The 144,179-nt window shown below is 36.8% G+C and overlaps 1 protein-coding gene across 3 annotated transcripts; it reads right to left on the reverse strand.

Annotated features, from left to right (window-relative positions):
- Positions 1-38,466: 38,466 nt before the first annotated feature.
- On the reverse strand, positions 38,467-114,913 carry BARD1 (BRCA1 associated RING domain 1). 3 transcript variants are annotated; one of them, XM_063106031.1, is made up of 12 exons: positions 114,750-114,913; positions 104,916-104,972; positions 100,251-100,399; positions 88,546-88,881; positions 87,926-88,143; positions 81,295-81,375; positions 79,174-79,346; positions 65,005-65,113; positions 58,980-59,112; positions 58,337-58,429; positions 39,968-40,065; positions 38,467-38,896 (listed from the first exon to the last, which is right to left on the reverse strand). In XM_063106031.1, the coding sequence occupies exons 1-12, from the start codon at positions 114,890-114,892 to the stop codon at positions 38,564-38,566; spliced, it is 1,923 nt and encodes a 640-aa protein (XP_062962101.1). In that variant the 5' UTR covers positions 114,893-114,913; the 3' UTR covers positions 38,467-38,563. The 3 variants fall into 3 exon arrangements, 2 of the variants coding, with proteins under 2 accessions (XP_062962101.1, XP_062962089.1); XM_063106019.1 differs by having other exon boundaries at positions 87,926-88,881; XR_010024240.1 differs by having other exon boundaries at positions 38,838-38,896; positions 39,876-40,065; positions 87,926-88,881.
- Between the last annotated feature and the right edge of the window lie 29,266 nt (positions 114,914-144,179).

Below are 144,179 nucleotides of genomic sequence, written 5' to 3' on the forward strand. Positions count from 1 at the left end.
AGCGATCTGGTACCCTGATAAGGAGCAGTGCACTTCCCAATCGTTTAACTTCCAGGTGGCTTTTAGATAAGAAACTGGTCAGTCAGTTTCTGGAACCGGGTGGTGTTTTACTCCCTTCCTGGAATTTAATGTGTCTGGGCCTGCCTTACTTAAAATGACATTAGTTATGTTTTCTCGTTTTTAGCAAGCATTAAATGCAGAAGCCAATTAAGCATGTTAAAGTTATATTTTTTTCTACTTTTTTCCCCCTTTTTCTTGTGCGTATTTCAATCATGAAATACTCCTCTCTTGTTGATTTAATTCCTGATATTGTTGTCTTAACATCATAATCTGAACAGTGCTAACACATTCTCTAACAAAAGCTACTAAGCTATTTAAAATGCAGGGACCGAAGGTCAGAAGTAACACTAAAATAACTAGTGGTCCTAGCAGGGTAGACACGAGGGTCGTGAGCCATGGGGAGGAGTTGAACCATGGAATCAAACCATCCCTGATTTTGCTCTTTTTCTTTTTTTTCTTTTAGCTAGGCCTTTTCTAATTTTGGCCATGGAGTCTTTAATTACTCCTGAGTGATCAATGTAAAAACAACATTCTTCTTTTAGTACAGCACAGAGTCCCCCCTGCTGAAGGAACAAGAGGTCTAATCCTCTTTTATTTTGCAGGACCACCTCAGAAAGAGAGGTGAGGGACTCTTGTAATTTAGTAATTGAATTTTCTATTTCTTTAATATCAGCATCTATGGCTGCCTGTAAACTTTGGTAATTCTGATGTTGAATAGCCAGAGCTGAAGCTCCTGTAGCTGCCCCAGCTGCTCCCAATCCTAAGCCCAAGAGAACAGAGAGTGTGATACTTAGGGGCTCCCTTTTGGTTTGGTAGTTCCCGTTATCTTTATCCCAATATGATAATAGTTCTTCATAGGGATGGTAAACAAGCCGAGGCAGCAACTGAACCAGAACACAAAAATCCTGGGTTTCTATCAGGACCTTTACAAGGTGTAACCCCAGTAGCACAAGCCCACCATCCCCCTGGAGGGGGCAACAGATACATGTCACCAGACCACTTAGTCAAGTTGAGTGTCTGGTTGCACAGCTGGCTGTGTGAGGAAGGTATTTTTCCTATGCAGGTCCCTTGTCCTGCAACAGCCAACAGAGGAGTTTGACTTGTCATTGCTGCCAGCGACAGTCTGAGATATCAGTTGTAGTATTAATTTTATTTCTGAAGGCTATTCCTTCATAATATGGGGGAGCAACATTATAGCAAAGCCAGCAGGAACAGGTAGCATTGGGGTTTGTACTATTTAAGACCTTGAAGGCCTCAGAGATTAAGCGGAATAACCCAGGTTGTTCTTGAGGCCTGGGTTCAGGGAGCTGAGACATTCCCTTTGATGCCCTAGTTTTGGACCCCCTAGTGGGAGCTGAGGACTCTGGTTGGGTACTCAGGAGTGCTGGGGTAGTCTTTGATTTGACCCCTGGCACTAGTTATTTATTCGGGCCTATGGCAGTGTACTGGGTTTCTATTTTGAGCTTGATGGTAAACAACAGCCCATCATTATATTCTTCTTTATAAAACCTTAGTCCCCATGTAAATCCCTTTTCCCATCTGATGGCTATCAAAGTATTCTTCTAAATCCCGGTTGCCTGGGGCTCCTAAAGCTAGTTTACACATATCTGGAAATAAGTCAGGCCACCACCCTCCTGTAATCACCTTGGATTGACCCAGATTGTATCTTCCACCCCATTTACAACATACCAAGTGAAATTTCTGGGGATATGTGGGCTGCTAGCTCTTGGGCCCTGGAAGAGAATTGCTAGGCATAAGAGGAGCAAGAGAATTTTCATCTTACAACATTTAGGGTGTCTGAACAATTTTCAGTCTTAAGGGGTGTTCCTTGGAACTCTGGACTCTCCAGGCGGCGTCTCCCGGTCCTTGGTCCTCTGGCGGTGCAGGTTTTATGTGCGAGGCATGGATCCAAGCGGAGATCCCATATAGACTGTTTCCCCAACCTGGAACTGGTGAGAAATTTCAGGGGTCCCAGGCTTATAGGCGGCTGCCAGCTGCGTCCAGACTTCCTTCTGCACTGCTTGCAGTCCTTTTAACCTGGCAGTAAATCACTGTTACTGTGGCAAACGGGTTTAAAGGCATCCCCCAGTAAAGTCAAGCGGGCAGGGGCACCATAGAGAATTTCAAAGGGAGTCAGGTTGAACTGGGAGGGGGTGTTCCTAGCTCTAAACAGGGCCGAGGGAAGGAGCACCACCCAGTCTACACCAGTCTCCATGGTTAATTTAGTCAGGGTCTCTTTTAGAGTCCTGTTCATCCTTTCTACCTGTCCTGAACTCTGGGGTCTATAGACACAATGTAATTTCCAATCGACCCCTAGATGTCTGGCCACTCCCTGACTTACCTTGGCCACGAAAGCGGGTCCATTGTCGGACCCGATTACCTTGGGCACCCCGAAGCATGGGAAGATTTCTTCCAGGATTTTCTTGACCATGACTGTGGCTGTTTCTTGTTTCGTTGGAAATGCTTTTACCCATCTGGAGAAGGTGTCTATAAAAACTAGGAAATACTTGTAACCATATCTGCCTGGCTTGATTTCTGTAAAGTCTACTTCCCAATATACTCCTGGTCTGTCTCCCCTAAGTCTCTTGCCAGGTCCCACTGTATTTTTGCAGACATTTACTTTTTGACAAGGTACACAGCTTTTAACTATCTGCTCTACTAATTGTTTTAGCTCTATGATATGATATTTTGTTCTTAGGGCAGTTTGGGCCAATTTGTTTACTCCCAGATGAGTCCATTGGTGCATTTGTTTGATCATGGCGCATGCTTGTTCTTGTGGCAAGATAGGCTTGCCTGACGCTGCATGCCAGCGCCCTTTTTCCTGATTATAATAGTTATTAGAGTCCCTTGAGATCACTGCTACATCCTCAGCAGAGTATTTAAACTTGGGCTTTTCCAGCTCAGGGACGTTAACTAATAGAATAGACATGGACCTGTGTGCTGCCGCCCTTGCCTCAGAATTGGCCAAGTTGTTTCCCCTGGCGATGGGGGAATCCCCTTTCTGGTGGCCCGGGCAGTGTATAATACTCACTTTTACCGGTCGGTGAAGGGCCTCTAGCAGGGCTACGATCTCTGCCTTGTTTTTGATTTCTTTTTCTCCAGGGGTTAGCAGGCCCTGCTGTTGATAGATGGCACCATGCACATGGGCAGTGGCAAAGGCATACCTGCTGTCCATATAGATGTTGATTCTTTTGCCCTCTCCTAGTTCAAGGCCTTTTGTGAAGGCAATGAGTTCTGCCTTCTGAGCGGACGTTCCTGCAGGTAAGGTCTGTGCCCATATCAGGTTCTGGCCATCTACTATAGCGGCTCCCTTTCATACTCCTTCCTCCAGGAAACTGCTGCCGCCAGTAAACCAGGTGGCTTCGGTGCCTGTCAGAGGCTGGTCTGACAACTCTTTCCGCCATCCATGTACCTCAGCAAGCACTTGTTGGCAGTCATGGATAGGAGGGTCAAGGTCAGGGTCTGGGAGCAGCGTGGCTGGATTTAAGCTCGCCGGGGGAGCGAAGGTAACCCGGTCTGAATTCAGTAACAGAGTCTGATAGTGAGTCATGCAAGCATTTGTGAGCCAGCGGTCGGGGGGCTGGCATACAATACTCTCTGAGGCATGAGGTGCCAAAATTACCAAACTCTCTCCCATAGTCAACTTGTCAGCATCTTTTACCAGAACTGCGACTGCTGCTATGATTCTTAGACAAGCTGGCCACCCCGAGGCTACTGGGTCTAGTTTTTTTGAGAGATATGCTACAGGACTTTTCCAGGGCCCCAGTTTTTGAGTTAGGACCCCCTTTGCAACCCCCTTATTTTCTGCCACATACAGGTGGAAGGGCTTGGTTACGTCGGGGAGCCCCAGAGCCAGTGCAGACATTAAGGCCATCTTGATGTTGTAAAAAGCCTGTTGTTCTTCCTTTCCCCACTTGAAGGGCTGACTGTTCTTAGTGAGGGGATATAACGGGGCTGCCATATCAGCTAAACCAGGTATCCATAGGCGGCAGAACCCAGCAGAACCTAAAAATTCCCTGACTTGTGTTGGGTTAGTGAAACACTGTCTCTTTTCTGGCCTCAGACAACCACCTCTTCCCATCTTTAAGAAGGTACCCCAGGTAACTGACCTGTCGCTTGCAGATCTGAGCCTTTTTGGCGGAGGCTTGATAGCCCAGTTCTCCCAGCTCTGTGAGGAGACGCTTTGTTCCTTCCAGACATAGTTCCTCATCGGCTGCTGCCAGGAGGAGGTCATCTACATACTGCAACAGAGTTACCTGGGGGTTAGAGGCCCGGAACATAGCCAAGTCTTGGTGGAGGGCCTCATCAAAGATGGTGGACGAGTTTTTGAACCCTTGAGGCAGGCGGGTCCATGTGAGTTGTCCTGCTAGGCCAGTCTCTGGGTCTTTCCACTCGAAGGCAAAGTAATCTTGACTTTTTACAGCCAACGGTAAGCAGAAGAATGCATCTTTGAGGTCCAGTACTGAGTACCAGGTCCTGTCTGGAAGTAAAGAACTTAAAAGATTATAGGGATTAGGGACGGTGGCATGGAGGTCGGCCACACGTTTGTTTACCTCTCGGAGATCTTGGACCCGTCGGTAGTTGTTAGTCCCGGGTTTTCGGACGGGCAGCAAGGGTGTGTTCCAGGCTGATTGGCACTTCCATAGGATCCCCAGCTGGAGCAAATGGGCAATGTGGGGTCAGATGCCTTCGTGTGCCTCTCGGGACATTGGGTATTGTCGGAGAGCTATAGGACTTGCCTGAGCCTTCAGGTCTACGTGGACGGGGGGCCGGTTTTTAGCCTTCCCTATCCCTGCAGTTTCTGCCCATGCCTGGGGTTAGTTTTCTAACCACCAGTCCATCTGCTTGGTCTCCCGCCCTTGTTTTTCAAACAACTGGTATTCATCTTCCAACCTGAGAGTTAGTACCTGGAGAGGCTTTCCTTGTCGATCTAACACCCGAGGTCCCTCGGGGTCAAAATGAATTTGAGCACCCATTTTGGTGAGGAGGTCTCTTCCCAGTAGTGGGTCAGGGCACTCAGTAATGACAATGAACAAATGGGATACCCGGCCCACGCCTAGGTCCACCGTTCTTCAGGTAGTCCATGAGTACTGCCTGTACCCTGTAGCCCCTTGTACCCATGACTTCTTTTTGAGAAGGAGTCCATTTGCTTGTTGTAATACTGAATTCTTGGCTCCAGTATCTACTACGAACTGAGTAGGCTTCCCCTCCACTGTTAGAGTTACCCTGGGTTTGGGGAGGGGGTCCGAACCCCATCACCTCTAATCACTGTCCTCCTGCAGGGCCAAGACTTTGGGGGCCTGAGGCTTTTTCTTTTTCTTGGAGCATTCTCGAGCCCAATGTCCTTTTTCCTTGCAGTACGCACATTGATCCTTTGCTAGGGGTCCCCTTCCTGTTGCCCAGTACTGTCTTATTAGTTTCCCTGACTACAGTGGCCAGAATTTTGTGAAAATTTCTTTCTTGGCGCTTTTCTCTCTTTATTTTTTTAGCTTCCTGCTCTTTCTGCTTTTTTTCTTCTTTTTCTTCCTCTGACTCTCTATTATGATAAACCTTTTCAGCCACCTGCACTAATTCCCTCAACGACTTATCTTGTAACCCTTCAAGCTTCTGCAGTTTCTTCCTGATGTCTCTACTAGACTGGTCAATAAAAGCAACTGTCACTGTAGCCTTGTGCTCCTCACTACTAGGATCATACAGGGTAAACTGATGGAACGCCCCCATGAGTCTCTCCAAAAATGCTGATGGAGACTCATTGGGCCCCTGGATCACCTCTCTTACCTTAGTCAAATTGGTGGGGCGTTTTACTGCCCCTTGGAGACCTGCCATTAGAGCCTGGCGATAGACCTTCAGGTGCTCCCTACCTTCTGCCGAGTTAAAATCCCAGTTAGGTCTGGTCAATGGGAACCCTGCATCTATGACATCAGGGAGGAGGGTAGGTCGCCCATCGGCTCCTGGAACGTTCTTTCAAGCCTCCAGGAGTATCCGTTGTTTCTCCTCAGTGGTGAACAGGACTTGGAGGAGCTGCTGGCAGTCATCCCAGGTGGGCTGATGAGTAAAGAGAAGGGATTCTACAACGATAGTGAGACTCTGGGGGTTTATCAGAGAAAGGGGGATTTTGAGATTTCCAGTTGTAAAGATTGGAAGAGGAGAAAGGCCAGTACTGTAAGGGCTGATTGCCCTCTTCATCAGGAGGGCCATAAGCCCGCAGGGGAAAGATAGGTATCGCCTCCGGAGAAGCTGCCCACCTACTGCGCGTCCCCTGCGCAGGACCTTCTTGTGCTCTCTGTGGATCCTCTGGTGGGGCCGAAGGCTCTGGCGGGGCCAAAGGACAGGCTGCCTGTGGGTGAAGGGAAGGGGGATAGGGAGGAGGAGGAGGATCAGAAAGACGCTAGTCCGGGTCAGTGGACGGCAGGACCTCCGGTTTCTTTTCCATTTCTCAGAGGGCAAATACAGCCGATGGACCTGTTAGGGGAACAAAGGGACGGACCCATGGAGGAGGATCCGTGACTAGATCTTCCCAGACTATGATATAAGGTATCTGGTCTGGGTGACTTTTAGAACTAAAAATCTTTCTTTTTACTGCCATGATCAGCGGCGGAGAGAAGGAACCTTCAGCGGGCCACCCGAGTTGGAAAGCCGGCCACTCCGAGAAACAAAGTGCCGCCCACTTATTCCTTCTGACCTGCACAGACAAATTATTAGCTCGGTCCTTTATGTCAGTCCAGTATTTCAGAGTCAGACTTAAAGGTGTTGAGACAGTCTGCCCCATGTCGCCCCAGAAAATCGTCAGTCCCCACACACACGCAACCAAACAAAAACCAGAACACTGATGCGCCCCTGCCAAGGGCGCCACAACCAGATTATCAGAGAACTCGGGAGGGGTCTCCTTCCTAGAGATCTCCCATGGAGCCGAACTTGCTTGTCTCCCACAGAGGAATCTGGAGCGTCCTCCAGGATTCCTGTGGCCACGACATGCCGTCTACCCGCCGCTATGACCACTACAGACTGATGGCTCCATCCCAGAGCCACCGAAAAGCCAAAACCAGACCAATGACTCCCTCCTGGAGCCACCAAAAAGCTAAAACCAGACCAGTGACTCCCTCCCGGAGCCACCAAAAAGCTAAAACCAGACTACAGCAGACAACAGAGACACAAAGACAGACACAGCAGACAGACAGACAACCACGGTACCTGCTTGAGCGATCCTCCATTCTCTAGTCTCTCGTCCCAGAGAGAGCTGCTTCCTGGCCAATGCACCAAAAATGTAAGATCTGTGCACCGTGCACAAACCCCACACGTCGGGATGGCTCACCTCAAAAAGACCATGAGACAGAGACCAATGCAATCAAGCAAGAGGAGTTTATTTCCAGCATGCTGGGGTCACTCAGCATTCAAGACAAAAGCGACCCCAAGCCTTTAACACAAGAGCTTTTTATACAGTTTTTTAGACAGACTTTCACAATAGGATGAGTTGTTTACTGTTTACAGGTTATCAGAGGTGACCTTTGGATTTATTGGTGGGCTTTAGCGATCTGGTACCCTGATAAGGAACAGTGCACTTCCCAATCGTTTAACTTCCAGGTGGCTTTTAGATAAGAAACTGGTCAGTCAGTTCCTGGAACCGGGTGGTGTTTTACTCCCTTCCTGGAATTTAATGTGTCTGGGCCTGCCTTACTTAAAATGACATTAGTTATGTTTTCTCGTTTTTAGCAAGCATTAAATACAGAAGCAAATTAAGCATGTTAAAGTTATATTTTTTTCTACATCGCAACTACTTAACCAAAATGCTATCCTAGCAGGGGCCAGTCAATTACATTCTTAAGGAATTTGACTAGCACAAGGTAGTCACTTGCCTAAATACCAATGCTTCAGGTGTCTCATAAAATACACTTACATATGTATATGTTTTTTTAATAATGCAAAAAATTATATTATATTATATTTGTATTCCCAGATATGTATCATCCTAATTGCCTGCATTTTAACCTGTGAAATGGACAGACTATCTAGAATTAAGTTTATCTTCAAAGTTGGAAAACTATTTGGAGTGTCATAGTTTGCTAATAGTTTCTCCCCTAAATACATTAGTAGTTCTCAATATATACATATTTTTTAGTTTTAATATATGGGACGGATGATGTTCACATGTTTACGTTCCCATGGTAACACAAATTTTGCTAAAACAAAGAAATTTGGGCCCAAAGCATTTTTAAATAGTCCCATGTATATAATGTAAAAGTAAGATTCAAATTCCTATTCACACTTTCTGTATGCTTACTTTCTTCCAAAATTATGCTATCTACCCTAAGTGAATCATGGTACAATATATACATGTATTGAAACAATACACTGTACCCCACAAATATGTACAAGTAAATGTTAAAATACTTTGAATAGAAAGAGAAAATGCCAAAGAAAAAAGTTATTAAAATTACAATTTACAAGAATTTAAATGATTCATAATCCCTCAAGTATTATCAGTACATTAGTAACAGTGGCACTCAAAGGAGAAAGCTGTAAATTATATACAATTTCCACCTTGCTAACTAATTACAACTCAAGAACCTTTTTCTCCCACACCAGAAAACAAATGAGAGAGGGATCCTTTGGTCCACCTTAACAAAATGTAACTCATTTACAAAACTTTGAAACTCTTGTTTGTAACAAATGACCTGTACCTGGGCTTACAACCTATTTTATTAAACATACGTAAGTGTTGCTTGAAATCATTTTTGAGGACTGCTAGCCTATTAAGTGCAAACTAGTATGTGTTTGCAAAAGAAAAAAAAATTCAATTTCTTAAGTTTGTGTCCTCAGTGGGGGAAAAAGAAGTGCTCAGCATAGCAATTCTGTGTCAATATAGAACATGCATTTGGAGGGCAGGGTCAGTGTATAATAATTTGTTATTTTCTATCTCCCAAAGTTACTGTATTGATTCTACCTATGCACCAGAGTTTAATGGAAATATGAAATGTTATTATAGAAGAAACTGCATAAGAAAATTCATTTTTCATGCAAATTCTACACAGATTTTTCCAAACGCATTATGACCCTAATATATAATTTCTAATGTGCCTGGTGATACACAGGGGGTGGGGGTGGGATGGGGGATGACCGGGACAATAGGATAGAGAAAAAGTGCCCTAAGGGACTCAGGAGTTTGAGCTGATAGTAAAGCCCAATATGAGTCAACAATGTCAGGAGGTGATTGAAAAAATCCCACACATTCTTCATTAGAAATGGAATACCCAGCATGAATTCTCTCTACCTCTTGCTTGGATTAATATGTGCTGTTCTGGACCTGATAGAGTTTGGACGTGTTGTCCCCCCAACAACTCATATGGAAATCTGATCCCCAATGTGGCAGTGTTGGGAGCTGTTTGAGTCATGGGGGTGGATCCCTCATGAATGGATTCATGCTCTCGCTGGGGGTGGGGGTAGTGAGTGAGTTATCGCTCTATTATTTCCCGCCAGCCAGAGCTGGTCGTTTATATGACCCTGGTCTCTCTCTCTCTCTCTCTTTTTCTCTCTCTCTCTGCCACCTTCCACCATGAATACAAGCTGCCTGAGGCCCATGCTAGATGCAACTGTCCCAGAATCATGAGCCAAATAAACCTATTTTCTTTATAAATTACCCAATTTCAGGTGTTCTGTTATAGCAACACAAAAACAGACTAATACAGGACCCCACCTCCTTGAGTGGGATATGAACAAACAGGATTCAGACAGGAATAACTGGGATGGGGAGGGAGCTGGAAATCCTGTTTAAAGGAAACTGCTTGAGGACAATATGCTAAGTGAAATAAGCCAGTCACAAAAAGACAAAGTCTGCATGATACCATTTACGTGATGTACTCACAGAAGTCAAAATAATACAGATGGAAAGTAGAACGGTGGTTGCCAGGAGCTCGGGGGAAGGGAGAAGTTGCTGTGTAATGGGGTATAGAATTTCAGTTCTGCAAAATGAAAAGAGTTCTGGAGATTAGCTGCACAACAACGTGAATGTACTTAATATGACTGAACTGTACACTTGAAAATGGTTAAGATGGCAATTTTTATGTAATATGTATTTTACCACATTTTTTAAAATTTTAAAAAGAAGCTGCTGAAGGAACCAAGAGTGTTTAACCAGGAAAAGAGAAAGAATGTTGGCACAGAAGATAGAAGAGAGGGGACAAATATCTTAACGATGGTTCTCTACATGGAAAATAGATATATCTTTATTCTTGTGACTTTAAGGAAAAGCCAGCACCAATCAGTGGTAGCTACTGGGCTATAAATTTCAGATCAACATATATAAGAACAATTCAACAGTCAGAATGTAAGACAGAAAGATATATGGAATAAACAATGAATACCCATGGTCTGTGGTATTGTTGACCCTGGAAGAATGAATGCTCCAGGAAACAGTGAGTAACAAGACAGTGATAGTTTCATATGAAAAAGCACTGGGTGGGAGTCAGAAGTTCTAAGCATGAGTCTACCTTCCCCACTTATTAGCTATCCCATTAGCTGTACCTTAATGTCCTTATCTGTAAATTAAGAGCTTGTGTTAGTTTGCCAGGACTCCCACAACAAAGTACTGCAGACTGGGTGGCTTAAGCAACAGAAACTTATTTCTTCATAGTTTTGGAGGCTGGAAGTCCAAGATCAAGGTGTCAACAGGGTTGGTTTCTTTTGAGGCCTCTCTCCTTGGCTTGCAGATGGCTGCCTTTTATGTCTTTACATGGTCTTTTGTTTGTGTGCTTTTTTGTGTCCTAATCTCCTTTTTTGTATGGACATTGGTCACAATGGTTTAAGGCCCACCCTAATGACCTCATTTAACTTAATTACCTCTTTAAAACCCTCTCTCTAAATAAAGTCACATTCTGGATTAGGATTTCAATGTGCAAATTGGGAGTGGGACGAAGACAAATTTAGCCCATAATAGCTTGGCAAGTATTTCCAGGCTAAATGGAAACTGAGACGGGCATTTAACTCCACTCCACACAGAGTCCTACTCAAATGATCTAAAGGGGAAAAAAATATGTAGCTATGTCAGAAATTAGGAAATTTTGGGCAGATACAGTACATATGGGTCGGAGCAAAGGGAGGCACCAAGATGATTTCTGGAAAGAAGATGCTTAAGAGTGAGAGAGCATCTCAACAAGTAGAAAAGACCATGGAGAATCACATTATCAAGCTAACTTAGAGAAGTCAGAGCTGAATTCTAGGTTGAATCTTGGGAGAGGTAGAAAACATCCACTTGGAATAACTTCCATTGCAGAGCAACCACAGATCAGCCATACAAGACAGTGGTTCAGTTGTGCAAATGTTTTGTGCCCCCTCTCTATTGACCCCCATTCAATTGATAGCAAAGGCTGAAAGGCTTATAATGTAGATGGAGGCTTCAGCAAATGAGTTACTTCAACATATTTCTAGAAGAGAAAAAGCAGATGAAATAGTCTTGACAAATGAGACAAAATTGAGAGAGCTTTAGGCTAGAGTTTAAATAAAGTGGAATTCAGTGCAGAAGAAAATCAGTCAAGGCTCCAGACCTAAGACAAGGAACAGGTAAGACAAAGGATAGGAGTGAGAAGAGAGGCTGAAAATGGAGTAATTGATTAGAGGTTTGTGTACCGTACAGGAAATGTGATTCCCATTTTATCCCACCCCATTTCCCCACACTTGCATACAGAATATAGATAGCTGGTATTTCTCTCCAAGGAGTTGGGAGGGGGAGTGGGAGGGGAACAGGAGGAGCAAAGATATCATTGCTAGACAATTTTTAAAATCTGAGTATAACTATAACTTGGATAGCTAATGAGTGCATTATTGCCCTTGAGTACAGTCAGTCATGCACCACAAAACAACGTTTTAGTCAACGACGGATTGCATATATGACGGTGGTCCCATAAGATTATATTACCGTATTTTCACTGTACCTTTTCTATGTTTAAATATGTTTAGATACACAAATACTTATCATTGTGCTGTAATTGCCTACAGTATTCAGTACAGTGACATGCTATACAGGTTTGTAGCCAAGGAGCAATAGGTTTTACTAAATAGCCAAGGGGTGTAGTACGCTATACCTAGGTTTGTGTAAGTACACTCTATGGTGTTCACACAATGATGAAATCAACTAACAATGCATATCTCAGAACATACACCCATCATTAAGGGATGCATGACTATATAGCCCTCCTGTTTCTGACACTTGGCCGTAATAGACAGCTCCCTCAACATTCACTCTGAAAAAAACCTGCGGTTACTAATATAGAATTCCTACCCATTAGTCCCTCTTTCTAGAATTTGACTCAGTATCCAATGTCACCACAAGCTGAGAAAAATATATAACATTAAAGATAAAAACCATTTTTGGTTTCAAGATGGCGGCGGCTGCGGCGGCTGCGGCGGCTGGCGCGGAGTAGCTGAGGTGGAAAAGGTGGCCACTGGGCCTCAGGCAGCCGGGAAACTTGTGGACCTTCCTCTGGCCATCTCTTAAGGGAGGACTGCTGCTGCTGGCCGGTCGTGGGGGCTCAACGCCACTTTGCCCCCGGCAGGAGAGGCTGCCTCATTTACAGGCAACAGCTTTGAAGTGTGGAGCAGGAAAAGAACTGATTCTTAGCTGCAAAAGTGAGTCTTGAAACAGGGAACACGGCGCCAGGGCTGCTGTGGATGCAGCCAGGATCCCGGAGGCCGGGGCCGCGCTGAAGGCGGCCAGCTGCCCTATCCAGGATTCGAGGTTTCAGGCCGGCATTAAAGAAGACTCCTGGGAGCGCCCGAGCGGCGCCGCGACTGAACAGCCCGAGGCGGCAGCGCCGAGAACACGGAAGGCAACAAACCAGAGACAGAACGAGCGCCCGACCTGGCACAGCACTGTGAGTGATCCCTGGCACAGCTCTGTTCGGGGGGTGGATGCCCACGAGGCTCCCCGCCTGCACCACCAGGCCACTCACTGCCCCGGTGCTGCCTCCATTTTCCCAGGTGCGGGCAGCTCCGCCCTGCTCGGCCATCACTGAGCCCATTTGCTTGGCCTGGCGCGGGGCTTTCCGGACCCTGCGGGCAGACCTCCTCTCCCACTCCCTCCACGGTTCTCTGGCAGGGCTGGGGGTGTGGGGCGTCCCGACCAGTTTTGGGAGGGCTAGGAAGTACGGGCGGGCCGACTGTCACTCCACCACACCCTGGACTCCGGCCCCGGTAAACTTCCTGTTACTGGGAGGCAGATACCATCTCTGCGACCACCAGTTTGGAAAAAAGCCTAACGAATTTCTGGTTGGGAATAGTGTGGTAGGAGAGTTCCCAGGTCCGCTTGAACCTGCCGGAGAGCAGGCTGCAGGCGGGCACTAGACTCGGTTTATACCGGGGGGATACAAAGGTGAACAAGACCCGAGAAAGATCTACACAGTGCTACAAAGGCACCCAGAGAGACCGGTCGTCTGTGCCTAGCAGAAACCTGGTAGACTTCCTGGGCGAGGCGGTGCTGAGCAGGGTCTTGAAGGCCCAGCTGATAGACGAGGGGTGCAGAAGACACGCCCCAACCCAGCACAGTGTGCACAGAGGGGGGAGACGTGCGGCCAGGGAGGCGGAGACTCGACAGAAACCACACACCCGGTGGGGTCGCCACTGCACGATCTAACAGCCTGGGCCAGAGCACACGGAACGGGGAGAAGTCCTGTACAGAAAGTGAAAGCTCAACAGAGATCACACACCCTGTGGTACGTGATCCACCAGCCCAGCAGAGTACAAGCTGACCAGAAACGTGGATCCCCGGAGAAGCCCAAGACCCGAGGCAACCACACACACAAGACACTAGAGGCCAACTGAGCAGTCACGGCGGGAGCCATACCAAATTGGCAACCACAGCAACATCCTAGTTAGTCATTAGTCTTAAACCGGTGGACTGTGAAACCCCCTGCCACAATGAATAAACACCAAAAAAAAGACACCAGAAATACAAAAAATCAAGAAAGTACACCACCAAAAGTTAATAAATCTCATACTCTAGATCCTATAGAACAAGAAGCCCTTGAAATAACTGACAAGGAATTTCGAGTGATAATTCTAAGGAAACTGAATGAGATACAAGAAAACTCAGCTAGACATCATGATGAAATGAGGAAAAGTATACAGGATCTGAAAGAGGAAATATACAAGGAAATCAATGTCCTGAAAAAAAATGTAGCAGAACTTGCTGAACTGAAGAAGTTATTCAGCGAAATAAAAAACACAACGGAGAGTTTAACCAACAGGCTTGTCGAAGTTGAAGAGAGAACCTCTGAACTTGAAGATGGGCTGTTTGAAATAACACAAGCAGACAAAAAGAAAGAAAAAAGAATCAAGGACATGGAAGAAAATCTGAGAGAGATATCAGACAACCTCAAGCGCTCAAATATCCGAGTCATGGGTATTCCAGAAGGGGAGGAAAATGGAGATTCCATTGAAAACATATTCAACAAAATAGTGGCAGAAAACTTCCCAGGTATAGGAAAAATCACAGATCTTCAGATCCAGGAAGCTCAACGATCTCCAAACGTATTCAACCCAAAAAGGCCTTCTCCAAGACATGTCATAGTCAAATTGGCAAAACTCAGAGACAAAGAGAGAATCTTAAAAGCTGCAAGAGAGAAGCGTCAAATCACCTATAAGGGAGCCCCAATCAGGTTAACATCAGACTTTTCATCACAAACCCTAAAAGCTAGAAAGGAATGGGATGATATTTTCAAAATACTAAAAGACAAAGATTGCCAGCCAAGAATACTCTACCCTGCAAGGCTATCCTTCCGAAATGAGGGGCAAATAGTATATTTCTCAGACAAACAAAAACTGCGGGAGTTCACTACCACAAGACCACCCTTACAAGAAATCCTCAAGGGAGTACTGGGTTTGGTTCCTGAAAAATAACTACCACTGCCATAAAAACCTAAGAAAAATCTAAACCCGCTAGTACAATAAAAATGGCATTCATGAAGAGAAAACAAGCTAACAAAAACACTATCTACAACCTAAGGAACCAACAAACAAAGAAACCAAACAGTAAATCAGAAAGCAAGGAACAAAAGACACCTAAGACAACCAAACAACCAATAAAATGCTAGGAATAAATCAACACCTTTCAATAACAACTCTTAATGTTAAAGGCTTAAATTCCCCAATTAAAAGACACAGACTGGCTGACTGGATCAAAAAGCAGGACCCAACTATATGCTGCCTACAAGAGACCCACCTCACCCATAAAGATTCACACAGACTAAGAGTGAAAGGATGGAAAAAGATTTACCATGCAAACAGAAAAGAAAAACGAACTGGAGTGGCTATTCTTATATCTGACAAAATAGACTTTAAACTAAAAACCATAAAAAGAGACAATGAGGGACACTACTTAATGATAAAAGGACTGATCCATCAAGAAGACATAACAATCATAAATATGTACGCACCCAATGTTGGAGCAGCCAGATTTATAAAACAAACTCTATTAGACCTAAAGAAGGAAATAGACACTAATACCATAATAGCAGGGGACCTGAACACTCCACTGTCAATATTAGACAGATCATCTAGGCAAAGAATCAGTAGAGAAACACAAGATCTAAACAAGACTCTAGACCAATTGGAATTGGCAGATATCTACAGAACATTCCACCCAACAACCTCAGAATATTCATTCTTCTCATCAGCACATGGATCATTCTCCAAGATAGATCACATATTAGGTCACAAATCAAGTCTCAATAAATTCAAAAAAATTGGAATTATCCCATGTATCTTCTCAGACCACAATGGATTAAAACTAGAAATTAATAACAAACAAAACTCTGGAAACTATACAAACACATGGAAATTAAACAGCATTCTACTTAATGACATATGGGTCCAAGAAGAAATCAAGCAGGAAATCAAAAAATTTATTGAAACTAATGAAAACAATGATACATCATACCAAAACCTGTGGGATACTGCAAAAGCAGTATTGAGGGGAAAATTTATTGCATTAAACGCTCACTTCAGAAGAATGGAAAGATGGCAAGTGAACAACCTAACACTTCACCTTAAAGAACTAGAAAAACAAGAACAATCCAATCCTAAAGTTAGCAGACGGAAAGAAATCATTAAGATCAGAGCAGAACTGAATGAAATTGAAAACCAAAAAACAATTCAAAAGATCAACGAATCAAAAAGTTGGTTTTTTGAAAAGATAAATAAAATTGACAAACCATTAGCATGGCTAACAAAAAAAAGAAGAGAGAAGACTCAAATAACAAAAATTAGAAATGAAAAAGGCGATATTACAACTGATTCATCTGAAATACAAGGAATCATTCGAGACTACTATAAACAACTATACGCCAACAAATTTGAAAATCTGGAGGAAATGGATAAATTTCTGGACACACACAAGCTCCCAAAACTGAACCGTGAAGACGTAGAAAATTTGAACAGACCAATAACAATAAAGGAGATTGAAGCTGTTATCAGAAGGCTCCCAACAAAGAAAAGCCCAGGACCAGATGGATTCACAGCAGAATTTTACCAAACATTCAAAGAGGAATTGACACCGATTCTTTACAAACTATTCCAAAAGATTGAAACGGACGCAAATCTCCCAAACTCATTCTATGAAGCAAACATCATCCTGATACCAAAACCAGGTAAAGATATAACCAAAAAAGAAAACTACAGGCCGATATCCTTGATGAATATAGATGCAAAAATCCTCACTAAAATACTAGCAAACAGAATACAGCAACACATACGAAAAATTATTCATCACGATCAAGTGGGATTCATCCCAGGGATGCAAGGTTGGTTCAACATACGCAAATCAATAAATGTGATACACCATATTAATAAACTCAAACACAAGGACCATATGATCATCTCTATAGATGCTGAAAAAGCATTTGATAAAGTTCAGCACTCATTCATGACAAAGACCCTCTATAAGTTAGGTATAGAGGGAAAGTATCTCAACATAATTAAAGCCATATATGACAAACCCACTGCCAATATCATCCTGAATGGGGAAAAGCTGAAAGCTTTTCCTTTAAGAACAGGCACTAGACAAGGATGCCCACTCTCACCACTCCTATTCAACATAGTGTTGGAAGTACTAGCCAGAGCAATCAGAGAAGAGAAGGAAATAAAGGGCATCCAGATTGGAAAAGATGAAGTCAAACTGTCCCTGTTTGCAGATGACATGATCCTATACATCGAACAGCCTAAAACCTCTACAAAAAAACTGTTGGAATTGATAAATGATTTCAGCACAGTAGCAGGATACAAAATCAACACACAAAAATCAGTAGCATTTCTTTTCTCCAATAGTGAACATGCAGAAGGAGAAATCAAGAAAGCCTGCCCATTTACAATAGCCACCAAAAAAATAAAATACTTAGGAATTGAGTTAACCAAGGAGGTGAAAAATCTCTATAATGAGAACTACAAACCACTGCTGAGAGAAATTAGAGAGGATACAAGAAGATGGAAAGATATTCCATGCTCTTGGATTGGAAGAATCAACATAGTGAAAATGTCCATACTACCCAAAGTGATATACAAATTCAATGCAATCCCCATCAAAATTCCAAAGACATTTTTCTCAGAAATGGAAAAAACTATTCAGACATTTATATGGAACAATAAAAGACCACGAATAGCCAAAGCAATGCTCAGCAAAAAAAATAAAGCTGGAGGCATAACACTACCTGACTTTAAGCTATACTACAAAGCTATAATAACCAAAACAGTATGGTACTGGCATAAAAACAGACACACTGACCAATGGAATAGAATAGAGAATCCAGAAATCAACCCTCACACTTACTGCCATCTGATCTTTGACAAAGGCACCAAGCCTATTCACTGGGGAAGGGACTGCCTCTTCAGCAAGTGGTGCTGGGATAACTGGATATCGATATGCAGGAGAATGAAACTAGATCCATACCTCTCACCGTATACTAAAATCAACTCAAAATGGATTAAGGATTTAAATATACATCCTGAGACAATAAAACTTCTTAAAGAAAATATAGGGGAAACACTTCAGGAAATAGGACTGGGCACAGACTTCATGAATACGACCCCAAAAGCACGGGCAACCAAAGGAAAAATAAACAAATGGGATTATATCAAACTAAAAAGCTTCTGCACAGCAAAAGAAACAATTAAAAGAGTTAAAAGACAACCAACAGAGTGGGAGAAAATATTTGCAAAATATACATCTGACAAAGGATTAATATCCAGAATATATAAGGAACTCAAACAACTTTACAAGAAGAAAACAAGCAACCCAATTAAAAAATGGGCAAAAGAGCTAAGTAGGCATTTCTCTAAGGAAGATATCCAAATGGCCAACAGACATATGAAAAAATGCTCAACATCACTCAGCATCCGGGAAATGCAAATCAAAACCACATTGAGATACCATCTAACCCCAGTTAGGATGGCTAAAATCCAAAAGACTATGAACGATAAATGCTGGCGAGGCTGCGGAGAAAAAGGAACTCTCATACATTGTTGGTGGGACTGCAAAATGGTGCAGCCTCTATGGAAAATGGTATGGAGGTTCCTTAAACAATTGCAAATAGATCTACCATACGACCCAGCCATCCCACTGTTGGGAATATACCCAGAGGAATGGAAATCATCAAGTCGAAGGTATACCTGTTCCCCAATGTTCATCGCAGCACTCTTTACAATAGCCAAGAGTTGGAACCAGCCCAAATGCCCATCATCAGATGAGTGGATACGGAAAATGTGGTACATCTACACAATGGAATACTACTCAGCTATAAAAACGAATGAAATACTGCCATTTGCAACAACATGGATGGACCTCGAGAGAATTATATTAAGTGAAACAAGTCAGGCACAGAAAGAGAAATACCACATGTTCTCACTTATTGGTGGGAGCTAAAAATTAATATATAAATTCACACACACACATACACACATACACACACAAACCGGGGGGGGGGGGAAGAAGATATAACAACCACAATTATTTGAAGTTGATACAAGAAACAAACAGAAAGGACATGGTTCGGGGGGAGGGGGGGAGGGAGAAGGGAGGGAGGTTTTGGTGATGGGGAGCATTAATCAGCTACAATGTATATCGACAAAATAAAATTTAAAAAAAAAAAAAAAAAAAAAAAAAGATAAAAACCAAAATAAATAAACAGGAAAACTGACCCCAGATGAAACTGAAGCTATTTTGTATCTTCGAAGATATTAAAAAGGCTATTGCATGCATAAAAAAAGAATAGAAATTTATAATTCAGAAAAAAAGAATTTTCCAATTTCGTTCTGTTTTCATGATTGTTTTAGCTATTCTATGTCTTTTGAATTTCCATATAAATTTTAGGATTAGTTTGTCTATTTCCGCCAAAAAAAAAAAAAAAAAAAAAGGTAGCTGGAATTTTGATAGGGATTGTGTTAAATCAGTACATCAATTTGGGGAATACTGCCATCTTAACAATATTAAGTCTTCCAATTCATGAGAATGGATGTGATTTTCATTTATTTAGTTTTTTTAAAACTGGTTTCAATGATGTTTTGTAGTTTTTTCAGTGTATAAGACTTACACATCTTTTATCAAATTGATCCCTAAACATTTTGTTCTTTTTGATGCCACTGTCAATGAAATTGTTTATTATCCTTGTTTTGTGATTTATTGTTAGTGTATAGAAATACAGTTGACTTCTGTATATTGATCTTGTATCCTGCAATCTTGCTGAATTCAGTTATTCATTCTAATAGTTCTGTGGATTCCGTATGATTTTCTATATACAAGATAATGTCATGTGTGAATAAGGATAATTTGTTTATTCCTTTCCATCTGATGCCTTTTGTTTATTTTTCTTGCATAATTGCCCTGGCTAGAACCTCTAGTACAATATTTAATTGAAGTGGTAAGAGTAGACATTCTGTCTTGTTTCTGGTTTTAGCTAGGGTGAAAACATTCAGTCTTTCACCATTAAGTACGATGTTAGCTGTGGGTACTTTTAAAATAGATGCTTTTTATCAAGTTGAAGAAATTCCCATCTATTCCTACTTTGCTGAGTATCTTTATAATAAAAGGGTTTTGAATTTTTTCAAATGCTTTTCTCCATCTATTGAGGTGATTATGTGGCTTTTGTTCTTTATCCTATGAATATAGTGTATTCCACTGATAGATTTAAATATGTTGCAACAACCTTTCATTCCTGGGATGAATCTCATTTAGTCATGGTGTATGATCTTTTTTATATTTTGCTAGATTCAGTTTGCTAGTATTGTGTTGTTGATTTTTGTGACTATATTCATCGGGGATATTGGTCTGTAGTTTTCTTGTGATGCCTTTGTTTAGTTTTCAAATCAGAGTAATTCTGGCCTCACAAGATGAGTTGGAAGTTTTCCCTCCTATTTTTTTGGAAGGGTTGGTGAAAGATTGGTGTTAATCCTTTAAAAGTTTAGCAGAATTCACCAGTGAAGACATCTGGGCCTGAGTTTTTTCTCTCTGGAAAGTTTTTCAATTACTTGTTTAAAATCTCTTTTCTCATTAAAAGTCTATTAAGATTTTTAAATTTCTTCTTGAATTACTTTTAGTAGTTTGTGTTTTTCTAGGAATTTATGCACTTTATTTAGGTTATCTTTTTATTTTTTATTTATTTATTTTTTTGCATACAACTGTTTCTGGTCTTTCCTTATAATCCTTTTTATTTTTGTAAACTCAGCAGTAATGTCTCCTCTTTCATTCCTGATTTTTAATATTATTGTATTTCTTTTTTTTTTTTTTTTTGTTCAGTCTAAGCAGAAGGTTTGCTAATTTTGTTGATCCTTTGGAAGAACCAGCTTTTAGTTTTATTGATCCTCTCTCTCATTTTTCTATTCTCTCCTCTTACATCCACTCTTGTCTTTATTATTTTATTCCTCCTTCTTGCTTTTGGTTTAGTTTGCTCTTCTTTTTCTAGTTTCTTAAGATGTAAGGTTATTGATTTGAGATTTTTTTTTAACTTAGAAATTTGTAGCTATAAATTTTCTTCTAAGATTTAGTTGCATCCTATAGTTTTGGTACATTGTTTTCATTTTCATGAACATCAAATTATTTTCTAATTTCCCATGTGATTTCTTCTTTGAGCCATTGCTTATTTAGGAGTATGCCTATTGTTGATGTCAAATTATAGTATATAGGTGAAAAAAGAAATACCAAAAGAAAATTTTAATGATTTATAGTATAAAGTAGATCCTACTCTAAAAACATGTTACTTATATTTAATAGAACATTTGCTCATTTTCATGTTATACTTGTGTTCCTTTATTATTTCATGTTCCAAGATGGTACAGATAGATCTTCCCAAGTTTTTCATCATATTTTCGCCACCTACAATATTCTGTATTTTTTTCTGATTTGATTCCATTTTCCCTGATTGTTCAGCAGTCAGTGCAATGTAGTGGTTTTTCCCCTTCCCCATCTTGAGGGGCACTATGGTCAGCAAAGAAAGTCAAACATTTATTACATATTCTACTTTCAGCATAGCAAGAGTTCCAGTAGGAAAGAACTGACATTTAGTGGACCTGTTATATTTTATGTGTTATTTAAAATGATTATTTCAATGCCATGTGTTGGGGAAAAGTGTTCCCATTTTTTAATGTGAGACTCAGGAAAATAAAGTTATTTTGCATAAAGTCACAGTGATAACTGACATACCTGGGATTTAAACCCAGTTCAGAGCCCATGCTCTTTCCACTGTGTCTTTTTTCTGAAAGGCAAAGAAAGTGGCCCATCATGACTAGATTTTGTGGGAGTTTTATAATAAGCATTAGGGATATACCAGCCATGCCAGGCTGTATGATCTTTCTTTACTTTCTCAAAGCTTTCTCTTTTTAATTTTTCTGTTAATTCCCAACTTAATGTTCTCCATCAGATGATCTACTTTCAAACGGGATAATCTTCAAAGTGCTTGATACCTTCTTTATACATAGTTCTTTTTGCTTTCTATTAGATCTGTTTGTTTCATTATCCACATTCTAGCTGTGATTTTCATGCCATCAAATATTGTAGGTACCCTAATTAAGAATAGCATCCTTGATTTTGCTGTAAGATTCTATGCTCATTCTTTTTCATACCGTATCCAAGTACATTTGAAGTTAAGAGATTATTCTTACCATCTTGCTCTGTTATTTTTATATTCTTATTCTTTCTGTCACGGTCGTTGGCCTCCCCACCATTTCATTGTCATATTGTTATGGTATTTTCTCCATTTCCATTGTCAGCTTAAAGCTTCTATGTTTAATGGTCAAGAGAATAGATTCTGAAGCCAGATGTTGCAAAAGAAAAAAACAGAATATCTACCAAAAAGTTCAGTAATAAGTGTTGTCAGGGATGTAGAGAAATCAGAACTCTCATGAACTGCTGTTGGTAACATAAACTGGTGTAACTACTCTGGGAAACAGGCAGTTTCTAAAATGATTAAACATAGTTATCATATGACCCAGCAATTCCACTGCTAGGTTTATGCTTAAGAGAAATGAAAACACATGTCCACACAAAAACTTGTATGCAAATTTTTATAGCAGCATTATTCACAATAGCCAAAAGGTGGAAACAATTCAAATATCCATCTACTGATGAATGGAGAAAAATGTGGTATATCCATACACTTGAAATTACTCAGCAATAAATAGGAATAAATACTGTTAAATGCTGTAGTATAGATAAATCTTGAAGGCATTATGCTAAGTGAAAGCAACAAGTTACAAAAGGACGCATATTGTATGACTTTATTAATATGAAATGATCACAATAGGCGAATCCATAGAAACGGAAAGTATATTAGTGTTGGCAGGGGAAGGGGTAGGATTAAATGGGGAATGGCTGCTGATGGGTTCAAAGAATTCTTTCTAGGGTAATAAAAACGTTTTAAAATAAGATGGTGGTGATGGTTGCATAGCTGTGTGGCTATATTAAAACTCAGTGGCTTGTACACTTTATACGCCTGAATTTTATGGTATATGAATCATATCTCCATAAATCTGTTATTTAAAAAAATAGTGGGCACTATGAGCATAAGGACAGAATTCAAAGAACATAAATTTTCAGAGCCATTTAAAAATATTTTTATTACATAAAATGTATAATTTTCTTTGTATCAACTACTGATTATACATTAGTTATATTGATGCTAAAATATTTAACTTTCTACTTGATTTTAATTAGACTTACTCATTTCCTGCTTGGGACCCTCAGTAGTGCTTTGAAAATCAAGACAATAAAGATAAAAGAGTCCACTGTTTTTGGTGTAGTCTTGGCCAATTCCAACTTGGCAAACAACCACCAGAATATTATCTGAGGCCAGCTTTAAAGATTCCTTGATTTTCCTTGCATGTAAATGAGCACATGTGCACACATACAATGTTTCTTTCATTGAAGTTGCCAAATAAGTGCCAAGTCAAAACTAAAAGAAAAAGAGCAAGAATCACATTTAACACATCACCCATAGAGACAACTATCAACACTGACTATATTTTCATGAAGTTTAAGTCTAGGATGGAGGACTTGCTTAGCAGGTGGATCAATTTGGATTAGGCTTGGCTCCTTATAACAACAACAATGAAAATCCAAAATGAAAGTAGCTTTTACAAGACAGAAGTTTATTTCTCTCCTGTAAAAGAAATCCCAATGTTGCAGTCAAGGCGGGTATAAGGTCTCCCCAACGTCATCAGAGAACCAGACTCTCTTCAGTTTCCCACTCCATGGGCTGGATATGACCCTTATCTAGCAATTTTATCCACTTTGAATGGTAAAATGAAAGATAACAAGAAGGGCTCACCCAACACTTCTCATGACTCATCATTGCACTCAATCACACAACTGCAATGGACACTTAGAAATGTAACGTAATCTTTGTGTTAGGCTACAAATTTATAAATCTATACTAAGGAATGAGGATGTCTTAAGTCCATTTTTTTTTTTTTTTTTTTTTTGGCTTATAACAGAATACCCCAAACTGGGTAATTTATAAAGAAACAAAATTTATTTCTTAGTTCTGAAGACTGGGAAGTTCAAGGTTGAGGGATCACCTCTGGTGAGGACATTTTTCCTCGTGGGCACTCTCTGCAGTCCTGAGGCCGTGCAGTGCTTTACACAGTGAGGGGCCTGAGGATGATAGCTCAGGTCTCTCTTCCTCTTCTTATAAAGCCACTCCCATAATAACACATTAATTCATTAATTTATTAACTCATGAATCCATAAATGGATTAATCCACTCATAAGGGCTCTGCCAACTACCTCTTAAAGTCTCCACCTCTCAATACTGTCACATTGGGGATAATTTTCAACATGAGTTTGAAAATTAGGAGGCAAACATTTGAACCATCGCAGTGAGGGAAATGAGTAATAGGAATTTCTAGTAACATCTAGAAATCTCAGCTATCAAGAGCAAGCGTAACAGCCATCAAAATTTCTAACAAACAATGAGCATAAACAATGTATATGTATAAACCACACTCAGAAATTTGTGATGACCTCTCATAAATTAAAAGTAAATTTCTAAGTTTTTTCTACCTTCATGTGCTGATGGTAATTATTCTGCAGTCATCTTACTTACATATATTTTTTCCAAATCTGTGTGCCAGATCAAAAAGTCCTAATGTTCTTTGTATACAATGAATTCTGTGTTGAATCATTATGCAATAAAGAGTGATGTTTAGAAAAAGCAAGAAATCATTTAAGTAATGACAGAGTCTGAAACAATTTATAGGATGCCATGTTAATTTTTCACCAGACATGGGGATTTTCCCTCTGTAGTTGGTTGACGATGGCTGTAAATTCTTTGAACCTTCCTTCCGTTGAGACTGGACTCTTATTTTTCCTCCCAGGAGCCTGGCTGGCACCATGATGTTTCAATCAATATAATGCAGCACAAGCAATGCCATGTAACTTCTGAGGTTAGGCCTCAAGAGATTTGCAGTTTCTTCCTCCACTCCTTGAAATATTCCCTTCTAGAACACAGTTGCCATACCCTTAGAAGTCTAAGTCAAGTTAAGAGGCCAGCCATGTGGAGAAGAATCAATATACAAGAGAGTTGTGCAGCCAATACCAACTGCTAGGCATGGCATGAGCTATATTGGATGACCCAGGCCCATGAAATCTACAGATGTCTGCAGCCCCAGCTGATGATATACAGAGGAGAACCATCCAGCTGAGCCCATCAAGCCACAGATTCCTAAAGCATGGTATATTTTAAGCCACCAAATTTTGTTACACAATAATACATTAACTGACATGCACACAACTGACACACACCCCCTTCCATGTTAGATTTGTGATAAAATACAATTTGTTTTCATCTAACTTAAAGTATTTGTCACTTTTAAGGTAATGATTCTTAAACTTGTTAAGTCATCAGGAAAGGCAGTTTCTCCTCATTAACCAAGACCATGTCTTCTCATCTTTAAATCCATAATGGCTTGACTAGTAGTAGACCTAGTCATCATGTAAATTTTGACTTAAGAAATGACTCTTTCCAAGAGATATACATTTATAATGTCAAAAGTAAGTGAGGTATAAAGAATGAAAACCTTTTGATAAGCAATGTAAAAATCTCAATAAGAGACTTATTCTCTTCGAAATTATTTTGAGCATTTTAAGAAAAATGACATTTACAGACAGAACCCTTTCCTTCAATAAAAAATAACCCCCTGTTTAAAAAAAAAGGAAAAAAAAAAAAGAAAACCACTTTCGGTACTCTCTCATTTTGTTAGTCATATTGAATTGACCTTTGATTTCTTACTGCTTTTCAAAACTTATTTCCTGTACTGTTTGTAGAATTTTGCAAGTTTAAAGTTTAGAACCAACTTCATATATTTTCACTACATTGTAAAGAACAAGACTTTATAGATACTTTTTAGCTTCCTCTTGCGATTACTTTGTGAATTTAATAATCTATGCCATTTAAAGTCCCCCTTTCTAATGCTAAAAGGTGATACAAAAATCTATGCATGACTAAGAATCCAATGGAAAGATTAATTTTGATTACAATTTATGATTTTTCTATACCACTGAGAGTATGTAATTATGAAGAAAAGCTCAAGAAAATATTCTTTATATTCTGTGAGGTTAAAAAAATTATAAGTCTTAGGAATAAAAAGACTTTTCATCTAAGAATAGCTCCTTATTTAAGAATGTAAATAACCTCTCTCAAGAAATTACTCACTACCTTGGAATCATATGAAGGAAGGATAATAAGCAATCTGAACTATTATTTGAACTATTAATAGTTGTATCTTGTGTACAATAAAAGTATTCCGTGATTTTAAGTATTTAAAACATTAAAGATATAATTGATTTTATTTACCTTTGATTACATGACATCTATAAAACATTTCAAATTTAAATAGGTTGTAAATATTTTGATAATAATGTTACAATTATTGCAAATCTGTATCATGGAGCTAGGGAGCATCTGAAGATGTTACCCATCTCCAAATATCAGACCTATTTGATGTCAAACAATCTTCCTGTTTCTCATGACAGCTAAAAACTTTGTCTGCCTTGATTAAGTACATCTGTAAGCTATTTTTTCCCCTATAGGTAGAATAAGCTCTGAATTTACAATGAATAGTGTGATGTCAAAAACTTCCTAAATAATAATTCTGTATATCTATGGAGGACCTAACAATTTATACATGCATTATCTTACTTGATGTTCAAAGTAACCCAATGGGATGGTTAAAGGTTATTCTTTTTATAGTATAAGTCAAGAAAATAAGACTCTGAAAGGCCTTGTCCAAGTCAACAGTTAGTAAATGGCCCAGTGGAGACTCAATCTAGAATTTCCCACACCTAGTCTGATGCATTTGCTGCTATATCATGCTGCTTCAGACCACACAATGTACTTTAACTTGAGGGATTGATAGCAGAATCTACAACTTCTGTCTTTAAAAGAAAAGTGTAAATTTATTTTATGTTGTATTAGAAATTACAGAACATTGTAAAGGACAGGGATATAAAGTGTAGTTATTGTTAAAAAGAGCCTTTGCAGAAACAGCATCTCAGAAAAACATATATTTCCTTCCCATGTGTCTTCTGATTCACGTCTGCTTAGTTTACTCAGAAAAATAAATATTTTATTACCATCTCCCCTGCAGAGCCAATATTGCTACAGAAGAGCAAAATGCATGCTATTCTGCCTCATGAATCAAAAATATTGCTGACTAAATTCTGATTTCAGAGTCACTATTGTTGGCAATGATATACAAGGCAAAAGGAACCCTTCTCTGTTAAAAAGTATTAATGTTTTCAATGCTATGTTTTCAATATATAGAATCAATATAAATATTTGCCAAAATGTAATATTTTAACTTTGTTTCAGACATACTTGAATTTATTCTGATAGAGACAGAAATGCTTGACATCTAAAGTCATGGATGTGGGAGTGTGCTCTGATATAAGTCACATATCTCATTATCAGCAGACAGATTTAATTTAATAAATCCTTGACTTTTATGTGGCAGAAATATATAGCAAAGCTCCAAGAAATTGAGAAACATTGTACTGGCTCAATCATGCTGAGCAGTGATTTGAAATTAGGTAAAGCAGAATTCTTCAAGTCATAGAGAGTACATCTACATAAATATCAGGAGTCTCTGTAGGGTTGCATCAGCTCTTATCTTTATAATGGCAAAAACCCAGCAGCTGAAGCCAGAAAACTCAATCAATGCCACAGTGAAACGGGTTCAACACTTAACTGCAGGATGCTAATATGCCTATCCAAGGGCAATGACAACACTTAAACCTGAGATATTAAAGGCTCAGTTCTGGATTTTTGGTAAAATCCAAAGGCAGCCTGGCATTTAAATATTTCTCCAAATTTTTTAATGTTTCTTTTTCACCCGATGGAACAAATTTTTGCCTCTTTTCTGCATTCTTTTGTTACTAGTACATTTAACTTAATAAGCAAGAGTCTTTTCTGAAACAGTCTACCTTGTGAAATGATAAAAATGAATTTTAGCAGACCAGAGGCAAAGATAACTGTATACAGGCCACTGTTCTCTCTAAAACACAGGCATATTAAAATCACATTATCTTCACATTTTAAAGCAGATAGAAGAATTATAGTTTTCTTTTTCATCCAGTTCACTTCCCAGCATTATAAAATATTTACTCTTAGTAGTGAAACTGGACACTATCCTTCATGGGTTATATTTTCTATCTGTTTCATCCATCTTCCATCAGAATTATTGAAGTTTCTTATTAATCTATTAACGTATGATTTTTAAAAGCCTCATGTACTTGTTGTTTACATCTTAAGCTTTTAAATATTGCCAATTGGATTTTTTGAGTAAAACTCAGTATCGTTAAAATTACTTGGTCTGCAGAGTTGCCATTCTCGTTTTATCTCAGCCTTTAAATCATTCACAGGGCAAATGACAAGTAATTTACTGGATCATCTTAGGGTTAAGGAGACCTCAGAAGGGAAAGGGTCATTCCGGAAAAGGATCCAACGTGCAGCGGGCTGATGACAAATGGGACCCTTACGGTGGCTCCCACACCCCACGCCAAGTCCATCATCTTAGACTAGCTCTAGTCTTGTAGAGCAAAGATGATGCCATCAGTTATTTTCTATTAAGTGAGTGCTCTGTAGTTTGAGATATCTTTTCCTTTGGGAGTGAAAATAGGTTGGAAAAAAAAAATCCACATTACTGTCTGGACTATACTCATTGATGAGAATGTTGGCCAAGGACAAAGGATAAGGGGGCAGGTTATTATGGAGTCCAAACCCAATACAGAGGCGTTATCACTCTAACCAATAAAGGTAACTTTTTAAGACCTGAATGTGACCTTTTTTATATATCTGCATGCCTTTCTTTTGGCAGGGCCAAACTCACTTTTTTCTGTTTTAATCATATTTTAATGTATGTAGTAGAACATCTCATTCTCTCTCCAACTTATTCCCTTCTATTAGTTGTTTCTGCTTAGGTTTGCTACTAGCAGTAGGCCCTTCTTTTTCCCCAGTTTTGTGTTTGTGCTTTCTGGAGTTTCTTGTGGTATATGTGCATATGATCACCATGTAAACACACACACGAACACACGTTAGCCCCTTCTTCCTTGCTTACAGGACCATTTTTCGTTGTTGCTGTTAGAGTCAACAACTGCAGATAGCATGACCACGTGACTTTCTGGCCAGTAAGACACAGGAAAGTTTCTGAGTGTGGCTAACAGAGCTGGTGGCCCTTTTGCCCCCTCCTTTCAGTCTTAAATGCAGATGCGACAATTTAATAACAGTGAAGGAGAATGGGTATTACTGTACCAGCCTTGAACCACTTGCCTTCAGACTTCATGTTACATAAGAGGAAAATCATTCTCTACGTGGCTGAGGCTGCTGTCTTGCAGATCCATGTGACTGATCCAAGACAGATCATGTATTTATTGCCCTCTTTATGTCAAGCACTTTATAGGTTCCCATTTAATCTTCGTGGCCCTTCAAGGTATCATTTTCCCCATTTTACAGACGAGGAAGGAAACAACGTCAGACATGAAGTTACTTGCCACAATCAAGTTAATTTTTCTAACTTAAAGTTAGCTTGTTATTAAATACTATGATACGCTGCCTCTTTTACACTACCTTTTGGAGAAAGTTCATTCTCTTTAGATGTAGTTTTAGTGAGTTCTGGGGCTGATTCTCTATGTCAGACTCCTCATGGCCACATCTAGGCTCAGAAATGTTGTGGAATGCAAAGATAGTAGTTTGGGCTCTTGAGTCAGAGAATCTTGGCTCAACTCTCATCAAGACTAAGACTACCTGCATGGCCGTGGTCAAGTTATTTAAACACTCAGAGCCTGTTTTTTCATTTGAGGGGGGGGAGCAAAAATAGTACTGAGGAAATGAAGGCTGTTTTAAGAATTATTTTATATAAAATAATGAAAACAGTGTCTAATCATGGTAGACATGCAACAAGAAAGCATTCACTGCTATGATCACTACACAGTCCTAGCTTTAAGGGGTTTATACAATTTAGGTCACAGTTGTTTTACTAATAAGAGCTAAAGGGCCATTGACTCTCACCAGTAACTGGAAATAAAAATTTTGGCTGCACTGAGTGAATGCTGAAGTAAAAAACAAATTCTTGCAGGTGGCAGGGGGAGAGTGGGGGAAGAAGAGAGAAAAAGAGAAAATAATTTATAGGGCAAGATATAAAAAAGTAGTATTCCATTCATTGAAGGGGGTGAACTTCTGATGGCTTTATTAAAATAGGCACTTCCAAGAATCCTATGGAACATTTTTTTTCCCCCTCTGGGATGACAAAGCTAGAAAATAACTGGAGAGCATCTGAGCTCAGAGTTTTTGAGACTGAATGCCACTGAACAATCAACAAAGGGTAAAAACACAGAACAATCCTGGAGAATGCTGGTATCAGAGTGAATGGATGTTTAGCAAAGCAAAAATGATGATAATAATGGTAAGCCTAAAACAATGCAATCAGTCCTCTGTTCAAGGTATAAGACAGAGATGAGAGGCAGACAACTTCCATAAAGACTCTATTAAAAACATCTAGTGACAGAACTGGCAAGAAGAAAACACCCAAGTATAAGATGGAGGAAAAAGGAAAATCAAATAATCAAGGGAGAAAAAACCTTTGAGATCCAATTCCGTAGCTTTTAGCTTCCATGTGATATCATATTTTAAATAAGATGAAGCAGTGTACTATTTTTAGCGATCCTAACAATCAACTACAAATGTAAATGATTTATAAAGGAACAAAATTTTGGAAAATTTTCAAAATGGAGAGTAGGAAATGGCTCAGGATCAAGATTTCAATTCACTATATATCCTTTCACTAAGCACACACTGACAATTTTAGTAGGAATGATCCCATCAAGGACATGTTCAATTCTTAAATTCATCTTTTTTGTTGTATGGATTCCTTTTCTTCAAAAATTATTGTATAATATTTAAGATATCCCCCACAGGTAACCACCTGCATACGGTATTTCTATTATTTTCTACCCAAGGCAAGCTAAGTGGTTTATTGATTCTACTTGCCACAATGTACTGATATAATGAAAATTGAAGGACTTTATTTTCCTACATGAAAAACCACAAAACCACAAGCCTATCTTTCAGTGAAGAGGAATAGCTTACCTGTCAATTCTTACAAAATTATAGAGTAACATAAAAAATAAATAAAACAAGTATTATATATGCTTTGTTCTTTCTTCCTCTTTCCTCAACCAGTGTTACAGGAGATTGGTTGGCCTTCTACTTGATGTATACATCCCTAGAAATGTCCAGTTGGTCATCAACAGATAGCCTTATCTACTTGAGTCATAATTAACTGATAGCTTTTTATGCCTTTTAAAAATCCCCATCACGTTCATCCCCTACACCTAGATGGCTTACATTTGCATGTTAGCAGATATCCTGTGAATATTGCCTTTACTTTGGAGTTATAAGATTTTATAAATCTCCCTAATATTCCTAAAGGAAAGTGTCTGGCCAGGAAATATGAGATAAGAAGTCTTGCTGCTAAAAAGAGTAACTATGAATGTACTGATATTTTGTATATAGAATATTAGATAGAATCAGTGGCCTTTTTCTGGGCAGGGGATGATTCTGTCATTTACAATCATCATTCACGAGCCCAAATCTCATTTGGGTGGGAAAAAAAAAAAAAATGCTTACTAAGTTTTGTTAGCAAGTTGTCCCAAGCCATTGTTTTGGGTTTAACTTGCCTTAATTTGTCAAATATTAACTAAATATTTTTTGATTTCCCTTGAGTGATATTTCTAGTCTTTTACAGAAAAGAATAACATTTTGTGTTTCATTGTTATTAATAAAATATTAATAACAATATTTTTTAGAGGTTTTTTTTTTTTTTCCTTTTACTAGGAATTCAAGTCAGAAATAGGAAATGCAGCTTACAGAAACCACGAATGGGAAATGAGGGCCAGGTTATACAATTTTAAACAAGACTATGCCAGTTATTTACAAATAGCAGAAGTAATCCAAAGCACCATTTTATTAAGTATATATAAAATATAAGAATTTCTGGTTTTTAGAAGAATGAGTACGGATGCTAAAGACATTACTCCACTGACTGCCCCTTCCTCTGCCTGAAATAACATTAAAATAACATGATGAACCCAGGTGCACGCAGAGGATGTACAGACAAGAAGCTGATTCACCTCTCAAAACCCCACTCTAAGGAAAAACAATTGCCACCTTAGAATTCTTTGCCAAGCCAGTCAGGTGTGATGGCAGAATGAAAACCATTTTCAGACAAAATACTTACTGATTGCATTCTTTTTCATAAAGCTACGGGAGGATATACGCCATCAAAACATAGATTGTAAGCAAAAAACAAGGAATCCAATAAAGAAGAGAGGTGATGGGGCTCCCAGGATCTGGGAAAGAAGGGAGTCCCAGGATGAAAGTGAGGCAGCGGACCTCACGGAGGGGAAGGGCAGAGGGCATCAGGAGGGATGTTTCCAGGAAAAACTGAAACTAGATTATTACCTGTATAGGTTTGCCTTGGAGAAAAGAATTATATTGTGAGACATTTTACAGAGACGTCAGAAAGTAATGGAAGATTTATCATAGTTTTAAAAATCTATGTCTAAATTTTTAAATCTAACAAAATTTCAAGAAAAACAAAAAGGTTTACCAAAACAAAAAAAAAAAGAAAGAAAAAGAAAAAACAGGAGGGATAATGCAGTCATTGCAAACAATCTGGAAGAGCAATGAATATTTCCAGCCACCATGGAAAAATCACCAGAAAGAGATTTAAATTACCAACTGGGAGGCTGGGGAGGAGAGAAAAAATAAAAAACCTCATCATTTACCACAATAGGAAATCAATAGATGTCTAAAATGGATGAATTAAGACAATGCAGTACAGACATAGTATGTAGAAGGTAAATACCAAAATAAACTACAAAAAGAGTACAAAGTGGTTGTTTCTGGGCAGAGGTTAAGGAAGGTACAGAAGACATGCTTTTTCTTTTTTTTTTTTAAGCACTATTTGACTTTTTAAGCCATGTACACAAATTACTTTGCTACAAAATGAAAATTTTTAAATGCCAACATTCCATTTTAAAAACCTTTCTAACATTAAAAAAAGACAACCCTCCCTTCCAATGACTACATCTGAATTCACAGAAAACCATCATGCATTTTAAAAAATGCATTTATAAAAAGTAGACGAAATAAATCTGGACAGATTTAACTACTGATTAAATTATCTTCAGATTAAATTTGCTAACTTAGCAAATTAAACATGCATAACAAAAAACTCATTTCCCATTCATGGTTTCAGCAAGCTGCATTTCCTATTTCTGACTTGAAATTCTAATTAAAGAAAAAAAAACCCTCTAATAAAATATTGATAAAGTGTCATTCTCTTCTGCAAAAGACTAGAAGTATCACTCAAAGGGAATCAAAAAATGTTTAGTACATATTATGATGAATATTAATTCATCTGGGAAAGTCCTAGATTCCTTTCCAAAAAATACCTGATTATGTCCAGAGCAGACACTAGTTGGTTCTGCTACCAGGTGAGTCACGTGTAGCAATGTAGACTTCTTTGAAGCAGGTCCCGAAATAGCAATGCCCACTAGTGTGCAGGTCTCCAACAAGGTGTTCCTCCTGGACATGATAACTGGCCCTGCCTTGCCAAAAACAATACCTGTGTAATCATCTGTTTATCCATTTGACTCTCCTATTAGAGTGTGGTAAGCCTACTGAGGGCTGTGGCCATGTCTATTCACCATGGTTGCTCCAAGTAAGCAACAAAGCCTGATAGGCAGTTTGTAACAGATATTCAATGAATCAGTGTACAAATTATTGAGTAAATCAGTACCAGACTCTTGTTCAATCTCCTTTTAAAATGTAAAACCAGAACTGTATTCTTAAAAAGGAAAAGGATAAAATGCATATGTATAACTGCAAATCAATCTTTGCCTAGCACTTTAAATAAGAGGATACTTACTGAAAAAGTCAACTGCCTACTCTGCTTTCTATCACATGCCTGCCAAAGAAAGGTCAACAGAAACGAAACCTTGACTTCTTTTACATTTCAGAATGTATTACTTCTCTTTTAATATAAATTAAACGTCATACATGTTAATCATCACTTCCACAGCCCAGAAAAATAATCTGAATTTAACACCGGGTGTCAGAACTTTGCACTCAGAGAGGAAATGATTATTACAATGAAAATGGTGATGACTTAAAGGCACATCATATTCAATAGCAAACTTCACATCCCTTAGCTTTAGAAATGTGTGTCTTGGGGAATTGGACACATGACATACATGACATATTATCATCACATTTAGTCACACACACACACACACACACATTTTGCATTGCAATAGGTACTTGAATCAGAAATACAATTTCTAAATGGTGTGGCCGTGTCACAGGGAAATTCCAACAATAAATGGTGCTAAATCAGTGACTTGCAACTGTGGGAAGTACAGGCCCAAGTATCACCTAGAGAGCTAATCCAAATCATATTCCTCCTTGCCACTCTCTCAACCTTTGAGCGTTTTTTTGTGTATATGTGTGTTTGTTTCCCTTCTACCCCCAACTAGAAGCACATTGTCTCCCAGTTGAGAATCACTTCTGTGTGGGACCATAATTATTGACTGGAGAATGTCCCGTACTTCTGGTGTGCAGCACAGGAAAGTAACAGACACACAAAAATGACTTGAGTTTCTTAGTGTGGCTAAGTTTAGTGATGGTAAAATATATTCCAGCTGATAAACCAACTTGACCAATTAGTTGTGGCTGCCTGAAACAAGAGTCTAGAAGGATTTCAAGATTCTTTCTGGTCTCAAAACCAAAGTACAGCAATTATTAATGCCTGCTGAGGTAAAAGGTAGGGTTACAGAAAAAGTGGGATAGGTACCATCTCCCCTTCTTTCATCCTAGACCAGTCCAGTAAGTCCATTCAAGGAAACATCAGATCAAAGGTGGCTGCCAATAGCAAACACTTTTGCAGACTTAAAGACACAGCGTGCCTTGGGAAGTGGTGTAGCATAAGGACAAGAACGCGTGCAGCATAATCTCGGGCAAATCACATGAGAGCTCCTCACAAGCTAGATTATCTCTAACATCTCTACCAAAAGGCCTGGTCTTTTTTTTTTTTTTTTTGGTTAGTTTCTAACCTGTAAAAGCTGGAGTGTTTTGAACCTTCCAGCTAACGTCTCATCAACTCATGAAAATCAGAGCAATCAATTAAGGCTCATTTTCTAATTTTTATATTTTAAGCATAACTTACAGGTCTTAATTTAAATGTGCAGGGTGTGCACTGCATCCTGTAGAGATGGTAATGACAGATGGTGCGTTAGCTTGACATTTTAAAGAAACTCTGTCCCTCCCCACCAAAATTTATTATAAAGATGTTTTTACAGATTTAGCTATAATGGAAACAATCCAGATATTCAATAGCAGGGATTTGGCTAAATAAGTTATATCTTGTTGACAAGATACAACAATTTGCAATTGTGTGTAAGAATAAATACATGTGAAAATATGGGAAGTATATAGTATTTAATATCCCTTAGTTATAGGAGCTACATATGTGTGTGCTTAAATATGAAAAAAAAAAAGACAAGAATGTTAATAGTTGTCTTTTCTGAGTTGTGGATTAATCAATGTTTCTAAGGCCCAATTGAAAGAATAAATGGAAGGGAGTGAGAGTAAGGAACTGCAGGGTCAGTGGCGAACGGAAGCACGCCTGCCCCTTCAACAGAGTTCAATGTACTTTTTAACATTACGAAGTCCACACAAAACAATTTGTCAGTTTATGGTCCCTGGATTTTGTGACTATTTTCTTCATGGCGGTTTTTTGTACTCTGCAAAGCTTCTGTAGTAACTATGTAATACTTTCATAAGCAGAGTTGTTAAAAAACTCAAAGGTAGCCACATCAGTAAAACTCTGAAAATGTCCTTGATATTTCATTCATGGCAGAATATTGAGGTAATATTTTAGCCATCAGACAAATGGTGAGTGGTTTTTGACAAACATGTAGTATTAATAATGAAAGTATAAGTCTCACAAATTATGAAATAAAGGTAGAAAAGATCAACCTCCTTTTTCTGTTATTAGAGATGTGTGAAGTGAAGTTACCCAAAGGCATCCTCAGTAGGGTACAAGCTGAGGTGGCAGGAAGGGGTTGTGACATAATGCAGACAGGAAAAAGGTGCTTTCAAAGGTGCATAACTTAAGTAGGGAGGCCTAAACAGTCTTGATATCCACAGTAAATACATTCAGGGGATGAAAGATAGACAAAATTTTTAGGATGGGAGAGGCTACCTAAGTAAAAGTATCGTACTTTACTTAATAAAGTAAACATTTCTATTCAAAATTAAGTAAAAAGTGTTAATGTTCAAAAAGATAAGCTTTTGTTAGCTGAAACATATCCTTATAAGTCACGTTGAGTCTTATTCTTCAATAGTGCAGAATAAGCCCTTTTATATAAGAGATTTGTATGGAAACACAAATAACTTTAATGATTTAAGGTAAATAAAAAGAAAGCATGAATCTATGATTGAAAAAACAACTACAAGTATATCTACACAGAAAGTACAATTACAAGTTTCAAGAGCTTTAACATAAACCAACTGCTGTCAAAATAAATATTTAAAGAAACCAAAAATAAAACTGCTTAATAGTGGAGGGAAAATCCACAAAGAGAAAAAGGACAAACCAAGAAAACGAATGAAGAAAAATGAGCAAGAAACCCCAAAAGTGTTTTTACAAACAGGAATTCAGATACAAGGAACAGACACAAACCCTCTTGCTAGGAATATGACCTATGTGGAAATAGAAAGTAACTTAAAGTCAGTTATAAATCAAAAATGACAACCAAAATCTCAGAGAGTCTTAAATTATTTAATCCAGATATTATCTAACCCCACAGATGCTTTGGTGCTATGATGTTCAACATTCTCCATCAAAATGAAATGTGGGACAAACACATTCCTGGTTGTAGAGTGTTTCAGAGAGAATTAACCCTGGAAGATCAGGGTAAGAAGTATTTTTATTTTGTTCACATAATACATTTCTTGATATGGAAAAGTAACATCATAGAAGGAATTAAAGTAAAATGTATTTTCAAATGATAAGCAGAATCTCAAATTTTCAAATAAGTGGATCTTAAAGTGTAGATTAACTTCATGGACTCTCCATATTTTAAAATTAGGGATACTCTATCCTAATGGTTACCAAACTGTCCTCTTTGGCTCATGAACAATTGGTCTTACAGTTTCTCCTTCTACAAGCCGCTAATATTATAAGTACGTTCAATTTCTAGGAAGTTATTAAAGAATTTTGCTTCTTAAAAAGTGTTTTAGAATTATTTAATCTATCCTTGTCAATTCACAAGTGAGAACACTCAGACCAAAGTAACCTCCTCACGTCTGGCCATTCTCAGGTGGTGTCCTATCCACTACTCATGACTTTGACTATTTTGGCATTAGGAGTCAACCTTCCCACTCCTACCTCTGCACTTACTGTTATGGCCTTTTGTTATAATCTGGAAAAAATCTGTTCTAAATCAAATGATCTCCAATTTCTGCCTCCACGCCAATCTAAAATCTTAAACTTTACAAAGCAAGAAATTACGACCTCAAAAGTTATTTTGGCAATACCTACCAAGGTCAATTTTAAAAAGACTGCTTCTTAATCTCATATTAACATCTGATTGGCATTTGCTAGACTAGTGAGACCTTCTAAGAAATATTAATACTAAAATATGTTAGAGAAAATGATCTACGTATATATGTACATATGTCGTAAACAGTTAAAAATTGATAATTAACAATAAGCAAATGCATACAATAAAAATATGTAGCAAGAACCCAATGTTGATGTTTTTTACCACCCAAAACAATAGTGCTAAGGTTCAAATCATGATTTTCTGATGAATACACAAGATTTTTTTAAAAGAATGAAAATGTAGGAACCCATGTAAATTAAAGAAACTAAAAAATCACAAAGTAAGATAAAGATAGTGGCAGATAAGAGAAGAATTTAACACCTATGGTAGCACATTTAGACCAGGTACTCTCTTTTTATTACAATAAAGCCAGAATAGATTTTCTGACAATATTCTGTTTACTAAAGGATGGCAAGTATTTTTGTTGGTGGCAGGTGTGGATTTTTTCCATCAAAGAACATTACAACGCTGAACCAGTAATAATACCACTTGTATATTTAACTAACAGTTTTGATACTCTCTCATTAATCTTTGATAGCTGATAATTTGAATAGAAAAACATGATGAATCAAAAAACATATGCTGCCAGTTTTAAAAAGAAAAACCCTTAAAAGCAATTCTAGCATCTAAACGGTGAATAAAGAGTGAATTCCTAATCTGGCAGAAGATTTTTTTTTTTTTTTTAATTCAAAGAAAAAAAATATGAATAACTCTACCTATTTTTAAAAGTGTGAATATTGAAAACAGCACGATGGCTGGCTTCTCACAAACCATGCAAGTTCAATTTGAAGTGTTCTCCTGGTACGATATTCAGTTGGTGAGAGGCAGCAACTCAAAGGACATCACACAGTCTATAATCCAGCTTGAAGGAGCCATCCAGACTTTGCCCTGCCGAATCCTCTCTGGGCGATAATTAGATAAATCCTCATAGATGATATACTGTGTGCAGAAGCGCTGATCAGAGTCAGGTTTGGCATGATACGCAACTGTATTGATGGTCTGAGTTACATCACTGTCTGGCTTGGGTTTTCTACTGAGCACCTGACCCCCAGCTGTAGTGACGAGCTTAATAAGATTGTCTTTTGGATGGTGCTTGAAGGTTCCCCCGAAATAGAAGTAGCATCCATCAAACAGCTTTGGCAACTGAAAGAACAACAACAACAAAAAAACTTGTTAAAAGCAGATAAAAATATTTAAAAACATTGCATATAAATAAGAGAAATAAAAATAACAGGACAGCTAAGAAGGCTACTTAATGAGGTATTGGGAGAAGTTGTATTTCAAGTGAACTAATTAGATAAAGAAAAATACTTATGCAAATAAGAATTTCTTTCCTATTTGCATTTTTTTCCCTAAGATTCAGAAACCATCTTGGTTCCTTTTCACTCTTCTAAGATTTTAGGTGTGCTTTGTGTTAAAAATCAAAACAAACAAACAAAAAAACAAATGAAAAAAACTGTTCATCAAACTTCTTTTATCAGGATGTTTATGCATGTTTGGTGGGACTTAAAGCCCTAAGAAGTCTCAAGGTATATGAAACATGCTTCAGGGACAACAAGCTAAACTTAACTAAATTACAAGAGTGACATCATTTCTACGGACCTTAATCCAATTCTGTCTATGCATATTCAGGACCCTATATATTACCAACCTAAGGTCTCCAGGCCAGCCACAGTGAGAGTGTGGCCTCCAGGATTCAGAGATGTACTCAATGGGGTCACAACAGACTATGAAGCCATGGCTAGGGATCCAATTAGCTATGACACACACTTCTGGGTGCTTTATGGAAAAAAAGTTCCACAATTCCTTTCTATGAAGATTTTTCTTTGTCACTTCTAATATATATCTCAACAGAATAATGGAATATTATCCATTAAAACTGCAATATGTGGCAATAAAGGCATATGGTAACTAAATCCGAGCAGCAGCTGTAAGTCTTCTTTCAAGTTACTTCCTGTATCTGAGATTTACCTCAGACACTGAGAGGTTTATGGGAATGTTCAAGATGCCAAAAATCCATTAACAGTATGAAATTATTACCTTCTTGATTTTACTGCTCATCATGATCATCTTTCAGAATCAAGTACTTGAAATAAGCACAATTAAAATTTTAATCAGTCACCTGTACTTGTTGAAAGGGCAGAATTTTTTCCTGATGGTGATGATAATATTGAGTCATAGGAGAACAATGAAAGTAGTACAAAAGAAAAATACCAGCTGTTCTCTGTTAAGCCTGCTTCTCTGTGGACCTTCAGGAATTTCATATTTTTCTTCCTGTTCACACACTTTTCTCTGTAGACATACTTTCACCCCTGACAGAAAACAAGGATAAAAGTAAAATATCAAGTAAGCATTATTTCGCTAGTGGTTTTTTTCTCTTCATGGCTGTTCTCAGTATCGTTCTGAAATAGAAATAGAAACCTTACTTATGCCAAAATAAAATATAATAAAACTTGCTTCCATATAAACAAAATATAAGAAATCCTCCCTACAGAGGATTAAACAATGAGAGTACTGAACACTGTAATTATAATTTTTTGAAAAACCTAAACCAATACACTATTTCAAACACAAGAAAAAAAAAAATCTACATTTTTACTTACAGCAATTACCAAAATTAAAGTAAACGAAAAGTTCATCATTTAGGCCAGCCCATAATCATCTGAACTGAGCAGTTATCAACTGCACTGCTCATTTTGGCAGTCACATGTCTAATCTCCTGTTGGACTATAAATGATCTGACATTAAGGACAGTGTTTCGGTTCCGCAGCACTTTGCTGCGCTGGCTATACAACACTGGCTCAACAGTACTTGTTACAGTAAACAACAACCAGAGCCTGGGACACGTTTGCGATTTGACAGGTACACACTGAAGTCACTAAGCCTAGAGATGACTTGGTTGGGCTTTGCAGGAAAAGGAACCTTCTTCTGATGGCTTGAATGTGTTTCACAGCCTCAGGTTAAAAAGCAAGAGCAATAGGGAGCCCAGCTTGGCACTGGTTAGAATCATTCCACTAACTGGCTCCTGGGTGCAGAAGCCCTCAGCAGGACCACAAGCTGGCAGCCAGCACTAACTGTCCCTCAGGAATTCCCAGGATCAATCCCACATGGGAAGACACAGTCAGCTTAATCTAGAGGCCACATCTTGGGATATTGCCTGTCACCATCAAGTGAGGGAATTGATGGTATGTGTATATATTTATCATGCTCCAGTTTTGATGGCATATATCTAAACTAAATTTGAGATTAGGAGTCAAATGACTTAGCTATCCCAAGTATTTGCCTTGGGATAATAATTTAAATTCTTTGAGCCACAGCTTCCTTGCCTATGGAAAGAAAAAAGGAAAATAATACCACCACCTATTTCATAGGGCTACTGTGGATAAAATACAAAAAGTATTATAGAAACTGGACACCGGGTGGGAGGGGTCAAGATGGTGGAGTAGTTGGTTCCTGGTGTCGCTCTCTCCCACAGAGTGACCAATTTGTAGCTTTTGAGAAGCAGCAACAGAGGACCGGAAATCTGTGCTGGAACGGACAGGAGCCGCTTGCCGCAGGACCCCAGTTCAGGTTGCTCCCCATTTAGTAGAGAGACTTTAAAGCTTTTGTGCCCACACGCCCCGAGCCTGCCGGACAGAGAAGGCAAGCAAGGCCAGGCGGGACTTCCGGAGCAGGCCGTCCCATCTCCGTGAGCGACCTGAGAAGCTCTGGGCTCCCAAGCCCTGAGCCAGGTGAGCGGTGAGGAAGAGGCGGCGGGACCTTCGGCCCAGGCTCTCCTGTCTCTGTGAACACCTGAGAAGCTCCAGGATCCCAAGCCCCGAGTCAGACGAGCTGGTGAATGCAGGCCGCATGGGACTGTGGCCCAGGCTGTCCATCTCTGTGAGAGACCTGAGAGGCACAGGCTCCCAAGCCCCGATCCTGACAAGCTGTTGAAGGCAGGTGGGGCAGGACTTCCAGTCCAAGCTAGTATCTGCTGTCCAGAAGCAAAAGACCCTTCAGGATCCAAGCCAGACATCAGGGTGAAACGAGTGAACCACGATACCCCTGGCCACAATGGCAAAACAACAAAGGAAAGAAACCAGAAATATGAAAAGCCAAGAAAGTACATGGCCACCAAAGAAAATTAATAACATACAAGTGCTAGATCCTACAGAACAGGAAGTCTTTGAAATGACAGACAAGGAATATAGAGTAACTATTCTAAGGAAACTAAATGAGATACAAGAAAACTCAGTGAAATAACACAATGAAATGAGAAAAAATATACAGGATCTGAAAGAAGAAATGTACAAAGAAATCAATACCTTGAAAAAGAATGTAGCTGAGCTTGTGAAGGATTCATTCAACGAAATAAAAAATACAACAGAGAGTTTAACCAGCAGACTTGAACAAGAAGAAGAGACAATTTCTGACCTTGAAGACAGGCTGTTTGAATTATCACAGGCAGACCAGAAAAAAGAATTTAAAAAATTGAAGAAAATTTGAGAGAGATAACTGACAACCTTAAGTGCTCAAATATCCAAATCATGAATATTCCAGAAGGGGAGGAAAAAGGAAATGGCATTGAAAACATACTCAATGAGATACTCACAGAAATCTTCCCAGGTATAGGGAAAGTCACAGATCCCCAGATTCGGGAAGCCCAAAGATCCCCAAACACATTCAACCCAAAAAGGTCCTCTCCAAGACACGTGATAATCAAACTGACAAAAATCAAAGACAAAGAGAGAATCTTAAAAGCTGCAAGAGAGAAGTGGCAGGTCACTTATAAGGGAGCCCCAATCAGAATAACATCAGACTTTTCATTGGAAACTCTAAAAGCCAGAAAAGAATGGGATGATATATTCAAAACACTAAAGGACAAAAAGTGCCAGCCAAGAATACTTTACCCTGCAAGGCTATCCTTCCCAAATGAAGGACAAATAGTATATTTCTCAGACAAAACAAAAAACTGCGGGAGTTCACTACCACACGACCAGCCCTACAAGAAATTCTCAAGGAAGGACTGGGGTTGATACCACAAAAACAACCATCACTCCCATGAATCAACAAAAAAGAACAATACCTACAAGCAAAACACTAATGCTAACAAAAGAGAGAAAAAATACTTTATCTATCACCCCAAGAAAATAACAAATACAGAAGACAAACAGAAAATTAGAAAGAAAGGAACGAAAGATACTTAAGACATCTAAACAAATATCAGTATAATGCTAGGGGTAAATCAACACCTTTCAATAATAACTCTGAATACAAAGGGACTAAATTCCCCATTCAAAAGACACAGACTGACTGACTGGATTAAAATGATGGACCCAACAATATGCTGTCTTCAAGAGACTCACTTGACCTGTAAAGACCCACATAGACTGAGTGAAAGGATGGAAAAAGATATATCATGCAAGTAGAAATAAAAAAAGAGCTGAAGTAGCTATTCTTATATCAGATAAAATAGACTTTAAAGCAAAAACCATTAAAAGAGATAAAGATGGCCAATATATCATGATAAAAGGATCTATCCATCAAGAAGACATAACAATCATAAATATATACACACCTAATGTCAGAGCAGCCAGATTTACAAAGCAAACACTAATTAGATCTAAAGAAACAAATAGACACTAACACCATAATTGTGGGGGACCTGAACACCCCATTCTCATTATTGGACAGATCATCTAGGCAAAAAATCAACAGAGAAACACAAGATATAAACAATACTTTAGACCAATTGGACATGGCAGATATCTACAGAACATTCCATCCAACAACCTCAGAATATTCATTCTTCTCAACAGCACATGGAACATTCTCCAGAATAGACCACATGTTAGGTCGCAAAGCGAGTCTTAACAAATTCAAAAAAATTGGAATTATTCCATGTATTTTTTCTGATCACAATGGATTAAAATTAGAAATCAATAATAAACAAAACTCTGAAAACTATACAAACTCATGGAAATTAAACAAATTCTACTTAATGACATGTGGGTCCAAGAAGAAATTAAACAGGAAATCAAAAAATATCTTGAAAATAATGACACATCCTACCAAAACCTGTGGGATACTGCAAAAGAGTTTTAAGGGGGAAATTTACTGCATTAAATGCTTGCTTACTTCAGAAGAATGGAAAAATGACAAATAAATAACCTAGCACTTCACCTTAAAGATGTAGAAAAACAAGAAAAATCTAAACCTATAGTAGATGGAAAGAAATAATTAAGATCAGAGCAGAACTAAATGGAATAGAAACACGAAAAACAATACAAAAGATCAATGAAACAAAAAGCTGGTTCTTTGAAAAGATTAATAAAATCGACAAACCTTTAACAAGACTAAGAAGAGAGAAGACCCAAATAACAAAAATTAGAATTAAAAAAGGTGATATTACAACTGACACCTCAGAAATACAAGAAATCATTAGACTACTATAAACATCTATATGCCAACAAATTTGAAAATCTGGAGGAAATGTATAAATTTCTGGATTGCATACAAGCTACCAAAACTGAGGCAAAAAGATACAGAAAATCTGAACAGACAATAACAATAAAAGAGTTTGAAGCTGTTATCAGAAGGCTCCCAACAAAGAAAAGCCCAGGACTGATGGGTTCACTGCAGAGTTCTACCAAATCTTCAAAGAGGAACTGATACCAATTCTTTATAAACTGTTCCAAAAGACTGAAACAGAGGCCATTATCCCAAACTCATTCTAAGAGGCAAATATCATCCTGATTCCAAAATCAGACAAAGATGCATCACAAATAGAAAACTACAGGCCAATATCCTTGATGCATATAGATGCAAAAATCCCCAATAAAATACTAGCTAACAGAATACAGCAACACATACAGAAAATTATACACCATGTCAAGTGGGATTCATTCCAGGGATGCAAGGTTGGTTCAACATACGCAAATCAATAAAAGTGATACACCATGTTAATAAAAACAAGCAAAGACAAAAACCACATGATCATCTCTATTGATGCTGAAAAAGCATTTGACAAAATTCAACATCTGTTCATGATAAAGACTCTCTACAAGTTAGGCACAGAAGGAAAGTATCTCAACATAATTAAAGCCATATACGATAAGCCCACTGCCAATATCATCCTGAATGGATGATAAAAACAGAAACTAGACAAGGATGTCCACTCTCACCACTCCTATTCAACATAGTGTTGGAAGTACTAGCCAGAGCAATCAGAGAAGAAAAGGAAATAAAGTGCATCCAGATTGGAAAGGAAGAAGTCAAGCTGTCCCTTTTTGCAGATGATATGATCCTATATATTAAACAGACTAAAGCTTCTATTAAAAAAACTCCTAGACTTGATAAACAATTTCAGCAAACTTGCAAGGTACAAAATCAACACACAGAAATCAGTAGCATTTTTATACTCCACAAGTAAACATGCAGAAAAAGATATCAAGAAAGCTAGCTTATTTACAGTAGCCACCAAAAAAATAAAATATTTAGGAATAAAGCTGACCAAGAAAGTGAAAAATCTCTACGAAGAGAACTACAAACCACTGTTGAGAGAAATTAAAGGAGGACACAAGAAGATGGAAAGATATCTCATGCTCTTGGATTGGAGGAATTAACATTGTGCAAATGTCCATATTACCCGAAGTGATCTACAAATTCAATGCAATCACCATCAAAATTCCAATAACATTTTTCTCTGAGATGGAAAAAGCTATCCAGACATTTCTACAGAACAACAAAAGACCAAGCACAGCCAAAGCAATCCGGAGCAAAAAAAATAAAGCTGGTGGCATAACACTACCTGACTTTAAACTATATTACGAAGCTACAATACCCACAAACAGCATGGCACTGGCATAAAAACAGACACACGGATCAATGGAACAGCTTAGAGAACCCAGAAATTAACCCATATGCCTACAGCCATCTGATCTTTGACAAAGGCAGCATGTCTACAGACTGGGGAAGATACTGCCTTTTCAACAAATGGTGCTGGGAAAACTGGATAATCATATGTAGGAGAATGAAGCTAGACCTGTACCTTTCACCATATATCAAAATGGACTAAAGAATTAAATGTACACCCTGAAACAATAAAACTCCTTAAAGAAAACATAGGGAAAATACTTCAGGAAATAGGAGTGGGTACAGAATTCATGAATAGGTCCCAAAAAGCACAGGCAACCAAAAGTAAAATAAACAAATGGATTATATTAAACTAAAAAGCTTCTGCACAGCAAAAGAAACAATCAACAGAGTAAAAAAACAACCGAGTGGGAGAAAATATTTGCTAAATATACATCTGAAAAAGGATTAATATCCAGAATATACAAGGAATTCAAACAACTTTACAAGAAAAAAACAAATAACCCAATTAAAAAATGGGCAAAGGAGCTGAACAGACATTTCTGAAAGGAAGATATACGAATGGTCAACAGACACAAGAAAAAGTGCTCAATATCACTCAGCATCCCGGAAATGCAAATCAAACCCACACTGAGATACCATCTCACTCCAGTTAGGATAGCTAACATCCAAAGACTGAGAACGATAAGTGTTGGAGAGGTTACAGAGAAAAAGGAACTCGCATCCACTGTTAGTGGGGCTGCAAAATGGTGCAGCCTTTATGGAAAATGATATGGAGGTTCCTCAGACAATTACAGATAGATCTACCATATGACCCAGTGACTCCACTGCTGGGAATATACCCAGAGGAATGGAAATCATCATGCCGAAGGAATACCTGTACTCCAGTGTTTATTGTAGCTCTATATACAATAGCCAAGAGCTGGAACCAGCCCAGATGTCCATCATCTGATGAGTGGATAAGGAAGCTGTGGTACATCTACACAATGGAATACTACTCTCCTATAAAAAAGAACGAAATACTACCATTCGCAACAACATGAATGGACTTAGAGAAAATTATATTAAGTGAAACAAGTCAGGCACAGAAAGAGAAATACCACATGTTCTCACCTGTTTGTGGGGGCTAAAAATAAACAAACAAACAAATAAAGGGTGGGGGGAAGAATAACCACAAAAATTCCTTTAACTATTCAAGCCAAGTGCACAGATACGATGAGGGTGGGGTGGGGGGGTGGACAGGAATGGGTAAAGGGGCATGAAAATCAAGTACAATGTATTTTGAGAAGTAAAATAAAATTAAATTTAAAAAGAAAAAAAAAAACTTGACACCATAATAAATTATCTTCCTTATAAAAACAAACCCCTCATACAATTTATTCTTTACCTTTGAGACAGACTTATCACTGAGGAAACTTCCTGAGGGTAGGAACCACACATTACTCACTCATGCATTCTTCAGCACTTAATACACTCTCCCATGGAACGAGAGCTTAATAGCAGAGGTTACTGGCAAAACTGGAGTAACTGAGGTCTCCTCCTTCACAGTCTAGTGTTGTTAATACAAAGGAAAAAAGTGTTGATAAAATTCACTAAAGTTATGTGATGAAGACTTCTATCCATACAAATAAAAAAATAATTACATAGCACCTGTAAGAGGTGAGAGCTACAGTCTAAATTATTAACTATTTTAAAATAACATTTATATAACTTGATATCTAATGACTTGAAACTTAACCAGAAAGAATTTATGGATGCATAAACATATCCTTTCAGTGGAGAATTAGACATGTATGCTGGAAACACAATGACTTAACAGTATTTTGGAAAACTCTTGAAAAATGCCAGTGATAAAATTCTGTCTAGTTGATCTCCACTTAAATCAACAGAATGACTCCTGGAGAAGAGCCACTACATGGCCTTTAAGTGCATATGCCTGTCAAAGGGCTCCTTTCTAAACTGAAGAGTCGCCCAGAATCAACAGTGCATCTGCTACAAGTACCAGAACTGTCCCAGAATGGTATTTAGCATAAATTTAGATTCATTTGTGTATGACTAAGAAAGATCTCTTGACCTATAATAATTATCTGGAGAGCAAAAACTGACAATAGATAAGACAAAGAAACTCAATACAGTACTTTCCAGGAGTTAGTAACAATTCACTTTAGAATGACCCAGACTTTATTAAATTACTATTTTTAAACTTTCTTTTCTGTTCCTCCAAACTGACATAATAGTAAAACTTCACCTCCATCTACAACAGTCAATCTGCAGAACTTGGAGTAAGGAAGAGAACTGAAAAAACTGGTACCTTTTCAGGAAAAAAAAAAAAGTAATCCCTACTTATTAGGTATATTTTACTTATTCTAACGTAATCCTATAACACTTATATTTTGAAAATATTTAGAATCACAGAATTTAAGAGGTAGAAAAGACCCTGAAGAGCTAGTCCAACTTTCCTTTTCTATAGATTTGAAGAGTCAAGTACAGAAACACAATGATATGACAGCAAAGTTAAAGCTAACGGCTACTTAACACAACAGCCATCCACTTCAGCATTCTTCCTGAGTCACATTTATTAATCACCTATTATGTACAAAAGGAGCTTTTTGACCCTCATAAAAAAAGCTTTATGCATTTTTGTTTTCCTGCTATGTTCTGCTACTCTTTAATGATCTAATCCTGAACTGTCATTAACAGTAGAAGGCTTTACTTTACCTTTGAGTGTTTAATTTTAAATGAAATTTTATTGCTTTATTTTTCTCTATCAATAAATAATCCATTATCAAACTTAATTTTTCAAGCACATTTGCAATTACACACATGATTTAAAGATATTAAGAATATCACTGAGACAATCTCAAGTCATGATATATGAGGATACATCAGAAAGTTCGTGGAAAAATAGAATTAAAAGATAATATGAATCTTTCAATGAACCTTTTGAAGAACCCTTGTATATGATGGATGGCAAAGGAAGTTTCCTACCCTGTGAAGAAATTTAAAGAACTTGACATGACTTGAATTTCCGTTACAAAGTCAGTTAAAAAACAAAGGTCAAGAGCTACAGATTAACATGAGAAGATTCATATTTTCAAATTCAGTTTTGCCCTCTCTTCCAATTTAAAATGACTAACCTTTTGAAGAATAACGAATGTGGAAGCAGATTTGAGTTTCATAAAGGTAATAAACTATTCTTTTACACTTCACATTTCAAATATATTAAAAGCAAAAATAATTGGCTTTTTGAGTAAAATGTCTGAATGCAAAGTTGTTTCTAAAAACAATGTAAGACAAATATTATCTTAAATATAAAAAACTGGCAATCAAATATTCTGTAAGTATTAGTGATTTAGGTAACTTAGTGAAATAGTATTCAAAAATACTAGTAAAGCAGAAAATAGTACACAACCAGAGTATCAGTTCTTCATATTTCTGGTATTGAAAAAATATAAAATGGAATTATTAAATATTAAAAAAAAGAGAATATCATTAAGAAAATATGGAACAGCAAGATTTTTTTCTTTAATTGTTACTTCTCTGGGCACAAATGAGTAGAATGTGAGCAGAATTTATTTGGTTCTAAGTTTATTCTTTCTATACCTGTAAATCCTCCAAGACAAAACTCCTTTCTCATAAATGTTTATTAGTGGAGAATAACCATAACATCACTTTATCAAAACTATGAATGCCATGTTACCTAATATTTATCCTATGAGTCAATACTCGTTATTTGCAGTGGCTATTGTAATTAGTGAATACCGCACCATTTCTTAAGAGCAGTGCTTAAGAGAGGAAATACAGCATTAGGTTCCTGGGAGCCTCTGGTGCCAACATTTTCATCAACTGATCAGTACTTATTCTGGTTTTACGGGTGTTTCTGTTGAAGACACCTTATTTATTATATATTGTTGATTCATTAACATTAAACTCAGGGCCAACAGCACTGTAAGCCTTAACAAAAACTTATCTAACACAAACTTGCTTAAAGCCATTTAGCTATTCCATGGCAGAATGGGAATTTGAACTCAAATCTGCTTGGTTTTCTAAAGCCTGTGCATCTTACACTAAAATATAACTTTCTGGTACACAAGATAAACCTTGGGCTCTAAAAGGCATGATATGAATATATCAAATGCTTTAAACCTGCTTTAAGTGAGTGTTCCAAGATGTTGCTTAATATGTAAAAGTCAGAAAATGTTAACAACACCCCCCCCCCCCCCCAAAAGCAGAGCTTTGTCAAAAGACTCTTTCCTGAACATGAGACTGTTAATGCGTATTTACTCAACACTTGAGCTTGGGAGAGCCACAATTCCCTGTCACGTGACTCTTGATTTGTTAGTTTCGTCTGTGCTTTGGTGTTCATATTTCTTTCCCCTATTGTTTTTAATACAAGAATCACATTCGCCCCAAAGCTGAATTTCCGAATCCTATTATTCTCACTAACTTATGTTCTATAAAAAGTGTTGTTTTTTGCATGTAATAGAAATCACACCTGTTTTTTTTTTATTGTGACACAGTCAACTGTACATATCTGTGGGGCAGAAATTATATTTTAAAAGTAGTATAATTTTAAACAATCACTCAGAGTAAAAACTATCAAATAAAGCTAACATTAAAATATTAACTTTACTATATATTGAAAATTAGACTCAAAATAAAATTTTTGACTTGGCCAAAATACTAGAAACACTGCCAGTATGCTGTTTTCATACTAAACACCATCCCCAAAAAACACTAGCAAAATCGAGCAAAATCGTTGACTTAACTGAAACTCATTATCTTACCATGTAAGTTATTTTTACTTTTTCCATAACTAAAGCATGTAGTCCCCTTCTTAAATCTCCTTCCTAATTGTATCTGTAGAGCACTCGTAATAGTTTCTTTAGACGAATGAACATGCCAGTATATAAAGCCAAGGACTGAACACTGAACACACCTATGGCGGCTACTGTCAAAGTACAGAAATAAGTAATGGGCTGTGCCTAACTATGCTCGCTGCTTATCCATTTTATGGGTTTATTTGGCTGGCTATTTAAATTCTTAGAAGAAACACATTAAAATAGGATCTACTGATATCAACAGAATTTCTTCTTAACAGACACTAGAGTTTGACAAGTATGGCATCATGAGAAATAAGACGGCAAGGAGCTGGTGCTTTTATAGCATCAGTATGCCTCAATTTATAAAATTCTCAGCTCTACAGCAGTTGTTCAATAAATTTCTATAAAGTAAGGCAGAAAAATCCAATGCTCTAATTACAACTACTGAACTGAACAAATACTTCCACTGATACTCTCTTATTGCAAGCAACAGTTTGTCAACTCCCTATCCTAATATCAACTAAGAATGAAAAAACATAGCTCCTTTATTTTTCCTGAAAACTGAAGAACAGTTTCCAGGTCTATTACATGATGCTTTGTCTAATAAACCTCTTCATTTTATGGATGAGAAACTGTAAGTCCTAAGAGATGTAAGCAGCTTTCCCACACAAATGAGATGAGAACTCAGTTGCTCTCCAACTTCAAAATCAGTTTTTGGGTTTTTTTTTTTAAATCTTTATCCTCAGTGATAAAAAACAAAGCATCTAAGGAAACACCAGCCATTCTCTATTCAGATTTAATACACTGCGCTTCTGTTACAATAAATTACATAATCACTTAATAGACAATTAAATAGGAGGATAGTTATTTTTAAGAGATAAGCCGAAAAGTGTAACAATTGGCAAAAACTGCTGACTGCCTTGGAAGGGGGAGCAGTTACGGGGGGGGGGGGGGGGGGGACAATGCATTTGGCTTTGTCTTCAGTGATCAATGAGTTTATTTAATCTGACTGATACCAAAATTACCACTCTATAACTTGTATCCTATGAGCTTCAGAAAGAAGACATACTTTGCAGTAGACATTTGCCATAATTACAAATTCTGATCAACTTCCCAGTAGAACTCTTTTGAGATAAACCTACTGATTCGATTTACCAAACAAGTAAAACAACAAGAATGAAATAATTTAAAACATATTTTCAACAATTTAAATGGTGATACATTAAAACCATCAGTGAAAAGAAAGAATCTACCAACCGGCCAAGCACTGCCTAATTAATAAAACCTTAAATATCCATTCATTAGGCTTATTTATTCAATAAAAATTAAGCAAACTGCAGCAAGATTTCTACCTTTTTTCCCATTCAAAACAAAATATGAGCATCTTCACAACATTCCTAGTCATGAACTCATCTAAAGTGTAAGACACACGTGTAATCCTTAATCTCAACACATAAATCATGATTTTAAAACAGGCCATTTTTCACAAATTTAAAGATATTTCTTAAAATTTAACAAAACTATTTTATATATTTGTAACAAATGCTTAGTAAAGTCCATAATTATGCCAACACTTGTCACTAAGAGTTCAGCAGAAAAATGGACTCTTATTCTCCCTCAAATACAAAGCCACCTTTTTGTTAGCTTTCTCAGCTAATAATTTCCAAATTGAAATTAGTTTATATGAACGAGTTGTTATTCATGTAAACAGATTTCTATATATGCCAGAATGACTCTTACTTTTAAATGTATTGAGTCACTATCCTTGTAAAACTTTTGTATGCCTTATTTCATCTTTCTCACTTTTCACATGCTCTATTAAAGATTAACCGGAGCTATCACTTTACAAAAATAAAGGGATAAACTACCTATCTATAAAAACTGAAAGATTCCTTTAGCCCAGATATATTCCTGATCATGTCTACCATTTCATGTAAGCTTTCCTTTTGCCCTGAGATCTTACAACTTTTTGTATATAGGTAAGCAGCCCAATTCCCAAAGTACTACTTATCTCAAAGTCATTAACTCAAAGTCATTAAGGTAGCTCTGGCTACCTTAGCAAAGCCCGAAATCTTTGCATACTAATGCAGCTTATGAATTCTGAGGCTACGATTTTTTTTTTTTAAAAAGACAGTTGTATTATACAGAAAGGCATTCCTTTATTCTAAATTGCTAGTAACCACTCTTGCCTCCTACTTAATAAAAGCATACTCATCAATGGATGTATATTTTCATTTTAACTGGATGAACCACTGATGATGTTCATGGATTTTATATTAAGCATAGTCACTTTTCCTAGTTTTAGAAGGTAATGAAAGGATAATACAAATGAGAAGCAGTAGAAAAAAAGGAATTCCTGAATCCACAACTCCACACAAGTGATTAAAGAATACAATGAAGAAATAAAGCTTCAAAACAGAGATCTGTTAAATATCCAAAAGTAACACTGCATGGAAAGCCACAGAATTTCTTCACCCTCTTCAAAAGCTGCCGGAAGTAAATAAAGTCTGTCCTCCATATCTGTATGTTCCACATCCCTGAATTCAACAACAGCAGATAAAAAATATTTTAAAAAACCCTGCATCTGAACATGTACAGACTTTTTTCCTTGTCATTATTTCCTAAACAATACAGTACATCAACTATTTACACCACATTTACATTCTATTAGGTATTATAAGTAATCTAGACATAATTTTAAAGTATCTGGGAGGATGTGCATAGGTTCTATTCAAATAATAATGTCATTTTGTAACAAAGAATTGAGCATCCATGGATTTTGGTCACTGCAGGAGGTCCTGGAACCAATGCCCATGAATAGTGTAAATCCATATTTTAAAGAATTGTTATTCTTCTAGAGCTACTATTTGTGACTAAAATAGCACTGAAAAGCATTAAATATCACAGTCAACACCAAATGTCCAAAAAAAGAAAAAAATTAAAACACAGAATCAAACACCACTCCATGTTAAAACGAAAAGACCTAATAAATATGTCATTAAATCTAAAGTAGGAATTTGTCATTCAAAATAACAGTATGTAAGTAAAACAAACACTGAGGAATTTCTCTTCTAATTCTATTAAAAATCAACACCCAAGTGGTAAAAGCAAAAAAACCTTTTTTTGCAAATGCTTTTATATTAAGCTTTTGAGTCAAGCAGACTATGACAGCACTGAACTTTAGAAAAAAGGGAAATCACAAGAGGAAATCTACAACAATGACAAAAATAGAAAAACAACTTATACCATCACCGTAATTTTTTAAAAATTGGCTGATAAGTAATAGAGAAAGAAGCTCAGTATATGAAATTCCATGGCACAGAGTGAAAGGACAATGAAATGAAGGCTGAAAATTTAAGCATAATTACATATAAAAACATTTTCTCATATAATAATATCTAAATTTACTTATTTTACTTAATGCATATGGAGACACAACGTTAAATTCTACCACAAAAATATATTACTGTATCATAAAATTTTCTTAGGCAAAACTTGGGTATCAATTCTAACACACTGTATTATGAATAATTATATCAAAATAGTCCATCTCTTTACATATGTGGTTAAAGACCAAACTCAGTCTAATATCCAAAAATTCTCATAATAAATTAATTAGAAAACTCAGGCTCAGTGTTCTTTTTTAGTCATGTGTTAAAAATTCAAATATTTACATAAGTATTTCTGTTCTGATTAGGACAATCATTATATTAAAATGTATTTGCTAGGTCTGCATAATAAGTATAAAAGTTTTGTTATACATATATAAACATGCAAGTTTTAATTTCCCTGATTAAGATCGAAGTCCTGACCTATCCAATTAATCTTTGGAGAAGACTAAAAATAAAATATATTTTCTAACTGTTATTAGAACTTGAAAATTTGAATTTATTCCTAGAGAAATTAAATTTGATCTAACAGACACACATTGTTTTTTTATAACTGTTACAAACAGACCTCTTCAGTAATTTACCAATCCACCAGTCTTCTTTTGCATTTTTGCCCATATGCATTCACACATTTATATATTACTGAAAGTAACGATATAAAATTGTTTTATGTTTTTAAAAATTTCAACAATCCTGTTTTTCATATCACTTTACTTTTAATATTTATCATATAAAAATATAAATTTGGGGGAAGAATATCTTTAAGCATTCCAAAAATTTCTTAATTATCTCACATACAGGTTATTCTCCCTACTTCTTGCTATTAGAAATAACTACACTTTTTTCTTTCACCTATATTACTTGCTTAGGGTAAATTTTCAAGAAGCGGGACTATCATATCAAAGGATTTTTTTTTTTATTAGTAGAGAATTTTTGGTGGAGGCCTTCTGTATGCATAAAGTTGCCTAATCAATCTTACAGAAATGCTTGATACATTTATTCACTTTTTTGATAATTAGCAAAGTTTGAATAGAATAAAAATTACATTTATTTTCAAATTCCACAGTACTCTCAAAATTCATTTAAAGAAACAAATTTTAATAGAAAAGGATAAAAATCTGTTAGCCTGACTGAGGTTATTTATAAACTGATAAAGTAATGACTGTCTTCTAGGGTCCATCTCTCCTCAACTAAAACAAAACCAACAAAAACAGACCCTTTTGGCTCTTCCTCACTTCACAGAAACAGTCCAATATAAAATGTCTGGTACATTCCCCCAGCAGTTCCCTTAGGTACCCAGACTTTTAAAACTTCTATAGCTGCAATTTTTATTTAAAATTAGATGAGAGTGGAGAAGAGGGAGAGATTGTTAAAGAAAAGATGACAGCCATTTGCTCTCCCCTTCACAGTGAGGTGAAAAATGAGGATGCAGAATTGCATTTTTTAAAAAAGAGGTTACACTGGAGGAAATTTTGAAAGCAGAGTACTAAAAGAACAGGTCAGTAAAAAATGTTTTATCTTATTAAAGGCTAGCTTGCATCTTTAGGATGCAGTTTCATCTTATACATACTCTGAGAGACTAATAAAATGACCTATATACTTCCACTCTTTCATTCACCTCTTCAATTTACCATAATTCACCCTTGTACAAAGGTAGTTATTAGTTGTCTGTGAGGAATTAGTACCAAAACTAAGAATAAAGCAGAATATCAGCCATAAACTTGATTCTGAAGAGGCAACTTTTCCAATTTACAGCTCCTATTTCTATAAAATATAAAATAAATACCATTCTGTAAAATATTTGTAAAATCAATACAATGAGACGAAAGGGCTGGTCCAATAGTATAAGTAGGGCCTATTCTCAGAATCTTCACGCTGTGCCCCTTAATTGTGGTATTGTAAGATATTCTACATACATAATGAAGAAAAATAAGAGATATTAACCAATTAAGACAAAACACTTTGAAACAGAAAACTTCAAATAGTTAAATCTGAATCCAATGGATCCAAATTCTTTTGAATAATTCTTTTTGTTAATTTGGTTAACTTGTAAATGAATCAATTATCTACAGAGAAAATTTAGTCTAAAATTCCTCTTGAATCTATTTTGTTTACAGAAAAATCTCATAAAAACTTAAAGTTTCTTAATAGTTAATCCAGTAAAGGGTTTATCTACCAGCAAGCTAATGGATAGACTCAAACACAAGACCTACTTTTAATACCTCATAAACCTTTACAATTAATTTTGAAAGCTATTGTTTACCTTATCTTTCTTTAATAAGTGATTTTCAGATAGTTTTGAATAGCTCTAAAATACATTTTTAAATCAAAATAAGATGCTTCACACTGAGATGCTTGAAGCTAGAAACTATGAAGAAAATATAGGAAGGAAGGTATTTGAGGGTTCTTGACTTCTTTTTATAATATTTATTTAATTATTTAAAGTAATTGTCTCAAACCTTGAATCTATTTCTCTTTGGTCTCAATACTTGTATTAGAAAATATAAGGATATGAACTTCAATAAGATATTCTATCTATCCTCTATTCTAAAAGAACCATTGATATTAGAGGATGTTATTCTCTACTGAGAGAATCACCAAATGGCACAGTATTAAGTCAGCTTGAGTCCATCAGTGTTTCTATAAAAATGACATGGCCAAGCCATTAAAGTGACAAAACTTACATTCCTTAAAGAAGGCAGATTTTTATGGAAATGAATCATGTAGCCTGTATATGCAACCAAATGCCAGTTCAGCAAATTCAGAAGAACTAGACTCAAAGTTAAGTGGTAAATGTCTTAACATCCAAAATTTCACAGGGCTGCTTTATTACTGAGACATTATTATGAAAATCTATTTCTTTCTATAACTACTGACAAGGTTTCTGGCATAGATTCAGTACAAAAGCATCCATAATCATGGAACCATTTAAAAGTAGTCTTTTAAACATTGAAGCCCAATAAGATTTACCATTAAAAGGAAAAAGCAAGTTCAAAAATAAATGAGACATAAAGAGAAACTTTTTTTTTTTCCTATGTAAATAGTCAATCGGTCCAATTACTTATCATACTTCTCGAACTGCCATGACTAGAAGGGACTAATAACAGATGGATGAGAAATGATATAGTGGCACTGCCACTTGGCTGATCTGACTGTATCAGTGGAGACCAGCACCACAGGAAGTAGTAGCTGTATTTAGAAGGGACATGAATACCAATTACTGAAAGGAAACTGTTTTATAAACCAAACCAACCTTAAACTACAGATGAAATTAATAATACAATTAAAATCTTGATAAATCAAGCATTCTACCATAAAACCTTCAAAGCACAAAGCCATAAATCTTAGTTTTTAAAAACTAATTTTAATCCATCATTTGCTTCTTAAAAAAGAAAAGTTTCATTAAATACACCCAGTATTCTTTTTTAACTTTTTATTTTGAAATAATTATAGGAGGTTGCAAAGAAATGTACAGAGAAATCTAATGTACCCTTTCTCCAGTGTCCAATGTTAACATCTTACATAACTATAGCACAATACCAACAAACTGACTGCTACAATCCAGAGCTAATTCAGATTTCACCAATTATAAACACGCTCATTTCTGTGTGTGTGTGTGTGTGTGTGTGTGTGTGTGTGTGTGCTGAGCTATGTAATTTTATCACATGTAGCCTTGTGTAAGGTAACCACCACTATGATCAAGAAACTCAACTGTATCATCATAAGACTCCCTGTGTTACTCCTTTGTAGCCACTAATCTTTTCTCAAAAATTAGATTTAAAAAACTGTCCTATTTTAGCCATCATATCAAAAGTTGAGGAGCAGAAAGTAACTGTGTATGGGCTTTCTTTTTATTTAAAGTCCTAAATGAATCCAAGGTTAAGAAAAACAAACAAGTGACAGCAGGGAAGGAGAAAGGCAGCTCTGAAGGTGGTGGCATGTGATCACCAAAGAGAAGTGGGGAATAAGGACACATTTCCAGTGGAGGCTGAGAGAATAATGGGTGGGGGTGGTCCCCAAATCAGGTAGTACAAGACAGTCTAAATATCCCAACAGCTGCCTAAAAATACTGGATTAGCTAAGAGAGCAAAAGGGTGTTAACGCAAGTAATATTTTGCAAATCGTTTTGGGAAAGCAATAAACTACTTTCATTTCATAGACCTGTCATGCAGTATATTTAAAACTTGTTTATTAAGGTAAACATATCATTAACAGTAATAGAGATTGCTTAGGATTGAAAATCTATTACGTATTCCATTTGGTCTTTATTAAAATTGTTGGCATTATTAAAAAAAAAGAAAGAAAAATAAACCACTTTAAAACTAGAACATATTTGCAGACATTTACTAAACATCAAAATGATACCATTTAACAAGACAAGATTTTTTGAAATGTAGTGACTAATGAGAGGCAAGAAAATTAGCACAAGTTCCTTAAATAATTATGGGCAGTAATGCACAAAAGAAAAATTAAACTAGTTTAATTCATTATGTAATTCTCCCAAATCCATTACTTACATTCAAATTTTAGTATCCAGCAGCCATTCAGAATCCCAAGCATACACTTCAGGGTACTTTGAACTGTGTCACCAGGAACAATGACATGAGTTACTAGAATACAAAAATGCAGAAAGAGAAATTGAGAAATAAACCAAAATAATTCTTTAACCAGCCAGTTAGTTTATGTTTTACAAATTTATATCTGAATTTTTTTACCAAAGGCAGCAATTTTTACACTTAAGTATATGACCTGTTTTATTTATTATCATTCTCTAACCTACCATCAACATGAAAAATCAGATCATAAGCCATATATCTTAAAGTCACATTAGGAAACACAAATTTGTCTTTTATTTTCAAATTATAACTAAGGAATTATGGCATTACATTGTAATACAATTTATTTGTCACTAAAAATTCATAAATCTGCTCTTCTGACAATTCTGTCCTAAAATATGTGCAAAGCTTTAAACTTTGTATTTCCTAACTACATTAAGCCTATAAGTAATTTATTACTGTAAAAATATTTTAGATTTATTACAAGATGCAAAGAATATAGCCATATTCTAATGGTTACAACATATAAATTATTAAAGGGAGTTCTCCAAAGGGATAACCTATTTAAAAAATTTCGACCCCACCCGCCCCCCAAAATCCTCACCTGTACTGTCAAACTCAGCACATTTTTTAGCCTTAAGAATTGCTGCAAGCTCACTGAGCATTTTCTGTTGTTCTGAAGAAAGCCCACTGCCTATAAGTACAAGAGGTCCATCCCTACGCTGCCCGGTGTTCATCTGTTAATGAAAAAGGAGATGCCACAGCATTATAAACATTTAAGGACTACAGAAAGTCATTAAACAGACCTTCACATGATTCAAGCTTGAATTTCATTACTTTGCTTACTCTGATAATTCTCAATAATTTGTATCAAATCTGCACTCAGAGCTTTGATGCTCAATGTATTTGAATAATTATTTTTCTATTTCTTTATTTTCCCCCAAGAAAACATTAGTTGGAATAGAACTCCATACCCACAGCATCTTGTTCCCTTGATTCTAAATTGGGTCTCTCCAGGATTTTACAACTTAATTCTGTCACCAATAAGCCTCACCCCCACCAAAGTAACCCAAAACATCCACTTAAAATGACCAATTCTCTATCCTCCTCCACTAACTTATTTAGTTTAGCTCCTCTAAGTTTAACCAAACCCAATAGAGTTAAACTCAAACTTGGTCTGTTTAGTTTAAACTGACATTATCTGAAAAATCAAAGAACTCTAAAATTTCTAGAACAGCCCTGACCCCAAAGGTAGAAAACAAACTTCTATCATCAAAGAAGTTAATCTCTCAAAAACCAAGAAAAAATGAAAACAGACAAGAGAATTCAAAAGTTAGAAGATCAGATCTACAAACAGAAATCCATACAGCTCACAAAAAGGAAAGAAGTACTCTAAGATTAATTTTTTATCTCAATATCTACATTTAGAAGACAAAAAAGACAAAATAAAGAGAAGGCACCAGTAGACAGAAGTAAAGATTAGAGATGAAAGACTCAAAGAACCAATGGGACAGTATCTAAATAGCAGCCAACAGAAATGTAACAAATGGAATTCGAATGAGTTAGCCAAAAGCTATCTGATAAAAGAGAAGCAATGATCCAGCAAAGAAAAAATCAATCAGCACTACTGTATTAAAGGATAAAAAGCCACACATAATACTGTCATTTTCAAGCACAGACAGAGGCAAGCACAGACAGAGGCCTGCATATGAATATGAGTACATATATATACAGAATAGCTAGGCTTTAAAAGCTCCAACGAACACAAGGGAAACACTGAAGGAATGACCACCAGTATAGTTCAGCAAATAGACGGGAGAGAGTTGATATTTAAATATCCACTTCACATATCAGAGTGGTGTTAATTCATTCAGTCCGAGGTCCTACATATATTACTTGTAAATCATTGACTACACCTATAAACAGATTGATCTCAATATACATTAAATATACTAAATAAGAGTCCACTATAAAGTATATAAAACTTTTTTTTTTTTTAAAGATTTCCATAAGTGTTTTTAAATGATAGGATTCAGCACCTAAAAATTCAACTACCGGAATTACTTATTCTTCTAGGAATCGGGTAGCAAAGGTTTTACTGGACGTGCTACATATGCCCATACACATATTTACAGTCACATTTCTGTGTATGTATCTTTCCTAGACACTAAATTATAAGATGATGTAACCATGTCTAACCTAAATGCCGTAAACACGCCATAACATGAAAATAATTTAGCATGTTTTAGGAATTATTCAATTACTATATGATGATATTAAAAAACAGTATTTCCAAAAGTCTTGCCAGTTATACAAATAAGTGCCATAAAAAATAGCTCTAAATAGAAAACATTACTTCTCAATTTATATAACTACACTTCAGCTAAATTAGTTCTCCGCACAAATACAAGAGTGAAAGATATCATTTCTAAATATTGTATATGATACTATTTCCACCAACCCAAGGAAAGCAAACTGGGTCAAGCATTTTCCTATCATAGTTTTTTAATTTGCATAAAAAATAGAAACTAGCACTAATTTCTCACAGTTAAGAAATGCTATAATAAAACATAAAGCAAACAGCTGCCAAAACCACATGTGTGATTTGGGATGGGGGGGGGGCTAGGGATGTGATTTGAATAAGCAGAGGTGTCAGAACCGTGAGGCTAAAAAAAGGTTCAAAAAACCAAGAGTTCCATACTCTGACTTTATAGATAAGATATTATGTTCATTGGCATTAAGTAAACTCTTAAAGAATAATTAAATATGGTACTTTATTATTCTTAATAAGTAACAAACATGAGGTTAAAAATTCTGGAAAAAATAAAAAGAATAAACATGGTGCTCAAAAGGGATTAACGGCAGAAAAAATCCCAAAATGAACACAGTAAGCAGCTTTCTAAGAATTTAAGATTACAGGTTGCTTCTCAAATTTAAAGCAGTGCTTTCCAATAGCCATTAATCTTTACTTAAACAAAAGTTCTAAATGGGATGTAGAACCCCACCTAATTATCACCCCTTCCCTTTTGCATGATATTCCCTGAAGCAGCTCCTCAGAATTGGAAATCACAGACTTAAAGGATTCCAGACTCAGGTGCCAAGCACCTGTGCTTGTTTCAGGGACACGCATAGATCAGACAGGACACTCCAGTGCTCATTCACGCAGTCAACATGCACTTGCTGAGCACTCAGCTATTTGTCAGACACCATTCTTGACGCCAGGGCTATTATAGTAAACAAAGAGTTGGTTCCTGCCCTCAAGGAGTTTATTCTCCAGTTGAGAGGGAAATAAAAAAAAATATATATATATATGACATCAGATGACAAGTGGTGTGGTAAAACAAAGCAAGGAAGATGGCTAAGCAGCACTGGGAGGTTGCTACTGAATAGACACTGGCACAAGAGGCCTCTCTGTTAAGACTGCACTGGAGGTGAGTCTGAATGGCGTAAGAAAGCAGACCCTGGGGAACATCTGGCTCCCCACATTTGTTCCTAGTAGAGCAAAGAGCTAGTGCTGAGGACCTGAAAGGGGAGCATGTCTGGTGGACTCAAGACACAGCAAGATGGACCATGTGGCTGAAAAAGAGTGAGTGGAGTTTGGTAGTGATGGGGGAAGGTAGGTCCCAGAGTGTACACCTCAAGGATTGCACTGAAAGCAGCTCCCCTTTCAACTTACAAGGTCTTGATGTCATTCATTATCTTTTCCTTAACCAAATATCAACCATTATGACAGTGAATAATGATACTCATAAGCCATGTCCATATGACATGCAGAACGTATAGTTTTCTTACATTTAATAAAAATTCTTCTCTTCTCAAGAGCATTATCATCCTCAGACTCAAAGAATACCATAAAGATATCTTTATTTCTGACATGTTTAAAATAATCTTTATCCAACTTTTACAGAAAAGGAACACTGGCAAATGACAACTTGGTTATGCTATGTTCTGCAAGGAGAATTCAAGTACAAATGAATAAAATACATATCAATTTATAGTTGCTAAGTATGGTGGGACTGAATGAGTTACTAACCTAAGATTTAAGAAAGTTCTAAGTAGTCCATTAAAAAAAAATTGTTATGGCTGGTTAATAATCCTGGGCAATTCACAACCTCTCTAGGTCTCAGTTTTCTCATTTGTAAAATGAGAAAATTAAACTGCTGACCTCCAGGTTCTCTTCCAGTTCATTACCAAAACTATAGTTTGGAGCACACTTATGAAGCTGAAGTCTAAAGCAGGAGATAAAGGGTTTCCAAGGTATAAAAGTAACTACAGCCCATAATAGCACCCATGACCGCATCAAATTGTTAACTACCTTAGGCTACCCTCCTTATCTTAAATGACACCAATCCCTACTCCACTGCCTACTAGACAAGAAGTCTCCTGTGAAGAGCCCTTGACCTCAGCTCATCCCTTTCTCTTATTTTCCCCCATCTGAGCAGTCACTAAAATGCAGTGAGCCTACAACTCTCCATCTAAAATAAAACCCCTCTTTTCTCCATCCTCACATCATTGCCACCACCTGAAATTCCAGTCTTGACCATTTCACACCTGGACTCTACTACAGCAGCCTCCCAATCAGCCTTCAGTCTCTTCTCACTTCCAACTATCCTCCAGACAGTCCCATTTCAGCTAAAAACTCACTGAAGGTGCCCCATTAAGTCTAAACTCCTTATCAGGGAATTCAAGACCTTTCACAATCTGATCCCAACCTAGCTCTTTACCCTGAATTCTCTTACACACCTCATACTCCTCTCACACTGAAGTCTACAGTTTCTCAAATTTCTAAGGTCCTTTATGCCTCCTTGTCTCTCTCTGAGCAGGTGCTCCTTAGATTTGGACGGACATCCCTACTTTGTATACCTGATTTCAGTAGGCAATGTTTACTATCCACTCAAAATCCATTCCTCACTTCCTCCACACTAACAGAAGCCCAATTTTGCTCAGGTACCCACCCTTTAAAGACTAACACTATCTCTAGAACCAGCATATGTCAAAGCCAATCTGTGAGCAGTTCTGACCAATAAGACATAGAGGAATGCCATGGCAAGAGTTCTGGGAGAGGCTTCAGTGCCTCTTTTTGAGCTAGCCACTACCACATCTGAAAAGGCGGCAATTATCTCATAACCACTAAAGGGGGATTAGTGGGAACAGAGTCAGCAAACTGAGGATGGCAAAGTAAAAAAAACAGAAAGCATTTGGGTCCTTGGTGCAGCCACTAATAGCTGAATTAACCAAATGCAGAGATAGTCCACATTCGGATTATCTTTATATAAGATAATCGATTGTCTTTAAGCATTTGAGAGAAGGTTTTCTGTTATTTGCAGCCAACAGCATTCTACTAAATATCTCGCTAAAATTTTTACCCTTAAAGACTCAGACCCTTTCTCTGTCAGCTTCTCTGTGAAGTTCTCCCCAGTACCTCCTGATGTTAGCTTTGTCCTTCTCTATAATTCTATTGTACATTTTCATGGCATCTGTTATAAATTTATTATAATGTGTAGTATAACTTTTTACATCTGTATTCCCCACTAAGCTATGGGTTCCTAAGGAGTAGACATTCTTTCTACTTTATCTCTAGCTTATACCTCTCTGCTAAGCTCCAGACTCACATATCCAAATACCTACTCAACATGTCCTCGATGTCTTATAGACATAAAACTGGCATACAAAACTACTGATTTCCTTCCCCAGGGCAGCAAATGGCACCACCATCTACTCCATTGCTATGGTCATACTAATTCCACTCTTTCCCACATCTCATATATAACCCACCGGAAAGTCCTGTTGATATTAACTCAAAAATATATACTAAACCTCATTACTTCTCACGATCTCCACTGCTACTACCTTAATCCAGGTCATGATGGCATCCCTCTTCTGTCACAATGACACAGTCATAAGTGATCTCTCTGCTTCCACTCTTGCCCCCACCCCCCCCCAGTCCCTTTTTCACAAAGCAGCCAGAGTGAGCTCTCTACAGCAAAAATCAAATCATGTACTTCCCTTGCTTTATGTCCTTTCAATGGTTTCCCATTACTCTTATATACTCTCTGGTCTCCAGCAATAATGAACTTCTTTCCAACATTCAAACATGCCAAACTCATCCACTGAAGAACCTATGTACTTGTGTCTTCCAGATGGTCACCTGGATGCCTCTTCCCTGAATTCAGGTTTTAAGTCAACTCCAAAATTTAAAGGCCCTCAATGACCCTAGCTAAAGCAGTTCCCTTTCAGGAGCCCACCGCCCTCACCCAATTACACTCTACAAAATCTTCAAAGAGCTCATTTGTAAATTCCTGACATTATTTCATTTATATTAGTTTACATATTTATAGTCTGTCTCTTTCCTATCTCTCAGTGGAAGGTAAGATCCTTGAGAATAAGAGTTCTATCAGTCACATTCATTGTGTGAATGCTGCCTAAAGTATGAGGGGGCTCAATAAGTATTTTTTGATAGTCTTATTCTGATTATGTCTTTGAATCCACAGCAGCTCATACTCAGGAAGTGCTCAATAATTGTTTGGTGAATGAAAGCAATTTGCTAACTGGAAATTTTTCCATAATGTTCCTTTCATAACCAATTTCAATAAAAGATATAAATGTCCCAAAGCTAAACCCATACTTACAACCAAGCAATGGCTAGTTGAGGATGATTCATTCTTCTCTGGGAGCAGCAATAGTGATTTCATATTTTCATTGTCTGTATAATCCACAGGCCGCAGACCAAATATGTTACTGGTAAAACAAGTGCAGATGGGTTTAAGTAAATAAAATGTGTGACTTGATTCTTAACTAAATGGATGCACTGGTGGAATAATTTTTTCAATGTCCCTACTAATACACAATTTGAACTAAAATAAATGACTCAAAACTCACATTAGGCATAAAGACCTAGTATCAAAGGCTGCTGAATTCAATGGAGAAAAGATATAAAACTTCAATTTGCTAGCACATCATTATAGGGAGTATTTTTAATTGAATATACCATTACTTATATATGAATTTTCTCACAACTCTGTACTCTTCTGTATTCATATTCATATTTTAAAATATGGCTTCACAATCATTAATCACTATGGAAGAGATGCTTTCAAATGCAAATAAAAATCATTTACTACAGCTATTATAGGCTCTATAATCTATATAAACAAATACAAAATTAGATAAATTCACAAGACAGGCATTTAGATACACTAGAAGGAAAACTATGCCACATCATAAACAATTTAATAAGCAGTCAACAGGGCACTTTAAAAATTAATATTAATATATATATATACTATAATCTATAATAATCTCAGCCGCTGCTGAACAAACTAGTATTGTTCAGAGAACAATCCGATGCAGACTTTTCAGCATATACTAATTCATGTCACAGAATGTTACACTGGAAGAGATCACAATGTGACCCTGTTACTTTATAGACAAAAAAAAAATAAAAGAGAGAGAGAAACAGGTTCCAATGACTTGACTAAGGTCATATTCTCCTAGTTCATTCCAATAATATTAAATATTTCCCATCTGTAGTCTTTAGATTACAACTAATCTGTTAAAACTATAGGGCTTTTTTCTACTGTTCCCTTTCTTTACAAAGATTCCAAAACATGATTTTAACATGTTATACTATGGCAGTAAGTTCTCAAAATGAGCATTTTTTTGATAATCTTTTATAGTTTAAGATTATATACATATAATGGGCATTAAAGTTCATGTGAAAATACAATGTGTCAAACAGGATATAAAATCATAAACATGGTACAATACCAATTTTGTAAATTGTACTGAATATATAGAAAAAGATCCAGAAGGAAACAAAGAGAAACATTAGGGGAAAAGGAAGGAGGAAAATGTCAACTTTGATGTTGCACTGAGGTCACGTGGATGAGGAACACATTCGTCTACTGCGTTTAGAGACCTTGATGAAAGTTGTTTTGATAGCATAGTGGGAAAAGAAAGCTAGTGGATTAAGATAAAAAATGAACCACATCAAATGTTTCTCTAATGATTGCTAGTCACAAATATCAGGTTCAGTCCCTCTTTCTTCTTTGGACGGTGCTGGATAAACACTGACAAGTTTGTATTCTCAGATTCCCCTTTATACCCAGGTCCCATATCATGTAACCTTCCCCTGACAATAGTCTTTCTCCAGCCACTGTATAATGCAATCAATTGTATTTCAGCTTTCTGATTTACAACAAAATGACACAAGTCCCTGTTTACATTTAGTGCAGACAATCTGTATGGCACAAGAATCTCATCCACTAGACTTGATACTTCCCAATTTCATTCTCTAAATTATTATGCTCACGTACCAAGTACACACTCTTCTCACACACATGCACTATGATAATCAAAAAATTGAAATCTGAGTTCAAGAATCAATATTCTAAGTCTTAAACCACCAAGTGCAAAAATGAATAAATAGCAACAAAAAAAGTCACACTATATGCCATCCAAAAATCACTACACACATAAGGGCTTTATAACAAAGACAAACACAGACTTCACAACTCAAAGAAATAAAATGTAAGAGCCCAATCAAGCGCACATTAATGCATTACAACTGGATGACAACAGCATAGTTATTTTACACAAATATGAACAGAAGTCCACTATAACAACATGAAAAAATGTTAAGTGATAGTACTTCTCAAAGTACGTATCACCATCAGCTATTGAGGACTTTAAACCAAAAAATAACCAATAAAACAATGGTCTGAAGCAGTAAGAAGCTTTTGCATTCCAAAGTGCTACATAAAATGACAAGCAGGAACCTAATTTACATTTAGGGTGCTTGCTACATAAAGCTTACAATCTCATATGGTCTTAAAAACATGTGGTTTCTCCATTTGGGTTATGGATGGCTTCTGCTTATAAACAATTCACTAAACTCTTAGCCCTCCTGTATGGCTAATGAACTGGAGAATGGCACATCATGAATGCTGCAGATGGAAAGATAATCAGTTATACCCATCCTGCCTCATGGGACATGGAGCCTACTTAATCCTATCATAGTGTTTCTACTTTGTTATCAATAACCAAAATTGGGAGTTAGACACAAGTTTAAATGTGGCACCTTCAAAACACCAAAGCAAGAGAAGATGGGGCATTTGTAAGATTTCTTCTGTATTATTTGGGCACAAAAAAGTGTGCTTTCTTCCATTAATGGAAAAAATTTGAACTACAATTTGAAATACATTTGAAAGGACTAATACTTTTCTTACAGTGTGAAAAATCAATTTTAAACGCACATAATTAGATTCTCTTTGTAAAAAATAGGTACCACATGGATGAAAACTCACATGCTGTCACATACATCAGGGACAATCAATGTGACTAATTACTAATTGAAGACAGTAATAAATCAGTTATTCTCCATCACTACATAGAAAAGTTTTTTTTTAGATTTACTGCTATATCATGAACTCAAGATAGACATCAATAATTTAATTTGCTATTTTATTAAAATACGTCACCAAGAAAGCTTATAGAATGATTTTTTCTAAATACAAATGTTCCACAACTAACGATATGGTTACGTCCCAATAAAACCATCACAAGTTCAAAGTACTGTGAAGCAACTTAAAATATTTTCAACTTACAACCCCATCACAAGCTAAGGAGCTATTGCTTTTGAACCATTGTTAAGTCGGGCACCATCTGTATACTTATATATAGTATGTTCTCTATTTTCTATAATAATTTAATCTAAAGCCTTAACACTCAAACTAGGTATTTCGAAGGGAAATAAAAGACATGGAAAACACTGTCCTTGCCTATATTCCTACTGAGGACAAACGCTCACTCGACAAATAAGTATCAAACTGATGAAGTATAAACCAAAGCATAGTAATGAGGTAAACTGTGAGACGGTTTCAAAGGACACAAAACATGCACACTGGCAAAGAGAAGGGCCCTGAGCTTAGGGCTACAGCCTAGAATATGGTGGATGAATGCGAAGGGCCTGTGCAGGGATTAGAAGCGACATAACTGCTGAACTGTGCAAAACTAATAGAAGAAAGTCTTCCATCAAGCTAAACAATCTAAGCACTGTGTGCTCTTGTGTTGGAGCCAAATACAACACGAAAAACTGATGAAATAATCAGGCATAAAGAAATGAACATTAGGGACAAAGATAGTATGTAGCTGTGAAAATGGAAAGGCACACATGACTACTAGTTAAATTATATGGGTCAATGCAACACCAATATAATTAAAGCTGTTTTCAAAATATAGGAAACATCAACATGGTAACTTCTGAGTTTACATGTAGAAAATAACAGTATATTAATACCCTTCATATGCACCACTTTTGACAGTTCAGTTCTTTTAATGCCCTATCAAAGAAAGTCTCTTACAATTCAATGAATTCCAAATGATTATACACAGGTAATATATTTTATCCATACTGAATCCTAAAAAATGTATTTTTTTCTGGTTGAAAAATTTTACATGATTTTTGACCAAGAGGATATATCTTTTTGATTCTAATTTTTTTTCTGTTCCTTCGCAACACAATACTTTGGCAGATATTACCATTTTTTCCCCTCTAATGAATTCCTGCCCTATTCCTTTATCTGTGATTTAAAAGTCATAATTTGGAAAATATATTTCATATGAAACCTGTGAAGATATGACTGAAGATTTTAAATTTTAAAACCTTGACAGAAGATCTAAGTGTTCATAATTCATTGCTTCCTGCTATCTAAAAGCTAGTAAGAAATAGGGGATGATCACTGCTACTGATATAAAGGCACACCTCGTTTTACTGTGCTTCGCTTTATTGCACTTGGCGAATATTGCATTTTTTACAAATTGAAGGTTTGTGGCAACCCTGCATTGTACAAGTCTATTAGGGCCATTTTTCCCAAGATCATGTGCTCACTCGTGTCTCTGTCACATTTTGATAATCGTCTCAACATTGAAACTTTTTCATTATTATTGTATCTGTTATAGTGATCTGTGATCAGTAATCTTTGATGTTATTTACTATTTTGGGGTAACATGAATCACATCCATATAAAATGGCAAACTTAATCGATAACTGTTGTATGTGTTCTGACTGCTCTGCTGACCAACCATTCTGTCTCTGTCTCTCTCCCTCTCCTCGGGGCTCTGTATTCCCTGAGACACAATATTGAAATCAAGCCAATTAATAACCCTACAAAGGCTTCTAAGTGTTCAACTGAAGGGAAGAGCTTCATGTCTTTCACTTTACATCAAGGCTAGAAATGATTAAGCTTAGTGAGGAAGGCATGTCGAAAGCCAAGACAGGCCAAAAGCTAGGCTTCTTGTACCAAAGTTAGCCACACTATGAATGCACAGGAAGAGTCCTCAAAGGAAATCAAAAGTTCTACTTTAGTGAATACATGAATGATAAGAAAGAAAAACATCCTTATTGCTGATATGGAAAAAGTTTTAGTGGTCTAGATAGAAGGTCAAACCAGCCACAACATTCCTTTAAGCCAAAGCCTAATCCAGAGCGAGGTCCTTCAATTCTATGAAGAGAGGTGAGGACATCGCAAAAGAAAAGTATGAAGCTAGCAGAGGTTGGTTCATGAAGTTTAAGAAGCTGCTTCCATAACATAAAAGTGCAAGATGAAGCAGCACGTGCTGATGTAGAAGCTGAAGCAATTATCCAGAAGTTCTTGCTAAGCTAATTGAGGAAGGTAGCTACACTAAACAACATATTTTCAATGCAGACAAAACAGCCTTGAACTGGAAGAAAGTATCATCTAGGACTTTCATAGCTAGAGAAAAGAGGCCAATGCCTGGCTTCAAAGCTTCAAAGGACAGGCTGATTCTCTTGGCAGGGGCTAACGCCAATGCTTTTAAGTTGAAGCCAATGCTCACTCACCATTCCAAAAATCCTAGGACCCTTAAGAATTATGCTAAATCTACTCCACCTGTGCTCTGTAAATGGAAAAACAAAGCCTGGATGACAGAACATCTGTTTACAACACAGTTTATTGAATATTTTATGCCTACTGTTGAGACCTATTGCTCAGGAAAAAAAGATTCCTTTCAAATATTACTGCTCATTGACACCGGGAGCACTGATGGAGATCTACAAGGAGATTCACGTTATTTTCACGCCTGCCAACACAACATCAATTCTGTAGCCCATGGATCAAGTAGTAATTTCGACTTTCAAGTCTTAGTATTTAAGAAATACATTCCATAAGGCTATAGCTGCCATAGATAGTGATTCCTTTGAGAATTCTGAGCAAAGTAAATTGAAAACCTTCGGGAAAAAGATTCATCATAATAGATGTCATTAAGAACATTTGTGATTCGTGGGAGGAGGTCAAAATATCAACATTAACAGGAGTTTGGAAGAAGTTGATTCCAATCCACATGGAGGACTTTCAGAGGTTCAAGACTTCAGTGGACTAAAGATGGAGCAGAAATAGCAAGAGAACTAGAATTAGAAGTGGAGCATGAAGATGTGACTTTATTGCTGCCATCTCGTGATAAAACTTTAACAGATGAGGAGTTGCTTCTTTTGGATGAGCAAAGAAAGTGTTTTCTTCAGATGGAACCTACTCCTGTTGAGGACGATATAAACATTGTTGAAATGACAACGAAGATCTAGAATATGACAAACTTAATTGATAAAGCAGTGGCAGGGTTTGAAAAGACTGATTCTGATTTTGAAAGAAGTTCTACTGTGGGTAAAATGCTATCAAACAGCATCACATGCTACAGAAAAATCTTTCATAGAATGAAGAGTCAGCTGATGTGGCAAACGTCACTGTTGTCTTATTTTAAGAAATTGCCACAGCCACCTACCCCAACCTTCAGCAACCACCACCCTGATCAGTCAGCAGCCATCAACACTGAGGCAAGATCCTCCACCAGCAAAAAGATTACAACTCACTGAAAGCTCGGATGATCATTAGCATTGTTTAGCAATAACCTTTCTTAATTTTTTAAAATTTATTTTGTATTTATTTTTGGCAGTTGACCAGTACTGGGAAATAATGACATTTAATTATGTACATTGTTTTTTTAAGACATAATGCTATTACACATTTAATAGACTACAGTATAGTGTAAATATAACTTTTATATGCACTGGAAAACCAGAAGTTCATGTGACTTGCTTTAGCACTACATTCGCTTTAGCACTACATTCATTTCATCGCGATACTTGCTTTACCGTGGTGGTCTGGAACCAAACCTGCAGTATCTCTGAAGTATGCCTATACACTAATAGTAGATTCTACATGAAAACGGATACATGCATTAATATATATAAATATAATATACAAGGGTACTTGAAAAAGTTTGTAGAAAAGTGGAATTAAAAGATAACATGAATCCTTCCATGAAGTTTTTGAAGACCCCTCATACATATACCTAAGGGGAAAAGTTAAACATCACTTTGTAATCTGTTTGGAAAATTCATTCATTCAAAAACTACCTTTCTTAAATGTATCAAGTCCTCTTTTTAGCACTAAAGAACCAATGAGATAAAAGGTAGTTTCTATCCTCACAGAACTCAGTGGAGAAAGAAGAGAGGAGCATATAGGAAGGACTCTGAAGTCTGAGAAAGCTTCCCCGACCTGAAAGGGGAAAGAAGGGAAGGGAGTACAGAAGTAGAATAAGAGTTCGCTAGCAGAGAGGAAGTGTGTGAGGCCTTTAAGTGAGATAGCATGGCAAATCAGAAACAGCAAAAAGAAAGAAAGACGAAAGGAAGAAAAAGACGGGAGAGAGAATGCACCACAGGGGAAGAGGATGTTCTTGAAATGTAAGCTGTGACCAGATTATGTAAGAACAAAGGTGTTGAAGAGTTGGACTTCATTGGGCATGGCTTCCTAAACAGCTGTAAGCAGAAGGGATGGCATTGGTAAGCACAGTAGTTAAGAGCTGGGGTTACAGAACCGGACTGCCTGAATTTAAATTCCAGCTCTGCCACTCAAAAGTTGTGTGACTTGAGATAAATTACTTAAACCTCTTGTGCCTCTATTTCCTCATCTATAAAATGGGGATAACAACACAGCCTACTTTATAGGATTGTTGTGAGGATCAAATGAATTAATATATCAAAAGCACTTAAAACAGTGGCTGGCAGACAGTAACATCTTAGTAATTAATATTAATATTATTAAATTTGCATTTTTAGAAGATATAGAATGAAGATAAGAAAACATAATAAGTTATGTCTGGAGTGTTATCTTTATTTTTCCTCAATTTTATGATATACTTTATGCGTGCTTTGTAATGATAATTTGGTGTTTATTAAGTATAAAAGCACGTTTTCTTAACAATATTGAAATAAGAGTAGACTTCCATTTTCCTGTATTGTACAATCTAAAAATAAAAGAGTATGAACTAAATAATTCTGAAAATCCTTTTCATAACTAGGATTCTTTCTGATTACCAAGACTGATGAAAAGGAAATACGTAGTATCAAAGGGTTAACTGCAATGTTTAATACTTCAACTTCACCCCAAAAGTGTAGTTCAGAATACAGTGTAACTCTTTAATATCCTTTTCCCCTCAGGAATGATATAGTAAACACCTGTGTACAACTGTACCCCAACTGAGTTACACTGCAATGAAAATGGGGGAAGGAGACATGGGCAAATCTGAACTTGTACTTGCAGATACAGATCACCCAATCTGCAAAAACGCATGCAAAAGGCATTTTCACTAATGCTAAACCTACCACACATGACAGAATACAAAGACAGTCCATAAATGAAATCCTCTAAGAACAACTACAAATTACAAACACACAGATTTAATTTTTCAAGTCACTTTGCTTGCTGTGAAGCAGGAAAAAGCACAATCATTCAAAAGAGGAATTTTTTTAAAAAGCTATAAATCATCTATGTTGTAGGCAATTAAATTTTTAAAAATTAACTAGGGCACTGGGACCATTAATAGGTCCAATAGTCCACATAATATTTTCTTAAATTCAATGTCCTTCCAAGGAAAACTCTGTTAATGGCAGACCACACACCAAATCCTAAATCCTACATATCTGAAAATAAAGGCATATGATCTCCACATACTCAATATGGTACTGATGTAACTGTAAGAGCTTTAGTCCTAGTTTTACACTGGGATGGACAAAAGGTAGTAGAAAGTTGGAAAGCAAAAGTTTTCAATATAGTCGCAGACAATGAAAATTATAAAAGATATAAGTAAGCCTCTTTCTCATTATCTGAGGTTAAAATAGGATTAATTTTCCCTCTTCGATGATGGACTTTTATTTTAGCCTACAAGAGGTTAATTTCTTATGCAAAAAAAAAAAAAAAGTAAATTCAGAGTTAAATGAATTAATGCTGTACTCAATTACAAGATGCATTTAAAAAATACCAAAGTTTGCATAGCAAAGCTCAATGAACATTATAAAGTATTCTAAGTAAAATGTGAGTTTAACAATAAGGTGGCAAATATTAAAATTAAATCAAACCAAGAATGAAGTCTGAAGTAGATATATGATTTTCTACTGTAATTCATATTCCATAATCCAATCTGATCCAATCCTCCATAATCATACAGATTTAGAAACCAAAAATCTTGCAATAAGGAAAGTCATGGTCGATGAACATAGCCTCTACGGGAAAAAACAGAGTTGGTGAACTTCGCTGGTGAACCTATGAAAGCCCCTTTGTTTTAAATCAAATAATGAAGATGGCAAATAAAGAGTATCAATGGTATTTTAAATTAGTAATGAATATGGCTAATTCCTAGCTATCATGCCTTGCCTGAGAAGCTTTCAAGACTTCCCTCCACCAACAAAGATGTTCTTCAATTCACCTGGCTTTGCAATAGATAATACTCCATTCTTTCTTTTAACACTCAATGTCTAATTATATGACTGAGTTGTTGACTCTCCCCAATTCCCAGGCTACAAAAAGCCTCTCCATTATCTCTATTTTAAAAATCAATACTGAAAAGATAGAGCTTGAGTCTGGTCTCTAATATTTGCTGTCATATCATCTTAGCACCATTCATGACAACTTGGAATACCAGAACCTGGTCCCTTAGCCCTCTTATACAAGTTCTCCTCTCCCTAAAGACACTCAAGAGTAACTCTAAGGACGGATTTTCTTTGTCTCAGTCCTTCTTTTCCTTCCCAGCGTTACATTACAAAAATCTTTACTCCTCTCTACAGTTTGCTTTACCCCCAACTGAAATAATTCAAATTAAAATTCTTACAGTGGCAGAAAAGTTACAAAGTCTACCAAAATATACCAAACGTTGAGTAGGAAGAATCTGCACTTGCTATAAGAACAAAGGTCTTTTATCAAACATGCTTTCCAATAGGAACTCCATTAACCACCACTTCCTTATGTACATGGTGCAATTAAAAAAAAGAACAAGCAAGACAACTATCACTATTATTTTATAATACTGTCTGGAAGCTTTAACAAATGCAGTAAGAAAAGAAAGTTAATAAATGACATTAGATCCTCAGAATTAGGTATTGGCTAAATAGAAACATACTAAAAAAAATAGCTTTCCTATATGTCAGGAATAACAAATTATATTTATTAATAAAACATACAGTGCACTAGGACAACAAAATAATCAAATACCTAGAATAATTTCAATAAATAGTTATGTACATGTGTATATACACACTATAATAAAACAGAATTAAAACTTTACTAAGATATATATATAACAGAATGCTTAAATACATGAAGAAACGTACCATGGTCCTGATGAGAAACAACTTTATTAATCCCCTGTAATCTATATACAATTTTAATCAAAATCCTAATATGCTATCTTTGAAACTTAACAAAGTAAACAAGCTTCATTGGAAAGAATAAATTAATAAGTATAGCTAAATCCCCCTCTCCTCCACTGCTACTGTCACTACTTTAATTCACCATCTCATCACTCCTCCCTGGATTACTGGACACACCTCTGAACTGAGCTCCCTGCCCAGCCTGGAGGAAAAGTTTTCAATTTAAAATTGGAACTCTCTAGCACACACAGCCTTTCATAGTCCCTGCCCACCTTGTCTGGTCTCTTATCTCATCATCCTTCCCCCTTTCACTCCAGTTTTACTAAAAGAAGTTCCTAGAATGAATAAACAAGCCATCTGGCCTTAGAGTACCTAAGCACCCATTACCTCATCTTTATGAAAACCCCTTCTACCCATTCTTTTTCTTCTTCAAAATTCAGCAGATTACTTCTTCCTCCAGAAAGCCTTCATGACATCCTCTAAGCTTACTGGCAGCCCCTACTATAGATTTTCATAGCATCCTGGGCACCACACTATGGAAGCACGTGTCACCCTGTTCTATAATCAGTAATGTATCTGCTCACTCCTACTAAAACATAAGCAGCCAGAGAGAGCGGGGTGATGGTAAGTGAGAAGTGAGAGAGGGAGTGTGAGAAAACCTAACAGGAAAGAAAGGGATTCAAGAGAAGGCTTCAACCTTGCGGTAATGAAGATGACAGTCAAAATGTCTGTCCTAGAGCTAAAGGAGGCCACTTAGAAATTTAGAATAAGCAAAAGGACCCTACCTGCTCAACTGGCCAAAGTAGCAAGCCCTGAAGACAAACAGAAAAATGGCTTTTGCCCTTTCTGGTTCTTACCCTTCTTCCAGGGATGGAGAGAATCTAAGTCCTGGTTACTGAGAACAGAGTTTTATCAAGAGTTAAAAAAAAAAAAAGTGTAATAAGCAAAGAAAGTCAAAGAAAAAATGCTTGCCTACTCAGATTCTGAGTCTAAGATATTAATGACATAAGAGGAGCAAGAGCTTCAGCCAAAAAAAGGAGAATAGTAAGAACCCCACATAGTCTCCATGCCCCAGGTCCCCCTTCCCATGATCTCCTTAAGAAATGGAGGAAGGTATAGGAAGGAATTTCATCTAGTCTCACCTGTCACTACTTAATTCTAGAAGGACAACATCTAGAACACTGGCAGAGAGAGACCTTAAAAGTGTCAGAGCTTTAGGAATGACTTTGGGTAGCCACATTTCTATAAAAGGTAACATACTATGGATACCAATTAGGCAAGAGACAAAGAATTCTACCCAGGGAGCTCATGACATTTACTCTTAATAGCTACCAGGAACTAGTTCTAACACCCTTGAAAAGGTACAGCTTACAGACTTGGTTTTAGACATGCTCATCACACTTAACAGTGAAGTTGGTGAAGGAGGCAATTCCTATTCCTTCTCATGTGACCTATCAAAAGAGAGGAAAAAATATACCTTATCTTCGTTTACTTAATACTTACTAATTCCCTACAAATAAACATGGGTACAAGACTATGTTGGGTGCTTGGCAAGGCCTGAGAGAGTGGACACGATGACTGGTCCACAAAGCACACAACCTAATAGAAGAGAATAAGAAGTAAACATACTACTACCCAAGTTCCATTACTTGGGGAAGCTCCAAATAGACCTGAGGAATCATAAAAGGCAGCCAAAAGGAAATGGTAACTAAGACGAAACTCAGAGAATGAGAAAACTGCCAAAAACAAATATTCCAGACAAAGTGAAAGCACGTATAAAGACTAAGCACGTATAAAGGAGGCAAAATAGCCTCCTTTACAGAAAGGCGAACACAAAAATGCTTGAAGGAAAGGGGCACAAGAGGAACTGTGGAAAGATGAATGAGACTGGAGCAGTAAGTAGCGCCAGACCATCCAGGGCCTTATAAACCACGTCCTAGAGTTCGGCCTTTATATTAAAAACATTAAGAGGAAGCCATTGAAGAGTTATAAGCAAGTAAGTGATTTGACCAGACTTGTATTTTTTTAAAGCATTCGGGCTGCAGTATGGGGAATGAATTAAAAAAAAGTTACGAAAAGAAGGTGACCAGTTAGGAAACTGGTAAAGCCAATCAGATGAACTACTACAAAATAAAACCAAGAGCAAAAAACACAGGAAAATGCTTAAGTATGACGACCAATGGTCTGGAAAAGAAGGAATAACAATGTTTACAAACAGCTACCACACTGTTATACCCTAGGACTAAATCTCCATCTGCCCTGCTATCCTTTATCCAACATCAGTCCAAACCTCTTGTCAAACAAACCCTCCTTCCCAACTTTCCTAACTATATCAACCGGCTATCCCTCACTGTAGTCATCTGGCACATGTGGCTATTTAAATTAATTAAAATAGAATATATTTTAAAATTTAGTTCCTCAGTAGCAATAGCCAATTTTCAAGCATTCAATAGCTACAGGTGGCTAGTAGCTACTAAATACCCAGTACAACATAAAAACGTCCATCACTACAGAAAGGTCTACTGGACAGTACTGGGCTATTGATATCCCTAAATCTGCCACTTCACTGGGTAAGCCTATTTAAAACAACACTGAAGGCACCTGTGAAGGCAGACTCACTGCCTCATGCCCACTCTGTGTATATTAATAAGCCCTCACAGTGCAGTGAAGAATCATGGTGTACAAACCACAAGACAGGCTCTGTGACTTGGCTCATTAATCCTCACTGTGTTCTGAAGAAATAGAAAAGCAGCAGGCATCACCAGTGTTTTATAGGTGAAGACACCAAGGCACAGAAATTAACCTGCATAAGGCTATAAAGTCAGTAATGGAGTCACAAATAAAAGCTGGATTCCATAACGCTCTGACGAGTGTTCCATTCATTAAAGTAGTCATGGCTGATTTAAGAACCCTAAGATGGAAACTATTCAGTTTCCACCTGACCCAAGCAACCATTTCCTTTATCAAATGGCTTGCTATGCCCACAGGAGGATCATATCTGTTAGATCCTTATAGAGATATAGATATCTGTGTTAGACCCAGATATGTGTGTGCGTGCGCACACGTGTAAACACAAAAATTAAAAACAGAAAAATATATATCCCCTGAGTTTGTCCCAACTATCTTACAACTTGCGATGGGAAATAAAGAGATCAAACACATCTACCGAAACTAACAGCACCAGAATATAGTACATTCTTACATTATTAATTTGTTTTTCAATTATGTTAAATGGTTCCCTATAAAAAATTACAACCTAGAAGCTCTGCATTTTGTAATTCTTATCTGTGTCTGTAACCAGGGTAAGGCTGACTTTCATGTGCTCTTTTCAAACCTGTAGAAGCAATGGGGCACAGAGAGGCAATTCTTGCATTTTCATTTCAACTACCTAATTAACTAAAAAAAGTGAAATAATATATAGAGAGACATGAACCAAGCTACAAATTAAAGGTATAAAATCTACACATGGCATTTGCTTGTGACACTCTTCACAATAGCAATTTTAAAAGGCAGCTGCCAGCATTCACTAATGCATCTCTGTGCCCTGACAATGCAAAATAATTTACTCAGAGCCTCATTTGGATGATGTGAAAAATCGAAGAAATAATTCAACTGCACTTGCCCAGTATCTGAATTCTTACATACTTTAACTGTTGTTAGACTAAATACCATATGCAAAAAAAACCATAAATGGAATAAAATATTTAAAACAATTCTAAAGTGTTAGGAAGCATGCAAAATAATTATTTCTATGATAATTATTTTCTTATTAATAAGTATGAGTCAATCTACAGAATATAAGCATTAAGTAATCTGACCATAAAATGAAAGCTTACAAAACTAATACGACAATTGTTTCTGAAATAAGAGTACAAATCTCCCCTAACTATGTAAGTATCATAAAGGAAAAGGGCATGAATACTGATTTTAAATACAGAACCTAATGATCACATCTAACCTTTAGTTGTGAAAAAGAAATGAGAAAGCCATCAACTTGGGTATTAAAGTCTTTTTTTCATCACATACTGTGATTCAAGAATACAAGTCAATTTAAAAACAACTTTTAAGTTGAGCTACTTACACAGCATTCCTAGAGGCTCCATAGGAAAGTAATAGCTTGACTATATCCACGTGTCCATTCTTGACTGCATCGTGAAGTGGTGAGTCATTCTGATACCCGGTGGTATTCACCAATGCCTTATGCTGTAGCAACAATTCCACTACCTTCAGGTGCCCATGATTGCAGGCTTCATGCTAATGAAAGTAGTTAGAAGAGTGATGAGAAAGTGCAATGGATAATATTATAATAACACCACATTTTAGAAAAATAAATGTGAACCTCAATCAGTAAATTTATGCTTATCCAAATACTCATACAGACCACAGTTGTTGACAGAGTAAAAGCCACTATTAGTAATCTTTCTTTTTCTTTTATTGGTTATTGGATACAAAGCTGACCAGCACCACAAATTAAGATACGTGGTGATTAAGATCTGTGCAATTCATGGAAAAAGAAGAGGCTATTCATCTGATCCTTGGGTCAAACTCTTTGTTTTAGAAGAAAATTACAGCTTTAAACCAATGATAGCTCCTAAATTGTTCTACAATAAATTAAAAACATTAAGAAAAAAAAAGATTTAGAAAAAAAGAGGTATTTAACAATCAGATCGTGCATAAAATCTGAAATTCTCCAAGGCTGAAGATAATTCACTAAATAAATTAGGTGGTTAGCCATACACTAAGCACCTCATCAGCACATACACATAACCACCCAACAAAATGAACATCCTAGAAAGAGTATTTATAAGACAAACACTCTATATGCCAAAGTTACATATCACTATATAGCTGATGTCAGTGATAATAGAAATAACATGGAGTTGGTATTCAAAAAGAGCTTATTAAATGAATGACAGAGCTGGTGACAATGGAATGGTCAAAGATTCCTTATACGCAATCTTCCTTATATGTAATGTACTGCCAACAATGCCACTATGCTGTATTCTAATAAATCTCTGGCATAATGCTTTTTAAGTAACTTTTCTTGCTTTTTAAGTAACTCTATTTCAATTCATAATAGGTGATACCACACTCAACATCTGTAGGTCTATTTCTAGAAAAAAAGAATCCAAATCAGGCATCAGATCCTCTAAATCACTCACCAACCTTTAGTACAACTGTCTTAGTAGCTTTAAAAAAAATTAAATTAACCTTTCCTTAAAAGGTTAACCAGTCTGTGGAGTCCAGACAAAAAACTGACTCTGATCCAGACTAAACCTTCCCAAGCTTAAGAATTTGTCAAGGAGAAATTATATATAACTAAAACTTTTTTGCACCTGGCCTAGTGAGTCTTCTAATTTCTATGCTGAATTTTTAGTTTACAGGATAAAGTCATCCACCTCATTTGTTGACATTTCTATGGCTGCATTCAAATCTCTTGCTTACTGTCCTAATGTAATTAGCCCATATAGCAACTGTTTCCAAGTATTTGTGCCATTCTTTTTCCAGAATATTCTTCACACTGTATTTTTAGTAATGATAAGCAAAGACTTTCAAAAATGTTTAATGTAAGCAAAGATTTCTACTACCTCTATATAACTGCAATTGGATAAGGTTTAAATGAGGCTGAGGGAGATCCTCAGTAAGAACCACTCCCTTGTGATCACATTCCTATACTCGGTTCCTTTGATCTCTCTTTGCTCTAAGTAATCTGGTTCCAGTGACATCCAGTACTGCAGATGGAGCCTGATGTTGGTTTTAGCAGTTACCTACATATATTGGGTAAATTCAGCAATAAAGTGTAACTGGATTCCTAAAGCCGTCTACAGATTCAATGTGATTCCCATCAAAATACCAATGACAGTCTTCACAGAAATAGAAAAAGCAATCCTAACATTCATATGGAACAACAAAAGACCCCGAATAGACAAAGAAATCCTGAACAAAAACAGTAAAGCTAGAGGCATTAGACTTCCTGACCTAAAGGTAGTCAGTCAAAATGCAGCCAATTTCTTGCCTTTCAAAATTGAATAATTAGATGGAAAATAATCATTTTCTCATACTTGGTGAAAACATAAGATCTTCAGACTAAAATGAGTGTATATGTGGCAGAGGACAGCATATGGACAAATACATAACCATAAATTATAAGAACTACAAAACAGAGAGAAAGAGAATAAAAACCAAACAAATAAAAAACTACCAATGGAGTCCATCCAGCATGGTCTTTAACATTTGGGTCGCTTCCATTTTGTAAGAGGTATTCAACAGATGGTATGTCACCCTAGTAGAACAACGAAAAAATAAGAAGAAATGAAAAAGCATTAAGAAGAGAAAGGAAGACATTGAGGGCTTTTATTTATTTATTTATTTAAGATGCCATCTTCTTCAGGATAAAGTAAAACAAATTTTTCTCTTATACCTGTTACCCATGAGCGAATAACAAATATTCTGAGGTACCGAGTCATAGGATCTATCCTTAAATTATAGAGTACAAAATCTCTATCAGCAACTTATTTTCAAAATTCATTTCAAGATACCAAACAAAGGATATTGCCCAAAGATCATCTGATCATAATGAAGGTTTTGATGTCATCATTTCTTTTGTGAAAAAATCCTTTCTGAGCACAGATGGAAACGGTTTTTGAATATTGTTTAACACACACAAAATCGTTTAAAGCCAAGGGGACTTCCTCAGTAAAACCCATGTTAAAACTGACAAAGACTGTTTTCTTATTGGCAGTTACTCTATTTATCCTAATACATTAACTGTTTATATTTGCCTTACTTACTCAAAGGTATTGTCTAGGCAGAAGTAGTTGCTCTGTTTGAAATGGCAGAAAAGGGATCAGTATAAACCTGTTCAAAATGACCCATGGAATCCGCATTTAGCAATTGATGCAACTTATTCTGAAAAGGGCTGAATAAATAAAAGTTACACATGACAAAAGTTGTATGTACAATGTTATATTCAATTAGATTTGTAATGTGCTTCTTTCAGGAGAAAGAAATCTATCCTCTCCCACCCCCAGCCTCAATACTCTTTTCTGAAATGACTTTTTTCCTCTATTGGTATAATCACATAGAAGTCATTAAGATCTCTGAATACATTAACATTTGTTTTCATTTGCCTTTGCCTTTTCCTTTCTATTTTTATTTATTTTTATTTCCATGTTTTGGGCTACTTCCCAAAATCTTAAGATGGTACCTTACAATTTTCTAAAAACATAAATCCACATGCAACATATATTTTTATGTTCCCAAATTCAAAAAATGACCTTAAATGTTTATTGGGACTAAAAGTACTATATACGTTTCAAATCAATTGCCCCAGCTCCAACAAAAAAAATTTTCCCAGATTTTCTAAGGGTACATATTCTACACTTCTAGTGCAACTTAACATGTATTTAGCAACTTTTGCTCTATATTAAAGTCAGTTCCAAATAAACTCAGAAACATCTGCCAAGATACAAATGTGAATTTTGTTTGTTTGTTTGTTTTTGTGACCGGTAAGGGAAACGCAACCCTTGGCTTGGTGTCGCCCACACCGCGCTCAGCCAGTGAGCGCACCAGCCATCCCTATATAGGATCCGAACCCACGGCGGGAGCGCCGCCGCACTCCCAGCGCCGCACTCACCCGAGTGAGCCACAGGGTCGGCCCCAAATGTGAATTTTTTGAAACAATTCCCTGAATATTGGGCAGATGAACTGCCAGAACCACATAAATTCTCTACCTTCAACATGAAATCACCCACAAAAAATACACAAAAAACCTTTTAAAAAATTTCCCCATTTAATTCTATACGTAGTAATGACACAAAACATACTAACCCAAAGAAGCCCATAAAATAATAAAAACACAATTGTGGAATGGAAGAGTCACATGGGAACAGTCAAATAGGAATAGAATGACAATTTGGAGAAAAGCAGAATCTCTTTTAAAGTTGCTAGATGGTTGCTATTTTTCTTTAATGTCACCTCCATGTTATCAAGTGTCTCCTGTTAACATTCCACCCCCTCACATGTATAGCTGATTGGCAAACTGCTAGCTTTTTATACCCAGACTGCTTTCTCCTCCCTAGTACTTAAAATATTTTCACCTTTCTACTTCATGTAAATTTAATGTCATGCACATAAATACAATTATGATAATTAGATAGGGTCCACAGTAACTGGATAAGTTTGGACCGATACGAAGTTTCCAGGAAATAAATTAACTTCTGCTTCTGATTTCCTTAAATTACTTTCTTCACTAACAGAATATTTTTTGCATAATAGGCATTCACCTTTAGGCTCCTCACAACTTAAAGAATTGAGATTTTCTTAAACCACAGCAAAAAAGAAAAAAAAATCATCTAAGTATTTATCAAGGCTTATAAAAATATTATAAATGGACTTGGTATTTTTAAATAATACTTTAAAAGGCTGAAAATAAGGGAGTGTGTGTGAGTATGGTTATGTCCCACTGAATTTTTTTATTGCTAAGTTTTCAATCAAAGGAAAGATTCTTCACGTTTGTGCATATTGCACATATAGCATATCCCAGCAATATAAATTAACTTTCCAAGCACACACACAAAAACAAAACCCTTTTTCCCTATTATAAACGTTAGCTCTTTTAAAATAATTAACATTAATAACAAACATCTTCATAAGGACAGTACAGGACATTACAATTAAGTACAATAAAAATGACTTACCCAACATGGTTAAGTTTTTCCACATAAATGAACTGACAAGATATCTAAACCTTCCCCTTTTAGCAATTAGATGTTTTAAAAAAAATTAGCAATCTCGAATGGAGCGCTAAGATATGTTAAATACTTCTTTGGCTACTTCGAATTTACTGAATAAAAATAATTTAAGAATGATTCTGACAACCTAGTCAACATTACAATAAGTTACTCATATTACAAAGGTAGACTTACACATAGGTGATGGGCAACACAGAGAAAAAAAAATGGATACTGACTCTAAGAGGTGTTCTAGAAATTGAAATCTTGAAAATATCACAGATGCCAGTTTGCTTTTGTATCCTTTGCTACCTTCTCATGCAGCTAGTATGGAGGATACATGACAACATGACTTCACCCACAACATAGCATGACTGCTTTAATGTATAATGAATTACAAAGTTACACGCCAAAGGAGACACCACACAAGTGATTTTCTCTCTACCCAGATCATCCTCAGCACCTTTGCTATGTTCTACACATACCAGGGCTTAAAAGTTGCCTTCAAAACACTACCTATTAAGTCTGCACCGCAAATACATCATGGCATGACAACTTCAAGTCATTTTTCTATTTCAAAATAAGTTCACTGCTGTGGCATGAATTATGAGTAATCACTGCCATCTTAAGAATTTGTGCTAGAGAACTGGGGGGTGGGAGGAGGGTGTATTCCAGTACCTACAAATTCATTCTCAAAGCAAAGGAGATATAATAGAAAATAGAAAATTTTCTCTATGTCCTTATTATTTTTATTAAATCAGAGAAATGAGTGTTTATATTAGTTTCTACTTAGACATAATGCTTTTTCATAAAAATATCACTGATATCACAATGTTCTCAAAAGCATTTTAGCTATAGGTGACACAGATATTCAGTCAGGAACATGAGTTATAAAGAAGAATAATATAAGAATGTCCTATAGAAGACTGCCTGCAGGAAGCACAAAGGGAAAGCAGGGCAAGAAATTAGGAAGCAATTCAGTGGTGTGCTCAGAAGAAAAATAAACACTCCTCCCCCCAAAATGTCCACATCCTAATCCCCACAACCTGTGAATACATTAACTTCATGGCAAAAGAGTCTGCCACATGATTAAGGGTACCGACCTTGAGATGGGGAGACTATTCTGCACCATCCAGGTGGTGCTAATCTAATCACACAAGTCCTTAAAAGCAGAGAACTTTTCCTGGCTATGTCAGAAAGATGTGATGTGAGAACTTAACCTAACATGAACTAAAAATGTGACAGTCTCTACAACCTGGGAATGACACTCCGTTGCAAGCCAGCAAGAAAACAGGATCTCAGTCCTACCACAAGAACTATGCATTGCCTGCCAACAACCCAAATGAGTGAGGAAATAGATCCTTCCCTAGAGCCTGCTTCAAGGTAACACAGCTGACAAAGTGATTCTGGTCTGATGAGACCCATACCAGATCTCGACCACTCTGTAAGAAAAATGATTGTATTGTTTTTCGTCAATAAATTTGCAGTAATTTGTTATGGCAGCAGAGAAAACTAACACAAGTGGTCAAGGCAAAAAGAGACAAGTCTGCCACTAGGGTGGTAGGTTACAGCCAAAGGTGATGCCAACAGGTGGTTTGGGACAAGATGTTAAAGAATTTTCTTAATAGTGTTCCCAAGTTTAGAGATCATTCTGTAAAGCCCTTATTGTAGGAGGGGAAGGTATCTGTTCCAAGAGAAAGAAAGAAAATACTGCTGGGCAAATAATTTGTGTTTTGACAGCACAAAAAACACGACTTCTCCTTATTTGCATAATGGTCACCAAATCTATTCATTATGCAGTTTTATAGTAATTTTATAGTGATTTTAACTTTAGAGCCACTTCAAATGCCTTTCTGAAGTAGATGGGTACAAAATATCAGACAGCAGAATTGCACTATTTGGTTTTCTAGTATATACAGATTATTTATTCTTGGCTGTAAATCAGAAAATTAGAGCAGGAGTAAGATGAAAAGTATTTCTAAAAAGATAAATATACTGACAAAGTCTGATTTTTTTTTTTCAGGCATTTTTTGCCTATAAAAATCAAACTGAGGAGGGGTCATACATTCATAATAAATTTTTAAAGAAGAGAACACTATTGTTAATTCATAAAAGAAATCAATTAACTTTTCTTAAATATTCTGTATCAGAATCTGCCAACTAATGTCAATAATAGTATTTGATAATTAAGTTCTAGAGAATCAAAATAGGTAATTCTAATCCTGGCAAGACTCTAAGTAAACTGACAATCTGGCAAAACTTGTATGAAGCAATCTCATATATATCAGTGAAGAAAATTCACCAGGACAGTGTCATGCCACCATTTTTTCCTGTCAATATTTTATTATGGCTTTTCTCCCATGCCTACAGCAAAAGTAAGCAACCTATGGCCTGTAGATCTGATTTAGTACGTAAAATTTTATTGGTTTACATATCGTCTATGGCTGCTTTTGCACTAAGACAGAGAGTTGAACAGCTGTGATAGACACTGTATGCCCTGCAAAGCTGAAAATGTTCACTCTGCCCCTTTAAGAAAGAGTTTACCAAACCCTGGCCAAGACTCCAGGCCCTAGAGATTCTCATTTATAAATTATTCTTATAGTTGGAAGAAAAATTCCTTACCAACATTAGTGGATGCTTCCCTGGTGGTCTGAAAATTCTCCAAAAGCAAAATATAAAAAGTAAAGCAGGCTCGTATTAGTCAGAAAAATGAATAAAAAATAATTATTACACTACTTATGTCTATGAAACATTAATCACATTGTAACGTTAAGTTTATAACTTATGTGTATAAATATGCATATACACATATATATATACTTGTGTATATATATATAACAAAGATGACAAAAATATAGTCTGATTTGATAAGTCATGCTTTGCAGAAATCAAACTAAAATGTAGCCAGAGCCATCTCCAAAAATTCAAGTTGTCCAAAGGATATGTGATCCCCTCGCATGTAGTCATTTGCAGGTTCCCCTCACTGGCATCAAAAATAGAGTATTCTACATTAATTTGAAAGAAAAGCAAGTAAAAAAAACCCCAATAGTTGGAAGAAGCTCATTTTTGAGCATTTCACCTTCCCCAAACAAAAATACAGGAATCCTTGAGCCCTGCTCAGTGCGTACTCCATGTTCTTCTCAGATGTTTTATGTTCTCCACCAGCCTGATGTTTGGGGGCCTCCAAGGGGTTCCTTCCAGACCTCCCAAAGTTCTCTATCCACCCAAAAGACCCAAGGATTTCCTGGGTGAATTTACTATGTAAAATCACTGAGAAAACATAAAAGCTGTGCTATTCAGTACTAAGCTATACCTTATTATATTATCATAACACTTGCATGAAATCACAGAGCAAATTCTATCAAGCTACAGGGCTTACTGCTCCCTTTCATATATAGTACTTGTGTCAATTCAAAGATTAACCACTGCCAGGTACATCATGTGCTCAGAAAATAGGCCATGTTCCACAGAACACTGCTGCCACATTCCAGGTATCGAGGCAATAATTAAAGAGAATTAACTTCAATGAACAGGCCAGCAAAAGGAATGCCTGACTTTGAAGCACAGAGCAGCTCCTTTGTGGTGAACTGCAAAGGCCATTTCTGATAGTCAAATGCCCAGGTCACTGGAGATATGTACAGACTGTATCGTTCAACCTTTTAAATCCTGGCAGTGCCCCTAGTAGTGTGAAGCAGAAAGAGAATCCTGTCCTCTCTTACAGTGCCCCTAGCCTAGTGTTTTTGCTAGGTAAAAACATGCTCCCAGCAGTACCTTAGCAATTGTCTATATTCATAAAGCATGAGTAAAGAAAATGATGAAAACTGAAAAAATACACAAAAGCAAAAGCACCTGTCAAACAGAAGTTGAAATATTCAAATACTGGTTATCTTCTACAAGATCATGCTTTTTGGACCCAGGGGCCACTCCTCTAACTGAGAAGAAGATATATTCCCCATGAATTTTGCTTCTTAGGTGCAGAAGTATTGTTTTCTATGGTAGGTTAATTATCCTTGTAGTCTTATGCTATTTTTCACAAACCCCAAATAAATTGCTTTACAGCTGGTCTTATTCCAAGAATGTATTTCAGAGTAAACATCCTACCTTAATAGAAGCAATATGGAGCAAAGTCTCTCCTCTATGATTTCTTTTCATAGCCATAATGCAATTGGGCAACAGCTTCATTGTTGAGGGAGTAGACATCATTCGTCTGTAACTTGAACTATTCAATGTGGAAGGTAGTGTACATGGTGAAAGGCTAATGGATTTATGTGATGTATTACTGTTTTTCCTCCTTAACATGTCACCAACTTCAAGTTTGCCTGGAGGTGGAGAACAACAGTCAGGCAATGGTGTGTTTTCTGAGAGCATCATTTGCTTAACAAAATCTCCACTGGTGCTCTGAATGTTCTTTTTCCGTTTCTTAGAAATGGGATTGGAAAGTCTGTTGAGATGCCCACGTTTTCCATTATGACCTAAGGACAAAGCTTTCTTAGGTGTAAGATAATTTTCACAGACCTTCCCCTCAGGAGTCACTACTTCATTGCTGTTCTCAATGTCTGGCGACTCTATTTGCTCAGCTAGTGGTAAAGAGACTTCAGTTACGCTTCCAAAACATTCAGGTTCTATTATGGAGCCACTTGCTAGTAAGTCTATCTCCCCATTTATCAGAGGGGTAGCAATAACAGATGGTTGGCTACAGAAGGATACAAGCTTTTCCTTACATTCCTCTTTGGAGTCAAGTTCACCATCTTCATTTTCTAAATTCCATTCTTGGTTGATTTCAGCTAAAGTTTTCTTCTTTTGCTTTTTTCCAGATCTTGTAGAAGCCTTTCTAGCCCTTTTGGAAACCTCTACAGGTGGACTTGTTGAAACAAACTCATACGTTGAGGCCTGCTGAGCATTTGCATCTTTTATCATTTGGGGCTGGGTTTGCACTGAAACTTTACTCACAACATATCTGACCTTCTTACTTCGAGGACTGAACCACATTTTTATTGAATTCTTCTTGTTTTCTGCATCACTAAATAAACTTGTCCTAAATGTATCTTCTTTCAAATCTGACAGAAAAAAAGGAAAAGAAATGTGTTACATAAACTTAAATCTCTCCCATCTTGACCTCCCCCAAAATTTTGTTGATAGTTCTCCTAAGACGTATCACCTTTTACTTGTTTACCTGTTTCTCTGGTCCTAGAATATAAACTCCTTGAGAGGAGGTAAATATTCACTCATTTAATGAATACTACTTTTTGCTAGACAATGTTCTAGAGACTGGAGATACAGTATGAAGCAAAACATGAAACATATTCTACTGAGGTTAGACAGAATATGCAAATAAGCAAAATACACAGTATGGCAGATGGTGATATGAGCTGTAGAGAAAACTATACTCAAAAGAAAAAGGCAGATATGGGATTTATAAGCAGTAGACATTAACTGGTGCTTAATTTTTAAAAAGACATTTGAAAATCAATCAATATAATTCACTATATCAAGTAACTGAAGGAAAACCATATGATCTTCCCAACAGATACAGAAAAACATCTGACAAAATCCAACATCCATTCACATAAAAAAAAAAGACTCAGCAAAATAGGAATGGAAGAGAACTTCTTCAGCCTGATGAAAAGCATCTACAAAATTCATACAGCCAATATTATGCTTACTGGTGAAAGACTGCTGAAAGACTGCAACTATTATCTTGTTTATATTATCAAAAACAAGGCAAAGATGTCTGCTCTCACCACTCCCATTTAATATCATACTGGAAGTCCTAGCCAGCACAACAAGATATAAAAGGTATACAGATTGGAAAGGAAGATATAAAACTGTATTTATTCACAGATGACTTTATAGAATATTCCAAAGAATCTTAAAAAAAAAAAAGTAATAAAACTAAAAAGTGAATTTAACAAGGTCATAGATTACAAGGTCAATATACCAAATGTAATTTCAACTGTATCTCTATACACAAGCAACATCAAATGTAAACTGAAATTTTAAAAAATAGTACTGTTTATAATAAAATAAATACTTAAATATATATCTAACAAAATTCATACAAACTGTTTGCTGAAAATTACAAAACACTTATAAAAGAAAATCTACACAAATGGAGAAATATACCATGTTCATGAACTAGAAGATTCAATGTTGTTGTCAATTCTCCCAAATAGATCTATAAATATAACATAATCCCAATGAAAATCTAAGCAGGATTTTTTATAAAAACAGACAAGCAATTATAAAATTTACATGAAAAAGCAAAGGAACTATAATATGGAAAGGCAAAAGACTTAGAACAGCCAACACAATACTAAAGAACAAAGTTGGAGGACTCACAATGTCTGACTTCAAGACTTACATCAGACAGAATCATTCAGGGTATTAAAGATAATAACCATGACCCTTTAGGTACCATCTAATATAATCTCAAGCTATATAAACCAAAGACTAATGAGAATGAATAAACAATAACTACACACTCACACACAATTTCTCGACAAAAAGAAGTTAGATAAAAAAATACATATTATGTGTTTTCTCTTACATTTAATAATAAAAATAATCCAAACTAATTTGATGTGTTAAATCAGAACAAATGGTTAGTTATCCCCATGGGGAAAGGAGGCAATAACTAGAGGGGGGCACAAGAGGGGTTTCCAGAGTACTTGTTCTAGGTGAGTTCATTTTGTGAAAACTCATTAAACTATACACTCAGAATACTTGTGCGCACGCGTGTGTGTGTGTGTGTGTGTGTGTGTGTGTGTGTGTGTGTGTGTATTTTTTTTTTTAAAGATGACCAGTAAGGGGATCTTAACCCTTGGCTTGGTGTTATCAGCACTATGCTCTCCCAAGTGAGCAAACCGACCATCCATATATAGGGATCTGAACCTATGGCCTTGGTGTTATCAGCACCACACTCTCCCAAGTGAGCCACGGGCCAGCCCCATACTATATTTTTTTTAAAGTTTTGAAAAAATATATTTATAATCAAGAATTAACACACAAAGATTTAGTAGAATTTAAGAAAACAAAAAGGAATAATTGTCTCTAAGTAAAGCAAGGTACCACATTTTGTGGATGATATCTTCTGTACATACACCTGCTCTTTAGCTAAGATCATCAAGGATGGCACCTTTGAGGAGCCAACTTTTGAGATGAGACCTAAATGATGAAAAGGAAATAGCCACATAAGGATCTAGAAAAGAGTTTCCCAGACAGAAGGAAGAGCAAGTGCAGAGGTACTAAGATGGGAATTAGTTTACCATATTTAATGGATAGAAAGCTGGTGTGGCTGGAGCTTGGAGAAGGAGCAGAAAATGGAGGGAAATGAGGTCAATGAAAGCAGAAGCATTCTGTAAAGAGCTCTGTCTTGGGTTTTTGGGCAGTACTCCTCATCCCACCAGCTCTGAAGTAGGAGAGGCACAATGCTCAGTTCTGGGACTTCTCTGTTTGCAGTTACTCCCTTGGTATTCTATTCTATACACCATCATCTCTATTTACATTAACAACTCCAAATGTATATGTGCAGCCCAGGTCTCTCCCCTGAACTCCAGACTCCAATATTCAACTGTCTACTTAACAACTCCACCTGAATCTCACACTGACACGAACAAAACTGAGACCCTGATCTGCACCCTCCCAAACCTGCTCCTCCCACAGTTTTTGCCCATCCATCAATCTAGTCACTTAGGACAAAAACCTTTAGAGTCAAACTGGCCTCCACTATCTCTCTTGCATCCTACAGGCAAAATTTAAGTTCTGCCAAACACACCCAAACTCTGATCACTTCTTTCTACCTCCACTCCTGCTACCATGGTCCGAGACACCATCATTCCTCACTAGATTATTACAATAGCCTCATAAGTTGTCTCCCTGATTAGTTCCCTGCCTCGTTCCCCTTGAATCTATTTTCTACACAGCAGCCAGTGATCTTTTCATAACTGATGAGATCATGCCACACAAAACCTTCCAGAGACTGCCAACTGGATTCAATAAAAGTCAAAATCTTAACAATTGTATACTAGGCAGAAACAACCTGATCCTCCTTTACCTTCCTGACTTCATCTCTTATTCTCTCCTCCCTAATCACCATTCTACCCACTGGGCCATCTTGTTGTTCTTTAAACACACCAAGCATGCTTCTACCTCGAAGCCTTCTGCACTTGCTGATCCTTTGCCTGGAAAGCTTTTTCTCAAATGGCTGCATGGCTCACTTTCTAACCAACTTCAGATCACTGTTCAACTGCCACAGTTTTTGAGACCATCCCTAACACCTGATTTAAACTTACAAACCCTTACCGCCTACTTATCTTACCTATGTTTTTACAAGATGTCTCTCTCTCCATCAGACTGTAAACTGTACAAAGGAAAAAATTCATGTCTCTTCCCTACCATATCCCCAATGACTAAAACATTGTCTAGCACAGAGTAGACGCTCAATTAACATTTACTGAATAAATGAATGGGATCTTATAATCCAAGTAAATCAACATAGATCTCCCTCAGACCCAATGCAGGGAAGAAACAGAATGTTTTGTGATTTAGAATGATCACTCTAGCTGCCATGTGGACTACAGAAAAGGTAAGAGTAGACACAATAACCAATTATGTGGCTATCATACAAAAGAAAGATCACATTGCCTTTGACAAGCACTGTAGCAATAGAAATGATAAAAAGCATCAGATATGTAACCTAAAAGATAACAATTAACTAGACCAAGAGGCAGGGAAGAGATGATAAAATGTTCAAAGGCTCAATAGCAGGAGAGCATATAATATATTTAAGGAACTAAAAAATAGCCAGTATACCTGACCAAGGAAGAAAGTGGTATAAAGATGAGATTGTAAGAATAGGCAACAGCCAAACCATATGAGATATTGCTGGCAATGTTAAAAACTTCCCTACTTAAACAAAGAGCAATGGGTAACCACTAAAGTGCTTTATATAAGTCAGGTGGCATTACTGTACACTCAAAAAATGCTCATTGAATGAATTTGAGAGGACTCACTCAGACTCCCAGAGTTGGTATGAAGATAATTTAAAAATAAAAAAGGCCTTTGACATTGAACAGATGAAGCCTTTTTGGAGCTTTCTTATCTGACTAAAGATAAAAATTCCTGGGAGTGAGGCTGCCATTAATCCCCTCTCCAGGGGAGATTTCCTGGCCAGAAAGAAGACAGAGAAGATTACTCACAACTGCATAAACATTACTATAAACTCTCTGACCTCCCGTTTGTTACCCCATAACCTCATTTGTTCTTTCTACAGAAACCTTTTCTCCCCACTCCCTCTCTCCTGTTAAGTTAGGAGAATCACATATTTCTGTAAACTCCTGGGTACACACAGAAATAAAAATCTTTCTTTTCTCTTGCTAATCTTTCTCCAGTTTAATTCGCAGGCCTCCAAACAATGAACATAAAAGAGTAGAGAAAACTTTTCCTCCCCAACAAATTGCACAAGCCATTCACTTTCCTGATTCTGACAGTCAGTCCCCTTCAAGTTGTCTTACTTTTGTTTTTGCCTTTGAGTCCATTCATTTCCTTTAAAAAATACTCCCTTAAAATTCCTTCCTTCCCCCTCTCCCATATACATAGGTAAAATCAACCCAGGTCAGCCCAGCACAAAACTAATAAGTAAAACCTTTGATATCCTATGAAATCTTGACAAGTACTTGTACAATAGATGTCAGAATTTAATTTAAGGACTAGAAAAAAACTTAGAGATCCTCTAGTTCAATTCTCTTATTTTAAAAATGAGAAACTAAGGGCTGGCCCGTGGCTCACTTTGGAGAGTGTAGTGCTGATAACACCAAGGCCACAGGCTCGGATCCCTATATAGGGATGGCCAGTTAGCTCACTTGGGATAGCGTGGTGCTGACAACACCAAGTCAAGGGTTAAGATCCCCTTACCGGTCATCTTTAAAAAAAAAAGAAAAGAAAAGAAAAAAAAATGAGAAACTGAAGTTAAAAAAGAAAAGACACAAATTGGATTATCAAGAGGTCATTTCAGGTACAATGAAGAATAAAGAAAAGGCAAGAAAACTGGAAAAACAGCAACCTGACAAGATTAACAATAATGACGATTATTAACAAATGATTTCATACTGTCTGACAATCATTCTCCAAATTAACATAGACTTAATAACCTCCTCTGACCAACTAGGCCACTTGGAATATGTTTTATCTGTCCTATTAAAAAAAAAAGAGAGAAAAAAAAGGAAACTACCTGAAATATGTTTCCTTCTGAGAAGTCATTTCTCATTCGAGCTAAAGAGAACTCTACAAAACTTTTCTTACATTACAGAACCAAAGGAAAATTTTAATGGAACAGAATTCTAAAGATAAAGTATTCTAAGAAGAAAACCATCGTATTCCTAAGTACTGATAACATCCACCATGTAGGAAATAAGCATGTCTGATGTTACTAAGATATAAAATTTTCATATGTCCTTATTCTTGAGAACTTTTAATACTTAAGAGATACAAAATTTTAATTTCATTTTTCTCATTGTTTTGGGGAATAAATTTCAACATTCCCACGTCTAAATATTAGCAAAAGAAAAGTACATTATCAAATATTATTTTTTACTCTTTAGTAATTTTTTATTTACACAGAACAGTTTTATTAATTTACCAACATCAAAGTATTAACACACCAGAAGGTTGTTAACCAACATCTCAGTTCTCTAAAGTTCAAAATCGCTTCTGCCTACTCTTCTTTCATCTCATATTTCTTGAGTACGAAAGTCCTATCTGTATAAATAAGCCTACCAGGTAAAAGACTTCAACAGGTTAGACAAAATGGAAAAATAGTAGGTTTTAAGAAATAATTAGGATTTAACTCTGTAGAAATTTCAGACATGATCCCTGCCTAGCAAAAGAATTCAGTCAAACTGTACGTTCTCTACCCCAAAGAACCATCACTTCCTCCTGGTGAAATGGAATCATTACACTGAAAAGACAGTGAACCCATTAATCCAGCTAAAGCAGTCTTTATCTGAATGGGGCAGACCCTCCTACACCCTTTTTATATCGTAGCTGAACATCATCACCTAGTCCACAAAGTGTTACCGAGACGGGATCTTGGAAATTGAAACAATCAAAATGAGGTATCCATGTACGCAGAGACTTTACATCTAAACCCAACAAGGTCTTTTCACTGCAATGATGAGTAGATTTCAAAATCAAGCCATTTCTGATATAATCTCAAGTCTAGTGGAAAGGTCAAAATGAAATGTTATCAGGATTATTTTTCAAAAAAGACTCAGGATTATAAAGACTTAAAAGTTAATCCTCTAGCAGTCTGTAAAAAATTGTATTTGACTTTCTAAAATTTATTTTAGACACAGATGACATTTTCAATTAAAAACAAGTCAAATCCCAAAGTCAATGTTTACAAAACTTACAAAATTTGGAATTGAGTATTCAAGAGAAAATTATGGTTTGTAAATAGTAGCAACACATTCAATAGACTAAAAAATCTAAATCTAGAAAGACAAACAAATTTCATACTGAGGTGTACATATTTCCTAACTTAAAAAGGAGTAAATGAAGACAGTAGTACATATTCATGCAATTTATATGTACACAATAATCTTACTAATAATTATTGATAATTTTACTCAAGGAGATTTTAATTATGTATCTTGCATAACTAAGGACAATAGCCAACATAATTATAAATTCTGAATTTTATGCAGCATGTCTAAGATGAAACTGTAAAAAGAAAAACAACACTACTACCAGCACATAAATCATACTATTAACAGCTACAATAGTTTTTATAGGTGAATGCTTCTAAGCATGATAAATTATCGTATTCACTTCATGAAGAAAAATATTGGTCCTTCCTCTACATAGTAAATTTCTCAATGATGACATTTAGAAGAATATTCTCTGAATTTAAATATTTCAGAGTACAACACAAAATATCGAGGAACAGAGATGCACATGCTACTAAGGAGCTGCTTAGCCAAGTTTTTTCTTAAAACTTAATAACAAACTATAGAAAAGAGAGGCAATTAGAAAATGTGATTTAGCTATCATTAATCTACATCAAAGGATTATAATGATGTACATTGTGTGCCTTTCAAATTATTCTCTATTATAGGTTTCACAACAGAAGTTGAGAAATCTCTTTGACAAACTAGTCTCTTATTAAAAATCAAAGGAAAGTACTTTGCTACCATCTGTGCAACATTAACGCTTTACTGAAGAATGACTATTTGGTAAGTTAAGAAGTATTTAGTTCTATTTTAAAAAACAACAGCAACACAGCTATTAAACCACCCATCTTCATCTATTATAAAAAAGTCAGAGCATATATAAAACACTATGTAATCAGTACAGAAAAACTGGCATCTCTCTAAATCAGAAAAACAGAAAGGGAAATCGTAATCTTATGAAAGCATAATCAAAGTATTTTTTTTAATGTCACCAACACCAACGTGTTTCACAGAACCTGACCAGCACCTGCAAGGTCTAATTTATTATGATGGGATTCAAGAAAAAATAAAAACTTTTAAGTTTAACTACATTAGTAGAAAGCAGATTATGTTATAAAGAATAAGGTAAATTTATCCATAAATAGTTGTCAGAAAAACCTGGCAAACAATCTCTTCTCTTTAAGGACACCAAACTGAGAAAAATCTGTTCAAGTATGTTCAAATGTTTAGAAGCTCATTTTAGAAAGTATTGCTATAAATCAGCCTTCTTTATCTCCAGTATACCATATACTATGTCCATGATTTGACAAGTTCTTCCTAATTACCCATCTTAATTACAGTAATTAAATATTTTATAGTAATTGCAACTAACAAAGTTCATCTGGAAGATAAATTGTGCACTACAGAGATTTTCAAAAGACAGAAAAAATGTGGGAGATGTTCAGCCATTGCACGTAATTCGTCATCTTCAACACCTGACCATCTAACAGACTCATAAAACTTCAGAGCTAGACCTTAAGGATCATTTAATCTAATACCCTGATCTTATAATGAGATCATTTTCCAATCTCCTCATTATAAAGAGGATCAACAATCATTTGTCCCCAACAATTGGTTCCCTCTACCCATTATATAGTTCACCATATACAACTTAAGTTTTAGTACTTACTAGATGATAAACTAACACAAAAGTACTACATAAAATATACTGAATAAACTGTAAAGAAACAAAAGGAAATACTCCAGAAAAAAATTTCAAATGCCCTTCAAGGCTAATTCGTTTTGTGAAGACTTCGGGAGGAAAAGTTGGTTGAGAACGCAACTTACATTAAAGTAGAAAAATCTGTGCACCACTGAAATCACAGATCTAGATACAAATTTATATTTCAGTATGTTTATACTCTAGATTTATTGTCATTTTCTATCAAGATAGCAAAGGAGGATGTTTACCACTATAAAATGAATTATTTAAAACAATCTAAGAATTTGTTTTAATATTATTTTAATTAAACATTTTTTAAATTTATTATTATATTTTTACATTCTAATGTTGTGGTGGAGCAGTTGTAGGGGATGGGGGAGAGGAGAAAGGGAAGGAAGATAGGGTGAGAGAACTCCTACGTGGGTTCATGGGAACCCTGTTAGTGGTCTTGCCAGGCTGGAGGCCACCAAGGCCCTGTTCTCCCCTGCTGCCTCCAAGCAACTTCATCCAAAGGGCACAGCCGTGGCTTCTGCCAGCTCTTACTCCCTGTGCTCACCAGGGCCAGCCTTGAAGTGGCTGGGGCTTGAAATGGTTGAAGCAGTCCTTTCTTTCTCTCATCGTGGCTCCTTCTGTCTTCATGAACTCCACAGGTCTCTCCTCCTGTTCCCCTGAGCTCTAATGGCCCCAGCTTGGCAGTCATTGCTTTTTAATAGCTGTAAATTGGTTGATTGTGGGAGAGGGTGATGCTGGGTACCGTCTATTAAGCCATCCTGATCGGAAGTCGATCTTAATTAAGTTTAGTCTCTAGGATATGAATTAGCCTTACCACTGCCAATTTTTATCCAATTCAATCCAACAAACATAATGAATACCTACACTTCTAATGAAAACATTGTGCTAAATGGAGAAACGATAAGCAAGAAACTTACAACATGACCACCCTGTCCTTAATTTCTTCGCCTACAGCATAAGGTGATTAAAGACCTTTGAGATCCTAAAATTCTGATTATATGTTATCTAAACAGTGAAATTCCAATTTATTTAAAATAAGTAATGCTGAAGGCAGCATTGCTAAAGTCTGGTAAGGACTCAAGTAATTATTACTCATTATAAGGAAAACGAATGCAAAATGTCCTTCAGAAAATGAATCATCACAATTCTCTTTCTAAACTCCACCTCTACCTACATGATAAAAACAGCATTCTAAAAGGCCTTAGGTCTCCCCCAGAAACATGTTCTAAATTCAGTTTTCCTAACTATCTTCTTTAATGATGAAACATTAAGGCATCTCATATACCATGGTCCACAAAATATGAAAATTACACTAATGATTAGCATTACTAACTATAGTAAAATTTCTAAAGAGAAGTCTAACTTATTTTTCTTTGTACCCCACAGTAACTGGTACTCCAGTATGCCACAACTGACAGAAGTCAACCCATCGGGGTTACTCTGCTCCCATTTTAAACCTTTCAAAATGTCACATTACTCATTATGGTTTAATTGTGGGTCCCCCTCCCCCATTCATATGTTGAAGTCCTAAACCCCAGTACCCCAGAATGTGACCTTATTTGGAAACGGTCATTGCAGATGTAATTAATTAGTTTAAAATGAGGCTATCCTGGAGTGGGGTGGGCCCCTAATACAATATGACTGGTGTCCTTATAAAAAGGGGAAATTTGATACAAACACATATCTAAGGAGAACAGCATGTGAGCATGGAGACAGCCATCTACAAGCCAAGGAGACAGGCCTGGAACAGATTCTCCCCTCACAGACCTCAGGGGGAATCAACCTTGCACACACCTTGATCTCAGACTTCTAGCCTTCAGAATTGTGAGACCATAGATTTGTTGTTTAAGCCACCCAGTTTGTGGTAGGTACTTTGTTACAGCAGATCTAGCAAACAAATACATTACTATACAGCAACTGTAGAAGACTCAAATCAAAATATCATGACAGCCACAAACCTCAAAATTGCACCCCAAATTCCAATGCATGGCCAATAACCCTAACAGACCACAGACCTTTAAGAATCTAATGAAAGCGGCGTTCACAAAGACATGAACATTTTTCATAATATACACTTAACTCAAGAGGCTCACTGATCCTTCCCAGCCCCCAACTCTGTCAAAAATTCACAGACCTTTGATTACGAACCCTTGCCTTAATCCACAGCATCACACACCAATCTTTTCAACTAGAAAATAAACACTATCAGCACTGTATTTGAATAAGGAAAAGAGTTCAAATGAACTAATGATAAAAGTCTTCCTCATTGTGTTCTTAGAGTTTTACAACCACATTATTTTTTTTAAAAAGGTAAGTATGTTAAAAAAAATTATATGTATAATTACATTTGAAAACAAGTAAAACTTTACCACTATAGTAAATTTTATCATAAAAGAATGGAGTCTAAAACAATGAACCAAGTAACTAGCGAAATAAACTTTTAATACGTAGACTATGATTTAAATTCTTGTTCTTAAAAATATGAAGGTCTGGTCAATAAGATTCAAAGTATTTGACTTTATTTTGTCCCATCAACTTCATTTTTAGAAGCTGACAGCAACACATCATGTCAGGATTCTAAGAACAAAAGATTTAAAAACAGAAATCCAACAATTTTCTATGAGCATCAGCAATCATTCATGGTATCCTGCCAGTCAGGAAAAAGTTCTGCTACAAACACATACTAAAATGACATGATCTGATCAATAAAAAGAAAATTCCAATATTCAATTATGAAGATTCAAAACAGTTTACTTTCTTTCCACAGCTAATTAATTCTCAGTAGAAAGCACAATGGGAAGACATATAGATAATACACAAAATCCAAGAACAATTTAAAAAACATTATCCCCCATTTAAATAGAAAAGAAAATGAATACTAGATTTTTGCTCTTTCATTATGTGCTCATCTAATTAATTCAGTCTAGAAAAGTGATCCATGGAAGAATGTTGTATTCTATCTTGCAAAAGTGTATTTAAGTGATTTAAGCACTATTAAGGACAAAATCACTATTCCATATGTATTCTACAGAAATTATCATAACTGTAAAATGCAGGCAGTATAAAGTAGTGAAAGTCTCTGGACTGATAATCAGAAGAAATGGGTTCTATTTCTCCTGCTCTAGTACTAAGCACATGTGTGACTTATCTTTATAGATCCTAAAATCTGAAATATGTCATTCAGAATTTCTGACAGATCCTTTATACACTTTATGTAATCAATATGAATTCATTGGTTATATAACTATGAGACAATATTTCTCACCTGAAGGCTTATTGTCATGTAGTAAATTTCGAAGCTTACTGCAAATTTGGATCATGCTGTCCAATTGTCTATTTATCTTCACATCTTGTATCCAGGCAGGGGTATAACACACAGGACATCCACTTCCAATGCAGTCACTTACACAATCACTTAAAAAGAATTAAAACAACAACAAAAACCCATTCAGCAGAACTGAATTCGAAAAAATAAATAATAAACAGTTTGAACAGAAGTAAATGAAGCAGAGGTTGCGCTAACATACAACGGTCAAGGTTCCTTTTAACTTTTGGGGTCACAAACCTTTGCAAATCTAATAAAGATATATACACACTCCTGTATAAAAAGGGCATTCACAACCCTCCTCTCCTAAAGCTTATGTGTGAATTCCAGAATAAGAATCCTATAAATTTCCTCCTTCCTTAGTCTCACCATATCGGTTCTAACAGGACTGGGTAATAACAGTTGTAAAAGCCACATCTCCCTCAAGCACTACATTTTTTGTCACGTGACCCTCTCATTTGTAGGCACAGACAATTCTTACAGTATAAACTATCCTCAAACAAAACCTGTGCATACAAAATTTTTGTGTCCTTGACTTCTAGCAATGATTCCTGGCAAAAAGTAACTCAAAAAAGGTTGTAAAATTAATCTGCAATCCATACTGGAGCTAGGAAAGATACCTGAGATCATCAAATTCAATAAATGTCACAAGTTCAACAAATATCCAATTTTTTTAAGCAAAGAAACTTGTGTGTTTGTTTTCTTAAAGCTTAGAAATCTAACTTGGAACCCCAAAACAAAAAAAAATAGGTAAACTGATTACTCAGGCAATTTAAATCATCAATTTTTGTATAATACTTAATTATTTGAGGAATACCAGTAAAATATAATCTGAGAACCATTCATCAAGAACCATCACCTCATTGTCAGATAAAGAAAATGAGATCCATTTAATTAAATCACTTACCCAGCACTGCACTAGTACTCAGATTAGCCTATTTTATATATTCTATAACATTTGTTTTATAACTACTATTCCCAAACTATTTTATATACATTAATCCAGAATTCTGGAGAAATATGTCATTTCTCAACAGCTCTGCATAACTCAGTGAGCCAATACTTCTCAAATGACCGATGCATTATGTCATTAAATCATGCTGGGTAAAAGATCAATTCAAAGTACTGGATAAACCAATGTACAGAGTTACAGAGTACAGAAATTCATTGACATAGTTCCAGATTACACTGGGATGAACCTAAAGAAAATAGCACTTGTCAAGTTTTGGTGTAATATCATAGAAGAATATCCACAATTATCTAGAAAGTCTATTAAAATACTCCTTTTACCAACTACAAATATGGGTAAGGCCAGATTTTCTTTGCATACTTTAATAAAAGCAACATTGAATACATAAGCAGATATGAGAATCCAGCTGTCTGCTATTCAGCAAGACATTAAAAAGATTTGCAAAAATGTACAGTGGTGCTCCACGAAGTTTGCAGAAAAATGGAATTAAAAGACAATACGAATTTTTCCATGAACTTTTTGAAGGCCCCTCATAAAATAGTGCAACTCTTCTATTTTTTCTCTGGTTTGTAAAATAGTTATTTTTCCTAAAAAAAATTGTTATTTATGTTAGTACATAATGGGTTCTTTATTTTCAAATGAATTAATTTTTTTTTAAAGTCTCAGTTTTATATGGTAAACACACACACACATACATATATAAACAAAAGCTCCTTATGGTTTTCAATACTGAAAAATTTTTAAAGTAGTCTGAGACCAAAGAGTTTGAATACCCCGCCACACATCTTAAATGAATTACAGTAATGTGTCGCTTAACGATGGGGATAAATTCCTTCTGAGAAATCCATTGTTAGCTGATTTCCTCCTTGTGCACTTATAGAATGCAATACATAAACTTACATGATTTAGCCTACCAAATACCTAGGCTATGTGGTATCATCTTTTAAAACCTCACTGCTTAGCAGTTTTATGTAACTGGAAATCTGCAAAGATTACGAACAGCTGCCTTAACTCTTGGCTTCATAATTAAAATGAATCAAAACTACACTGAATGGATTCTTCCCTATGCTCATGTCATATACACATGATCATTTTCTCTTAAGATGTTCTTACACCTCTCTTAATCTTTATTGGCTGTTTTAAGTCACAGAGCCCTTTAGAATCTGATTAAATGTATGAATCTCCCCCCCACACACACATTTTGCATACAATTTCATCAAGTCCCTTATGCTCTAGCAGTTCTATCAATGACCTATTGTATACAATGAGCAAACTCCCCAAGAATCAGCTAAAACAAAATAAATCTGCTTGCTACAGAGTGGAGAGAGGGAGTATGCATCATGGAAGTTTGGAGGCAGTGACATTTGAGCTGAAATTTAACTGATGAAAAGTGAGCCTCACTAAAATCTGGCAGAAGTACATTCCACAGGAAGAAATAGCAAGTGCAAAAATCCTGGGCAGGAAAAGTTTGGTGTGTTTAATAGACTAAATGGAGAAGGCAGCTGGAACAGTGTGAGCCAGCGGGAAGGAAGGTCCAAGAGGCAGGCAGGATCTAGGTCTTGTACAGTGTCTGTAGACCTGAGTGCAGAGTTTACATTTTATTCTAATTCCAATAGGAAGCTACTGCAGGATTTTAAGCAGGGTAATGACATGGACATAATTTACATTTTTAAAAGATCACTGACAAGAATGTAGAAAATGGGGAAGCACTGATGATGCCAAAAAGAAAAGACCAGTTAGGAACCAATCACAATAGTCTGAAGAGACAGAGTATGACGGTGGCTTGGACTGAAATGTAAACAATAGTAAATATAGAAAAAAGTGGGAAAATTCATGATTCAGGACACTTTTGAGGTGGAACCAACAGAACTTAATCATGTCAGCATAAGGAAGAAAAATGACAATCAGGTATGACATGTGGTTTTTTCCTTATGCAACTTTGCAGTCACTTATTGCAATGAAGATTACACAGGCAGGAACAGGTTGACGTCAAGGATGATCAAGAGATCTGTTCTGAATGTATAAAGCTTGAAATGCCTTTCTGACATCCAAACAGAGCTATCAGATAAGCAATAGGTACCATTTCCTATCCCATCCTCCTAGTGGATATGCCCCATCTGTGTTTCTAGAAATAAAATTGGGACCCCAAGCATAGCTGCCCCCACACATCCTTAGCCCACTTATTTTCATATATGCTCAAACTTCAGAATGCAATCAGTTCATGCCAGATAGTCATATACTTATAACTTAATTAAAAACTTAATTCAAAGGAGGTAATATTAATCCTGTCTCATAGACAATTAAACTAAAACAGTACCTCAATTGATTTCTCTGAACAAGAAATAGGATGAGATGAAAATCTAATCACCTAACCTGTAAACCAGAGCTTTCACACTATCACATGGACATAATTTCATGACAACTGTTACAGGCTATTGTGTTCCCCGAGAAGATGTTGAAATCTTAACCCCCCAGTACCTGTGAATGCGACCTAATTTGTTAATAAGGCCTCTGTAGATGATCAAGTTAAGATGAGATCATTAGGGTAAGCCCTAATCCAATATAACTGGTATTCTTATAAAAAGGGGAAATTTGGACACAGAGACAAAACTGTACACAAAGGAGAATGCCGTGTGAACATGGAGGTAAGCATCAGAATGATGTATCTACAAGCCAAGGAAAGGCAAGGATTGCCAGAAACCCTCTGATGGAGTTTGGATGTTTTGGTCCCTTCCAAAACTCATGTGGAAATTTGATCCCCAATGTGGCAGTGCTGGAAACTGATTGAGTCATGGGGGTGGATCCCTCATGAATGGATTAGTGCTCTCCCTAGGTGGGCGGAGTAATGAATGAGTTCTCGCTCCACTAGTTCCCTCAAGAGCTGGTTGTTTATAGGACCCTGGCATGCCCCCCCCCCCTCGTCTTGCTCCCTCTCGCCATGTGATCTGCTTGTACCCACTACCTGCCTGCCACTTTCTGCCATGATTAGAAGCAGCCTGAGGCCCATGCCAGATGCAGCTGTCCCAGAATATAAGCCAAATAAACCTCTGTTCTTTATACATTACCCAGTTTCAGGTATTTCAGTTATAACACAAATGGACTAACATACCCACCAAATGCTAGAAGAGAGTCATGGAACAGATTCTCCCTCACAGCCCTTAGAAGAGCTGCCAACACCTTAATCTCAGACTTCTAGCCTGCAGGACTATGAGACAATAAATTTGTTCTAAGCCACCCAGTTTTTGGTACTTTGTTATGGCAGCCCTAGGAAAGTAATAGTAGTAACTGTAAGAACTAGACTTTCATAATTTTGAAAGTCTAGATTCAAAACTTAACTGGAAGATTAAAAAATACACATTTAAATTATATAAAAGACATTAATTTTTTCTCCCAAGCTTAACAAAGCTATTTACTGAGCTCTGTAACTATGGTCAAGTACTCTTCTTTGAGCTTTTATTTTCTTATTTGTAAACTAAGACAGTTATAAGGATCAAAATGAGATAATGTATAGTAAGTTATTTTGTGGACTATGAAAGTTACACAAACATGAAGTACTATTATTACTGAAATCATTCCATGGTTGTTAGCTAGTAAAAATATAGCTATGCTATACGCATCAAGCCATAATTACTTACCTACAGAAGATATGTTCACAGCCTCCTAAGCACACAGGCTCCCTCAGAATATTAGTGCTGTTTGAAGAAAGGAAAATGAAATCAAGACTTAGGTTATTGTTAGATAAACATTTCTTGCTCAATATTCTGTAAGTTTAAGACCCAACACTACCACGTTTTTCTCTTTCTCAAAGCAGGAGATATTAAGAATACATTCATTTGAAAGTCTGTTACTCTCTGGTTAAATACTGCATCATCGCACATCTGCTGAATTCAAACAGCAACTACCAAACCCAATACAAGTTATAATGCTTTTTGTAATGTATTTGTTGGGAAGTCAGAGAAAGGAACAACTTTGTTCAAGCACCTCTAAACCTCTTAGAGGCAAAACCAACCAACGTCTGCTTCTTTCAACTAAGGTACACTTTCACATAATGTTTCAAAGGGTAGACCATAAATCTCAAAATGTGACCCATAAGTAAACTATATAATGGATTGTACAAGTGAGAACATTTCTGACAGTGGAGGGCGATAACTGGATAGGACGCTGCGACAACAGGTGTAAACCAGAACTGCGCAAGCAAACCAGGATACCTGGTCGCCTTAAACATAAAAATCAATGGTTTCCCCTAAGAAAACATGTGTTTCTTGCTATTGTTAAGTAACCATCTATTTTTCACAGATGTCCTGTCAAAAATACAGCCATTCTTTCAGTTCACAGGAAGTTGACTGTTTTGCTCTTTCAGCAATTGCAAATAGAAATCATCAGGTTGGCAGTCTGCAGACTGAATGAGATTCACTGCATTGAGGAAAGAGAAAAAGAGACAAAAATATTCCCAATGTTGTCCATCAGTATATATTCTACATTTGACAGTATTAAGAAGGTAATGGTAATTACTAAAAAACACACACCAAGTCATTACAGTGGGGCTAATGTAGCAAGAGCAAACCAGAAAAGTAAGGCTTTAAAGGATGAACATTTTTTGTGCGTTATTTATTACACTGACCCTAGGACCTTTACGTATTTACACCACTGTCATCCAATTACCTCTGTGCACATGCCACCTATCAATAAAAACATTCTCCACATCTCTTGAAAAATCAAAAGTATCACACTGCACATTTTAATAGATATGAACACCAAAGTGAAATTGAGCTTTCAGAAAGAGTGCTATAAACAGAATGTACACCCACCATGTTTTTCTCAAGATACTGAAAACAGTGCTCACTGACATTACAAAACCCATTACTTTTAAAAACTCACAATATCTAATTTTTCTATCACACTATGTAGAACATACTGATAAAAATATGACTTTTGTGATTTTGGCAATTATGATGATCTCTTTTACAATGTTCATGCTGTTCCTATTTTTGTTCATTATTTGACCTACCAAGCCTAACCTCCTCTTCCCAATCAAGTGTGCTGAACTCTGCTTCCCTGTAAGCTCTGCCTCTAAGATCTCAAAAGTGGTGTTATCACACCTCCCATAACAAAATCCTTCCTCTATCATTTATTGCATCATCCTGGCCAAACCTCCACCTTCAGGTTGCTCTCCACCTTGAGGGAACTCCATTCAGTCCTGGGTCCCTATTCTGCCCAGGCCACAGAGTTAGCTACTTCAGTGCATTCTGTGCCATACCCTAATTTGTTTGGTAGCTTCTTCATTTCTGTATCTCAACCAAAGTGATGTATTACATGTTCCATGAGTAAACAAATAAATGAATAGATAGACGACCATTCAAAATGATCTCCATGTTCCTAAACCTCATTAACCTTTATGGAGCTAAAGGGTGTGAGTTTTTCACAACCTAAACACAGTCCCACATCTTCATCAGTAATCTTACCCCTCCATCCAGTCCCAGGGGAAAGATTTTCTTCAATCATTCTTCCCTCTTAAGACATGCTGCTCTTCTGCCTTAGCTCCCATAGCTTCCCAGTCTCCTATAGTCCTTGATTCTCATCGCTGTAGTTGCCTTTCTTCTACTTGCATCTAAACATGCACAGGTAATGTCTCCTTCAACTTGCTTTCCATCCTGCCGCTTCCTTCTGCCCTAGCTCTTCCCTTTCTTGAACACATAAAAGTTCTTGAAAAAGTACTCTATAGCAGCTAACGCACCTCCTTATCCCCAGGGCTTTTACTCCCTCCACTCCACTGAAACTGCTCTCCAAAGCATTTTTGGTCCTCATTCTCCCTGACCACACTGTGAAATAACATTGACTTTGCCTTTTTTCTGGAAATCCTTCCTTCTACTAAGTTTGAATTATCTTACAGCACATTTATCTGGCTATTTCAGCATTTCTTTAACTTCTGCTTTTCCAATTTCTCCATGGAGGCATACCCCCACCCCATTATGCAGACCACAGCCTTCTGAATTTCTCTGGCAATACTGGACTCATGCCTTGATTCTGCTTCTAAACTTTAAATTTCCTTCCTTAGATTACTCTGAACCCTTTCTCCATAGTTCTTACCCTTCACTCTAGCAGTAAGACGTAATCATGTAATCAGCAATGATCTAGTATCTATGAATAATTGATCAGTTGTACTAAATATTCTAATTAGTAAGCTAGAATATATTTTTTTGTTGTTAACAGATGAGCAAAGACATGACAAATGTAAATGAGAAGTACATGCCCATGTGTCTATTGGGGGAGGCAGCAGAGAGACAAGTGGGATAGCCAAGCTGGAGAGGGTAGTGCCAATTTCAAAAGAACTTCAGTGGAAGAGCTCAAAGGGTAGATATACTACAGAGGGTGGCACTGATCTGGGCCAAAGATTTTCTGAGAATAGCTAGAAGTTTATCAGCTCAGAAGATACCTCGGAATAAAAGAATTTTTATTACTACTAGCAAATATCTATCAAAATTTTAAATGCACCCAACTTTAACTCAAACTATTCCACTGCCAGGAAATTATCCTTCGGATCCACTAGATACTTACAAAAATTAAACTTGGAAATACTAAAGATATCTAGACAAGATTCTAAAAGCTTCCAGGGATTAAGAAATAACAAAATTAAAATGTCATATTTTTTAAAAAAAGGAATCAGAAAGGCATAAGACTTCCCAAGGGCAATAAGGAATGCTACAAGACAGTGGAGCGAGGCCTTCAAAACAATAATTAAAAATTATTTTGTAAGGGGCCGGCCCATGGCTCACTTGGGAGAGTGTGGTGCTGACAACACCAAGGCCATGGGTTCGGATCCCTATATAGGGATGGCGTTTAGCTTACTTGGGAGAGCATGGTGCTGACAACACCAAGTCAAGGGTTAAGATCCCCTTTCTGGTCATCTTTAAAAAAAAAAAAAATTTGTACTTTGAATTCTGTATCTAATCATCTTCAACAGTACAAAATTAAGAGGTAATAGGTAATAAGAAAACTCATCTTCGAGAGTAGGAAGTAAAGAAGTTAATAATGTCTAAAATGAAAAAAAATTGAAAAACCATAAAAAGCAATATAAAATATTATTTAGAAATGCAGAGGTAAATGCTTGAAAAACTAAAAAAAAAGAAAAGAAAAAAAGAGGTTGTGTTTGAAGTACAGAACCCATGGGTAGTGAAGGATGAGGCAAGAATATTTCCATTATAGTCTTCGCCCTACTGACTTTGTCAACTATGATCACATATAGTTTTAACTCAAAAAAATTTTACATGTAAAGGAACATGACAAGGATATTCACCACAGCACTGCTTGTTAGAGCAAAAAACTGGAAAGAACCTAAATTTTTACCACCAAGGAAATGGTTAAATAAATCACAACATATGTACCTGCTGTATAGTATCCTCTCATCTGAGGTATGTAATAGTTATATAAAAACCTCTTATAAAGGATACACAAGAAACTGATAATGGTGATAATTGCAGAGAAGGATTCAGACTTATCTGTCATTCATTTCAGCACCGCACTCTCCCGAGTGAGCCACGGGCCGGCCCCTATCTGTCATTCATTTAACAAATATGTTATGACCATATACTGTTATTTTAATTCTTTCACATATGCATCTATTTTTAAAAAAAAATTAGTATTAAAAAGTTCATCACAATCTGGTAATACCCAAGCCATGCAACCTTTTCTCTCATTGCTCCTCAAGAAAACTCTGCTCTGGGCAGGCCAGTATCTATAAAAATTCTCAAAGATCTTATGTCCAATTCCAGTCCCATGTCTTTGCTCAAACTGTTCTCCCCAGCATAAATACACTTCTTCCTCCCAACTATACAAGCCCAACACATTTCCTCCTCCCAACTATACAAGCCCAACACATTACCCAAATATTGTTTGAGATGGTATAATAAAAATGACAATAAACGAATAAGCATGGGGATACTTGGATTTTAGTGTCCATGCCATCACTTATCCAAAATCCATGCCATGCACCAGACATGTAAAGAAAACAAAGCTGATGTGACTACGTTACACTCTTATCTAAGGTGCTTATAATCTAGCTGGGTAGTTACACAAGCCAAATTAATATTTCACTTAAGAGAGGTACAAAACCCTCTAAAATTCCAGAGAAGAAAGATGGCATCTAGTTGGGGCTCTGGAATTCAATGCTGAAAAATAAGTATTTTGTATTGTAACTGCCTGATGCTCTATTTTTCTTGCCTCCAAATAGATTACAGTCCTATAAACAAGAGATCTTGACTTTCATTTTGTCTGAGCTTCCCAACGTACCATTACCTACCTACCATGAAGCTGGATGAATAATAGAATTTTTAAAAATCTTTAGCGAATGAACCAAATGAAAGACTACACACAAAAACACATTTGTATCAACAATTCTATTTTATCTGTACCCTATTTTCTGTCTGATATATGTATTATTAGAAAGAAAAAAATTCAGATGAATAAGAAAAGCCATTCGTATGGTAACAGGACTTCTGTACCTTGAAAATTCAGCTACTCTACTTTCTATCTGCAGTCATTTTCTGTAACATCACATGTACTTGATTTGGGAAGACTGGTGGAGTCAAAGGATTATAACTTGGAGAAGAATTAGATAGTGAGAATAAACAATTAAAAAAAGATCCTATTGATACAAAATTTTCTTTGCAAAAAAAAAAAAAAAGAAAGTAAACACAATTGAGATTACAATACTAAGGTATATATCTACCTCTTAACTGAATGGCTCCCCAAGCTTCCACGAGATATCAACTGCTATTTAATACTAGGCAAGAACAGCTACCATAGTACTCTTACATTTTAGAGAATCCTCAAAGTATTTTAAGTATTGGACCAATGCATTTAACATCAAAATGCACAAGCTCTCCCAGGCAATTAAACACTGTTGTGTTGATCTTTAGGAGAATAAACAGAGTCTTTAACAAGTAAGGTATACGGATAATGGTGTGGAAGCATCTTATTTTGTACAATTATTTCATATTCAAGTAAATCACAAGGGAAAAATAAAAAATCACATCTTGATTGTTTAGTGTCAACAAATGTTAAATGAATGAGTCAAATATTCCTAAAGTCAAATAGGCAATAGAACTCTATTAGTGACTAATAGTGATAGAATCTACTGCCAGAGACAGACAAGCCACAGAGGATATCATGTACACCTGATTCAAATAATGTTGGTTATCCTGTCTTCTATTCCCTTTCCTCCAAAGCAAAACAATATCTACGTAACTAGAGATCTTCCCAGTCTGTCCTTCAAAGCTCTTCACCTCTTCCACCTGACATTCAAATGTTGCATTTAAAGACTCAAACCTAGGCATGCCTCTTTATACTCTCTTCCCTACCCACTTCCAAAACTCTACCACCTTCAATCACCATTCTTATGTAGATGACTCTAAAATTTCCACTCCCATACTAAAATCTCTCCTCTGAGCCCAGACCTATATAACAATAACTTCATTTATAAGGCCATCCCTGATGTTATGGAGGACAGTGTAAAGGGTACTCACTGTGTCTGGTAACTCTCTCTAGCAGTCACAAGCCCTATATGACACCAGCTCTTTGTATGCCTGTAATGGGATGGTGCATGTCATGGTTCTAGCTCTAAATCCCAGAGGAAAAGACCTATACCTTCTACATCTGCCCTGAGGCCTTAGTCGCTGCTTACTGTAGGTAATTAACCCCAGAACCTATGAAGGATTCTTGGCAATTTAGGTCAATTAACTAGATCCATCTGGTATTACCACTTGCAAAGGCCCGTTAATTGTGATCCTACCTTAACCTAAATTCTTTCATACGTTAATTTAACAAACACTAAGAAAACTATGTCTGACACTATGAATGTGAACCTGTCTTTATGAAATGAGTAGCATAACTGAAGGAGAGAGACATTAATCAACCAATCAAAATACTATGTAAATAAATAAATCCCACAAATAAATACATTCTAATTTGGAGGATATGGTGCAAGCTAAACACCAATGATCCGTGCCCTTTTCTGTGTGTACTTTAATTTCAATAAAAAAATTTTAAGCAATATTTTACATCCAATGGACACTAATAATTATAGAATCCGCAAACTGGAGGAAGCCTTAAAAAAATCAACTAGTACATTTCCTCATTTTATAGATGAGGGCACTGGAGTTCCAGGAAAGCTACACGAATTCCTCTCCCTGAGAACATAACTATGTGAACCAATTGAATATTTTATTGTTAGGCTACTAATCACTCTGTGATTAACCCTGTCTCAACTCCTTGCCAACCTGACCCTCTTTATTCTATAATTCTTTTTAGCATAGTGTTATGTGCTAATAATCCCATACCTGGCTCCATTAATAAAAATCTATCCATACCTTGAGGCCCAATTCAAAAGTCCAAAAGGCTCTCCTCCACTGGCCCCACCCAAGTACTCTTCTCTCCATCCCCTTAGCCTTCATTATAATTTACCCTAAACTATATGTACATTTTTTCCCTTATAATAAAGCATTCACACCTTAAAGGGAGAAAACACATCATCAGTGCCTCAGAGATTTCTTGTTGTTCTAATGACTATCTAGGGCCAGAGCAAACCCAAGGGAGCAATCAAACCACTTAAAGATCACTGGCCTGTAAGAATGCCTCAAACATACAAAACTCCTGAAAAAAAGGCAAAAGCTAAATGCTGGGGTCAGGAAAGCTACCCTTTATTTTACAAATATTTATATAGTACTTAGTACATAACAGGCACTGCTCTAAGTATCTTATAATTACTAACTCATTTAATCCACATAACAACCTTGTAAGGGAGAAACTCATTTTGCATATGAAAAAAGGAAGCATACAAAGATGAAATAGTTTGCCCAAAATCAATGAGCCAGCATTTGAAGCTAGGAAGTCTGATTCCAGAACCCATGCCCTTAACTACTAAGCTATGCTGTCTCAAAATACAAGTAAATACAAAATTAATCTTGAATGCTTTTGAAATGACAAGAGATAATTCAGAAAAAAATAAAAACCACCTACCCTAAAAGTTACAAGGTTACTATTTAACTTCTTACTAAAAGCTGACTAAAGAAGACTTAAGTTATAATCATCATAGATGCCAAATCCCCGCCCCCCCAAAGTACGCCAAGAGGTACCTAATTATTTTAATTCACAAAACAAGAGTCATATGACACCTGGGGCTTGTACACCGCAGCTCCTATTACCATTTCCTGTTTCCTTTAGGAACACATTATTATTTTGCTTTCTGCCAACCTCTCAAATGATACTGTCTTCCTGTCTCATTTTTCCAAACTTTAAATAGCTTCTGTCTGGTTGTGAGGCTTGGCCCTAACACAAATGTCGAATGTGGCTCCTGGAACATCAGCTTCACCTTGAAGCCATACTTTTGTTAAAGGTCAAGAAACGATGCTGTGTTATGTAGCCAATCCACCACACCAGAAAGTAATGCTTGCTGCAAAACAGATCCAATGTGCTACACAAGACAGATGACAGCTGGGAACATGAGATAAATGACAGCTGCAAGCTGAATGTGAGGGTAATCGGGGTAATAACTAGCCCATTGGTAGAACTCTGAAACTCTGTAAAAGAACATCCTGACACAATTTCAAATAATGTAACACTGCTTTGAACAGTGGGTAGCAAAAGCAAGAAGCAGACCATCCTGAGTCGCTCCTTTCCAGCAATGATATCAGCAGCTATAAGGGTAAAGGCAGAGGTACAAACAATGTTTTCCCCCTTGGGTAAGGTGCAACTGGCCATGCTTTATTCAGTAGGTAGTGCCAAACATGCATGGATAACAAGAGAGGCAAGGAACATCATTTCTAAATATTAAACCCCGTATGATATAAAATTTTACACCAAAAAGGATTTTTAAACATTTTACCTCTTAAAACAGTTCTGCAAACTGTTTGTTTTCACGTTTTTAATGGATGAAAAAAAAGTAACAAATAAAAGAAAATAACAAGAACAGAAAACTATTTGTAGCCAGTGAAGCCTAAAATATTTATCATCTGACCCTTTACAGAAAAAACTTTGCAGAGCTCTATGTGAAAATATGCATTCTAAGAAACAGCTAAGATTAAAAAAAAAAAAAATCACTGGCATTCAATATCATTCTCCCACCAATTGGATGAGCTATATTAGAAGTTTGGGCCTACTTACTGATGTCTATCTTCACAATGTATAAGTAACTAAACTCTGCAAGTTGGAAATCAGAGAGGGGAAGAAAAAAAGTCCAAAATAGAATTATAATCGTTGACAGCTACAAGCAAAAAGAAAACCGGCCAGAGTGATCTTAATGCAGAAATACTGAGCTGTGCACACAGCCGGTGATCAATACATGCTTTTAGAAGAAAAGTGAGATAAACCCTTCTTGGGTTTTATAAACCTGCATGGTTTTCATACAGAGCTACAAGAAAAGCAGCAGCAAGGAGTACCACTCATGAAAATAGTCATGCGTTGCTTAACCAGAGGGATATATTCTGAGAAACGCAACGTTAGGCGATTTCGTGGTTGTGCAAACATCATAGAGTGCACTTACACAAACCTAGGTGGGAGAAACTACTACTCACCAAGGCTGTATGATGTAGCCTACTGCTCCTATTTGAGTCATGCGCTGCGCTACAACGTGGTGATGTTACAAGGACTACAACTGTCACTAGGCGATAGGAATTTTTCAGCTCCATTGTAACCCTATGGGACCACCTGTGGTACAGGCGGTAGTTCTTGACCCAAAACGTCATTATGCGGTGCATGACTTTACATGTCTTCAGGTGGAATGAAAACGCTGAGAGGACGTCCACACTGCTATAACAGCATGACGGAAAACAAGCAAAAATGATAATAAATAGCAGCTCTAAAAGCTGGACCCCCCAGGCCATACAGAGTTTTGACCAAACCAAGGAATTAAGAAATAGAATGGCAGTGCTTCACAATAGTCTTCAATCTACCCCTAACAAGGGGACCTCAACATGCCACCCCAACCCTAAAAGCTGCTACGGGGAAAATGTCAAAAAGGCCAGTTCAGCAAAGAGTGACAGCTGCTTCAGATAGAGGCCCTCGGGGGTCCTGGGAGTGAGGTTCTGGGATTTCCTTCATCGCAAACACCGGGGCCCTTCCAGAAGTGCAGAAGCCTTAGCCCCACCCCAGCCCTACAGATTCAAACTATTTAGCCACACCTCCGGACGGTTACTTCAGCCGCTAAAGTTCCACAACTACCGTTTTAGTTGGCTTTGGTGCAATAGGAGGCTGGGCAGCTGCCCGGAACGGCTTGCTGTGCGTGGGGGCGTGGAGCGGGTAATTCACACCCGCACCCTGGGCAGGTGGGTCCTAACTCTGCACATCGGCCCGACTGCTGCGCGGGAGTAGAAGGAGGGCACGGGAAGTTTGAAAAGATCCCCCACGCGCCCGAGACTGGGGCGACCCCAGCTCGGGCCTCGGTCCTCGCAATCACCCCCTCGAAGCTCCATTTTTACCAGCGCGAGCAGCGCAGCAGGTTCTCCAAGCGGTCGAGCGCGGCGCGGCTGTTGGCCCAGGCCACGCGACCCGCCGGTTCCATGGCAGGCGCGGGACGAGGCTCGTTCCCGGAGCGGATCTTTGGCTGCCGGTTTCCCGGCATCGCCCCGCCGTCGCGGGAAAGACTTCTCGGAGAGCGGGAAGCCGAACGGGCACGGCAGCGAGCGACAGAGACGCCCCGGTTCAGCGGCTCGACCCCGGCCGAGTGAGCCCAGCGTCTCAGCCGGAAGGACTCCAGGGGGTCGCGGCAGCTTGAGTGCAGGAAGCGCGGGACTGGGCGGGGCGGCTGAGACACGCCCAAGCCCCGAGGGGCGGGGCCGTGCGAGCAGGCCGGGTGGGCGGGGCTTAAGGGGCGGGGTGGGGGCCGAAACGCGCCAAAGTCCTGGGGCGCGGATCTGAGGGGCGGGGCGCGCCCGTGGTAGCGTGCAGGCTATTCGCGGGAAGCGGGGCGGGGCCTTAAGCCGGACCGAATGGCCTGAAGCATAAAGTTTAGGATTTCTGTCTCCGCTTTCCAGGAGCGGGGATACGAGGGGCCCTCCGCTAAACCTAACCGATGGAAAAATCACAAACCAAGAAACTTTTAGTTGAGCGTTATCTACAAAAAGTGCTGTTTTGACTACTTTTCTACTTGAAAAAGCTTTGCCCGTGACAACCAAGGTACCACCCTCTTTAGTCCTAAGAAAGTAACTTTCTCTTTTCTTCCTCCTGTCCCCCAGCTGTGGGGTGTAAGAGCCGAGTAAAAATAAAGATTTCTTATCTAATTTTAACTAGTTACAAATACCTTCTCAAAAGCATATTTTTAAAAAGTTCTGGTTACTTTTAAAATATAAATTTCAAAAAAGGTCTTTGTTAAAGAGTGTGTCTACCCTCATAAGGATCTTTTATTGATCACTATATTTACAGATAACACCTGCGGAGCATCCCCTTCATTCCTTGACCCCCCGCTTCCATTTCCAAGTTCTTGCATTTTTTCCCCCAACTTCTCTTCAAATCTACCCACTTCTCTCTGTTTCCACTCCACAACGGCGGGAGTTGCCGACTCCTCCTCCTGGATGTTTGCCATAGCCTTCCAGTTGGTGTCCCTGTGTCCACCCGAGCCTCAGGCCACACTGTAGCCATCTTAAACATTCCCAAACACAAAACTCATCTTGGCACTCCCTTCCTAAAACTCTTTAAAGGTATTTCACTATTCTTTGATTAAGGTGGCCTACACCAGTGTCTTGTCAAAAATTCCCCAGCCATCACTGTCCCACCCCCACAGGGCTTTCTTTCAGGTCATTGAAAGCCCTACCCCTTGCCTGAGGGCTTCCCTTTGGAACCATTCTTCAGATTCAGTCTTTCAGAGGTTTTTCTGGTCCCACACCTATATTCGGTCAAGTGCTTCCTATCACCACAGTTTGTACTCCTTTACATATAATATGTGAATATCGGTGTTTCCCCCTCTATTTCAAAAACTAGCTTAAATAAAATTTATAGGAAGCCATTGTTTTGGACTCTACACTAGTCTCCAGCAGACCAGACCAAACCAGAATGGAGTCACTCATGCTAGGTGCCAGGTAGTCAAACTGAACTCTAAAACAGGCCAGTTTTCCAAAAAAACAGTAGATTCATGCAACCAAATTCATGTGTTGAAGCCCTAACCCCCAATGTGATGGTATCTGGAGGTGGGGCCTTTGTGTAGTAATTAGGTTTGGGTGAGGTTATGAGGTTGGAGCCCCTATGATGGGATTAGTGTTGTAAAGAGGAAGAGCTCGGTCACTCTCCACCATGTGAGGACACAGCAAGAAGGCAGGAGAAGAGGTCCCTCACCAGAACCCAACCTCGTTGGCACCCTGATCTCAGACTTCCAGCTTCCAGAACTGTGAGAAATAAGTGTGTGTTCTTTAAGCCACCCAGACTTTTGTGATAGCAACCAGGGCTAAGATAGTGTCCTTTACAGGAGAAGGTAGGTATGGCTAATAGATCTTAATTTATTTGCCCAGGTACAGATAGTGACAGAGGCAGAATTTTAACTCAGATCTTTTTGATTCTTAATGGCTCCACCAAATTATGAAGGTTCAAGGAGTTTAAATGTGTTGGCTAAAATCAAACATTTGGTTAATAGGAGTGAGTAAAACTAAGTAAGGTTTTATAAGGTGTTTTAACTAGATCTTTGATAGCACATAAACTAACCAAATATATTTTTTAAAACTCAGAGGCACCCAAGAAGATAGTATTTTATTATTAACCCTGTCAAGTCATTGCTTACTCTTTGCTGAGCTTTGGAGAAATCAAACTCTAGAAAACTCAAATTGTTAAAATTTGGAGAGACACTATGATGTCAATGGAGTAAATTGAGGATTTCAGGAATCAAATAGTCCCACATTCTAATCCCAATTCCACTGAGTAATTTTGTGATTTAAGCCATCATAAGCTTACTGAGCATTAGTTTCCTTACCTGCAAAATAGGGATGATAATATTTATCATGTAGATTTTGGAGATTAAATGAGATTAAATGTAAAATTATGTACATCCTAAGTACTCAATAAATGGTAGCTAATATGAAGATAATTATATATATAATCAGTACTGTAAATGCTTTACTTTCCAAAGATAACACTGAACATTTTTATCAGATGCTTTTTTAATCAGGGCACAATTTAACTGTGATCAGAGTAAATGAAAATTTCACATTTTGGTAAAACACTTTGGGGACCAAACAATTGTAATTGGCCTATTTGTACCATGCTATTAAATGAATTATCATACAGATGCAAACAGTTCTTTCTTCTCTCAGTTTCCTGTTTTCCTTTCTTCTGCCATTGCCCCATTAACTCTCCCCAAGGTTCAAGACATTCTTAGTAGCTGTTTAATAATGGCTATGGTAAACTCGTAAATAAGCAAGGTTACTCTCCCATCTGCAACTTTTCCATTCCTTTTACTTCCTTCCAGCCTTGCTCTACTACAGCTAAGTTGCTAGTGCTTTGCTTTCAGCCGAGATGCCATGTGTGTTTTTCCATCAACTTCTCCCAGCCCTGGATCCAGAATTTCAGGAGCCAGTTCCTTCTCCCATATCTGTGTATGTATGTGTGTAAAGAATGGGCAACCTCCCCAGGATGCGATGTGATACACCAAGAATGTGTAAAATCCTGAAATTCTTCTCCCAGAGAAAAAGTTCTACAAAGAAATCCAGTTCACCTATAGGGTCTTAGTAAAACCTTAGTTTAGGGCATTAACAATATCCTCTTCTCACTTTAAAAAGGTGTAGATGGTATCTTATTTTCATTTCGGAGATTCCATGCAAGGACCTCCTTTGCACATAAAAGTTTAGGTTTGTTGCTCAATTTCACTCCTAGTCTAATCTCTTTCAGCTAAGCAGTATTCCCAAGTACCTTATTCAAAATTATTCATCCTCACCCAGGGTAACACTGGTCCTGGGGGGATTCTGAGACATACAATTTAACTAGCTTTAGCCTATTTACCTATCCTTCTCTCTCCAAGGCCTTTCACCTCTAAGGGTTTGTAGGTTGTTGGTTGAGACCTATGTCCTCTGCAGGCCTCAGTGTTACCATCTGTAAGACAAGCATTGCAACAGTTATTCTCTGTGGGGCTTCTGTGCTACAAAGGCATCTTCAGCCTGGATCTCTTTCCCGATCTACAGGCTAAATAACATGGTGTTGTAGCAATTACTAATAGCAATAACTAATTAACCAATTAGTTGTAGCACTAATGTTTTTACTTCTGTTGTGCTGTGAAGTGTTTCACAAAGTATTACACCTTCCTCATATTCACTTGGATATATAACAAGAAAAATGGGACATCTATAATACCTAGACTAACTTCCCATGAAGTATGGGGATATCTAACAAATTCCAGCACTTAGATTAGTTCTTCTCTGGCTTTTAATTATGGTTTCATAAAATGGGATTAACCATTTTGACTCTTTGTCAGATATAAATTTTGTTTGCAATGACCTCTTTAAAATCTAGAGTTCCCCTCAAAAAATTCAGTTTGAAAACAATTGATAAGTAGCAATCGAATATTGATGGAATGGAACAAACTACCCCAGCATCTAGGATTGTGGTATCTGCTCTGTGCATTTGACTTCCTTTGTGAAAAAGCTATTAACCTAAGTTAAGGTCATATGCTTTGTGCTATTTTTTCTGGAATCCAATGTGGCATAATGATTAAGTGCACAGAGCTCTGGAGTCAAGCAGACGCAGAACTGGATTATAAAACAAGCTCTGCCATTTCCTAGGAGTGCTTCAATGGGCCCATTGTTTAACCTATCTTGGAACTTAGTTTCATCTTTTGTAAATTTAGGATTGATGTATACCAATCTCATAGGGTTGTTGTGAGAAAGGAATTACAGATTATGAAACTATCCTAAACCAGTTGTGCAGTACAGCCAATGGAAAGCCCTTCACATTGGACTGTACTGAACTTTAATACATATATTAAGGCTAACTCAAAAGTACACAATATGATTTCCCATTTTTTAGGACCAGTGTTAGCATTGTTGAGTTGCACTAAACCAGTTACCCTTGCTTGAAAATTTTCTTATGAAAGCATTCATATTCTAAGCAAGGAGGAGCCAGTCATTCTGTGACTATTGGAATAGAAATACGTGCTATAGTAATTCCTTTGCAAATACGATGCAATAACCCTGAAAGGAAGCTTAACTCCTACCTAATGATCATAATCTCTTTTAGTATCATCTCAAATAAAGTATCCACTGGATCCCTAACACCATTCTTAGCATGATATTAGGACCTGATGATGAAAATCTTTATTAAGTTTTGTTTAATTAACTTGGGGATTTTTTATTTACATCATTTTGTTGCTCCTTTCAGAGCAAAAAAGCCTCAGCAATTAAAAACAGTGATTTTTGTCCTGTGTACTATAGACAGCTTATATGAAGCAAACAAACAGGTAGGGCCAAAACTAATCAGTACCCACTACCTATGGATATTGTAATGATTAATGTGGATTTACTCTTAATCAATTCAATTGTGCCTATATGTATTGATAAAGTTATTGGCTGCAGAGGACTGTACTGAACTGTTCTGACATACCACAGTCTCTTTGACTTGCACATATAGTCTCAGTCTCAATGTCACATAGATCTTGGCATTTAGTGAAAAATTACCAGAGTTTTTAGAAATATCTAGATGTTTTGAGATGATTTTTGAAAGGATGTTAACTCCATTCTTGTGGGCATCTGCCAAATTTCTGTCACAAGATCCAAAGTAACTAGTCTAAAGATATAGTTACATTAATATGTCCCTACAGCAGTTGTTTTAAAGGTTTTGGTATCTTCTGTACTTCCTGATCATTTATCAAATTCAGTGTGACACAGATATTTCACTGGCCATTGTTTTTTGTTCAATACACTTCAGAGTTCAGCCCATTCCACTGCCTTTTATTGCTTGCTATTTTTAAGGAGACACCTCCGTAGAAACCCCCTTTTTCTGTATGTAATTACTGAAGCACATAAAGCAGTTATAGCAGGAATTTATCACTTTCAGGTGGAAATACTCCCAGCCAAATAAAAGATAGAGTAGGAATGCCAGAAGCAATTTATAACGGGCTCACTGACATTTTGTGTAGAAAAGCTCTACCACTGAATAAGCATCAAGTCATAAATCTCTGTAAACGTGATTAAAGCAAGCAAGTTATTTTTTGAGAGGACACCATAATAAAAGAATGCTGGGATGCAAAGCAGGAAAATTCTGTTGACAAAAATCACCAAAAACAGCTGTCAGTAAAATTTACAAACAGCTTGTTTTAAATTCTGTTGAATTTCAGCAGCTGTTTGTTTGCACATAAAATGTTCATTTAGGAAATGAGCATTGGCCCTAGTTTGGGTTCCATTGTGTTTTAAAATTTTGTAATCAGTTTAATCAAAATTCATGCAATAATTTAAGTTTCTTTCAAAGGACAAATGAGAAGTAACCAAGATATTTAAGAATGCCTCATATGCAATTTGTGTTCAATAATTATGGGAATAAATGAATGAATGACTATATCATTATTCATAAAATCAATGATAAATTACAAAGTGCATTTCAGCTTTATTTTTTTTTCCAACCATAAAAATTATGTTTTAAACATTATGCCTTGTTCATATTGGACTCATTTTACTAGTATTGATAATATCCTTTAATAACCCTTCAGCAGTACATTTTAGAGTTTAGAAGGCTGAATTAAAAGTTAGTTATTTGCTATAAAGTTACTCTCTGTGAGAGACAGTTTATTAAATCTCTTCTCAATATTTTCGCATATGCCTTTTTTAGTTGCTTTTCTCACTGTCTCAAAAACTAGCTTACATATTTTTTCATCTGTGAAGTAGGTTAACAGAAAATACCTCATGTTGTTGTGTGAAGAAAATAAGCTGAAGTACTTAGCAAAGTGCTAGGTACATAGTAAGTTCCTAATAAATGCTAGCACTTACTACTATACAAAAATAACCAGATTCAAGAATAATAAAATGATAATTTTTTTCTTAAGTAGTAAGAACTGCAGTATTTGCATGGATACTTAACTGGACAAGAATCCAGTGTGTTTCCACTTTTGAAAATATTTATGCCTCTCCAAAAACATATGCTTTATATATGTGTAAGATATTGTAATTCTATTATAAGATGCATTCATAATTTATTTTTCAGTGGTTTTTATAATATTCCTTAAAAAAAAAATCATGGTTATTTGAATTGAAAAATTCAAATGATGAGTGGCTTTGTCAACTAGGTAGTAGACATTTTCAAAAGCCTAAATAAATTAAATCTGAGCCCTTTTTAGCTATTAATTTAGGAGCTGGGAAAGTTGAGTCAAACCAAAAAGCATTATCGTAAAAACAGCTATAACAACATTTTTTCCTTAATTCTTAAGCCACACATATACAATGGTAGTCTTTTCTTTCTCTGAATTACTCAAATTGTTGAGAAAAATATATTCCATTGGTTTTAATTTCTAGAAAAGAGTCTACATAACCCAGATTCATCATATAATTATAAAATCAGCCAATGATGTAGACACTACTATCACCATATTTGACAGAAGAGGAAACGAGGCTCCAAGTTGTTTAGTGACTTTCTCAAGGACACACAGCTTACAAGTAGCAGAGCAAGGAAATAGATACAGATCTGCGTGACTCCAAAGCCCAAGCATTTAAGTACCTACACAACCAGTTTTAATTAAGTTCAATTTCAAAGGACATTGTTTAAGGGCAAACCAGTTGATATACCAGAATGCATACTAATTTTCAACACACTTATGCATTTTAAGTAACAGAAGAAGATCTAAGTCTGTCAGAGAATTTACTGCCTAGTTACACACAGGACTATAAAAGAAACAATACAAATAATGAGACAGATTATAAAGTGTTCAATTGTGTGCTGCTGCACAAGTGTCACAAAAGGTCAAGTGAGAGAATGCTTAACATTGCTTAATGAAGATTGAAGTGATCAGAGATAGCTTTGTGGGAGAGGTGAAAGTGGGAGTTAAGTCTTGGAAGATACAGAAATGTGAAGTAGAAGGGAAGAAAAAGATTATTTCCAATCGGCAAAATCATGAATGCAGACACACAAATGACTGGGGAACATCACCAGTTTGACTAGAGCAAAGATATTAGATTGAAGCATATAAAATTACTGTTTTTGTAGGTCAAAAGCGGTCAGACAACAGCAATTTCATTTGGCTCAAACTAACACATATTAGAGATAGTAGTGATTAATTAGAGTTAGTACATAGCTGAACGCAGTAAGGAACACCGAGAATTTGGGGAGAAATCAGTGAAAAGTCACCTTCTGGCAGGGAAGCTAGCAGGAATCAACAAACAATGCCTGAGATGATTATTTGCTCATTATGTCACCCTAAGAGAGATTTGGAAATATGATACTTAAATATTCAAACAAAAGCCCCTGTCCAATCAAAGCAAATAGGGTAAAATTAAAGAAAATAATTTTTTTTAGAAAACTTACCTTTCAGGACAACTTGAGCCAGGTAATAAACATTAAGTCACATTATTAATAAGAACCCACAATTGTACAGCTTGGCATCTACCAGTGGTATGCGGTAGTTGGCATATATGGGCTCAAAAGTGCCATTTATTAAATGTTCAGGAATTTTACCAGCTGTTTGTTAACCATAGCCATTATTTAAAATCATATTATATGAACTTATAATTAGATTATTTTAAATCAAAGATAATAAATATTCAAAACTTATCAAAACTCTAAATATTTTACATTTTCTTATTATCTGAGTTCTTGATGTTATTTATGCCTTTTTATCTCTGTGGCAGAAATACTACAGTATATGATGGTGTGCTCTTGCAAATCTCTTGCCAACTTTGTGTTCAGTGACATCACCTTGGTAGCTTGAAATCAGCCATGGTATTTACACCATGAATATCGACCAATACTACAGATAAGGGCTTGATATATTGTTTTGTTGACTGTTTATTGTAGACTAAAAGCAAATGTTAATAATAGAAGTCAGACTTAAAAAGTATGTCATGTCTGTTGTTGTTGTATTGTGAATAGGCACAAAAAGTTGGTGATATATTCTTCCAGTATTCAAAGTCAACTCAGCGAACAAGTCACTCACATCGAGAAACAAGTCTTTTGTCTTACTCATTAATTTAACACAGATATCAACCAACATATATGTCAGAACTACACTCAGAAAGCCAGTTGTTCAACATTCACGAGCACATCAGTGCATCTACCTGTTAAGGTCTGGTGTCTCCCCTGCCTACCACCCTGTAGAAGTCTCAGGCTGGGTAACACACTTACTCATATAGTGCTATTGGCACAGCACAGCATCCAGATTTTCCCTCCTCTCAGCCTCTGTCTTTGAGCCCCACAATGATTTTTGCTGCCTAGGCTCAGATGCTTGGCCTACTCTAAGGTCATGTGCTCCTCGCTGCTTCAGGCCTCACCACCTATCCATTCCACACTGTCTCTAGCTTCTGCCTTTACAAGGTGCTCCATGTCAACACTGCTCTATTAATAAATAGGGAGAATGCCTTTTCCCCAATTTTGTGCCTACTCTGAACTGAGTGTAATTTCGTGTTGCCTTATGCCTTCATTATCTCTCAGAAGTGTTGTATGAAATCAGCTCAGTTTTGCTGTGCTTTTTTACATTCATATCGCAAGTCCAAATGGGCTGGTTTGGAGAAACATTTCCTACTTCATTTTCCCTTCTTTATGTGTTAGTAACACATATCTAGCTAACACATTATATATTTAACTTATTTATCTAATTTATTATCTGTTTTCTTTATAGAATACGTGTTCCAAGAGAGCAGGGATTCTTATCTATTCATTGTTATATTCCCACTACCCAGAACAGCACAGGGGATGTAATAGATACATGAGTGAATGAATGAATGAATGACACAGTGGCAGACATCATGTCATGGTAAAAATCAGCTTGGCCCTCTGATGCTGTGACATTATTTCTGTACCAAACTCGATCTCTTTTCTCTTTGCTTAAAATAAGTTTTTTTCCCTCTAGAGATTCCTAAATCATCTATGCTCTACAAGTCCTCTAAAATAACTAAATTCTTCTGGCTCCTTGGTGGGTGCTGCTTAGATTCAATCTACTTCCTCTCCCCACACCATCCACCAACCATACATAAAGTTGTAACTGAAATGATTATAATATAACCTGACTGGCTGAAGAAAAATCTAGAAGTGTGTAAAATCAAAAATTTTTTAAAAGGCAAATGCCTTTTTAACATTTCATTAATCTTAACATTTCAGACCATATTTTTTTGTGTGTGATGGTTTGGGAAAATTCTTGATAACATGCTAGCTCTTAAGAGTTATTAGCAAAACCCAAAGTAGCAACAGGCAATGTCTAAACTACTTTCCATGAGACAAGGAGAGAGAAATCAGGTTTGGGGCCTGGGAAGGAAGAAGAGAGGAGAAAAGGAGAAGGGGCAGAGAGAGGAGCCAACATGTCATGAGACTGGACTTGCAACAAGAAAAAGCGGCCAGTGAAAAGCTCCAGGAGTTGCTGAGAACTTTAAGAACAAGAGTCCTTAATTATGGAATGCTTTTTAGCAGGATATTCGATTGCAATGGAAACAAACCTGAAATCTATGGGTTTATGGGCCTGGCTCCCTGGAATATGCCAAATTAGCTATGCAACTGAGTATAAAAGTGAAGATCTTTCATGTCCTAACAGGTCCCTCCTGTACGAGTGAAGTAGCCACACACATTGTTTATAGATCATCATAATGTGACCAAAAAGACAGAAAGAAAAGGACACAGCAGTCTGGAGCCTGGAAATTATTAGGAAAGTGAAATTGTTAGCAGAGGTGATACTAGATAAGAGCTCAGATTTGTGAGAGACTGGTTTGAAATCCAATCTTTTGTATTATCTTAGTAGGGGTGGGTGAGAAAGGCTTCTAGTTCTGTTTTTTTGTTTTTTAATATCAAAAAACCAATACTTCCTGCCCCCAAGGGAAAACATTTTTCTACCAGAACAAGATGGGCAAAGGCGATGGTGCTGGGTATTTAGGTTTCTATTGTCTCATTCTCAAAATCAACCAGCCAACCCATGAAATGCAGGCCTATCCTTCCAGAGGCAAAAAGTGACAGTCCTTGTGGACAAAACATATTACCTGAACTTTTTTCTGATCATGTTATCTGCTCAATAGAGTTCTATTTTCACACTCAGTGACTCGGTGTCAAAGATTTTCACGTCTTTCTGGCTTATTGCTTTAGGTGAACCTGGATGCTGTGATAGCAGTAATTATCAATACTAAGAAAGAGCAGAAAAAAGAAAGATACCCTTTGTTTTTCAACTATTTTTACTGGTTAAGAGTATTTAAAAAGAAAAGGAAAAATACATTTCAAAATGTATACATATTTTTAGAAGAATTTGTGAGCATCAGTGGTGGGGGAGGCGGTGTCAGAAAGGAAAACAGAAGGAATGGGCTAACTACTAATGAAGAGGAAAAAAACTAGGGCAACTAGTGTTCTCGGATCTATAAGATTATGAGTAAGTTCGAGCCCTGCCCTCCCATCTGCTACTTTTTGTACCCATGTTAAGCCATTTATTTAATCTTTCCAATTAATCTCACTTATCAAATGATTCTTGAGAGCCTACTGTATGTCGGTCACTATGTGAGGTGCTGGAAATACAGGGGTGAATACAACTGACCTGACCCTGTCCTCACAGAGTTTACACCTGTGCTTCCCTTTTATTAACTCTAAAATGGGAAAAATAATAATTGTCTTTTCATAGTGTTGCTGTGAAGATCAAATGACAATACCTTATATAAAAGCAGTTTGTACAGCATACATGTGACAGACTATTATTATACTTCGCTTCGTCCAAACTCAAAATGAGATACTCAGCCAACCCCACATTTCTTAAAATTAAAACAAAATTATTAACTTCAATTGTCAGTGCACAATTGTCTCTGTAGAAAAAAAATACCTTCTTTAAAAAAAACTACCAAGGTTTTCTCCAACTCCCATTATGATCAATAGATAATGTGGCTGCTTTGAAATTTCTCCTCTGTATTTCATTTCCAAGTAGGAATTAAATTTCCTGTCTTGAATTATAGGGTGCCAGAATAAATGGTTGAAACATTGGGTGAGAATCATAAAATCTAACTCATTCTCTCACAGGAGGTGAACTGCAGACAAAAAAAACCCTGTATTTTAAATAGTGATACCCTCAGACTTAAGGTAATTTTTATTGTATGACATTGGTACAAGACAGTAAAAAATCTATATCTAAAGATAATCTTTTAAAATATTGAATTAATGTAATCATTGTATCTGCTCATTCAGAAAATAAATTTGATATTGAATGAAACAGAACCATAGTCCTATATCCCCTTCTGTTCTCATTTATATACTATAGCTCTTTAAATAAAATTACAGCACTAACATCGTCACAGATCAAGCAATCTTGACAAGCTCAACTCTGCTAAGTGTTTTATAATTATTCAAAAATTAAATATTACTTGAAATGACTATTTCTTGTATTTCAAGTATTAATTGTTGACAAGCATAGCAGTTTTTAAATAATGATAATTCCAGTTTTAAAGGGTATTTGATCCATTCGTCTTCTAAATAAAGTTGTCATTGATTTTTGAAAATAAAGAATACCAATATAGACCTCATAAGACAATAAAATAGATAAATACATCATCTTATTTTCCACAAGCTGAAATATGTTTGTAGTTTTGTCAATAAATCAGTACATGTGTGCATTTCTCTGCTGTGCTTTACTTAAATTTACAGCTAAGTAAGCATAGAACAAAACCACTATACATTACAACTATGTTCAAATGCATATAAATATAATAGAACATACATACGAATATATTATAGTAAGATATAAGAGTAAGCTGACTCATTATTCTTAAATTCATAAAGTTAGAGTCACAGATTTTAGAAATATAGGAAAGAGCTTTTCTGCAGTAAATTATTGAAGACAATTGGACACTCCAAAGTACAAAAACATGGTCCATGCAAGTGTGAAGAATAAACATATCACTAAATTTGGTTTAATGCAGTGTTTAAGCACCATTAATGGAATTTTTGCCTTTATAAGGCAAATGTATTTTAAATCAATTTGTGATGTGACAGAAAGCCAGTAAAATAGTTTCAGTAGTAGCGTGATATATTGTGATAGTTTAGTTCCTTGCAAAGATGAATCAAGACCTCCCTATCCTGTCAATGCAACAAAGAACCCAACCTTGCTAAGAGAGCAACATGAATTCCAAACAATGTACTCCTTTTTAAAGAGAAGACTTAAGGTGAAAAATGGCACCAAGCTTTTTGGAAAAGAAAGGAAGTACAATCATATTCCAAGTAGTTGTATAATGCAGCCTTTATATTTTAAAGTAGCTCCATGGTTTATGTTCTTCTTCATGTACTACTTAATATAAATGGTTTATTTATTTATTGAAATGCCTAGAAGAAATTTTGAATAAAAATATAGTAATCATTATTATTTTACAAGGTTTGGAATGTCTTTTAATATACCAAAAGTTTAAAATGTTTGTGAAAATCAGTATTTTAACTCACAGAATAATAAAGTACAGAAAGAATAACTTTAAAATTGTGATTTTGTTTTGAAAATAAACTTTTTTTTATTGCTTTCCAACTGACATTAGAGAGGATAGCAGCTTTTTTCCATAATATACTACTCATGTTCTACATAAATGAAATGAAGACTATCATGCAACATTCTATAAAAGTTTATAATCACAATCGATGAACCACATTTTATCTAATAAATTTTTTTGTTTTGTTTTCTTCATGGCTGGCCAGTGTGGGGATCTGAACCCTTGACTGTGGTGTTAAAATCAGCACCACATTCTCCCAAGTGAGCTAACCGGCCAGGCTGCTATTTAAGTGAAATATAATCAAATTCTTTATAATCCATGTTTTTGTAAAGAAATCATTTTACATTTTCTATTTGGAGGTATATCACTAGTGATATTTTCTTTAAAATAATCTATTAAGATCAATTGTAAGGTATCTGAAGAATATAATTTGCAGATATAGATAGCTCCTTAAGATTTGAACTCAACCTAAAATTTATGCCCTAAAATTTATGCTCTCACTTCTATTATGCATCTCTACTAGAACCAGGAGTGACCACAAGATCAAGTATGGTTTATCAGAATCTGCTGCACCAGCATTTATTTCTCACTTTGTATAGATAGCTTTGGCTAACTCATAATGAGCAAGGCTGTTCAGTCATATCCTCTTTTTCAATTACTCAAGCCAGGAAGAGACTAAAAAATTTATTCAGGTGATGGAGTTCTCTGATACTTAGAATTTTTTAAAAAATACATCAAATAGGGAAAAGATTAAGTTTCAAATCCAGAATGAAAGAGATTTGTTTTCATACACTGTAGAATAGTAATACAACAAGGGCTTCCTCCTGAGATTTTGAATGTTGTACTTGCATAATTCATTAAAACTTGATTTTTATGCAGAAAATGAGTTTGTTGTAGTCAAAAAGTATTTACACAAGGTCAAGTGTTTAGATCCCACCCCCCCATAGGACAACCACCAAAAAAAAAAAAAAAAAAAAAATTTACAAAGATCTCTGAAATGTACCTTTTTGCCAGGTGATAAATAAAGCAATTCAATAACATGATCCCTGATTTCGAGGACATTCAAAGAAAAAGTATTCAAAAAATGAGGGATAATCACTTTTAGGAACACAAGCCAGATGATACAAAAGAAAATTAAACTTCATTCAGGAATAAGGCAGAGAGAGAATATCATTAAGGCTTGAAACCCCTTATTTTGAGGAATAGTTTGGGATTCTAAGTGAAGAAAGTGGTACAGGAAGGAAGAAGCCTGAATTCAAAGCCTTCTCTGAGAATTACTCATTCCCTGGTGTATCTCCCATCAATATGAGGTATACATGTTAATATACTTCTGTTTGTTTTTCTGTTAATCTGTCTTTTGTTACAGGGGTCTGTGCCAACTGAAAAAATCAGAAGGGTAGGGGAAAAATTATTTTTTCATCCCCTACATGATACAGTACATATTTACAGTCAGAAAAATTTAACATCTGTATCAGACTGATTGCTAGGAAATTAAAAGCTTCTGACATATCATACTTTGAAGCTGTCTCTACCAGTTAGAATTTCTGGTTGTTGTCTAGTAAAGGTATATATTGATTCATTTTGAAAGTTTGTTTTGATTAATTTGAATTTTCAAATCAAGTTTACACAATGAATTAAGGAAATAAAAAATATAAATCAAATTTAAGTCTATCCGATGCTTTTCAATAAATAAGAATGCCCAATCTGGCAAAATCCCGTTTAAAAAATTCCAATTTTTATTATTGATGAAGGAAAAATCATTATAATGGATTACAAAATTCATCTATTTGGCTTTACTAAAAAAAGATTTATTTTTAGTTAATGCATCTTCATTACCCAAATTCCTTTGCATTTGGTTGCATTAGAAGCCAAATCATTGTTGGCCAATAGGAAATTGCTAAATAGAAAGATACAGGTAGAGATGCCATTAGAGGGTGAACAAAACTAATGCCATTTTGTGCCCAACCTTAGGGCAAGCTGTGAAAGGAATATAGGTTTCCGGGAGTGAATGATTTATTACAGCAGGTAGCATCAGTTATCTGAGCACTAACATCACAAGACCACCTTCCTCAGGTATCACAAGACACCTGATGAGTAATGTTATCAACTTGTTTTTCTTAACCTGTTTCCTTTAAGTTATTTTTAGTTACAGAGCTTTGGCTATAAAAAAAAAAAAAATTGCCTAAACGCATTGAGCTAGAATTCTGATTTGCTGTAGACATCTGATTCTTTGCTGTGTGCAGCTATTCCTGTATGTAAGTCATCCCCATTAATAAATATCTCTGATTACCAAATGGACCTGCCTGTTTCCTTCTTCAGTCTCAAAGTTCCCTCTCAATTTGGAGAGCATTATATTTTAACATCCTCTGTGCACAGATGCACTTCCTTTCTACCATCTTTAATATTCTTGTATTCTAGTAATTTGTCTATACCAGGCTCTTTTTGAAAACCGCATTTTAAATCATTTTTTGTTTATAATTCTGAGAGCCTTCTCACTCACTCTGACCAGTAGTCAGAGACTACTTCTGACAATTGACTTTTGTTAACTCAACTTTTCCACTATTGTCTGCCACAGACATGATCTAGTAATATCAGAAGTGGCCAACCAATTTCCTTAAGCAATGACTGTAAGACTTTTTTTCTACTTTGGTCAGGGGCAAAAAAACTGTGTTTCTCATACACATCATTCCTCTTGCTTTCCAACTAATGAACAACAAAGAAGTGTCATTGTGTGAGGATAGGTCGGGGAAATAATACAAACAACAATATTGTCTTAAAATGGTTCTTAATTATTGCTAGTCTTGCTTTGAATTAAATTCCTCAATAAACTCAATTACACAGTAAGTTTAGTTCATGCACATCAAAATTTAGTAACTTCTTCGAAATTTAGCAGTACATAAAAAAATTGTGAAATGATTTAAAATTTTCCAAGAAGGCTTAAGAAAATTATATATTATTGTGAGAGGACATGAGAAAAAGATGTTTATGAAAGTGTTGGACCATGGTAACTGCCATGCCTTTCCTCCAAACATGTGAACTGTGGAAACTGCGAACATCATCTTTGGAAACTGTGAACATCATCTGTCATTGACTCTACCTGTCTGAAGCTTTCAAATTCATAAATGAAAGGCATCAAATTATGGTAGAAGAACTCTGAATTTTGGGTGTTGAATCTGAGGTTTAAGCTGGGCTCCCACTCACTAGAGAAATTACAATACTCAAATTTGTTTATATTGTATCCCCTCATCTGCTTTGCTCCAACTTAATTTGTCAGCTTAAGTCAGACAAATTGCAGTTTGGTCTTTCTTACATGGTTCTCTCACTTTTACTTGATTCTGCATTTATTCCCAGCTCCAAAGTGCTTTTCTTAACTCATGCAAGAAAATCAATAAAGATATGACAACTGACAATTTTCCCAAATTCAACCCACCTTCTTCTTTACCCTAAGCACTTAGCAATCCATTTAGCCTTGTGTACAGCTGTAACTTATAATGAATAAGATTTAATGAATTTGGGTATTCTCCCCGGAATTTATTGTATCTCCTGAATTGCAGCTATTTAGTGACGCTTATTATTTCATATGCTCAGAGAATCATGGAATCCATTCTCCTTTTACTGAAGAAATTATGCAATTGAACTTGCAATGAGACTTCCCACCTCTGAAAAACTGCCCACCATGCCCAGAGGCTCCTTTTGAGAGGTTCCTTTGTAGGAAGTCTTTTATGCAGTTCAGTTGGACCTCCTGACACTTATCCCATAAGTGTTAGCAGTCCTGGGTGCCTGTTAATAATTAGTAGTCTTAAAAAATCAACTGATCCAAGTATGTTATGTATCACCAGGATGACCACCTTATAGCTGGGTGCCATAATGCAATTTCATGATGTGTCTATATTGTATTTACATTTTATGTACTGAGTTAAAGGCCAACCTAAGTCAATACCAGTTTCTCAGCAATGCAACTTGAGAAAAGGGTCAGAAGTACTGAGTGATCATACAATATGATGAACTCAAAAAGCCTTTGCCACAGTAGTCAGTAAGTACCATGATTATGTTGCAAGGACACTGTGGTAGGCTAAATACTGGCCACCGAAAATAGCCAGGTCCAATCCCTGAAACCTATGAATGTTATTTCAGAGTCTTTGAAAATGTGATTAAGTTAAGTATCTTAAAATGGGGAGATTATGTTAATTATCTGGGTGAGTTCTAAATGTCATCAGAAGTGTTTTTATAAGAGGGAGATTTGACTACAGAGACAGAAAAGAAGTGTAATGATTAAACAGAGATTTGAAGATGTTACATTGCTGGCTTTGAAGATGGAGGAAGGGTCCATGAACCAAGGAATGCAGCTCTGAAAGCAGGAAAAGGCAAGGAAACAGATTCTCCCCTAGAGCCTCCTGACGGAAAGAGCTTAGTCCTGCCAACACCTTAGTTTCTGACCAGTGGAACTTATTTTGGACTTCTGACCCCAAGAACTGAAAAAGAATAAATATGTGTTGTTTTATACCAACAAGTTTGTGGTAATTTGTGCATCAGCCATTGGAAACTAATACAGAAATGTACTGTGCATATCCTGTCTCTCTATGCAGTAAATGCAGTAAGAAATACACAGAGAGTTTCTCTTTTCCTCCCCAATAACTAGATTTATGTAGATGTAATTTATTTTTTATTTATTTTTTTATTTTTTTAAAAGATGACCGGTAAGGGGATCTTAACCCTTGGCTTGGTGTTGTCAGCACCACGCTCAGCCATTGAGCAAACCGGCCATCCCTATATAGGATCCGAACCCGTGGCCTTGGTGTTATCAGCACTGCACTCTCCCAAGTGAGCCACAGGCCGGCCCCTATGTAGATGTAATTTAAATTCAATAAATGGACAATCGAGGATTGCTCCTAGCAAAATTTTGATTGAGGATGAAGTCTGATTATCTTCAACTACCAAGCAAATGCCTGAAATTATTAATACTAATGTGAATTGGCATTCTCTGTATTAGTATTATTGAGGTTAAAAAACGTATACATAAATTAAAAATATGATTATAATCTTTCAAATCTTTCTGTGAAATCGTTTTACAAAATGATAGCACATATGTTAAGTTAATATTTTAAACTTAAATCACATTAGTTGTATACTTTAATTTGCACATTAATGTTATTTTTATTTATATATTTATTTTTAGTTTATAAGAACCTAGGTTTAATCTTCTCTTTGTACATATTTAAGTCAATATCAGAGTCTGAAACTTTTTTCTTTTCAAAACTATTTTAAAGTTACTAGATTGTGAAACATTCAAAGTCTTTGTGAGGCTTGGCTAGGCGGTTATCTTAATTATCTAGGTTATTAGGTTACCTTAATTATCTGGGGTTATTAGTTTCCTCCACATTTTCCCATGTACCTTTTTTTCCCTAATAAATTTCCAGTAGTAGAATATGTCTCTGGATGCCTATGAAACTTTATAATGCCCACACATGTACACCCCATAATTAAAAGTATTCCCAGATACCTTTGCTCTGGGATGTAATATGATAAGTTTACAATGGATTCACCAATTGTGTGAATTAAGAACTAATTGGAACTCTAGCAGTTTGAATACACAGTGTTTCAGTTAAGATGATATTGGTCCTTAGCTGATAGTTTACACAATATAAATAATCAAATAAGAAACAACAGACAATTAATAAATGGTGTTGATAGATGTCAGAAACATAAGTCTTACTCATTTCTGAACTCTTAGCTGCTTTGTCACCTCCTTCAGGAAGGCTTTCTGGACCCCCAGGATCTCTTACGGGCATGGTGCTCCTCCATGACAACCTCATGTTACCTGTCTTTGCTGTACTGTTTCCCCCCTAAAAAGTGGGAGAGAGTATGGGGTAGGTGTTTGTTTTTTAAATCTAATCTCTGTGCTTCTACTGTCTCAAAGGCAGGGACTCTTTCCAGCCGCCACCATACCACCATGCCTAGTATATAGTAGGCACTCAATGTTTGTTGAACTGACTCTAGCTCCTAAAAAGAATATGGGTTCTGGGAGAAAGTGCACTTTTAATAAGAGGTGCTTTCTCAAGGGCTACTCAGCAAATGTCAAGGTTTTTGAACTGCTGCCTAGAAAAATCTGACACTGGCAACATTAACCTTTAGAAGCCGTATTAGCATTTACTTGAAGGCTATGTTTTGCAATGAAGAACAGGCTACATCTAAAGTCTAATAACTTGTACTCCAATAACACAGGTTTAATAAAAATGTAAAATGGATTGAGAAATTATCAGAAACCATTAACTTCCAGTTTATTACTCTATAGCAAAGAACATATTCTCTAGTTAGTCTTCCACTTCTCAGTAATCTATGTTCACTTCCTCATCCCTAGAATCCAGTCAAATCAATTACAGCATCAGTTCTTACAGCTTCCAGACAGGAATATCTTTCATCCGTCCAAATCCTCATGTTCCCTTGTGAATCCAGCTTTCATTGCATCACCAGGTAAAAGCTTTTTTATAAGATGCATTTTTGTTGACTGATTTGCCCTCTTTGAAAAAATGGAAAACTAGGGGGCTTTGAATTGGAAGCAGTACAATCAAATGTAATCTATGTCTACTAAACCATTATCTGTCCTCACCACTTTGCTAAGTGCTATGGAGCATAAAAATGAAGGGCAAGACACTAAACTATATGCAGGCCTGTGGCACAATCATGTTGTGAAATGTTTAATAACATTACAAAGCAGAGTATGATTGTCAAAATGAGACATACAGTCCAATAAATGCTTTTGAAGTTCTGCTGAAAGAGGAAGACATCGGCAGAGGTCCAGGGGAGTGAGCCCAAGGCAGATTGCTACCATGAGACAACTGACTTAGGTGAGGGATAGCTGTGGAGAACTCTGAGCAACCAAGGTAGCTCAAAAAATGGAACAATCTGGCAATATGGGACTCTTAACCTAGAGTGGCCATAACTGTTTGCTAGAGCTGAGAAACATCTGCCCTTTGGAACCAAACAAGTGTCCTCTAGTTGATCCTATGCTCACCACTCCCAATAGTTCTGATCCCTTTGCTCACCTTTTTCCTGACTGGCTGCTGTAGATGTTTGTGTTTGAAAGTTCAAAATTAAATAATTTGTGCAGAATATAAAACTGGTTCTAGTTTTTGCTCTAATTCAGAATGGACTCCACTGCCCCCAGTGGTTCTCAAACTATATGGTTTTGTGTTCACCATGCTTTTTGCTACTATTTGTCTAACAATCAAGTGTCAGTAGACCCATCTATAAATAGTTTATGATACTTAGTCGTCTTTTTCATGAGCACCTGTACTCATAATTATTTTACATCTTATACATATTTGCATTCATCCAACGAACTTTTTTGAGCATATACTATAGCCAGGCACTTTTCTAGCTCTATAATATGAGGGTACTTCCAAAAATTTGTGGAAAAGTAGACTAAAAGATAATATGAATCTTTCCATGAACTTTTTTTTTTTTTTTTTTTTTTGACCGGTAAGGGGATCAGGGGATCGTAACCCTTGGCTTGGAGTCGCTTGCACCACGCTCAGCCAGTAAGCGCACCGGCCATCCCTATATAGGATCCGAACCCACGGCCTCGGCGCTCCCAGCGCAGCACTCTCCCAAGTGAGCCACAGGGTTGGCCCTTTCCATAAACTTTTTGAAGTACCCTCATATTTATGCATATTTCTTCTAGCAAAGTATTTCCTAATTTATATGATGAAATTAAATGTACCAATGTTTTATAATGTTCTGTAAAATGTGCCATGAGTCCATGTTCTTTGCCACCTAAGCACAATCACTGTACTCCACAAGCTACAGCCCATTAAATTACTTGTGCCTATTTGTTAGTAGTCTTCAATGCATAAAAAAAGATCACCCTGGAGGAACCACATTTCTTTCCTGCTTAATTTCAGTTCAACCAACACTGATTAATATATTTTATTCTCCAACCTGATCGCTATATTATTCTGGTATGTTACTTTCTCCTACCTGAGGCTCATTCACACTCTTTGTGGAACTCTTGATTTTCCATCAAAAACTTAGCCTTCTTATCTCAGTAAATGGCACACCATCAATACAGTGTTTCAGTTCAAAAACTTAGGAGATATCTTTGATTTCTCTTTTTCCCTTATTCCTTTCTTAGTATCTAATATTTTTATAACTGTTGACTTTACCTTCAAATGTATCATACACTCATGAACTTATCCCCATCTCCTTTGCTCTTACTCTGGTCCAAGCACTACCATCTCTCTCCTAGACTACTACAATAACTTTACAGGAAATAGGTGTTCCTGTTTCTGCTCTTGCTGTTTTACAATTCATTCTCCACAGAGCAACCAGAGAGATCCTGTAAATGTAAACAGACCCCATTACTCCACTGCTTAAAACTCTCCTTCATCTCCTCCTCCCACTTGAAGTAAAACCCTAACCTTTTACTTTGGTCTTCATAAAGTTCATGATGTAGACCTACTTCTTTCTCTAACTTCATACTCTACCACTCTCCCCACTGCTCACTAAATTGCAGATACAGTGGCTTCTTGCAGAAACACTGAGAAGGCCAAGTCTGTTCCTGCTTCAGAGCCTTTGCATTTCGGTTCCCTGGGTCAGGAACGTTCTTCTCTTTGTTCTTTTTTTGGTCAGTTCCCCCTTATTCTTCAGATCTTCAAACAAATTGTATGCCCTCAAAGAGGAACTTCCTGGCCATACAATCTAAATTAGTTGCCCTCCCTTTCTATGCTAATCAATCTCCCTCATTACCTTGCTTCATGATTATCTTGTTTTATGTATTTAGTTATTATTTTGCAACTTGATCATAATCTCCATGAAAGCAGGGAATGCTGTCTGTCTTATTCACCTAAATGCCTAGCTCAGGCACTTGTCCACTTAAATGGGTGCTGGCACATAGGTGGACAAAAATATTTGTTGAATGAATGGGTGAATGAATAAATGAATGGAAAAAAATGGCCAACCCCCTCAGAATCTAAACATGCTCACTCATGACATGAAGTTCACTTTTCTAACACTCTGAGAGCTATGTAGTACCTAAATAGTCCTGTGAGGTAGGTTGATTGAGTTTGAAAAATGATTGATTATGCTTAAGTGCCTGACTATGAGAAAAGCTCAGTGGCTCATTTGATTTTGGTTCAGAGGGCATATCACCTATGACCTAGGCACATAAGCAGCCGTACTCTTACCTTGTATATATCACTTTAACAGAAAATAAATTAACAGATTCTTTCATTTCTTCTTTCCTAGCATAATTCACTGCCTACTTTTTAAAATTATTTTCTATCTTCAGGGAAAATGAGAGTCACAAGGACCAATAACAAAAAAACTAAAACTGCTTGGAGATCTTTAAATAAACTTTCCATATGGGTAGGCAATGGTCATTTTTAATCATGATAATTCATAATATTTGATCAAAGGAAAAGTATAGTGCCTTAGTGATATGCAAGAAACATGAAAGACATGCTAATGTTTGTACTACACAAGTTTGATATGGCAGAAAAATGTAGGTTTGGGGAGTTCTTTTAGACTTAAAGCTTTAGAGATCTGTGTAATTCAGCTAAGAGAAATAATAAATAAAACATTTTTTTCCTAATTAATTAGGAGATGGTATTAGTCTGTTTCTGTTGCTTATAACAAAAATATCTGAATCTGGGTAATTTGTAAAGCAATATTTATTGCTTACAGTTTTGGAGGCTGGGAAGTTCAAAGTCCAGAGAATACATGTGGTGAGGGCCTCGGTAGTGGGTGGTGACTCTTCACAGAGACACAGGGTGTCACAGGGTGAGAATGGGAGAAGCAAGAAAGAGCTTCTCATAGGCTCTCCCTTTAAAGCCATCAGAACCACACCCATTACCACCATTAAACAATCAATGGATTAATCCATTCACTAGGGCATGCTCCTCACAATCTAATCACCTCTTCAAGGCCCCACCTTTCAATTGTCATGATAGGATTTCCTACAGTCATAACACTTCCACAGTGGGAATTAAGTTTCCAACAAGAGCTTTGGGGGGACAAATATATACAAACTATATCAGAGGTAATGGAGGACCTAATCAATTTTTATTGAATGTGAAGAAATGAGTTATTCTATTTTGTTTGGATCAAACAAAAAAGAATTTCAAGAAAATTTTTCATATAAGAAAAAAATTTCGAGAAAGAAATTTTTCATATATAATTTTTATATAAATTTTTCATATAAAATAATTTTTTCTTAAATTTCATATAAGAAAAGAAAATTTTCTCTGGTACAAAAGTAGGTAAGATTCCCATTGAGACAAAAGAGAAAATTCAAAAAGATTACAAAAAAACCCAAAAAAAACCTCATTGCAAGACACATGTATTGTTTTATTTTTAAAGAAAAATGATTTCTTGCTTTATAAAACTAGTCTGAACTTGTCCCTAAGTCTACGTGGAATTACAACTCGTACTGAATGCAGAACAGAATACAGCAACTTTGTCTGAGAGATACGGAGTTATGAAAAAGGAATCTCCAGATTTGTCTTGAATGCCAATGAATGTTAAATTCATAAAACTTACTAATAATAGCACTAGCATATGTGTAATACTATATAGCTTATACACTTTCAAATACATTATCTCATTTGGTTTTCAAAATAACCCTTGGAAAAATCAGGATACATTTAGTGTTATTTTACTGATAGAGGTTAGGGCAGGCCCAGAATCACTTAGTACTGAACTGAAATAAGTAAAATCTTTCTCCCTGAAGTTTAACATCAGCTTAACTTGGAAACAAAGTCTCTCATTCCACCATACTACCTGGGCTCAACCTCGGACTGCCCTGGGAGACCTAACACATCAATTTACATTTCCACTAAGATGCAAAGGAGTGATTGGAGATCCTTTTCTATGGGAAGACTTAGGAAAAGGTGAAGAAAAGGGAACCTACCACTTCCGAACTTCTGAAAAGGTGAATGTTCTTTAGTGAAGGAGATTGCAGGAAGGAAGTAGCAGCCCTTGAAAAAAAATCTTTGACTTACTCACAGTCCTCAGAGGCCACCCCATCCTCACATTAAGCTACGCTAGTGAATATCATGTGCGAGAAAGTACAGTTATGTTCTTGAAATCTTTAATCTATGTTGAATTTTTGAAACAGCGAATCAAGGCATAGTTTACATTTGCTAAGTGATGTTTAAACTAAGATGTGAAGAGTGAGTAGGAGTTAGCCTGCTGAGGAGGAGAACCAGCATATTCCAGCAGGAAGCAGTGGCATGTGTGAAGGGCAGAGGCAGGAGATAGCGTAGCCCATTTTATTACTATGTGCCAGAATAATCCACTGAGGTTTGAACTTTCTTTGCACAGCTATAGATGGATCAGAAGCACAACAGCTTTTTTTTTTTCCCCTCATACCCCTGTAGGGAAAATATAGGAAAATGGTCAGGGCCCCTCAGATGTTCAGAATCTTGCCAAGCATTTGACGTAAATATGCACGTGTGCCCAGGTGTTCCCTGGCTATTGTCTGATGTAGATGTATGTGGGCACCCAGGTGTCCTGGGTTATGAACTTAAGTATAAAGGATGAGTGGCTCTGATCCACAGTGCCCCCCCGCTCCCCCCGGATGCCCCCAGGGGGGACATGGGGAGGCTGCTGCCACCGCTGGATCTGCTATAAGCTGCTGCTGCCAAGGAAGCTGAGGACTGAGCTCGTGTCATCTGCCAATGGCTCTCCAGATCCTTTCCAATTACCTAGAGTGTGGATCTGCATGTGAGGGGTCCGTGACCCAGTCTGTACAATGGGTTTGAAGGGTCTGTGGGCCCTAACCCCTAGCCCATATCATACAAATGGAAAACTTAGCATAACTAAAATAATGAAACATTTTGGCTTCAGTTTTGACTTGCCTAGCTATACAATTGGCATAGTTACTTAGCAGTACAATTGGCTATGTTGGCGGGAGTCCAACAATAACCCCAACCAGACGATTAGTTTAGCTATTTCTACAACCAGACATACCCCTCTCAGTCTCAGCTAGGCTTTACTGAATGATGACCTGGTCTTGCAGAGTTAAACTTTTGCTTTGTAGATGAAGATATGCTGTGAGGCTGCTGCACAGAAAAGGAACCAGAATACCCAATTGAGAATTTAAAAGGGGTTCTTTTTTGGCCAGCCGGCCACTGTCTCTCCAAGAAAGTCTTAGAAGAGAACAGCCCTGACTTGAGGTTTAGGGTTTTTCTTAAAAAGGCACATTTTTACATTAGTCACACAGTTAAAATTATCAAATAGTCACACACTTACAGTTATCATATAGTCACACACAGACACACATACCCTCCTGGTGTGAGGAGGGGGTTTGGGGAGACCTAGTGCAAGCTGATAACAGAAGCTGAAACAAACCAGTTAATTGCTCAGGGGCAGCTTGGGTGGGGAACAGCAAACAAAATTCAAACTTCTCTAAATGCAGGCTAATATTTAGCTTTTAACTTCTATCAAGAGGGCTGAAGAGCTGAGGGGGATTTTCAAACAACTTTTTCTAAGCAATTCAAACACTTTTTGAGCTTAATCAATCTATCTTGTCACAAAGCAAGCAGTTTCACAGAAGTGAATTGCATATGTTATGAAAGTGGGGGTCACCCTATCTCAGATAGACCAAGAAAGGTCATGGACTATGGAACTGTAAGATCAAGAATCAGACATGACAAAAACTGAAAGAGGTTCCCAGACCCGGAAGGGTTGCTGATTAAGGATTCTGGAAGTAGCAGACCTGTATTCCACCTTCTCACAGCACCCCAGGGAGAGGCCAGGAGCTCCATGAAGAATGACTGGACCCAATCACCAATGCTCCCAGCCTCCCCAATGATCTCAGTGCTCAAGTGTGTTACCAGTGCAGGGGAGGCAAAACTTTACTCCACCCATCTGAAGTTTTCAGCTGGGACTCTTCAACAAAGAACAACGAACCTGTAAAGAAATGACAGGACAAGGAAAAGTGGTTTTAGGCTTCCAGGGGCAGCAAACTGTGGGAAGGTAAATATATGGGAGGAAAGCAATGAAGTAAGGTTTGTTTACAGATTCCTCTGGTGCCCTCTCTGGGCTGATAAGAGTCTACAGATGTCTCCAGACAAGGAGTATTTATATCTGCCCTGAGGTAGGAAAGGGGCAGGGTAGAGAGAGATTTTCCTGCATTTGCTGCTGCTTAATCGCCTTCTGCTCGAAATAACTTTCATATAAAAGAGGATTGTTTTGTTGTGACAAATTCTGGTTTCCTTTACCAACAAACCCTCCTTCCAAAGAAATTTCAAGCTTGGATAATAAGCTGGGAACTGACTGGACCAAAGACAAGCCCCAATGAATCTGAGAAAGATGGGGATGGGGTTGGCAGGGGGATGTTTCTCGATTTTCTTCGAAGAGCACAGTTGCCGTAAATATTCCCTGAGAAGAGGTTGACTGCTTAGTTTAGACTCAGAGATCTTAAGACTCCGAGGTCTGATCCAGGCCTTCAAACACAAGCAGTTTGTACTTTTGTCTCCAGAATTTGTGGAGTTTCTGAAGGTTTCAGGATCATCATTTCCTGCACATTCATACATTTAGAATTAGAAGTATTCATTCTCACAATGATTTGCTAAGTTCTATATTTTACAATTGTCATGGTCACAGGTATCAGAGACTCATGTAAAGATAGACGATACAAAGGTAGAACCTGATGGGGTTCAGGACACACTGCCAAAATATGGCACCTTGGCATCTTTTGGAAACAGCAGAGGCAGGAAGGTCACTCTCACCTTCCTCTTGCCCTTCTCTCTGAAAGCAAGTCATAAGACCTTCATTCAAGAGGTACCTTCCCTGTACCCAAAGGAAAGGAGCACCTTTATCTCTGAAGACACAGGGACACAAAGAAGATTCTGAATACATAGGCCTTGCTAATTTCCCCCCAGTTTGTTACCATTAGATCATATCCTTTTGTTCTCCAGTTGTATTTGTACACTATTCATCAAACCTAAGCATAAAAACACACAAATTTATCTGTTTCTTTATGTCTTCATTATGAATTTTCTGTGACATGTAAGACATATTAAATACATTGTTATGCTTTTCTCTTAATCTGACTTTTGTTATAGGAGCCTCAGCCATGAACCTGGTAATGGGTGAGGAAATAAAATCATTCCTTCCCTACAAACCTTTAGCATGTAAAGGTAAAAATAAGAGGTAACACTCATAAACACAGCACAAGCTCTTTTTCAGGCACTGTCCTAAGTGATTTAGCTAGATTAAATCACATGATTTTCTTAACCCTATAGGTATATACTATTTCTATCCTGAGTATGACTATTGCCAGGGGAAGGATGGTGGATGAAGAAATGCAAACACCAAGTAGGCAACATTTTCCATCAAGAGAGTAGATGACATTGAGCACTGATGAAATAAGCTAAAGGTAATTCCTCAACCAAGATCAAGTGTTATCATAAGAGAAAAAAAAAATTTAAAGCAATTGTTTGTACTGAAGTTAAAACTAGACAAGAACAACTTTTTGCCAGATGGAGAACAGATGAAATGATTACATGTACTTATTTTGCCTTCAACTTTCAGAGAGTCGGTTGTTTTTTGTGTATAAGGCTCTCCTGGTATTATGCCTCTTGGGTTCACATTGAACAATTAGGGCTTACTGTCAGATGACTTCCAGCATTACTGTCAGGTGTTTGCACCATCCTGAATGCAGCCATCATTTCTAAGGCATCTAGGGGTGTCCTATTGATTGTAACAAGACAAAACACTCTGCAACTGGAATTTTTAGGTACTATTATTCAATAGAATCTAATATCCAATTTATTTTACAGCAATATTTTTCACAAAAGCATTCAGTATGTTAATCTGGCTTGACAGTTCAGGGATTCTAGTGTTACTGTATTCTCTGCCCCCACAGGTTACTAGGGGGAGTTTGTTCATCTGCCATTCATAGTGTTCCCAATATTTTATAGCCAATGGCTTGGCTGACTTTGGGCAAAGTTGCAGAGTAGCCAAAGTTCATATAAGAGTCCTTCCTTTTCTGATCCCCATGTTGGCCAACCATCAAAAAAAAAAAAAAAGTCCTTTCATCTATTTATGCATACTGTCCCCAACTTTTTGAGAAAGGCTATATTGTATTCATTCCCAGGAATGCTCAGATATTCACTGAATTTCCTTAGATTTATTAAATGTGCCTCATAGTATTCTTGGACACCAAAACCTGGTCATCAATTGAGCTGATCTTTCAATTGCTAAATCCACTCATAAATGATCAGTCCTTATTCGACCTGACTTAGCAGCAGCATTTGAGACAGCTGATCAGTCCTTCTGCACTGATATTCTATTTTTTGCCCCATTGTTCTCCTGGACATCCCATTTCCTGGATTTTCATCCTATCCCACTGATAGCTTCTTTTCAATCTCCCTCATCTATCTTCCCCCTGTCCCCTTTCTTTCCAGCTTTTTACGTTGCTGGGTGTAGTGGATTGAATCATATCCCCCCAAAACTCACTGAAGTTTGAATTGTGTCTCCCAAGTTTTATGCATTGTAAACATGGCCCCTGCTGTGACTAAGAGGATGGGAAATCTTATTATGATAATTGAAAGGTGGAGCCTTGAATTGGTGATTAGATTGTAGGGCCATGCAGTAGTGAATGGATTAAAAATGGTGGTCAGGGGCATGGTTCTGAGGGCTTTAAGAGAGATGAGAGTCTGCCTCTGCTTTCTCTGCTCTGCCATTTTGCAATGTGATATCCTGCCATCACTGTCACCACTATCAAGACCCTCACTCAATGTGTTCCCTGGACCATGGACTTCCCAGCCTCCAAAATGGTAAGCAAATAAATTTTTTATTTATAAATCAACCAGTTCCGTGTATTTTGTTATAAGCAACACGAACAGACTAATACAGAGAGTTTCATTGCTCAAGCCTTGGTCCTCTTCTCTTTCTCTCTGCGTTCACTCTCTTATTGCTCTCATTCAATCTCACTCCTTGAAATAACATCTGTATGCCAATGACTCCCAAATTTATATCTCCTGTGTGGGACCTTCCTCCTAAACTATAGACCTGTGTATTCAACTGCCTACTTGAAAGCCTCTCCTGAATATTTACGAGGTGTCTCAAACTTAAGCTGACCAAAATTGAATTCCATATCTTCCCCAGAAAATCTGCTCTTTCTGGAATCTTTTCTTTTTCACTTGAAAGAAACGATGATTCCAGTTAATTCAGACAAAATCTTTGGATACATCCTTTAATCCTTCTTCTTATCACATGTCCAACTTCACATATCTAATGTCAAAATACATCCAGAATTCAACCACACTTGACCATATCCAATTACCTCCAGTGTGTTAAAAA

The sequence above is a fragment of the Cynocephalus volans genome, chromosome 1, assembly GCF_027409185.1.
Source record: "Cynocephalus volans isolate mCynVol1 chromosome 1, mCynVol1.pri, whole genome shotgun sequence".
Taxonomy (NCBI): Eukaryota; Metazoa; Chordata; class Mammalia; order Dermoptera; family Cynocephalidae; genus Cynocephalus; species Cynocephalus volans.

What these genes read in the sequence shown, in the direction of transcription:
- BARD1 (XM_063106019.1), bottom strand. Translation starts at nt 114,892, where the DNA reads ATGCCGGGAAACCGGCAGCCAAAGATCCGCTCCGGGAACGAGCCTCGT. An exon ending in CTGCTGCGCTGCTCGCGCTG is followed by an intron (nt 104,973 to 114,749) that starts GTAAAAATGGAG and finishes TTCTTCAAACAG; the next exon opens with CACTAATATTCTGAGGGAGC. An exon ending in ACATGACAATAAGCCTTCAG is followed by an intron (nt 88,882 to 100,250) that starts GTGAGAAATATT and finishes TTTTTCTGTCAG; the next exon opens with ATTTGAAAGAAGATACATTT.